Source organism: Dendropsophus ebraccatus, chromosome 8 (genome assembly GCF_027789765.1).
Source record: "Dendropsophus ebraccatus isolate aDenEbr1 chromosome 8, aDenEbr1.pat, whole genome shotgun sequence".
NCBI lineage: Eukaryota > Metazoa > Chordata > Amphibia > Anura > Hylidae > Dendropsophus > Dendropsophus ebraccatus.
Window position 1 is genome coordinate 74,296,155 of NC_091461.1, and position 144,179 is coordinate 74,440,333.

Sequence of the window (144,179 nt, forward strand, 5' to 3'; positions counted from 1 at the left end):
ACACAGGTATACTTACCTGCCCACACTCTACGGTGTCCTCCTGCCTCTTCCCAACTCACCAGAGCCACCACTGAAGCTTCTACACCTGTTTTTAAAGTAACAGGTGGATCAGCCAATCACTGATCAAGACGGGACAGCTCTGCGGACAGTGATTGGCTGAACAGCCTGTCATTTCAGAGAAAGGTGTAGAAGCTTCAGCGGCGGCTCCTTTCAGCTAGAAAGAGGTAGAAGGTCACTGTAGCATGTGGGTAGGTAAGAATATATATTTAATATATAATTTCATCGGCCGATGATTTTATAACATGCTGAAAGACATTAAACAGCTGATGATCGGCTCCTCGGCTGATAGTTGCCTTATATATTATTTTTGACACCCTATTTTCATCCTCTATTTTCATCCTCTGGTTTTTTGTTTCTCTTTAGTTCTACTCTCCAAACATGAACATTTGAGAATGTGTACATTAGGTTACTTTCTCTGACCTAGAGATGAATGTCACAGGTGGTAAAGTCACAAGCCTTTGCGGTCACTGCACCAATAGCTGCAGGTATACTGAGGATAGATACGTTCCTCTTCTCTGACGCGCTTGCATTAGGTAACCCAAACACATTTTAAAAGGCATTACCATTAGGGATGGTCCAAACCTGCCGAGGTTCGGGTTCGTACGAACCCGGACCCTCGGCAATGATTCCCGCTGTCTTAAACCTCCGTGGAGAGGGTGGATAAAGCGGGAGGACCGCCTGGAAAACTGGGATACAGCCTATGGCTGTGGCTGTATCCCGGTTTTCCAGGCGGTCCTCCCGCTGTAGCTACCCTCTCCACGGAGGTATAAGACCAGGGCCGGACTGGGACTTAAAATCAGCCCTGGCAATCAGACCCCAGCAGCCCACATACCATATCATGGATATCCGTGTAAAATACGTGCTGTAGCAAATTCTGCTTCATTTAGCCATGTCCCCCACTACTCCCTTAAACATGTGAACCCCACCACCAGCACCTAAAATTAATGCTATAACATAATCTGCTGTGGATTTGATGTGGCATATTTATGCATTTATTTTAACTGATTAAATCAGAAGCATCAAAACCGCAATGGATTAGGTATGAACGTTCCCTTAAAGGGAACCTGTGAGGTCTATACCAGGTACACAGCTGTAGATCCCAGCGTACAGGTCAGGGACCGGACCTTTAGTCCATTGAAAACTATTATAATCATTCTTTTAATTACCAGCTGAAGTGTCAGAGAGGCGGAGCAGAGTCACAGCAGCACCCGCTGCCCCCGCCCCTTCCTGCTCTGACTGATGGACGTATAGGTTAGTGCTGCTGCTGCAGTTGCCGTTGTGAAACTTTAGTCGGTAATGAAAAGGACAATTATAAAAGTTTACACTGGACTAAAGGTCCTGTCACTATTGTCTGCTGAGATCTACAGCCCTAGACCAGGTATGGACCTCACAGATTCCCTTTAAAGGAGAAAAACATAGCCACTTTCTTCCAGAAACAGTGCCACACTCTTCTTCAGTTTGTGTGAGGTATTGCAGCTCAATTCCATTGAAGTGAATGGAGTGAAGTTGTAATACCTTTACATAACCTGAAGACAGGCATGGTGCTGTTTTTGGACAAAAGTTACTATATTTTTTAAATCCCTTTTATCCTGACTATGTCTGCACTCCATATAATGGCGGTATAAGCAGTAAGGTTTTAATTATTAAAATGTGTCTGCTGGTTGTGATCTCATGTGTAATCAAAGCTTAAAAATAAGCTGCTAGATAGATATTTCCTACTGGATATCTATCTTCTATCTATCTATTTATCTCCTGTCTGTCTATCTATCTATCTCTCTATCTATTTATCTCCTATCTATCTATCTATCTAGAATTTTCTGTGCATGATAATACTGTCATAGTTAATAACACCAGTAAGCAAATATTATCCCCATACTGTACACATTACTGCCATACTGTTACTAAGCAAACCCAGCAATATTGCCAATACTACCAGTATATAAGTAACAAATAATATCACCACACCATGAGCACGGCCATTGTCACCACATAATGACTAATACCCCTACACTGTGACTGAATACAATCCCCTATATACAACACTAATATTACCAATAATACGAGTAATACCATCACACCATGCCCACTACCCTCAGCATACGGTGACTGGATAATACCACTATACCATCACACCATGCCCACTACTCCCACCATACAGTGACTGGATAATACCACTATACCATCACACCATGCCCACTACTCCCACCATACAGTGACTGGATAATACCACTATACCATCACACCATGCCCACTACCCTCAGCATACAGTGGCTGGATAATACCACTATACTGGCACCAAATAACAGCCACTATATAAAGACCAATATTCACCCAGAACAGTGACCATAGAACACAGGTGTCACACTCGTCCCTCCAGCTGTTACAGAACTAGAAATCCCATCATGCCTGGTCAGCTAAAGCATGACAGGAATTGTAGTTTTGTAACACCTGGAGGGCCGGAGTGTGACACCCCTGATACAGAAGTAGATCCCAGCTGTATAATGGTCCTGCAGACCTTAAAAGTGATGATTACAATTACATTCAGTGACTCACAGTAGGCGTCTTCTCTGCATGAAGAGACGTCCACTTTTCCTTTTCTTCTCCATCTATCTCCGGCCATCATGAAGGCTTCTCGGGCCATGACTCCTCTCCACGGGATCTGCCAGACAGACATTTTAGGCTTCTTGCTTCAGCAACATCCTCATCTATACATCCTCAGCTATACATCCCCCCCAAATAGAATAGCCCCCCCCCTCCACTGCACATCCTTCCATATAGAATAGCCCCCCTGCTGTACATCCCCCCATATAGAATAGCCCCTCCTTGCATCCCCCATATAGAATAGCCCCCCGTGCATCCCCCCATATAGAATAGCCCCTCCTTGCATCCCCCATATAGAATAGCCCCCCGTGCATCCCCCCATGTACAATACCCCCCCTGCATCTCCCCTATAGAATACCCCCTCCTTGCATCCCCCCTATAGAATACCCCCTCCTTGCATCCCCCCCTATAGAATACCCCCTCCTTGCATCCCCCCTATAGAATACCCCTCCTTGCATCCCCCCCCTATAGAATACCCCCTCCTTGCATCCCCCCTATAGAATACCCCTCCTTGCATCCCCCCCTATAGAATACCCCCTCCTTGCATCCCCCCTATAGAATACCCCTCCTTGCATCCCCCCTATAGAATATCCCCCCTGCATCCCTCCATATAGAATACCCCCCCTGCATCCCCCATATAGAATACCCCACCTGCATCCCCCATATAGAATACCCCACCTGCATCCCCCCATATAGAATACCCCCTCCTTGCATCCCCCTATAGAATACCCCCTCCTTGCATCCCCCTATAGAATACCCCTCCTTGCATCCCCCTATAGAATACCCCTCCTTGCATCCCCCATATAGAATACCCCCTCCTTGCATCCCCCCATATAGAATACCCCCTCCTCGCATCCCCCCATATAGAATACCCCCCCTGCATCCCACCCATATAGAATACCCCCTTCTCCTTGCATCCCACCCATATAGAATACCCCCTTCTCCTTGCATCCCACCCATATAGAATACCCCCTTCTCCTTGCATCCCACCCATATAGAATACCCCCTTCTCCTTGCATCCCACCCATATAGAATAGAATACCCCCCCCCCCCCCATGGCCACTAGTGAAAGAGGTAAAAAAAAAACACACATTCTCACCTTTCACCTCGCTCCCCAGCAGCTTCTTCTTCTCGGATGTTCGGTCCACAGCTCTTCTCCCCGGTGCAGAGCGGAGGCAGCTCCTCTCCTGTTTCTGCTCCCAGGTCCTCAGCGGTGCGTCAGGGAAGTGACGTCAGCCGCTGGGGACCTGGCAGAGGTGCCTGCAGACGTGCCTGCGCGCGGCACGTCTGCAGCCCCGGGCCGGCCCTGACACCTTCCAGATGCCGGAGGGGGCTGAAGACCAGCCCCCCCGCTCTCCGGCCCAGCCCGCTCCTTACTGGCAGTGCCGGGGGCCAATGGCTCCCTGGCTCTGTCAGTCAGAGCGCAGCCGCTACAAGCTGTGAGCGTTCATCTTGAACGCTCACAGTTAAAGGGCCAGGGCGCCGGCCCTCTGCACAGGCTGAATGAATAGCGCAGCGGCCGGCTGCGCTATTCTTGCAGCCACTGCTGAGGGCCGGTGCACATGGGGGCCAGGAACGGCGGCCCCCGGATTGGTAATACTGGCAGCCCAGCGGGCATTTGCCCGCTTTGCCAGATTACCAATCCGGGCCTGTATAAGACAGCGGGAATCATTGCAGAGAGTCCTGGTTCGTACGAACCCGAACCTCGGCAGGTTCAGACCATCCCTAATTGCCATGGATTTTACATAGTTCTTATTGTTTTCTTTGGGGTTACTATACAGTATATATAAGTACTAGGTTTCCCTTACGTCCCTTAGCAGCCAAACATATGAAAAACTCCCTGCTTTACAAGCTGATAGGACAGGTGAAAATTTTAATAGACGCCTGCACCAAAGTCCTTTTCTGTGTTTTTTTTTTGTGTCTTCTGCTGGGGTTTACATGTGATTACCCACCTGCCATAACCATTATTATTCAATTAATTTTAGCATGTGTTTCCCAATGTACCCTGTTTCTGCCAAAGATATTCAGCTTCAGTGGTTGACAGTAATACTTGCCCTGTAAATACACAAGTTCAGTGCAGTTTGCTATGCAACAGACTCAGACTGGCATACCACTATTTTGTGGTACCACTATTTAAAAAAAATGGATCCTACCTTGGTCTTTCATGGCTCCCCCTGTGATGTCATCTGTTCACCCTGCTTATTGTTCTGCTTGTCACTTCTGACACTAGCTTGTCTCAGTGGTGAAAGCCTGCTCAGCCAGTCACTGGCAAGACACTGGTACAACTAGTGATTGGCTGAGCGGGTTGTCAGTGCTGAGATAAGTCCATCTAGAATATCCCTTTAAAGGGGAACTCCAGATTATTTTATATGACAAGTACCTTAAAAGTTGTAAAGATGCCTCTATATAATGTATTACATATATGTGTGGTTCTGCCACACTGGTAGTTGATTGACATCTCCTGCTCCCACTGTTCTCCTCCCTCAGAAGACAGAGATTACATGCCTCTGTCTCACATTGTGTTTGTTTGCTGAGCACAGGCTGATGATGCAGACAGGGGGCAGGATGTGATGTCACAGGAAGCTTGGCTGGATCTTTTATCCCCTAAGGTGTAATGTCACAGGAGGCTTAGCTGGATCTTTTATCCCCCTGAATGATTCACCATCTCTGACCAGCCCTCTAGCCTACATCCGAGCAGGCAAGGTGTGACAGAAGAAGGTGTTGCAACTTCACTGATGTGCAAAAGTCTGCAATGAAATAGGGCTATGTTCACACATGTTGGAGTTTCATTGCAGTACTGCAGCGTCTTCACAAAACTGATGCAGTAACACAAGTGAATGATGCTAAACGGCACAAAGGATCAGAAGCAACAATGCCAATACCACCTGGACAAAAAATTAGGCATAAGGTTACAGGTAGAGAATACAGTGTGCTGTGTGGTGTTACAGGTAGAGAATACAGTGTGCCGTGTGGTGTTACAGGTAGAGAATACAGTGTGCTGTGTGGTGTTACAGGAAGAGAATACAGCGTGCTTTGTGGTGTTACAGGTAGAGAATACAGGGTGCTGTGTGGTGTTACAGGTAGAGAATACAGCGTGCTGTGTGGTGTTACAGGTAGAGAATACAGTGTGCTGTGTGGTGTTACAGGTAGAGAATACAGTGTGCTGTGTGATGTTACAGGTAGAGAATACAGTGTGCTTTGTGGTGTTACAGGTAGAGAATACAGCGTGCTGTGTGGTGTTACAGGTAGAGAATACAGTGTGCTGTGTGGTGTTACAGGTAGAGAATACAGTGTGCTGTGTGGTGTTACAGGTAGAGAATACAGTGTGCTGTGTGGTGTTACAGGTAGAGAATACAGCGTGCTGTGTGGTGTTACAGGTAGAGAATACAGCGTGCTGTGTGGTGTTACAGGTAGGGAATACAGCATGCTGTATGATGTTACAGGTAGAGAATACAGCGTGCTGTGTGGTGTTACAGGTAGAGAATACAGCGTGCTGTGTGGTGTTACAGGTAGAGAATACAGCGTGCTGTGTGGTGTTACAGGTAGAGAATACAGTGTGCTGTGTGGTGTTACAGGTAGAGAATACAGTGTGCTGTGTGGTGTTACAGGTAGAGAATACAGCGTGCTGTGTGGTGTTACAGGTAGAGAATACAGCGTGCTGTGTGGTGTTACAGGTAGAGAATACAGCGTGCTGTGTGGTGTTACAGGTAGGGAATACAGCGTGCTGTGTGATGTTACAGGTAGAGAATACAGCGTGCTGTGTGGTGTTACAGGTAGAGAATACAGTGCTGTGTGGTGTTACAGGTAGAGAATACAGTGTGCTGTGGGGTGTTACAGGTAGAGAATACAGCATGCTGTGTGGTGCTACAGGTAGAGAATACAGCGTGCTGTGTGGTGTTACAGGAAGAGAATACAGCGCTGTGTGGTGTTACAGGTAGAGAATACAGTGCTGTGTGGTGTTACAGGTAGAGAATACAGTGTGCTGTGGGGTGTTACAGGTAGAGAATACAGCGTGCTTTGTGGTGTTACAGGTAGAGAATACAGCATGCTGTGTGGTGTTACAGGTAGAGAATACAGCGTGCTGTGTGGTGTTACAGGTAGAGAATACAGCGTGCTGTGTGGTGTTACAGGAAGAGAATACAGCGCTGTGTGGTGTTACAGGTAGAGAATACAGTGCTGTATGGTGTTACAGGTAGAGAATACAGTGTGCTGTGTGGTGTTACAGGTAGAGAATACAGCGTGCTTTGTGGTGTTACAGGTAGAGAATACAGTGCTGTGTGGTACAGGTAGAGAATACAGTGTGCTGTGTGGTGTTACAGGTAGATAATACAGCGTGCCGTGTGGTGTTACAGGTAGAGAATACAGTGTGCTGTGCGGTGTTACAGGTAGAGAATACAGCGTGCTGTGTGGGTGTTACAGGTAGAGAATACAGTGTGCTGTGTGGTGTTACAGGTAGAGAATACAGCGTGCTGTGTGGGTGTTACAGGTAGAGAATACAGTGTGCTATGTGGTGTAACAGGTGAAGAATACAGTGTGCTGTGTGGTGTTACAGGTAGAGAATACAGTGTGCTGTGTGGTGTTACAGGTAGAGAATACAGTGTGCTGTGTGGTGTTACAGGTAGAGAATACAGTGCGCTGTGTGGTGTTATGAGTAGCGAATACAGTGTGCTGTGTGGTGTTACAGGTAGAGAATACAGCATGCTGTGTGGTGTTACAGGTAGAGAGTATAGTGTGGTGTGTGGTGTTACAGGTAGAGAATACAGTGTGCTGTGTGGTGTTACAGGTAGAGAATACAGCGTGCTGTGTGGTATTACAGGTATAGAATACAGTGTGCTGTGTGGTGTAACAAGTAGAGAATACAGTGCGCTGTGTGGTGTTACAGGTAGAGAATACAGTGTGCTGTGTGGTGTTACAGGTAGAGAATACAGCGTGCTGTGTGGTGTTACAGGCAGAGAATACAGTGCGCTGTGTGGTGTTACAGGTAGAGAATACAGCGTGCTGTGTGGTATTACAGGTATAGAATACAGTGTGCTGTGTGGTGTTACAGGTAGAGAATACAGTGTGCTGTGTGATGTTACAGGTAGAGAATACAGTGCGCTGTGTGGTGTTACAGGTAGAGAATACAGTGTGCTGTGTGATGTTACAGGTAGAGATTACAGCGTGCTGTGTGGTGTAACAGGTAGAGATTACAGCGTGCTGTGTTCAAAATACCCCAAAGCCCCTCCCTAAATAAAAGTTAAAATTACCCCCCTATCTATTATACAAATAAAACATAAAAATAATTAAATAAATAAACATATTATATACCGTAGTATGTTTAATTGTCCAATCTATTAAAATATAACAATCGTCATCCCAAACGGCGTAAACAAAAATAGGGAAAAAAGCGCCAGGATTACCGATTTTTTGTTGTATTATATACTAAAAAAAAAATAATAAAAAGTGATCAAAACGTCCGATCTACACAAGTGTGGTCCTAATAAAAAGTAGAGATCATGGTGCAAAAAATGACACCCCATACAGCTCCTTAGGTGAAAAACTAAAACAGTTATAGGAGTCACAATAGGACCATTTTATTAATAATTAATTGCAAAAGAAAAAAGGATTTCATTAAAAAAAATAAAACATTTGAGAATCTGTGTAAACCTGCATATGGTTGTGTTCGGAATGACCTATAGAATAATGTTATCATGTCGCTTAAACTGTATAGTGCATTACGTAGACACAGGAACCCCCCAAAAGTTACCATATTGCATTCTTTTTTCCAATTTCACTAATTTATATCTTCATAAATAATATTTAGGGGGATACATCATACATGTTATGGTAGAATGAATGACGCCATTACAAAGTACCACTATTCCTGAAAAAAAAAGCCTTTACATGGCCCTGTAGATAGAAAAATGAAAGTGCTAGAGCTCTTGGAAGGGGAAAAGGAAAAAACGAAAATGCAAAAATGAAAATTAGCGCGGTCCACTGAGTCATTTTGGGCCTGGTCCTCAAAGGGTTAAAGAACTAGACGATCATACTCATCTGATTCTATGTTTTGACTTGCAGATTTTTGCCCTTGTTATATGGAGTGCGGTTGCTCAATTTAAGTTTAAGAACCTAATGACAAGTTGCCGACAGATAGCGTGACTGTTTTTTCTCTATGAGCTGAACTCCATTACCACTCCATTATAGTATTTGTCCCACAAAATTGTCAAAACTTTGATTATATGTGTATAAAATTGCATCCAATAACAATCCAATCTAAGAGGCCTGAATCAAGATTGGTTGAGACACCTTGGCAAATAAATTGTTGGGTTTGCCTTTTTTTGCATCTTTTATTAAATATATTAACAATACATACAAAGTATGGGGAATAAAAGGCATCTTAAAACAAGCAAGAGAAAACATCAGTCAGCATTACAGGAAAAGATATTAGACAGTAGAATTACATTTCTGACACTACCATGATGATAAACAAAAGGGTTGTAAATGGATAACAGAAACAGATGTAGGGACCAGGGGAAATTGGGGAGAGGATATTGCTTCTTAGAACCCTTTCACGCGTCCGTTCATTTTGTCCGCATTTATGGACCTGCACATGTGGAACAAATAAGGACCCATTCTTTTGTATGACCCCATACACACATATGTGGGTGTGTTGCAAAAACACAGGAAAGCCATTATATGGCCCCTGTAGGATCACCATAAAACACCTGCGTAACTGATAAAACAGCTAAAAAGAGTATCACTCCTTGTACCTCTTATCCTGAAACATTATCTGAATACACACATCCACTTTAAGGCCTCATTCACACGTCTGCAAAATAAATAGGACATGTCCTAGTGCAGACACTTTGCAATTGTGGTACAGGTCACTGTCTATAATGTAGTGGTCCATAAATTGCAGATCACTAGGGATCCACAAAGTGCTGTCCGCATTTTGCGGGTTCTTCACTATATGTTTTGACTGTGTAAAAGTAAAGTTGTGAAACATAATACAATATATAAGCTTGGTATCACTGTAATTGCACTAAACCAAACAATAAAGTTAGAATGTAACTTTTTTACTACATGGTTACACCATAAAACAAAAGCAGAAAAGCAGTGGCAGAATTGCTATTTTTTCACCCTGCCCCAAACCAAAAAAATAGTTTTTTAATTAACTAGGCCCAAAAAGGTGCTAGTAAAAACTTTTCCTGCAAATAACAACCCTCAAATGGTAACAAGAAAGGTCAAACTATAAAGTTATGTCTCCCAGAAAGCACAGATTAAAAAGAGATAACACCACCACCATGCTGTGAAGCTGCATCCCCAGAGGTTTAAGTCTTTAATTGTTAAATAATAAATATGGGATCCTTGAAAACGAGCGTCTGGTTTCTTACAAAACATTGAGTGTTTCCAGGATAGCTAGTCACCAGAAACAAACTCAGTGACTCTCATGTAGCTGAGCTAATTATTACTTTGCTTGTTTCTTGGCTAATTGCATTTTGTTCTTAACATACGACATGATTTTTTTTACCTGTGTTTGTTGAATGCTGCCAGTGTGCCACAGGGCATTGTGCTGATACAACCAGATACTGTCAGCTGGTAATATATGATAAAGTATAACTCTGCTCTGTCATTGGCTCAATGAAAAATACCTACATAGATGGTTCCCTTGTTTATTCGTTGTTCCCTTGTGTATCCATACTATAAACTTTTTCAGTGGCCATTGGCATCACAAATGGTTTCCACAACATTAATAGCTTTTATCTGCCTTATTCACGCAACTTAGCCAGTGGTCATAAAACTGAATCTGTATCTGTCAGTAAATATCAGGCTGGATGCCAGGTAGGATAACATAACATACTGCCATATAACTATACAATCAAACACACAGAACTAGTAGTTTTACAAGATCAATATTGTGATACGCTCATCTCTAGTCTTGATCCATCAGGACTTCAATTGTGTCTTTATTGTGTTGTGTTGCATTGAGTTTCCACTAGGGGGCACCATTTCATTGCAGTCGGTGGTGACATTTTCTAGGAGTATAGTGGGTGTTTACAACTTAAAGTGGTTACTAAATAATATATTATGGTTATTGATGAGTGAACTGAATCCAGCGAACCCAGTATTGTTCAAAACTTTAGGGAGAGATTGGTTTGGCACAAATGCAAAAATTGTCCAGTTCGCTTCTGACAAACCTGGTGAAATGGTATAATTATAATTTTATATTTGTTGTATGACAGTAGACGTAGAAGAATCACATGACCTCAGAGTTGCTCAAAATACCTTGGAAGAAGGAGGAAGTGACCTTAGCTTAGTTAATAACTTGCCTCGCAACAATGGCCTGACCGCAGAGATGCCTGTAATGCCTGGCTAGCAACACTATGCTGTGGGCTGTTTCTTACCTTCTCTTTCGTCCTCAGAATAATTCCTCTAGAAACAGCATTCCCCTTCTGCCCCTGCTCTGTATTTGCCATTGCAGCTCTGGTCTAAATGAATAAATTGGGCAGAGTTGCAATACAAACTAAATTGGGGGTCCCATATTCACTCGATGGCATAGAACTCATTTTGCAGGACACATAGTTATTCACTTAGGAGACAAGGGACCCCCCCTACACCCTCCATCCTGTGATTGACGGAAGTAGAGATGAGCGAACCTCGGGCATGCTCGAGTCTATCCGAACTCAAACATTCGGCATAGCGGGGTCTGCTGAAGTTGGATAAAGCTCTTACATTAATACATGGATATGTTTTCCACATAGCCTTAGGGCTTTATCCAAGTTCAGCAGCCCCCGCTATGCCAAATGCTCGGGTTCGGATAGACTCGAGCATGCTCGAGGTTCGCTCATCTCTAGACGGAAGTCCTAACTGCAGCAATTGGCCTAAGTTTCACTTGGAAAGCAAATTTAAGAAACAGTACAACACTGCAGAGAAAAGATTAGATTTAACCTTGGGTTAAACCCTTTTCACTACTTACTGTACACTGGACATTTTTAAATCCTTTAATTATTAAGTAAAGTATTTTGACCAAAGATGTTTGTGCATAATAAATCCGAGCAGAAAATACATTGATACAAACGTTAGCATTAAAAAACTATTAATGTAAACACCTCATATATCAATTAGGTACCAAAATAAGTCTAGTGCATTGGAAAAATAGATATAGGGACCCCATGCATTTGTTACTAATGTTCAGTAGCTAAATACAAAGCATGTACAGTAGTAGCAGTGCTACTCATGATAAGAGTAGACTGGCTTAGTCTGAATTAGTTTAGGGCTCCACCTAGTGTCCTCATTAAGAAATTATCTATTTGAGAGTAATCTATTTGCCATACCAAAAAGGGACACAAAGCTGTAAGGTGGTGGCACAAAGAAATAATGGTTCAAAGGAAATGGTCACTGTATCTTAAGCTATTAAAAAAAATAACATTGGAGTACTGTATGGTAAGAAAGTAAATTGACAGGCTATTCTACAATGACCTGGCAGTTCTGAATTACAATTGCATGGAATTTTAAATTCCTAGCACCTCTACCCTGTTTCCCCAAAAATGAGACCTAGTAAAGTGATAGTAAACTTTTTTATGGAATAGTCTAATAAAGTGATAGTAAATTTTTGACTTTTGACACGTGATCTTTTAGATGTGACTGCAGCATTGCAACAGATGGTTTGAGTGGCATCCAAGGTCCTCCAGGTAAAGGACATGTTACATCATATCACATGGTCAATCAATGGACTGCATCACATGGTCAGTCATCAGACTGTATTACTTAAAGGACAACTCCTTTTTAATATGTTATTACATAAGCAAAGTTGGACAAATTTCTAATGTACACTAATTATGGGAAATGCACATATAGTGCCATTTCCCTCAATTTAGTAGATCAGACAGGCTTCAATTTCTCTAAAAGAAAAAAAGTGACGTCTCGACCCCCTCAATATACCTGAAGGGTCCAGCAGGGGGCGCTGTATTTGTAGAAGTAGAAGTCTATGTAGTAGGTATAAGCAGTTGAATCATCCCCAAATCCCCCTGTCCCCCCTCCCCATGCTGCCCGGTGCCAGTGCATCTCTCTTGAGGGAAATAGCACTATATGTACATTTCCCATAATTAGTGTACATTAGGAATTTGTCTAACTTTGCTTATGTAATAATATATTAAAAAATAGATTTTCGCTGGAGTTCACCTTAACCTCTTGAGGACCAATGCCATATGGGTACGGCATAGAATCCTGTCACTTAAGGACCCATGCCGTACCTGTACGAGAGCCCTTTAAGGGAGCACCGCATGGCGGCGTGCAGCGCTCCAGTGAAGAAGGCTGCTGATTCTTACAGCAGCCATCTTCCTGTGTCACGTAGGGGGCCGTTTCCCTGCCCCCCGTGCCGACGATCGCTGTGATTGGCCGCTGACTTTTCATGGGTCGATCACAGCAATTTGCTTTGTTTCCGGAACCGGACCCCGGCACTGAGCTGTGATTGGTGCTGCCCGAGACAGCACCAACCACAGCTGTGATCGCCCCTGATCGCCCGTGATAGGCTGGTAGCCACCAGCCGGCCAATCAAGGGCGATCTTTACTACTACTCCCATCATCTCCTTCTCTGCTTGCCAAGGATTAACAGCAGAGAAAAAGATGATAGGAATGGTGTGCCCTGTGCCCAGCTCCATCCTGAAGTGTGCCGGGTGCCTCCTCTGCCCACGCTCTCCTCTCTCCTCTTACCCTCTCCTGCAACCCTCTCCCCTCCGTCCTGCCACCTCCCTCTGTCCTGTCACCCTCTCCTCTCTCCTCTTACCCTCTCCCCCTCTGTCCTGCCGCCCCTCTCCTGCCACCCTCTCCCCTCTCCGCTGCCACCCTCTCCTCTTACTCTCTCTCCTCTCCTGCCACCCTCTCCTCTTTCCTTCCACCCTCTTCCCTCCCCTGCCACCCTCTCCTCTTACCCTCTCCTCTTACCCTCTCCCCTCCATCTTGCCACCCCCTCCATCCTGCCACCCTCTTCTCTCTCCTCTTATCCTCTCCTGCCACCCTCTCCCCTCCGTCCTGCCACCCCCCCTCAGTCCTGCCACCCTCTCCTCTCTCCTCTTACCCTTTCCCCTCCGTCCTGCCGTCCCTCTTCTGCCACCCTCTCCCCTCTCCACTGCATCCCTCTCCTCTTACACTCTCTCGTCTCCTGCCACCCTCTCCTCTTTCCTGCCACCCTCTCCCCTCCCCTTCCACCCTCTCCTCTTTCCTCTTACCCTCTCCACTCACCCTCTCCCCTCCGTCCTGCCACCCCCTCTGTCCTGCCACCCTCTCCTCTTACCCTCTCCTGCCACCCTCTCCCCTCCATCCTGCCACCCCCCCTCCGTCCTGCCACCCTCTCCTCTTACCATCTCCCCTCCATCCTGCCATCCCTCTTCTGCCACCCTCTCCCCTCTCCGCTGCCACCCTCTCCTCTTACCCCCTCTCCTCTCCTGCCACCCTTTCCTCTTTCCTGCCACCCTCTCCCTTCCTCTGCCACCCTCTCCTTTCTCCTCTTACCCTCTCCCCTCTCCTCTTACCCTCTCCCCTCCATCCTGCCACCCCCTCCGTCCTGCCACCCTCTCCTCTCTCCTCCTACCCTCTCCTCTTACCCTCTCCTGCCACCCTCTCCCCTCTCCACTGCCACCCTCTCCTCTTACCCTCTCTCCTCTCCTGCCACCCTCTCCCCTCCCCTGCCAACCTCTGTCCTGTCACCCTCTCCTCTTACCCTCTCCCCTCCGTCCTGCCGCCCCTCTCCTGCCACTCTCTCCCCTCCCCTGCCACCCTCTGTCTTGCCCCCCTCTCCTCTTACCCTCTTACCCACCTGGCCAGAAGCATACATCATCTCCTCCTCGCTCCGGTTTGCTTCGGGGGTTCTCAGCAGGACGTCCTGATCAGCCAATCAGTGGCTGTGGCGGGGCAGCACACTGAGCTTGCTGTTTTATGTGTATTGCCTCCTACGTCATGGAGGAGGTTCCATTCTGTCAGCCAACCTAGCGTCATCAAACTAGAAGAAGGTGGATATCTCTATATTACATGTTGATTGGTGGTATAGTTAATAACACAGTCACCCACCTGTGACGTAGTGCTGATGGGTTAGGTCATCCGGATAGCCGTTTACAGCCTGGTGTCCGCCCCTACATGTACGACACAGGCGCGCACACTTAAGTCAAATTCGCCTCTCACTAGGGCTATTGCACTTGCATGCGGACTTAGATATCAACAGCTGTCTGCTCAGTGTGTCTGGCGTCCTTGCCCCATGCTATACAATGTTTTAAAGTAGATTGAAAATAAAGTCTATTGCACGGACTGGTGAGTGACCTTGCATTATTTCTCTTTTATGTTGGATGTTGAACTGCAAACCTGCCTTTCCGCAAGTGAGCACCATCGTGCATAGCATAGTGAAGTGGACTACTCTACCTACCCTGTATGGTATCCGAGCCGCATGATAAGGTTGTAGTGCCAGTGTCTGTAACTCGTAAGAAGGACTTGTACAACTTAGAAGTAAATACTTCTCTTAACATCTCTAGTCACATGCGTTGGTACTTAGGAAGAGACAGATACTTTGTACTTACTACAACTGTGTGGGAACATTAGTCCCTACACAGTGTAACTTAGTTCTTAGACTACTAAGTGAAAATGTTTGGAGCCTCCTACCGGTATATCCTATTTATTTTGAAATTGTATATATATTGTCAATACATGAATTTATATAACCAATATAACTAGATTAAATTCTAATCTATATAGCACAATTACTTATTAACTTAAATTTTGAGGTTCCTGATCATTTCTTGTATTTCTATCATGTAGTCATACAGATCATCATCAACGGTATCTAAGATACCTCAAATCTGGACAGGGATATCCATTTGTAGGTAAGTATCATTCAAAGGCAATACATCATGATTGCATTGTTCATATATCACTTATGGTTGACTGAAAAAATGACAGCACGATCCTAATCATTAGAGATGAGCGAGTAGTGAAATATTTGACTTTCGAGAATTCGAATCGAATAGGCACTGATATTGGACTATTCGAACGAATATTCGATCCCATTATAGTCTACGGGAAAAAAATTCTCGGCACTTGGAAATCCAAATTCGACCACTTGGAGGTCACTAAGTCCCCCATGAAACCTCCCTAACGATGCCAGCACCTCCGGAATGACACTGTGACATCAGGGGGAGCATGCCTGGGTGCACCCAACACCCCAAAAATCGCAGTATAATGCCACTCTCCGCAGTTGCGAAGGAAAAATATCTGTGAACGCTTTGCGAATGTTTACGGCAATGTTCACACATTTCCTTCGCATTTCGTGTGCAGCGTTACATACATGATTCCAATGTGCGTCTAGAGTTTCACGTTATTTGCGCGTATCACGCATTATGCTGTATGACATTAGGCCGCAGCAGAGCAGAGATTAGGCAACTGGCTCTATAGGTATCACGTGCTTTTTACCGGGCAACTGGCACAATAGGTATCACTTGCCTTTTACTGGGCAACTGGCACAATAGGTATCACTTGTCTTTTACTGGGCAACTGGCACAATAGGTATCACTTGCCTTTTACTGGGCAACTGGCGCAATATGTATAACATTTACGTGCCCTTAGTGGGCTAAACCAAGGACACTATAAGTCACTTGCACACACAGGGTACTGGAATGAATGCTGATGCTGATGCTGCAGCTGATGTTGATGCTGTTAATATCATCTATGTCTTAGCACGGAGAAGTGCCCTGGATTCAAAGGTGACCTTTTTCGCTGGATCTTAGCCCTGAAAAGGACTTTTGGGTTCAGTAGTAATCCTGCCTAACCAAAACGCTACTAAAACCTTTCTCTCCCTGCTCGAAGATCTCCCCCTGGCTAGGTTGAAAGCGCATCTGCGGTCGGGAGGCGGAAGTCAATTATTAAATATTCAAGGTCATGTGGTTCAGCCATCCAATGAGGGTAGACGCCGTTTTCGCGCTGCATGCGTACTCCCAGGGTCCCTCACGGCCTCCCTGCATGGTGATTGGATTAAAAAAAGCGCCAAGTGCGATGGGAGGGCTTTCGAATGTTTCTCGTGTATTCGTCACAATACTCGATTGAATTTGAATCTTTCAAATACCGCAATATTCGATCAAATACCATCTCGATCGAATCGTATTCGCTCATCTCTACTAATCACATATTTACTAGTTTATACAAATAATAAATAGAAAAAGCTGACTAGTACTACAGAAATGTCGCAAAGGAGAAGCCCTCATTTAGTCACTTAGGGCTCAATGTAGATAATCGATAGATCCATTTAGCTTCTTCACGCAGAAGCTTTTTGTCTATATCCCCTTTGCGATCTCCCAAACTGATGTGGCAGATGCCCCAGAAGTGTAGGTGTTCCCAGGTGCCTGCGTGTTCGCATCTAATGTGACATGCCACCGAGGTCTCTTAGCCTGTCCGAATGGCACTCAGGTGTTTAGATATCCGCCTTGTGAATTCCTGGGACGTCTTTCCCACATACAGTTTGCCACATTCACATTGTATGCAATATACAATGTTCTTGGTCCTACATGTGATCCTTTGTCTAATCCGGTAAATTTTTCCATCCAGGGGGTTAGTGAATTCTGTAATAGGAGGCAGCAGAGAGCAAAATGTACAATTAAGACACGGTTATTACCCGGCTTGTGTATTAGGCTCCTGTGTTGAAGACTATGCACCAGGAGGTCTTTCAGATTGGGGCCTCTGCGATATGTAATCACTGGGTATGGTCCCACCACTTCCTTAATGTCCAAAGTCAAAAGTCTCCAGTGTCTCCTCAGGATTCGCTTAACCGCTTCACCTTGTACATCATACGTACCGATACATCGTATCTGTATTCTCATAGAGATGCACTGACACTGGATCCGCAGCGGATTTCGCTGCGAATCCACAGTGGGAAATCTGCAGCGGATCCAGTGTGTGTGAAGGAATCCTAAATAAAAAAAACAAAAAATGGCCCACAGGTTGTACTCGGCTGAGGAAGCGTCTCCAATATTGAGACAACCAGTGAGGGAGTAGAGAAAGATCCCTCGTTCCTTCTTCCTTCCTCATCGTCATCATCATTTAGTGATGACAAGCCCCCAAGGCGCCGCCCCAGGACTAGGCCACAGGAAGCCCCACAAGCCCCCTCAAGTTACCCCACCCCGTACGAACCACAGATTCTTGAGTTCGTTGGGGTCACTTGTGGGGGTTTCCAATGTTTTGGCAGCACGGGGTCTCTGCGAGCCCGACATGGCCTTCGTCCTTCATTCTTGCCAAATCCATTTCCCTAATCTAAATTGCGCTCCTTCCCTTTGGAGGCTTTCTGTGCGCCGGCTTTGCACTTTGTGTCCACATGTGGGGTACTCTTGTAATTGGGGGAAATTGCTCTACATTATTAGTGGTTTCTTTTTTCTTTTAACCCCTTGTGAACATGAAAAATTCAAAGTTACACCAACGTTTTAGTGTAAAAAAATTAATTTTTCATTTTCATGGCACACTGTTCCACATTTGTGGCTGTCACCATATGCTTACTATACTTCTTGATACATTCTTTGAGTGGTGTAATTTCCATAATTGGGTCACTTGTGGGGTGTTTCCATTGTTTTGGCAGCACAGGGGCTTTGTAAACCCAACATGGCCTCTGTCCTCCTTTCTGGCCAAATCCAGCTTCTAAAAGCCAAATGGTGCTCCTTCCTTTTTGAGGCATGTTCTGCACCCGCATAATACATTATGTCCCCATGTGGGGTATTTTTGTACTCAGGGGAAATTTCTATACAGGTTTTATGTTTTTTGTTTTTTTTCCTTTTAACCTCTTGTCAACCTGAAAGATTTAAGGCTAGATCAAGTTTTAGTGTAAAAAATTTTTTTTTTCAATTTTACGGCACATTGTGTCTGTCACCAGTGGGGTCCATGTGCTCACTATACCCCTTGTTACATCCCTCGAGGGGTGTAGTTTCCTAAATGGTATTCCTTTAGGGGTGTTTGTTAGGTTTTATCACCCCTGAGCCTCTGCCAACCTGAAGTGGTACTTTGAAAATTGGCCAATTTTAAAGAGACTTCAAAATTCACTAGGCACTCTTTTGTATCTGAGACTTGTGGTTGAGTCAAATAGCGCAATTTGGCCACATGTCGTATATTTCTATAAACTGTACACATGGGGCAATAAAAATTGAGGTGCATTTCTCTGAAAATAGGTTTTCTATTAGGAGAGATATTAGATCACAATATAATTTCTGCAAAGAAAATTGAAATTTTTAATTTTCTCACACACTAAGCTTTTATTTCTGTGACTCACCTAAAGGGTTAAAAACACTTTCTGGAATTGATTTTGCACAGTTTGGGGGTGTAGTTTCTGAAATTGGGTGCTTTGTGGGGCTTCATAAAATACAGTCCCCTCAAATACACTTCAAACGGGAACTGGTCCTTTAAAAAATCAAATTTTAAAATTCTTTTGAAAATTTGGAAAAATGCTGCTAAACTTTGAAGCTTTCTATTGTCTTAAACAATTGAATATCTAATTCATGTGGCATAACCATTTTCCTTACAAGCACAAAATTTTAAAGCTAGAAAAGTGAAATTTTTCACGTCATTTTGGGGTTTTTCATAAAGATAGGCTGTAAGTATATACAGAATTTTACCAGAAATATAAAGTACAATATGTCACGAGAAAACAGTCTCAGAATCAGCCAGATAGGTAAAAGCATCCCGAAGTTATTAATGGATAAAGTGACACAGGTCATATTCCTGAAATTTGGTCCGGTCCTTAAAGAGAACCAATCATCGATGAAAATCAAAATTTTTTTTTCCCTAATTAGATGTATTTACTTATTTTATTAATATTTGTAAATATAATTGATTACTTTTTTGGCTGTGTTTTTAAAATATTTACTTTTTACTTTCCTATCTCGCGCCGGCTCTTTTCAAAAGAGCCGGCGCGAGACAGGAAGCTCCCGTCATGCAAAGCGGCAAGGCCGGGCACCGCCATCTTGATGAAGTCACTTGCGTTCCACCGCTGGAACGCAAAAGACTAAATCAAGATGGCGGCGCCGGCCTTGCTGTAGCGGTCCAGAGGATCAGGTAAAGTATAAGATACAGACTGCAAAGGCAGTCTGTATCTTCATTTTGTCTATTTATTAAGATACAGACTGCCTTTGCAGTCTGTATCTTATACTTTACCTGATCCTCTTGTTCGGTGCAGGAAGGCCGCGCGCCGCCATCTTGAATACGTCACTTGCGTTCCAGCGGTGGAACGCAAGTAGCGTAATCAAGATGGCGGCGCCGGCCTTGCTGTAGCGGACCAGAGGATCAGGTAAAGTATAAGATACAGACTGTAAAGGCAGTCTGTATCTTTCCGAAGTCTATTTATGAAGATACAGACTGCATTTGCAATCTGTATCTTATACTTTACCTGCTCCTTTGTTCCGGTGCATTAATGCCGGCCGCCGCCATCTTGATGACGTCACGTGCGTTCCAGCGGTGCGTTCCAGCGTGACGTCATCAAGATGGCGGCGCCCAGCATTACTGCACAGAGGAAGAGAAATTAGGTAAAGAATAAGATACAGACTGCCTTTGCCCTTCATAGATAGACTTAGGGAGAGAGAATCTTTGATAATAGGGATAGTAAATTTTAGGTGATTGGTTCTCTTTAAGGCCATTTTGGGCTCCGCCCATAGGTTAAATATATTTTGCCAGGCATGGGCATAGTCAAGGGAGATCTGGTGGGGCATGTACCCCAAGGCCAGGTGCTAAGTACCAGGGGAGTGCCACTTTTTTCTATTTGCATTTATTAGACAATGGCATTGACCAGCAATCTGAATCTTTTCAAGGGTTATACGAGCAGGGGGTTCTTGTTGGTATACTGCTAGGGCAAAATAACAAACACGCATATTTACATGACCCACTCACCACACTGCAATCCTCTTCTTGAACGATTCCACTGATGTACTATGCAGACAGGAAATCTCTGCTTAGCATAGATAGCATAGAAAAATTATGTGTGAACATAGCCTAAGGCCACTTTGACAGCATTCAGGTCAGTATTTTGTATTGGTATTTGTAAGCTAAACAATATAAATCCCAGGTGCATTATTTGTAAGCTAAACCTTGGGCATAAATGGACAAAACTATGTAGAATTTTGCACGTCCTCCATATTTTAGACAATCTCCTTTCTTTGGCTTACAAATACTTTTGTAAACATTGGGTTTTCTCAGACAGCAGGGCCTGGGGTGGTTGCAACATCTACAACTCCTGTAGCTGTGCCCCTACTCTCATTTTTATCTATATTTGTGCCTTAAAAAGAAGGAAATACAAAAATATAAATTTGCCAGTGATTTTATTTATGCAGCATAAGCTCTTGGGGTATTTTATGAACAGTTTGCAAAGTACTCATAACTTTTGTGTCCAATCCTGGCCTATGGTTAAACTGTACAATATGTACCTCTTATTGTTTTCTACTGTTCAATATACATGTGGTTATGAGGCTTGAAGGTGTCCATCTACATGATGCAGAAACAATAATGCACCATTTATACGTATGGGATGGATTTTTCTTCAGTTACAGAAATTTCTACACAATCTGCAATAACTGCTGTGATTCTAAACACATAAATGCCCAAACAAATCCAACAGTATCCCACAGTTTCTTCGCTTAATCCACTCCATTAATAGTAACATGGTGAAGTTTGAAAGACTAAGGGTGTGTTTACACAGAGAGATTTATCTGACAGAGTTTTTGAAGCCAAAGCCAGAAATGGATTTCAGAAGAGGAGAAATCTTAGGGGGAGATTTATCAAACTGGTATAAAGTAGAATTGTTTTAGTAGCCCCTAGCAACCAATCAGATTCCACCTTTCATTTTTCAAAGGATCTGTGAGTAATCAAAAGTGGAATCTGATTGGTTGCTAGGGGCAACTGAGCCAGTTTCTCTTTACACCAGTTTGATAAATCTCCCTCTTAATCTTTCCTTTTCCTAACCAGTTCTCTGTTTTTAGTCTATTCCTGACTTTGGCTTCAAAAAACTGTCAGATAAATTTCTCTTTGTAAAGGCACCATATAAGATCCGTGCAATTAGTTCAGCCTATTACCCTGCAGTCAGGTCTGTATTTACTCCTCATGCTGCTCTAGGCACTGAGACTGAATTTGGCCAACTTTCTTTTTTGTGCTTTGTGTTTTCCTCCTCATGTTTAAAAGGCCATTGCTCTTGCCAACGATTGTACTGTGAAAAGACTGACTTAATTTTCCCCTAAAATATGCAGCAAAACCGTAAATAAATTATTTGCCCTGAGAAATTGAAAAAAAATAAAAAAATAAAAATTTTTTTCATTCAGGGGGGCTTTGGGTTTACATCGTTTTCCATATGGTAAAACTGACATGTTTTGCATGTTCCTCAAGTCAGAGGGGGGGATTTACAAAGACATACAAGTACGCCGGTCTTATATTAAGCCCCTTCCCCTTTCCCAGGCTGGATTCACTAAAAGGCGCAAGTGTAGATTTGCTTCATCATTTGCGCCTGTGAGCAGGCGTAAATCATGATAAATGAGGCACGGGAGGTGGTCATGCCTTGTCACCCCCCCCCCCCCCCCCCCCAAGCTCCGCCAGCCTGCCCATCGGATGAGCCGGGCGTACCGGAGGCGTACGCCAGGGGGAAGGGGCGAAGCAGCACCTTCTCCCTGGCGTACGCCTCTGACGTACCTTTGATAAATGTCCCCCATAATGATTACAACGATAGGCAACTTACATAACTTTTATTTTATTTGATGACTTTTAAAGAATTAAAACCTTTTTGAAAAACAAATTTTTCCTAAAATTGCTTTGAGATGTTAGATCTGAAAGTTTTATTTTACCATGTCAATATAGTCACTGCTCCTATTGCGTGATCCTTCTCAAAGACTATCCAGCTTCAAAGCGACTTTCATACCTACCTCTGATAATTAATGGGACTAATGGTGCGTTTACACGAAACGATTATCGTTCGAATTTTCGCGATAATGATTTGATCGATTATTGTCTCGTGTAAACACAGCGAACGATCAAGCGACGAGCGAGAAATCATTCATTGTTCTCAAATTGTCATTGGTCGTTCGCTAAAAAATCGAAGATCGCTTTGTGTAAACAGTCTTTCACCGATTAACCCTATGTGTGAGATAGACTAAAGCGATCTTAAAATGATTGCAATAAAGATTTTTCCCAAAAATATATCATTCCGTCTAAACACTGATCGTTATAAAAAACACATTGTTACTTCGAAATCGTTAATCGTTCGATTGGGCGAATTATTGCTCCGTGTAAATGTAGCATAGGAGTGTCAGATTATTTGGTTGAACTACCCCTGGACTCATTCTCCTTATTCTCAACTTTTGCTGACTGGGACTCATGGGACTATAAATTCATTTACGATTGTAACTATAGTAACTATGAACTATAAGTAAAAGCCCAGTAGAAGCGTGTGACACTCGAAACAGGCCGTCGCCTGTGGAACACCCCTGCTACCATTGTGATGTCCCCCACTGTTGTATGTCGGTGATTTGTTACAAATAAACGACCACATTGCATAAAGACGTTAGTGCCGCAGATTTCATCTACAAATATTGTATAAAGGAAATACTTTTCAATTTTTAAATACTTCTGAATCTTTAAATGCAGATCAGTGACCCTGGAAAGTTTAAAAATATCTTCAGGTACAGGTTAACAAGGTAAATCAAGATCTGGACACACATAAAAAATGTCTAATCTCCCTTCCTTCATTTAACAAATGGTTCTTTCCCAAGGTAGATAAGGAACTGAATAACTGAGTTCTATAAACAAATGATTAACTTGCAATGTTAAGATAAGTCTTCCGGTTACTCCTTGCTGTATAACCATTGAAAAGAAAGAAAAACTTTTCACTACTCAGAATCCTTTGGTTTATGAGTATTATTTTGGTCCATGTTCCTAAAAGAACTTACACTTTCATTTGTGCGTCAGTGTCATAAAGATAGTTAAAGCGAATGTACCATCATGTACATTTGCTTTAAGTATTACCCATGTATAGAAAGGCACCAATGCGGGGAAGCCGGTACCACAGTCCTTTTTTTTTTAAAACCGCAGCCTGATTCCCGTGTACGGCACCATTCTATTCACAATATCGAGCCAGGGATGAAGCAGTGGAGGCCGGCTGGCCTGCCCCCAGTGGGAGGAAACCCCCGCTCCTCTATGAAACAGCGTCATAGAGGTAGGGGGTTTCCTCCCACTGGGGGTGAACCATCCTGCCTGCAGTGCTTCACCCCCGGCCCGGTACCCATAAATAGAACGGCACCTTACATGGGAACCAGGCCACGGTTCAAAAAAAAGACCGTGGCACCGGATTCCCCACGGCAGCATTGATATAGAATTGCAGTTAAAGAGACTGTACTGCAGTTTCCTGCTCTCTGTATAACGGAGTAATCCAGTCCCGTAACGCCTTCATTTTCAAGAACACTTTATTTTGATTCACTCAATTTGCAGTGTGTAATTTCTATACAGTTTTTTGAGCCTTCTAGTTTTGCATGTGGGCTCTGAAGGAAAGGTGTGGCTATAAGGGTCATTCTTGCTTTAGGGTATGCAAATGCATGTGTCTCTATACTAATGTGCTACTAAAACACTTTACAGTCATTCCCTGCATGTAACCTGTCATATTAAAGTGACACTGTCCCCCCCTTTTGTGCATTCTGACATCTCTAGTGTAAAGGGTAAATTTAGCGGTTTTCACACCTTATTTTATATCATACGTCATGTTGCTTGTTCAAGTAAAAAGTGATCTTTTATCAACTGCAGATTATGTTAAGTGGGCGGGGCCTCACGACATTAGCGCCACTTAGCCCCGCCCACAATACCACCGTTAGTTCCCTCTGCTTGCAAAAATCTAAACAGTTTTTTTTAAATGTTACAATGCTAAATGTAACAGTTTGTGTGAAAAAATGAAAATGAAGTATTGGATTACTTGTCATATGAAGTTTTGCACAGTTATTCAGTAAGGGTGCGTTTACACAGAAAGATTTATCTGACAGATTTTGGAAGCCAAAGCCAGGAATGGATTTGAAAAGAGGATAGATCCCAGTCTTTCCTTTATGACCTGATCCCTGTTTATAGTCTGTTCCTGGTTTTGGCTTCAAAGATCTGTCAGATAAAATTGGTCTGTGTAAACGCAGCATTAGTCTGAATGATTGACACCAACCATTAAGAAATGTTGTGTAACAGGATTTCCTTGTCATTTTAATAGGTTATTCTCAGTGTCACTTTACTGTTGTAGTAAATGTCACAAGGAATATTTGCAGCGATCTACTTATGTCAGTGCTTGTTTGCTAATTTAGGGTCTCATGTACAAAGGAACATAAAAGAGTCTGTATCGAGGCGCTGGAGTCCCTTATGTGGTAATACTACAGAATGACAAGGGCTTCCCATGTTGCTGTGTGGAGTTATATGCTGAGGGTTACAAGGAAAGCTTCTATGCTCCCCAACAAGGAATGCTGCTAGGGGAGAATAGCTTCATAACACATCATCATTGGAGCATGCCACAGTTTGCTTTCTGTTGACTCCCTACAAATAATCTGTATAGTTGTCCCTCTAAATACAGTAATATATGAAAGTACAATAGCGAAGTGCAAAAGTCTAATGGTGCCCTTTTTCGGCTTTGTGCAACAGCTATATGTAGCCATATTATATATGAAGTCTGGGGGAGATTCATAGCTTTTAGATCCAATTTTGCATATTTTTTTCAGAAAGATAGATATACAGTGGTGCCTTGGATATAATAATAATGATTTATTATTCTGAATAACATGTAGAACAGATGAAACAAACAATGAGAAACAGCTGAATATGTGATATTATTAGTTACTGTACAGTATGGCAGTAGTGTAAATAGCTGGGTGTGAGTGCAGGAACAGTATAGCAGGAATGGAAAGGATGGGAAACACAAAGGCTGACAGAGACTGCAGGGAGCATGAAGTAGGAAGGAAGTGGATCTGCTATGATTTGGAAGGTGAGGGAGACTTCTTGGGTCAGAGTACAGTGCTGTAGACCCCGCTATACAGACCATGTCCCTTCCCCTCCCACCCAGTACAGGGAGCTCTTAAACCAAAGCAATGCTCTTAAAGAGGATGTACCACCCAGTACATCCTCTTTAACCTGAACCCACGGATCGATCTGCGCCAGCACGGGGAAGCCGGTGCCACGGTCCGTTTTTCGGACAGCCGCCTAGTTCCCATGCACGGTGCCGTTCGATCCAGTGGTACCGGCCGGTGCTGAAGCACTGGAGGTCGGGCGAGCCGCCCCCAGTGGGAGGGAGTTCCCTCCCCTGTATGACGCGGCTCGCTTAGAATGAATGGAGCCGCGTCATACAGGGGAGGGAATTCCCTCCCACTGGGGGCGGCCCGGCCGACCTCCAGTGCCTCAGCACCGGCCAGTACTGCTGGATCGAACGGCGCCGTGCATGGGAACGGGAAAAACGGACCGCGGCACCGGCTCCCCCGTGCCGGCGCCGATAGATCCGTCGGTTCAGGTTGAAGAGGATTTACTGGGTGGTACATCCTCTTTAAACCAACTAGGGGTCCCTTGCGTTTACATGATTGGTAAGGTGCAATAGGAGCATAACTGTTTGTAATATGTACTTTTGTGTAGTTATGGGTGGATTGGACCATGCATATAGGATATCATTAATATGTCACTGACGGCTATTTGATATTTATTGTAATATATGCATTCTCCACTAGGACTAAATTTATGCCCCCTAGTTACTATCCATTATATTCATATGCTCTTTTTTACATGAAAATAGACTGATGTTATACAATTAATACATTAATACCCATCAAGCAAGTTACGTGATCAAGCACTGGAGTGTTGTTTCCTTTAGTTTTTATGTATTTTATATAATTGTTTTTGTTGAATAAAATTTTGATGTTTTTGGCTATGATCTGGGTGTTCTTTGGTATAAAATTTTTAGATAGATCGCCATTAGTTATGCGTTTGGTGGATTAGACAGATTAAATAGGCATAGTCCTAGATAATTGTATTGTTGGTGTTGTCCACCGAAACTGTTGTATATAACTCTTTAAACCAAGGTACAATTTAAAAAAAACTGTGAGCGCTTCTTGCAAAACGCTGTCATGGTGCCTTCACACATGACAGATCCGCACTGGATTTCTCGCTGCAAATTTACAGCGAGATCCACTGTGGATCCCTGCCCTGTAAAGTCTATGGGCAGACATATTCACAGCGGGATAGACCGTCCCTTTAACCCCCGGCCGGCCGAAGCTTATACATTACCTGCTCTGCGATCCGGCTTGCTTTAGGGGTTCCCTGCTGCACGTCCCACTCAGCCAATCAGTGTGCTGCCCCGATGTGGATCCGTCCTGTGTGAAGGCACCCTTAAACAAAGTTACTCTTAAACCAAGGTGCCACTGTATATTTTTTTTTTGAGCAAATTTGTTGAGCAAATTTCCGAGCAGCATCAGATTAGCAGTGGTGGCTGAGGTCTGATGCAGCCCCAGGTGTCCTGGAAAATATGGATACAGCCTATTTACCATGACTATGTTATTTTTGTCACTTTGTCTTCCACATGTATTTTCTTACAAATCTTTTTCAGATGTAACCAATCAGATTAAACTTTTCTTTTCTCACAGACTCTTTGGAAAATGAAAGGTGGATTCTGTATACTAGGTATGTGACCCGGCAAGAGATGCCCCAGCAATGTTATCTGACAAAACAGACAGGAGGGCTCTTTAAGAAGCATTTTCTCTATACTGAGCCCTAAAAATGTTTTGCTAAAAGCTGGAAATAAAAACTACAGATTATGTCACTTTCTGGCAGTTTCCAATTAAGAAATCAATTTCCTGCAAAGAAGCTCATTTTGCATGAGATGTGATGTTGTCTCTAGGATGCTATACTTGGGTTACATGAGGAATGATCCATTTGGGAGTTGTAAATTAGGACATTAGGGAAAATAACTGGGGACCCTGTAATGAGAATCCATCAGAAAAGTAAAATGTGGAGCCAGAGTTGTTTGGCCTGAAGAATAAAATAAAATCCATTTGGTATCAAAAATGTATTGAATGCTCATAAGAATTACCAAATTTTTTGTTTTATATGATGCACTTTTTAGCTAGAAAATATCTGCCTGCATCTTCTAATCCAGAGAGAGGGTGACCCGACACAGTGACATCACCCTGACTCCTTCCCTATTGGGAAATCAGTGCCTGACTGCTGGGTGAACTATCTTCTCCCTCCTCCTGCTGGCACTGATCTGTACTGGACAGGAGAGGAATCTGGAGGTAATGTCACATGATTAGTGACATGCCTGGGAAAAGGGCTCCATAGAGATACAGTACAGTAAGCAAGTATTAGAGTCTGTATTAGATTTCTATCTGTCTGTGTTTCTGTGTGTGTGTGTGTGTGTGTCTGTCACACATCTGTTTATGTATCCTGTTTCCCCAAAAATAAGACATCCCCTGAAAATAAGACCTTTTAGAGGTTTGGCTGAATATAAGGCCTCCCCTGAAAGTAAGACCTAGCAAGTTTTTGTTTAGAAGCATGCCCACCGAACAGAGCAGCTGCATGCAGGACTTGAAGACAGTCACCTGTCACCAACCTCGATTCCCTTCTGCGACCTTTAGTAGTAAAAGTGCAGGCAAGGCAACAATGAGCCCGTCGCCTGCCTCCATCCCTGTTGCTACCTACCACTAGATGTAGTGCTGCACACAGTCTACCGTTATCCTGTCATCTGCCACCATACTGTGCGCCATCCAGTAACGTAATTTGGTGGGGGCAGAGCGGGCGGCCACACCCGGGCACACATAGGCAGGGGGCCCACTGAAGATTTTTCCAGTTAATGTTGTCCGCAAAAGCTATTCTTTTTGCAGAAAGACTTAACAAATGTCTATTGGTTGTAAGTGGCCCTTGGCCAGCAACCAGTGCTCCTGGGGGGCCACATTGCTACCGAATGTTGTGTCTGACCATTTAGCTGTATGCGCTTGTATGCAAGGAGAACATACAGTTGAATGCAGCAGGGTGATTGACAAGGCGAGGAGAGCATTGGATCTCCACCCTGCCAATCACTTTTGTGGCCACAAGAGGCCGTTCCCTCTTAGAGCTGTGAGACATGCTAGATGTCACTCGTGCTCTCACAGAGCAGGGAGAGAGTTGACATCAGAAGACTACAATACAACCGCACAGCAGGTAAGTATGGCTTTTGTTTTCTTCGTTATAGAGGAGGAGACCTATGTGGGTGGGGCTAACTCCTGGGAAGGATGTTATCTATGGGGGTTGGGGTATGGGATGTGCTGGCTAACTGAAAAGGGGATACCTAATTTGGTGGTGGTGGTGTCTAACCACCAGGAGGATTACCAGGGAGATTACTGCTGGGGAAGGGGGTGGCTGCATGGGGAATAAATACCAGGGTGATTACCTACATGAGATACTGCTGGAGGGGATGGTTACATTAAGGATACTACCTTTTTTGGGGGGAGGGGATTGCCTGCAAAGAGAGGTCTAAATACTAAATAAATGCATAAAAGGGGGTGGGGGGGGGGGGGTAAATTCTATATGAGGGCACAGAGGGCCCTAACTACTACTACATGGGAACAGAGGGTAATAATAACTATATTAGGGCACAGAGGGCCTAACTACCATATGGATGCACAGAGAAGCTGAATTTCAATATGAAGGTATAGAGGGGCCTGACTACTATATGGGGGTGCACAGGGAGGGTCTATCTTCTATATGGAGGAACAAGAGGGGATAATCTACTATGTTAGGATATAGTTGGTGGCCTTTTTACTATATGATAGCATAGAGGGACTATATGAGGGCTAAAATTGAGTCTAAATACTACATGGAGGCATTAAATTAATTGCTCTCATATACCCTGTACACCATGATTATCGGGGCTGATTTCTCCTACATTTTAATGTATTGTCATGTATTGTTTCTATGAATTAATAAAGTAATTATTCCATTTAGTTATGTTGCAGTAGTCTGTTTTTTTTTATATAGGATATTTAGTATAGTTGCCTTGAACTGCATGGGACTATTTATTTTATTACCCAGCATTTGTACTATACATTTACCCTATTAGTATTGTGGGTACACCCTTCGGGTGTTGTTAATTTGGTCATTGACCATCAGCTATAGTGCCGTCCTCATGCTGCGCAATAAATATTAGACAGATAGATATGAGATAAGAGATAGAATGGATGGATGGCTAATTAGAAAACAAAAACAGCGCCATAGCTTCCTCTATGTGGTTTGTGGTATTACAACTTGGTTTCATTCTCTTTTAGTGCAACTGAGCTACATTACCACATCCAAGCTTTGGAGGAGAGTGGCGCTGTTTCTGGAAAAAGGCAACTATGTTTAAGCAATGCTGGATAACCCCTTTCATTTTTACATGGTTATATATGTGAAATGTAGAAAGTCTTTTTCACTGTTCTCAGTCCCTGTTCACTATGCATAATGTAGTAGAATATTCCCTTTATTATTTGTAAAGCATTGTCATCTAGGTAACATAATCGGTTGGGGGCCCACTGAGACTCACCCGCCCCCCTAGGCTGAACCTCAAGCTTCACTCCTGGCTCTATCCCTACTGTGATGAGCTCCTCCTGGTGGCCGGAAGCTGCAATACCATTCCTGCTGTACAGGTGGTCCAGGAACTACTGTGGAAGATTGTTACAGTCTCCAGACTGTACAGTATACATTAAATGTTCTTTTCTTTTTTTCCAACTATAAGTGTGAATTTTTCTTCATGGAAGAAGAAGACATCTTCTAAGAATAAGATCTATCGCATCTTTGGGAGCAAAAAAAAATAAGACACTGTCTTGTTTTCTGGAAAACATGGTATGTTATGTAGCAAAGGTGTGTCTGAATATTAGTGTAGTAGTGTGGTGTGTGCTCGACCGGTCACTTGCTAGATGGTAACATGTGACGCCACTTCTCTGGGGGTTGGTCAGAGTATAGCTTAGCCAGATGGTATACTGTTGTGACACTAGTGCCAGTTGGGCACACAGGTATGGAGGGCACACAGGTATGGAGGCACACCTGCTTTTAGTTTAGGGGGGGGGGGGCAGCTATACCCTTTCCCCTGTGGTCGGTGACCTGCCGGGCTGTGAGGGAGTCCCTTAGGTACTTATCATGGTGGTCCGGAGTGGAGTTGTGACCCACCCTGACTATTGGTACCGCCACCCACAAAAGGGGAGATGACCCAAGGATGTAGTGTCTACTGTGCATGTGCTGGGGTAATAACCACTGAGTCCTGTTAGCATAAATAGATCATCTTTACTATAGGAATACTTTGTACAATAGTTGATAGTACACTGTAAACCTGACAAGACAGCAACTGCACTGAGGACCTTTAGAATAGAGGAGCTGTGAGTAGTTGAGAGAAGTTTGTGCTGAGAGTCCAGAACAGTGGAGAGAAGTTTGTACTGCAGTTTCAGAGTAGTAGAGAGAAGGAGGTCATAAGAATTATAACCATGGGTAGAAATGTGCTCTGCCGGACCTTTAGAAGGAGAAGTAGTAGAATACTGTAGACTTGAAAGTAGACGTTTACTTGTGCCCATGTTTCGACCTTCGTAGCTTTACCACCTTTTGCCTATCAATGTCGAGTGACCCTTCCTATAGGGTGACACAAGCCCCAGACCTTGCTACCTGGGTTGAGCAGAGTAGCCAAGGTTCACTGGTGACTCTTGCGCTGCGAGATAGAGTATGTAGGCTTTTAGAAACTTTGCTTTATCCAGATCAGTTCCTATTGTTATCAGGATACTGTCCTGAACCTCTAGACTTCTCAGCGTGGTTTGGAGTTTCCTCTGACTTGTTCTCTCCCTTGAGTAACTTAACACTGCATAGTGTGTGGAAGTGCTGCTTTCAAGAAAAGGGTGTCTAAGTCTCCCATATACATTTGTTTTGCACAGGAACCTGACTAAGACTACTGAGTGTAGCTCTGAAGTGGGGACCTGGCAAAGCCAGGGCCCAGATGGACCACGATAGGGACCAACTTGTCTTGCTTCCTCTCTGTTCAGAAATGTGGCTAAAACTACTCCCTAAAGTGGGTGTATGCTTCCTCTTCCCGTGTAACAACCTCCTACAGGTGATGTAATAACCCCTGTGAGTGGTGGAGAAGAAAAGCATATAAGAAAGGAGCTCAGAGATAGGTAGAAAGAAAGAGAAGGTCCTCAATAGTGTGCAGATTGCAACAAACAATAACCCTTTGGTTACCTGCAGCTGTGCAAGACATAACTACATACAATGGTGACATCTTATGGCAAAACTTAAGTACTGCTTTATCACCACAGTTTTCTTCGAGTACAGACTTTTGCTAAGGGTGTAACCATAAGCAACGCCCGTATATGTTAATATATTACAGCTGTGTTTGATGCAGCAGAGCTGGGTGTGTATAGTACATTCGGTAGAGCTGAGTATCTGTGGGTATAAGATACTGTCATGGAGAGTGTTAAAGTAGACCTGTCATTTCAATTTTCTTTGACCCCTTCACTGGCTTAGCCCACCTGGGAAGTTTGTTAACATTAAATATGTTTTTAGTTGTCTTAAGTAGGGATGCATCTTATACTCATACCCAGGGTGCGTCTGATCAAGTGAAAAAATATGGCATCTGTCAGGAATACAATTATCTTCTTCCTACGTTTAGTGAATTATAACAAAGTACTTATTACAACTATTTTTGTTTTTGGCAAACAGTACAAGTATTATGACATCATGCATGAGTGGGCCATTCTAATGCAATATAACATACATATTAACATCTTATTCCTGTTTCCTGACTTCTCACTCCACTGTACTTCCATGCTCTCCTCATATGTTATACTTTTAGATTCTACCAATATTCTTCACTCAATGTATAGAACTTAACAGGTCTTTCCAGGCAAAATCATCCTCAATATAGACCATAAATCACTGATCAGCAGCATGAATTATCAGCAATCTGCATGGCGGCCATGTCTGATTATTACAGCTCAGCTCCCACTCATAGAAACCCTACTACAATGAAATGGACGGAGTCCGCTGCTTCCATCCTCATTCACCACAGAGATCCAGCAATTGCAGGGAAAACTCACCTAGGTGCCATGGCGGTGTACTGCTACTACTATGTCCCGCATATATATTATATATAGTAATAATCTTTATGCAGAAATTTCATAGAGCGCTACAGCTAGTTATGGTCTCGTATTGGCAATATAAAAAACTTAATAGAAACACTGAATTATTGATGCCTTCCGCACTGTAGATGAAAAAGCTCACTGAGGATGTATCCTTTCTCCAATCCTGCTGTATCTGGGCTGTTGAAGACACTGAGCTCCGGCCGGGTAAGGAGAAGGGATCCCCCCACTAGACCACCACGGATAAGTACCACAGGGCATTTAAATACAGCGGTCATGTCTGACAACTGCATTTAAATGCTCTTATTAGCCAATGAGGCAATTACGCACACCCACATAAAGTAGCCGGGATTGTGGCGGTTCAGAGGGCGGTCGCAGAGCTGCCCCTCCCTGAGCTCCCCTAATGGCTGTATGGGGCCCTGAAATTCCTGATGGCTGCCCTGGATGGATTCATACACAAGTCATTTGAAAGTGCCAGGATTAGTGACTTAAAGAATGCCATGAAACCATTGCCCCAACCATAACAGTAGCACTAGCAGCTTGTGTCTGCAGGATGCAGACTGTTCTACTCGGACATTTCTCACCCGCCAAGCCAATGTCCATTTGTTTGATGAAGCAGAAAACGTGAATCATTGGAATCATTGCCAATCAGCGTATGTTCAATTCAGATACTGCCATGAAAATTAAAGCCTTTTCTGTATATGCAACTTTGCATCAGAGCCGCAGGGACCATGCGTCTGCTTTGTAGCCCCATAAGTAGACATGTCCGATAGCCCCCTGGCTTATTTTGGCAGGGAGCTGCTCCACTGTAGCGTATAAGTCTGCCCTTGTGCACCTTTATAGCAGTTTACCTCTCACATTACTGGCATGTGGTGTTCGGCAGTTTCCACAATGTTTATTCATAACGATGCCATATGTCCCCTCATGATAAACTTTCATCACAGCAGCAGTTCACAAATGTCGTACTTTTATTGAAACCTTTGGCCTGAAAGCCAATAGACACTTATTATAGGAAATGCACATAAAGTGCTTTGTTCCTCTGCACTTACTACTGCATCAAGGCTTCACTTCCTGGATAAAATGGTGATGTCACGACTCGACTCCCAGAGCTGTGCGGCTGTGGTTGCTGGAAAGGATGATGGCAGAGGGATGCTCAGTGTCCCTCAGTGTCCCCCTGCCATCATCCTCTCCAGCAGCAACAGCCCGCACAGCTCTGGGAGTCAGGTCGTGACATCAACATGTTATGCAGGAAGTGAAGCCTTGATGCAGTAGTAAGTGCAGGGAAAAAAAGCACTGTATAAGCATTTCCCATAATAAGTGTATATTGGTAATTTGTAGAACTTTTGGGGGGCAATACAATACTTGAATAAAAATTTTCGCTGGACTTCTCCTTTAAACAGCTTCAGAGGCTTGGTGGCTTCTGCTGATATCAGCAATATTTGGAGGGCTGCTCTGGTGTATCTAGGCTTAGGTCCCAAATTCATACTTTGGACCCCTCAGTTAATGCACGACAACGTACCACGACAGTACTTCAATGAAACCGCAATATGTGAACCTTCCCACTGCTCAGCTATTCTCAAAATCACAGACAGAATTACAAAGAACAGCACGATAGAAGGATGTGAAAGGAGCAGGAAGGCTCAACCAAAAATTCCAGGATGTTTATTTTCAAATACAGATAACATGGAAAAAACAAATATACATGTATTTTAACAAACCGCCGATTTAAACAATAGGCAACTTTGTGATACATTCGTTTTAAAGCGGTACTCCGGCCAAACACTATATTTTACACAGACACCCAGAACCCAAAAGGTTACAATTTTGTAATAGCATTGAACTATATTTTATGTCTTATGTCACTTTTTGTGTCGCAAGGATTTGAGTTCTTGCATAAATGCTTCCCTTACAGCTCTGCTGCTTTCCAGAGCCGCCATTTTGAGCCGTGATGTCAGCTTGTAGTGGGCTTCTCTTCTGCAAGGATGTTCCGCCATCCTCTTCTAAGAAAACGGTTGTGTTCCGTAGAGAAGAGCCATTGGACCCGCCTCTCCGTGACGTCCACACTTAGGTCACATGATTTTCCTAGATGCATGCTCTGTCTAAGCGCATAACACAAAACAGTGCCGCTGGAATGCAGCCAGGCCATGACGCAAGTATTTATACAAGAACTCATACTTCTTTCGCTTACAGCAGCACAAAAAGTAAGATAAAAAGACATATGTAATTCAATGCTTTTGCAAAATTGTATAGGTTTGGGTTCCGGGTGTCTGTGTAAAATATAGTGTTCCGCCAGAGTACCCCTTTAAGAAATCCACTGTTCTTTCCATTAAAATGTTTGCGTCATTTTCTCTCTCATTGACTCATCTAATCTGACAAGAATGACTATAGTACATTAAAATACTAAGTTAATACACAAGAATGGCGCACAATGACTGGTAAAGGAATGAAGCCTTGGCCTGGACACAAGCTTGCATACGTAAAACACCTTTGTGCCAATACGTTATTTTGACAAGATATAAAGAAGTTCAGTCTCCAGCAGCATCCTAGATGAAACTACTACTTGCTTGCCATTGTATTTAAATATATTAAGAATGAATACTATACATCAGTGTTTTATGTGGACAATGATGTATTATGACAATTTATTTTAACATACCATAGGGAGTCTTTCACCATCTTGTCTGTTTGTGTAGCATGGTAATACCCATCAATGTTGAATCATACATTGTACTCACTCCCCAGATGATGACATTAGCATCACAGACATCACAGTCAAGCAGCATATCATAACTCCAATATAACTGCATTCTCTGAACTTGGTTTGGTAGAATAAAGCGGAGCTAAAGCTAGACGAGATAAAAGATTAACCCCTTGGTGTAAGGAACCTAATCTCTTCTTAGTTTTGCTATTGTCTCCATTCAAGCTTCTTCCCATCTCTGTTGCATATCTATGTAGCTTAGTTGATGCACATCAGGTGCTAATGCTCAGGGCATGCCATCTCTTCACCAGCTCTTTGGGTTTATTGAGCATTTCATTCCAGTGTTCCAGCTCTCGCCCTCTAGTGTACATGAATGGTCCAACCACAACACGGCCTAGTAAGTTACTTTCTAAATGTAAAAGAAACAGTGATATTAGCTTATACATACAAACATATAAAAATATAGAAATGTAAAATGTGTATTGCCATCATTACTAGGATATAACACTGCAATGAGTGAGTGTGTGTGTGTGTGTGTGTGTGTGTGTGTGTGTGTGTGTGTGTGTGTGTGTGTGTGTGTGTGGGTCCTGTTAAAATAGCAAAAAAAAAGTGGTCCATTCAGGTTTTCCTGAAAACACTGAAAATATACCACATGGCTTATTTAACATTTATTTAAAGGTATTAATGACTTATTTTTTACTTCCTTACAATCCTTGAAAATGGAGAATGTTAATTGTCAAAAAATTGGGAACTATACTGAAGGTTCTTTAATTACACCAATATCAACCAAGGTCCCTTGTGATAACCCAACCCAGAGAGAGAAATGGGCTACCACCCATGGTCCTTTTCTGTAGAAGGGAACCAGGACCTAAAAGCTTTTTACCTCATTATGTCTACAGTGGCTGTTGTCTCACTAAAGAGGACACTAGGACAGTAAGTACCATATTCAGCTATGTAAGCATACAGCTGTTGGAACTGCGGCTTACACCAAGGACGCATTGTGCCCTCTGCCTCAATGCAGTGCTGGTACAGAGGATAGAGTTGGCACAGCTGCTCTGTATGGCAGATGTCTGCATGGGTGAAAAGTATGGCTATGGTTTTACTTTCCTTATTCTGGCACAATGGGGAAGGTACCTAAGAACATACCTACCTACTGTTGGGGGGGGGGGGGAAGCTACTTATCTAAGACATACCTGCCAACTGGGGAGGTGATGCCTACCTAAGAAATATGCTGGCAGGGGAGGAACTGGCTATCTAAAGGGAAGGCTGTAAATAGGTGAACTACCCAACTACTGTGTGCGACATACATACATACATACATAATGGGAATGAACTGCAGATAACTACTGTGGGGTACATGCCAGCATGATGGGAGGCATTATTGGTCTTGGTATGCTGGATTTGGTCACTAACATGTACGGTGATAATATTTGCTCTTTGTATACTGGTATTCATTAAATGTATGACTATTATTGTGAGGTATACGGTTTTATGAGAGAGATATTACTTTTAGGTTAACCTGTGTCTCAAATACCTATAAGTGCATCATTACATACTACTACTACTACTACTACAACAACAACTACAACAACACCCGATAGTAGTGCAGGCACTGTACAACTGATCGGTGGGGGGGCCCCAAGACCCTGATGACCTAAAAGAGGTTGTCCAGGAAAAAATTATTAAGGCCTGGTTTGCATGTTGCAGCTGCCAGATGTGACAAATGTAGGCATAGTTTGTGCATACGGCCTCATACTTTTAGAAGTAGTATCCTCTGGCCATTGGTCACCACATGTGGGCATGTTTTTGTTCTTCTGTAGTAGTCACAACATGGGCGCACGCCATTCTTCCCTCTAAGTACTCATATAATTACGTTTTTAGAAGGTTAAGTATGAAATCAAGGAACTAAACGAGTTCACCTTCTCAATCAAATTATTTGTATACTTATGAGCAGTCATTTCAGATTTCTTCTCTCTCCCGCTCCCTGAATTGCTCATATGGCAGAGACACCAGATGGCTCTAACTGACATCTAATTGAGTTTTAAAAGTTTGATTCTCCACTTTGCTATATACTTTACATTTCCTAGCATGATAGAAAATTTTATGGGGGCTGTCATTAGAAAAAAGTTGACATGCTATAGAGGCATGTTAAAAGTTTTGACAGGTGGGGGTCTCACTACAGAGTTAGGAGAAGTGTATGGTAGCGCATTTCACTTCCAGCTCAGAACAATCTCCCTACAGGCAGCTCCATTATAAAAAGTTTTGGCAGCAGAGAGACCCCACAGATCAAAACTTTGACATGTTTCTGTGGCATGTCAAAAGTGTTTTTTTTTTTTATTGTTTGTGGCCTTTGTCCCTATATTGACAATAACATATGAATATAAGGCCCTGACAAAAGCTCTTGTAAAGTTTATTTTAATGATGAAGCAAAGTGACAGTGATATGGCCATCATTAGAGCTGTCGCACAACCTTCAAAAGACATCTGGATGGTTAGTCTGGTTTGAAGTTTCCACAGAGTTTAGAAACGGTCTTTGTCTGCTCGTAAACCTATATTGGCCTACACTTTTTGTATTTTTTTTTTTTTTGTTGTTGTTTTTTTAGTGGTACAGAAACATCACTTTTTTCGATGAACTGCAGCTGCCTTTATGTGAATAGGGCTAATGTGCAATACCAGACACAGCCACAAATAGTGCTGCTGTTTTTTGGGGAAAAAAATAAAAATACATCCCAGACCATTGTCTTTGTCTCGAGTTTAACTTTTTTTTTTTTTTTTTTTTAAACACAATTCCAATGTGGCAAGGGCCTGCAGTACGATCTGACAGTAACATGTTTAACAAGTAAGATAAATGATATGGAATAGCTGAAGGTTGGATAAACAGGTGGAGAGGCATTGCCTGCTCTCACGGTTCTGTTTGTTGTATTTTCCATCTATGTTATAGGATATGGAAACATTTAACCCCCATTGGTAAAGAAAAAAAAAAATCATGTTGTGTGCATAAGTTACCTTTATGCCTCTGGCCAGCCTTGTATAGAACCTTTTACTTTAATTTTAGGCTGAAAATATTAAATTGGACTTTCACCCCACATCAAGACTAGAGATGGGCGAAGCATCTGAAACCCAACTTGTATAACACAGTAAGAGTGGAGTGCGAGCACAGATTATGTAAGGCGCACGCTCCATTCACTAATACCGGTAAATTGGTATAACTCAATAGGAGTCTACAGTTCCCAGTGAGTGAATAATATGGACTGTGTCTTCACTGGTCCCAGTGAATTCCTATAGGCTCCCAGTTACTTGGTAATCTGGACATTTGGTTGGCAGCTACAACAAAAAAAAAAATCACACACAATCAGTCCTCCTAGCCTCTCCTCTCGGTCCCTAAATTGCTCTCTAAGGGTGTATGCACACTACGGAATGGCGCCTGAAAACCTGTCGCACATTCCGCAGCTCTCACCCGCTCGTGGACTGTGGTGGGTGCGGATTCTGTCGTCAGTCTAAAGAATGAACAGGTTCATTCTTTGGACGGACAACAGAATCTGCTCATGCATAGAATAGAGTCTATGACACGGGCGGAGATGCATGAGCCCATCACAGTCCACGAGTGGGTGCGAGCTGCAGAATGCGCGACAGGTTTTCCCGTAGAGCGGTGAGAGACTAACTGCCTGCTGCGATTCTGTTCTCTCATCCATACACAGCCGACTGGCCACCTCCATAAACGAACTGCCTTATATAGAGGGGGAAGTGCTGACATTACAGAGGGGCCTGCAGCTGATTGGACTAGCACTAGGGATTATGGTTAATCCCTTTCTCCCACCCAGCTCCAGACAGCATGTGCTGCCCCTATTTTGTTTATTGACTAATTTCCTTAACAAATTGACGGGAATTATCTTTGTAGAAGAAGGCAAATTGACGGCCCAATTGGCAGCAAATTTTTATTGTTTGGATTCTATTCGCTCACCTCTAATCAAGACCATTAAAAAGTGACTTTTTTTTTTTTTTGCCAAGCTGCACCATACAGGCTATCATATGGGTTCTCATTGAAAATATGATGTGGTTCATAAAGGGTTCATCTTGTTTTTCAGGTAAATATGCATCAGCATCCACATAAAATATTTATAGTCTATTTCATAATGAGAAACATTTATTGGCTAAAACACAATACTCCATTATGCTAAAAATGCTATAACATGTTGTTTGGGACAATAAATGTTATTATATAATACCCTTTTCCATTCTCTCCCCTCCTCTGCTGTCTTTCCACAGGAATCTACACTGTTTGCTGCCAGTGGATAAAATCTGGCTTTGTTGTTCGATTAATACACAGGCTGTAATTTCACAGCAAAATCACCATTGGGTAAACTATGTTTTTTCCAAAGACAGATTCTTAAAGCCAAAGCCAGGAATGGATTTAAAAAGGGAAGAAATCTCACTCTTTCCTTTATGAGCTGTTCTCTGTTTATAGTCTGGTCCTGGCTTTAGCTTCAATGATCTGTCTGATACATCTGTGTGTAATAGGGCCTTAAGTGGCAGATTTTTCCAACAGAAATCTATTCTATGCACAAGACCTTACAGTATGGGGCCTATTCAACGGAGCGATAATTGTCCGAATCGGAGCGATAATCGACCGATTCAGCCGATTATCGCTCCGTGGAATAGAGTGACACGATCATCGGCTGATCGTTCATTTAGGTTCAGACCTAAAATCATCGTTCACCACCAGCGCATCGCTACGGTGGAATAGCGGTGCGCGGCGGTGACCAACGATTTCAGCAGCATAATACTTTACCTGTCCGGGCTGCAGGTCCTCTCCTTCTCCCGGGACCCGTGCAGCAGCTTCGGAGCGGGGCTGTCTGAACTGAAAGACCGCTCAGCCAATCACTGGCCGGGACCGCCGCGGCCAGTGATTGGCTGAGCGGTCTGTCAGTTCAGATAGCCCCGCTCCGAAGCTGCTGCGGCGCGGGACTGGGAGAAGGAGAAGACCTGCAGCCCAGAAAGGTAATGTATGAAACAAGGGCTGCAAGGACATCGGTAATGATGTCCCTGCAGCCCTCACTTAACGATCATCGGGGCCGTGAAATAGGCCCAGTAAACGAGCGTGGATCTAGCAGATCGGCGCTCGTTTACATAGTTGATCGGGCCCCCCATCAGCCCGTGGAATAGGACCCTAAATGTTTCAGAGCTTTGTTTTCTAATGACCTGCGTGATTACTTCTGGTGCCGAGTAGCAAACTGCAGATGCCTACTGAATGGCTAATACAGTTATAGCAAAGCAGATGGTTATGCTTTCCTCTACAGTCAAAGCATACCTTTTAGCAGAACACTCTTTTGGCACATGTCTGGCTTAGATGGTTATTCCCATCTGAACCGATATCGTTAAAAGAAAATTATAAGGAACATCAAGTTAAATATTTTTACAAATACATTAATCTAGGAAACTTGCCCTCTCCTCCTGATATGCGGCTCTTTCCCTCCCATTGTTGACAGGTTGTTCTTTAGGTTACCAACCACCACATACAAAACACATTATATATAATATATATATATATATATATATATATACACACACACACACACACCGTATTTTCCGGTGTATAAGGCAACTGGGCGTATAAGACGACCCCTGACTTTTAAGCAGATTGTCAGAGGTTCGCCTTATATGCCGGAAAATGTTAACCCCTGCGGTCAGGCAGGGATTAACTGCAGCTAAATTTGAAAAAAAAAAAAACTTTAACTCACCTAGGGCACTACACTACCTGCGCCGGGAACAGAGATCGCCAAACCTCTCCCAGGCAGCGAGCGTCTCATCAGAGAGGCTCGGAGACGCTTGGCTGCCGGGAGAATGAGAGAGGGCTCTCTAATTCTCCCAAAGCTCTCCCGGCAGCCGAGCATCTCTGAGCCTCTCTGATGAGACCCTCAGCTGCCCGGAAGAGGTTCGGCGATCTTCGTCCCTGGCGCAGGTAGTGTACGTCACATTGCCTGCACCAGGAACGGTACAAAAGGTACATGGAGGCCGGGAACGGGCCTTAGGTGAGTTAATGTTGTTTTTTTTTTTGTAGTGGGCGCCCCATACGGTGGGAATGGGGCCATTTTTGAGCCCTCTTAACGTATAGGGCGACCATACCTGACGTATAAGACGACCCCCGACTTAAACCCCGATTTTTCAGGGTTAAAAAGTCATCTTATACGCCAGATGATACGGTATATTTATATGCAAACTATAGCCATACCACTGCTTTTAGAACAAAGTGGTGATCGGCAACTTAGACAACAAGCAGCAGTCATTAGGAGGAAAGAAAGAGCCATATGAGGAGAAGTCCATTAGGTCCAGAATTTACTTCAAACTCCTCACCCATAAAGCTCTCCACAACTCCCCTCTATACATCTCCTTCCTCATCTCCACCCATCATCCTTCCCGTGCTCTGCATTCTGCTAATGATCTAACCCTAACATCTTCCATAATCAGAACCTCTCATTCCCACCTCCAAGACTTCTCTCGTGCTGCACCAGTTTTCTGGAATGCCCTACCCAAAGACCTCCGACTCATTCCCAGCACTCAGAATCAAGCGTGCCCTGAACACTCATCTCTTCAGACTCGCTTATAATAATCCCTAAACTTGTCCCCCCCTTCTGTTGTCCCCTCACTCTATATTTCTGACGGTTCTATGCACTTTATACGTTTTAATCGCAATCAGACATTGGTGTGTGACTGGGCTTACCCTGTTCTTTCAAACTATGTACAATGGCCGGGCCATGGACAACCAAAGTACTTGTGCCTGGTGTTGACCCCAGTTGTAGTTTGTAAGCTCCAATGAACAGGTCTCATTTATACTTTGTATTTTTAATTATTCTAATTATTTAACTGTGTATTATGTAACCTCTTTACTGTATGTATAAAAAAATGGAGCTGCAGAATCTGTTGGCGCTATACAAATAAATATTATTATTATTGAGGTAAGTTTGCTAAATGAATCAATTTTCAAATGTTTTTAAACTTGACAAACCCTAAACATTGAACTAGGTTAGTGGAGATGGGGATACCCATACAGGGCAGCCTATAGTATCAGACTTATACACTGGGAGAGATTCCCAGAGTCACAGTCTGTGTTATAGTAAGAGATAGCATTTACAGCTTTAGAATTTTTTTGCATACTGTCAGAAACTTACCTGGCCAACTCTTGTGGCGCTCTCTAAAAAGTGACCCCTGGCAGTCATTTGATATTGACCTGGCTTGTCTGGCCCTACTTCAAGTGCATTTAGTCAATGTAGGGGCAGTCGGGGGTTGCGGTTTAGGGCAGATCATCAAAGTTGGTAGGGGCAGTGGCTTGAGGGGAGAGCAGGGCTTCAGTCTACCTAACATGACACATTCCTTGTGCGCTAAATGTCTGCACTGCACAGGGCTTATACTGGTGGTATTAAAGGGGTATTCCCCCCAAAATCTTTGTTGCAGTTAAATAGCCCACCCCTAGCTCAATATATTGCTCAAAGCAGGTAATTACCTGTTTTTAGCCGTTTTCTAGCTATTCCTGCCTATTTACCACCTCAGTATTCACAAAACTCCTTCCTCCTGGCTCCCACCTTTGGAGTCGGGATCACGTATCCTCCTCTCTCTTCAACGGGATGACATGCCCGGTCCCTCGGCTAGCTCTGTGACAGGGAAGCAGCGTGTGTGAAGAGAACAGTGCAGCCGGCTGACCTGTGTGTTATCAGGTCATCACTCAGTGTGTGTGTGTCAGCTGCGGAGTTGAGTTCGGCTGCTTCCCGGGCAGTGTGGTGACCTGTGACCTCTGGCCATGTGCGTCCTTCCTCCTCAGCCTCCCTTTGCAGCGTCCCTGCCTCTGCTGTAAGCTGGATGATTTTTCTCTCTCCTCTGTCTAGCTCTGTATCCTCCCTCCCATCTACCTCTCTCCCTACCTTCAATATATCAATATGTCAAACAGTTTCTGATTTGGACTGATAGCAGCTTGCTGGGACCTGTAGTTCTACAGAAGCTCTGTGACCTGATATATTGTGTAGAACTACAGGTCCCAGTAAGCTGCTATCCATCCACATCACAATATATCAGGTCACAGAACTTCTGTAGAACTTCAGGTCCCAGCAAGCAGCAATCAGCAGGAAGCAATGCATGATGGGAAATGTAGTTTCCTGGCCAGCACCATCTTGCATGTATAGATCTGCTTTTAGAAAAACTTTTTCTCAGAAACGGCAGCAGCTAGAAAGACGGGGGACTTGGTGGAGTAAGACCAGCTAGGTTTGGGAGCATTTCACTTTATCTTTTGGGGGAAATACCCCTTTATAAGTGCAGAATGAATGAGAAAACTTGCATTTTTTGTTTCCTTTAAATTTTTTCAAATTTTGTTATGCTGCAGCTAGAGATGAGCAAACTGCTCATCTAAACAAAGTAAAGCGTTTAATTTGATCAGCACTCCGCTTATCAAGTCGGCTGGCTGTCAGCGCTATTGCACCCCGGGTGCCGAGGAAAAGCTGGATCCAATGCTGGGAAAACAGAGAAGTTTCCCAGGATTGGATTCAGCTTTTCGTGGCATCCTAGGAGGAGTGGCAGGGAGTGGTGCAGCAGTGCCAGCCAGCCGACTTGATAAGCGGAGCGATTCACTTATCTCTAGCTGCAGCCTTCGAAGTAAATTAGAGTCTAAAGGTTCTTCATATGTACCATAGTTTTCAGAATAAGACAACTTGAAGCTTTAATAGACTCCTATGGGAAAATTTATCAAAGCTCTTACCAGAAAACCAGTGGAAAAAAACAAGAAAAGGAATTAAAAGGAACCAAAAAAATTCTCCTCTGTATTTTTTTTTAAACCTATAAAAGTACAATGCAATAATAAATGTATACACAATGGCGTACACTTATTAAGTCCGGCGTTTTCTGCGCCGGACTTAAAATGTCCCCGCAGCTCCGACGGTATGGAGGTTTATGTAGAGGCGGACTGCCTCTACATAAATCCTGTGTGCGCCAGTGCGCGGCAGTAAACCTACACCAGCTGAGAGCTGGAGTAGGTTTCCTGCTTATATTTACAGCAAAAAAAAATGATGAATAAAGCGGAGCTTAAATCCGACCCCCCCCCCCCCCTCCCCTTTGCGAATAAATTTATTCGCATCGGGCCCATTTCTGACAAAAAATACGCCTTTTTGAGTTGATACATCTCCGCCAATATCTCAATAGCATTTGCATTCACAATGTGAGTGTAACATTAAATTACTTACTGTCTCCTTCAATATTCTGCAGGACAGACAGACTAAGACTTGCTGTGTCTAATTCATTTTGTTCCAACTTGAAGCTAAAGGTTTCATTATAGACAGGATTTGGGGTGCCAAGAACAGTAGCGGTCTTCTTACTCTTAATAAATCGGTTGTGATTCATCAGAGACACCTTAACATACGCTGAGCCTAAAATAAAAACACACAAAAGTACTTTTACTGCACTGCAATATTATTGCCATGTTTGATATGTTCAGAATGTTACAGTGCCAGAACCACGCTTATGACAGATATAATACCAGAATTTAAGCTTAGCACACATATACTGTACCAGAGATCAAAGTTATGTTAACCACTGCAGTATAAGTTCCATACCATTTAAACCTACAGCTCCCAATATGATCTAAGCACTGTAAAGGTATGCTGGGAGATGTTACCTTCTACACTGGAACAAAACAATCACTGCAGACAGGGGCGTAGGTAGGATTCAGGGGCGCCTTATGAATCCAGGAAAAAACAGATTGCCCCCCCCCCCCAACATACTCACCTGGCCCTGCTCAATCCATCCCCAACATACTCGCCTGGCCCTGCTCAATCCATCGTCTATCGTGTGTGTGTGTGGGGGGGGGGGGGGGCAGGATCTTTTGGCTGGAAGTGCAGTGCTGCCTCTGGCCACAAGAGAGAATGGCAGGGCAGGGAGCCAAAGGCTTCTTGCTCTGTCAGAGTGCTGCAGTATTTAAAGGGGTTATGCGACATAGAGAGAAGGGAGCTACTGCACATCACACCTATGGCTGATACTAATGCCGATCGGCTAATTTTAGGGGTTATCCACCTAACAGCAAAAAGATAAAAATGCTAGCTGGTTTTACTCACCAAGTTACTCACCAAGTTCCCCTGAGTAATTTTTTTTTAAGTAGACTAAGTAAGTTTTTCAAAAAGCCGATCTACACTCACCGGCCACTTTATTAGGTACACCATGCTAGTAACAAGTTGGACCCCCTTTTGCCTTCAGAACTGCCTCAATTCTTTGTGGCATAGATACAACAAGGTGCTGGAAGCATTCCTCAGAGATTTTGGTCCATATTGACACGATGGCATCACACAGTTGCCGCAGATTTGTCGGCTGCATATCCATGATGCGAATCTCCCGTTCCACCACATCCCAAAGATGCTCTATTGGATTGAGATCTGGTGACTGTGGAGGCCATTTGAGTACAGTGAACTCATTGTCATGTTCTAGAAACCAGTCTGAGATGATTCTAGCTTTACGACATGGCGCATTGTCCTGCTGAAAGTAGCCATCAGATGTTGGGTACATTGTGGTCATAAAGGGATGGACATGGTCAGCAACAATACCCAGGTAGGCTGTGGCATTGCAACGATGCTCAATTGGTACCAAGGGGCCCAAAGAGTGCCAAGAAAATATTCCCCACACCATGACACCACCACCACCAGCCTGAACCGTTGATACAAGGCAGGATGGATCCATGCTTTCATGTTGTTGACGCCAAATTCTGACCCGACCATCCGAATGTCGCAGCAGAAATCGAGACTCATCAGACCAGGCAACGTTTCTCCAATCTTCTACTGTCCAATTTCGATGAGCTTGTGCAAATTGTAGCCTCAGTTTCCTGTTCTTAGCTGAAAGGAGTGGCACCCGGTGTGGTCTTCTGCTGCTGTAGCCCATCTGCCTCAAAGTTGGACGTACTGTGCGTTCAGAGATGCTCTACTGCCTACCTTGGTTGTAACAGTTGGCTATTTGAGTCACTGTTGCCTTTCTATCAGCTCCAACCAGTCTGCCCATTTTCCTCTGACCTCTGGCATCAACAAGGCATTTCCGCCCACAGAACTGCCGCTCACTGGATGATTTTTCTTTTTCGGACCATTCTCTGTAAACCCTAGAGATGGTTGTGCATGAAAATCCCAGTAGATCAGCAGTTTCTGAAATACTCAGACCAGCCCTTCTGGCACCAACAACCATGCCACGTTCAAAGGCACTCAAATCACCTTTCTTCCCCATACTGATGCTCGGTTTGAACTGCAGTAGATTGTCTTGACCATGTCTACATGCCTAAATGCACTGAGTTGCCGCCATGTGATTGGCTGATTAGAAATTAATGGCTGATTAGAAATTAAGTGGTAACGTGCAGTTGGACAGGTGTACCTAATAAAGTGTCCGGTGAGTGTATATCCAAGATAGGAAACTATATTTCCCATCATGCATTTCCCCAATTGGTCAACTTGCGTACTCCCCCCCCCCCCTCCCTTTAGCTTTCTGTCCTGCCCACTGCTGTCATTACTATTGCACAGTAAACACGGGACTGTTTTTTTTCCCCACTGATTTTGCATCACATCACCCCAATAAGTATTCCATACAAGCTGATGATGTAGCAGAGTGAAGGCACGCATGTTCCATAATGGCCACCTGTTTACCGTGGGGGGGTAGTGTAGGTTTAGATCTCTGCTTGCTGACTGTAAATGAAAAGATTGTAGTTACATCCACACTCTAAGAATATCCATAACACTTACAATATATGCATTCACGGAGAGCAAGCAGAGATAGAACTATGCCTTTTCATATTACAGAAACCTAGGCTCAGAGACACAAATCAGTCTATGGAAGCAGCACAGGTGCATGGAGATTAAGAAGATTATGTCCCCTAGGCAGTAGCTTAATTTGGTGGGGGCAGAGGGGGCGGCCACTCCTAGGCCCACTGAAGATTTCGACAGTTAATGCTGTCCGCAAAAGTTATTGCTTTTGCCAAAAGACTTAACAAATGTCTATTGGTTGTAGATGGCCTCTGGCCAGAAACCAGTGCTCCTGGGGGGCCCACACAGCTACCGAATGTTGTGTCTGACCATTTAGCTGTATGCGCTTGTATGCGAGGAGAACATACAGTTGAATGCAGCAGGGTGATTGACAAGGAGAGGAAAGCATTGGCTCCCCACCCTGCCAATAACTGTTGTGGCTACAAGAGGCCGTTCCCTCCCTTAGAGCTGTGGGACATGAGTGATGTCACTCATGCGCTCACAGAGCAGGGAGAGAGTTGACATCAGACGACTACATTACTGCAACCGCACAGCAGGTATGTTTTTTTCCCCCTTAGTTATAGAGGACGAGACCTATGTGGGTGGTGCTAACTCCTGGGAAGGATGTAATTAATGGGAGTGGGTGGGGATAACTCCTGGGAAGGATGTTATCTATGGGGGTGGGTGGGGATAATTCCTGGGAAGGATCTATAGGGGTTGGGGTATGGGGTGTGCTGGCTAACTGAAAAGGTGGTACCTAATCTGGAGGTACAGTCTACTCACAGTGGTGGGGGTGGGGGTGTCTAGCCACCAGGAGGATTACCAGGGAGATTACTGCTGGGGAAGGGGGTGGCTGCATGGGGAATACATACCGGGGGGGATTACCTACATGAGATGGTGCTGGAGGAGATGCCTACATGGAGGATACTACCTTTTTTTGGGAGGGGGGGGGATTGCCTGCACAGAGAGGTCTAAATACTAGTTAGATGCACAGAGGGGAGTCTAACTTCTACATAAGGGGAACAGAGGGCCCTAACTACTACTACATGGAAACAGAGGGAAATAAGGCCTAACTACCATATGGATGCACAGAGAAGCTGAATTTCAATATGAAGGTACAGAGGGGCATGACTACTATATGGAGGTGCACAGGAAGGGTCTATCTTCTATATGGAGGAACAAGGGGGATAATCTACTATGTTAGGGTATAGATGAGAGCACTATATGAGAGCACTGAGGGACCATGCAAACTATATGAGGGCTAAAACTAGGTCTAAAAATACTACATGAAGATGGGAGTAGAAGCCTGGATGGTGGCGCGGCTGTGGATATTGTGTACCTGGAAGTTAAAGTCTATCGGTTTAAAAAGTTTTATGTGTAACTGGATTGAAAACTGGCTTAATAATCCTACCTAGAGAATGGTGGTCAATGACTCCTACTCCGAATGGTCCCCGGTAATAAGTGGTGTACCCCAAGGGTCAGTACTGGGCCCCCTTCTGTTTAACTTGTTTATTAATGATATTGAGAATGGAATTAACAGCAATGTTTCTATCTTTGCAGATGACACCAAGCTTTGTAGTACAGTACAGTCTATGGAGGATGTGCAGATGTTACAGGATGACTTAGACACACTGAGTGTTTGGGCATCCACTTGGCAAATGAGGTTCAATGTGGATAAATGTAAAGTTATGCACCTGGGTACTAATAACCCGCATGCATCATATGTCCTGGGGGGAGTTACTCTGGGAGAGTCACTGATAGAGAAGGATCTGGGTATACTTGTAGATAATAGACTACAGAACAGCACACAATGTCAGTCAGCTGCTTCTAAGGCCAGCAGGATATTGTCATGCATTAAAACAGGCATGGACTCACGGGACAGGGATAGAATATTACCGCTTTATAAAGCTTTGGTGCAGCCTCATCTGGAGTATGCCGTCCAGTTTTGGAACCCGATTCATAAAAAGGATGTTCTAGAGCTGGAGAGGGTACAAAGACGGGCAACTAAACTAATAAGGGGAATAGAGCATCTTAGTTATGAGGAGAGATTAAAAGAATTACATTTGTTTAGTATGGAGGAGAGACATTTAAGGGGAGATATGATTAATTTATTTAAATAGATAAATGGCCCCTACAAGAAATATGGGGAAAAGATGTTCCAGTTATAACCCCCTCAAAGGACAAGAGGGCATTGCCTCCACCTGGAGAAAAAAAAAGGTTCAATCTCCGGAGGCGACAAGCCTTCTTTACCATGAGAACTGTGAATCTGTGGAACAGTCTACCACAGGATCTGGTCACAGCAAAAACAGTAGAGGGCTTCAAAACAGGGCTAGACAAGTTCTTAGACCAAAATAATATAGATGCATATGTATAGAACCTATCACCCCTCCCCCTTCCCTGTATCCATCCCCTCCTTGGTTGAACTTGATGGACATGTGTCTTTATTCAACCGTATTAACTATGTAACTATGAATGTAACTATGGAGTTATAAATTGGCTGCTTCCATATACCCTGTACACCATGATTATCGGGGCTGATTTCTGCTACATTTTTAATGTATTGTTTCTATGAATTAGTAAAGTTATTATTCCATTTAGTTATGTTGCAGTAGTCTGGCTTTTTTGTATATAGGTTTTGTATATAGGTTAGGAACTGCATGGGACTATTTATTGTTATTACGGGTTACTCTACCAGTACTGCGGGAATACCCTACGGGTGTTTCCTATTTGGTCATTGACCATCAGCTATGATGTATTCCTCATGCTGCCCAATAGATATTAGACAGATAGATATGAGATAAGAAATAGAAGAATGGATGGATGGCTAGATATAAACAGCACCATAGCTTCCTCTGTGTTGATTGTGGTATTACAACTTGGTTCCATTCTCTTTCAGTGGAACTGAGCTGCACTACCACATCCAAGCTTTGAAGGAGAGAGTTGCAATGCTGATAACCCCTTTAATTTTTACATGGTTATATAGGTGGGATGTAGAAAGTCTTTTCCACTGTTCTCAGTCTCTGTTCACTATGAATAATGTAGTAGAAAATACCCTTTATTATTCAATTTTCATTGTAATCTACTGAGGTTCCCTATGGGTAACATAATCAGTTGGGGGCCACTGAGATTCACTCGCCCCCCTAGGCTGAACCCCTAGCTACGCCCCTGCCCCTAGGGGTTGGGTTACCAAGTCAATAGAATGCTAACCTGACCCTCAGAGAGGAGATCACATGTCCTGTTGTGGTGAGCCCCTAGATGGTGATAAAATGGTGGGACGGCCGGTCACTTGCTAGATGGAAGTGTGACGCCACTTCTTGTGGTGGATGGCGCAGGTACAGCCGGACCTTAGGGTTTTGTCACGTCAGTGCCAGGTGGGCACACAGGTGTGATGACATGCCTGCTTTTAAGGTATAAGGACGGTTGTACCCTTTTCCCCTGTGGTCGGTGTCCTGTTGGGTTGCTACCGGGTCCCTTGGGATAGTGTAGTCACAGATGGTATAGTCACAGATGGCCAGAGCAGTGTAATGACCCTCCCCGAAAAGTAGAACCCGTCACCCACAAAAAGGGGAAATGTCCCAATGTAACGGTGTATATGCTGTGTAGGTGGTAGTGAATAATCACAGACTTCATGGATAACGTTGACTTAATTTACTATTGGCAATTTACTTGATAAGGTTCCAATAAATACTTGAACATAGAACCACCAGATCTGTAAGATAAGTTCCGAGTAGGATATAGTACAGTTGGTAAAGTTGTACTGAGGTAACGTAATAGGGAGGAGGGTGCCGTGAGAGTCTCAACCCAAGTAGTAGTGTGCTCTGCCGTGATGTTGGGGTATATAGAAGAATACTTATAGAAGAAGAAGAATGAGAAAACCTGTGTCTGTGTATTGACCTTTCTAGAGTCTTCACACCACCTTATGCTCACTAGCGTTGGCTGAACAGTACTAATAGGTAACACAGGCCCCAGACCTTGTTGCCTGGGATGAGCAGAGTGGTGAGGGTTTCCTGGCTGACACTGCGAGATGGAGTTCATAGACTTTTACAGTAACTTTGCTTCACCTGGATCAGTTCCTAGCTCTTTGGCTCTTTAGTGGATACTGTCCTGCACGGTTGTTTCTACGAGTCCACAGCGTGGGTTGAGGTTGTCTGTTGGCTAGTCCTCACCTGAGGGGAGGGGTTTAAAACTGCATCTTGCAGGGTATAGGCACTAGGGGAGAAGTTTGTAAGAGAGCAATGTCCTGCATCCTACCCGCGCGTAATTCACTTCCTATCCAGTGTGTAAGACACGCTGTGGTTGGGTGGAAAGAGTGCAACAGAAGAGCAGAGAGAAGAGGTGATAGAACAGAAGAAAGTAAAAATCCTACTGGTTCACAGATTCTGGTATACACAAACACAATAACCCTTTGAGACTTCAGCTGTGCAGTTTCCACACTTCCAACACATAGTATAGAGACATCTAGTGGTAATCTCTAAATACTACTTTGGTTGCAAGACCATAAAAGTACAGACTTTTGAACAACACCTCTAGTGGGGTGTTGTTCTGAGTGGACTTAGTGGACCGAGAGAAGAGAATTTTAGACAACAGGAGTTTATAAGAATCGGGGGGGAGACAGGGAAAGGGTGCAAGATAGGTTTTACATATCAGACAAAGGGTGGCATTGGGAAGGGAGATTGTTTATAATATTGTTTTTGTTACGCGGATAACCCCTTTAACTGAGTGTTCATCACAAATAGTTAAAAGGCTCAGGGCCTGCCTTTGCAGTGGCATTGTCAGCCATTATGGTAGCTTTGCCACAGTCTGTAGACCACAGTGAATCCAGTAATGATGTGTCACAGTCAAAAGGAAAAACAAACAAGTACATTCAACGAATCATTGATCACATATGACATCTTATTGAAGTAGTTCTTAATGTAGCTACCGGTGTATGTATATATATATATTGTAGACATGTCACTGGAGAAGTGTTCGAGGGGAGGTACATCTCACCCAGGCTCCTGCATATGGTGAGATGGTGAATCCAGGTGAGATCTGTCACTCAGCAGTGTTATGCTGCTGAGTGGTTCTTTCCATTTTCCGGGCCTGGATTTACTGGAATGGTGGGTGGGTAGGTTGGTAGTGGGACCTGCCATTCCCTTCCCCCGATCCAGTTCGGGTGTTGCAGTCAGGTGTGCCCTGTTGAGCCTGCAACAGGGTAAAAGCTCCACAGAGCTGCAGGGGAACTCTCTCAGCCAGGAGTGAACAGCCTGCAGGCTGGGTTTGCTGCGAGCAAAGGATACTGCCGCTGCTGGGGGGCTTATTCATACCCAGCGGCTCTGCTTACCAAAGTGCCAGATAGGTGACCGGTTGTGTTAGTTAGCGCCCAGACGGGCCAGACCTTTTTGTTTTGTTTATTCTGAAAAGCACGGTATTGCTGTATTTCTGTTGTGGACTGTTTATGCTACAAATAAACACCAAAGCTGTTTTTATAAGTCCAAGTTTGCTGCCTGAACTGTGTCCAAACACACCATCCCCTGGGAAGACCCCTACAATTGGTGCTGCGGAGCGGGCAAAACGGTTGCTAGGGGCAACAGTGTGCATCAACTTGGCTACAGCTGCTTATGTCCTGGGTGAAGGCTGCTGCTTCACTCCAAAAACAGACAAGCAACATGGAGGAGATGATGAAGCAGTTAATGCAAGTGAGTTTGCAACAACAACAGGCTCAGGCAGCCGCTAAGCAGGATCAGGCGGCCGCTAACCTTCGCCATGAACAGGCAATGGCTGCACATCAGCAAGCAATGGCTCAACAACAGAAACTTATTGAGCACCTGATAGCAAAGCAAGAGGCGTCTGCAGGTGCTAATCCCCAGCCGGTGGCAGCAGTCGCTCCAGAGACTTTTTCTGTGAGAAGAGCTGTGCAGCGAGCGCTGCAAAAGATGACTGCTGATGACGATATTATGGCCTACTTAACTGTCTTTGAGCGTGTGGCTGAGCGAGAGAAATTACCAGCCACTGAGTGGCCAGAAGTGATTGCGCCCTATTTAACAGGCGAACCTCAAAAGGCCTTCTATGACCTCAGTGAGCAAGAGGTCAAGGACTATGCTCGGCTAAGAGCAGAGATACTCGCCCGACTAGGAGTTACTGCTGCTGTCCGTGCCCGGAGGGTCCGCAACTGGAGCTACAGTCTGGACAAGTCAGCGAGGTCCCAGATGTACGACCTGATCCATTTGGCAAGAAAGTGGTTGGAGCCAGACACTTCTACTCCTGCCCAGATCCTAGAGAGGGTCGTGATGGATCGCTACCTACGAGCACTCCCTGCTAATCTGCAACGCTGGGTGGGACAAGGTGACCCTAGGAGTGCCGACGAACTTGTCAACCTTGTCGAGAGGTTCCAGGCGACCGAGGACTACCTCCGTGATGTTCCTGCAGCACAGTCACCTCCCCGGAGTGCCAGATCTGTGCCATCAGCTGGTAAGAGACTTCCATCTATTGGGGGAGTGTGGAGGGGTGCTGATAGAGGGAAGAGCGCTCAGGCGGTGTCTCAAGGACAAAAGACTGGTGATGGTCCCAGGTGGCTAAGTGGCCCTAAAAAGAACTCCCTGCCAAGGAGACCAGGCCCTATCCAGTGCTGGAGATGCCATGAGACGGGACATATGTCTGCCCATTGCCCACTGAGCCCATGGAGTGTGACGCTAGCCGGCGTCAGTCGCTATTTGCGGAGCCGTCTTTTGTTGCAGTCACTGGACTAGAGACTGAACCGCAAGTCTGCAACATTACGGTCAATGACTTCCCTGTTAAGGCGTTGCTGGACTCGGGAAGCCTTGTCACCTTGGTGCATGCCAGCCTGGTGACTGGGGACTTTGTGCCAAAAAGACATATGAGTGTGGTCTGCATACATGGCGATACAAAGGTTTACCCTATAGTACTGGCTAATGTCGGGACTGAACTAGGCGCTGTACAATATGAAGTGGGTGTGGTTAAAAACCTCATGCATAATGTGATATTGGGGCGTGATTTTCCATTGTTCTGGGCTCTATGGGGAAAACAACAATCCCCTGAAAGGAGTGAGGATACCCCTAAGTCTATTGCATTACCCGCGGTAAATGATAAAAATGTACAGGATGAAAATGATGCTTTTCCTTTGCAGGTCCTGGCTGGTGAGGAAGAGGCTCCTCCCACTGAGCAGAATATTCCAGACTTAGAGGTGTCTAGGGATAATTTTGGTACTGCACAATTACAGGACCCCACTCTAAAAACGCGAGAGAGCAGGTCACTGTTATGAATGGGGTACCTCAGGAACCAGAAGCTGAGAAAAAGTTTCCACATTTTTCTGTGACTAACGATCTCTACTATAGAGTCACTAAAATTAATGATGAGGTTGTGGAACAGCTTCTGGTGCCTAAGTCGTACCGGCGTCAGGTACTCGACATGGCCCATAATCATGTCCTTGGGGGACACTTGGGGACAGATAAAACACAGGAGAGAGTCCTCCAGAGGTTTTATTGGCCTGCGATTTATGCTGACATAAAAAAATACTGTGAGTCGTGTCCCACATGTCAGCTTAGCGCCCCAGTGTCGCATTTCCGCAGTCCTTTGGTCTCGCTCCCCATCATAGAGGTACCTTTTGACCGCATTGCAATGGACTTAGTGGGTCCCATGGTAAAGTCAGCAAGGGGACACCAGTACATTTTGGTGGTCTTAGACTACGCGACCCGCTATCCTGAGGCTGTGCCCCTAAGAAATACTGCATCTAAAACAATTTCCCGTGAGTTGTTTTATATGTTTTCCAGGGTGGGGATCCCCAAAGAAATCTTGACCAACCAAGGTACTCAGTTTATGTCAAAGGTGATGAAGGATCTATGCAAACTGTTTAAAATCTCACACCTACGTACCTCTGTATATCACCCACAGACGGACGGGTTAGTGAAGAGGTTTAATAAAACCCTGAAACATATGTTAAAGAAAGTGGTGGAAAAAGATGGTCGGGATTGGGATCACTTACTACCTTACCTAATGTTTGCTATTAGGGAAGTGCCCCAATCATCCACAGGGTTCTCTCCCTTCGAATTAGTCTATGGTCGTCACCCTAGGGGTTTGTTGGATATTGCAAAAGACACCTGGGAAAGCGAGTCCACCCCATATAAGAGTGTTATAGAGCATGTAGCACAAATGCAGGACCGTATAGCCACTGTAATGCCCCTAGTAAGGGAACACCTCCAGCGGGCGCAAGAGGGCCAAAGTAGAATTTACAATCGTTCTGCGAGAATCAGGACATTCAGCCCAGGTGACCGGGTACTCATTCTTGTTCCCACTGTAGAAAGTAAATTCTTAGCAAAGTGGCAAGGTCCCTATGAAATTGTAGAAAAGATCAGTGAGGTCAACTACAGGGTACACCAACCAGGTAGAAGGAAGCCTTTCCAAGTTTATTACATAAACTTGATCAAACCCTGGAAAGACAGGGAATCCTTGGTGGCGACAAACTCTGTTAATAGTTTGTCCCAACCAATCCCTCCGGTCAAGATTGGTGATATTCTATCAGTGTCACAGAAGCAGGAGACTTAAGAGTTTTTGCAGAAAAATAAATACAAGTTTTCTGACCTTCCAGGGCGTACACATCTCATTCACCATCACATTGAAACTGAGCCTAGAAGCAGAGTAAACCTCAAGCCCTATAGGATACCAGAAGCACGGAGGGAGGCGGTGTCAGCCGAGGTAAAACGTATGCTTGACCTAGGAGTCATTGAGGTGTCCCAAAGCGAGTGGTCCAGCCCGATTGTATTAATCCCAAAGCCCAATGGAACTTGGAGGTTCTGTAATGATTTTAGAAAGTTAAATGAGATCTCCAAGTTCGATGCCTACCCCATGCCCAGGGTAGATGAGTTGATAGAAAGAATGGGTAATGCCAGGTACATAACTACCCTTGATCTCACTAAGGGCTACTGGCAGATCCCACTCACTCCTGAGGCTAGAGAGAAGACTGCATTCTCCACCCCTGATGGGCTCTTCCAATATGTAGTGATGCCATTCGGGTTACATGGAGCCCCTGCCACTTTTCAGAGGTTGATGGACTTGATTCTGCGACCACATCGGGCGTTAACCATCAATGCAGACAAGTGTGCATTAGCCTTAGAGGAGGCCAAATACCTGGGCTACATTATTGGGAGGGGGTTAATCAAACCACAGCTAATTAAAATTGAGGCAATACAGAATTGGCCCAAACCCCTCACAAAGAAACAGGTCAGAGCTTTCCTGGGTATTAGGGGCTATTACCGTAGGTTTGTGCCAAACTTTGCCACAGTTGCAGCCCCGCTAACTGACCTGACAAAGGGTGCGAAGTCCGCAATGGTGACATGGACTCCAGAGGCCGAGAAGGCTTTTCAAAGCCTTAAATCTGCCTTGTGTCAACAACCTGTGCTAGTTACCCCTGACTTTAGGCAAGAATTTCTGGTCCAGACAGATGCCTCTAACACAGGGTTAGGCGCCGTCCTCTCCCAGGTCGTGAATGGCGAGGAGCACCCGGTGATGTACTTAAGCAGGAAGCTATCCCCGGCCGAGAAAAACTACGCCATTGTTGAGCGAGAATGTCTGGCAGTGAAATGGGCCCTAGAGTCCCTGAGGTACTACTTGCTAGGCAGAAAATTCAAGTTAGTGACCGACCATGCCCCCCTAACATGGATGAAGCTTAACAAGGAGAAAAATGCGAGGGTGACTAGATGGTTTCTGTCCCTCCAAAACTTTAATTTCACGGTGGAACACAGGCCAGGAAAGTTACAGGCAAATGCTGACGCCCTATCAAGGGTACACTGTCTGTGGGGACAAAATGCTCAGCCCTCCGGTCTGAAAAAGAGGCGGGGGGATATGTAGACATGTCACTGGAGAAGTGTTCGAGGGGAGGTACATCTCACCCAGGCTACTGCATATGGTGAGATGGTGAATCCAGGTGAGATCTGTCACTCAGCAGTGTTATGCTGCTGAGTTGTTCTTTCCATTTTCCGGGCCTGGATTTACTGGAATGGTGGGTAGGTTGGTAGTGGGACCTGCCATTCCCTTCCCCCCGATCCAGTTCGGGTGTTGCAGGCAGGTGTGCCCTGTTGAGCCTGCAACAGGGTAAAAGCTCCACAGAGCTGCAGGGGAACTCTCTCAGCCAGGAGTGAACAGCCTGCAGGCTGGGTTTGCTGCGAGCAAAGGATACTGCCGCTGCTGGGGGGCTTATTCATACCCAGCGGCTCTGCTTACCAAAGTGCCAGATAGGTGACCGGTTGTGTTAGTTAGCGCCCAGACGGGCCAGACCTTTTTGTTTTGTTTATTCTGAAAAGCACGGTATTGCTATATTTCTGTTGTGGACTGTTTATGCTACAAATAAACACCAAAGCTGTTTTTATAAGTCCAAGTTTGCTGCCTGAACTGTGTCCAAACACACCATCCCCTGGGAAGACCCCTACAAAATATATTTTATATATATATATATATATATATATATATATATATATATAAAATAGCTGTCAAGCTACTCATCGAAGTGCTAAGGTGTTATGAAGGGAGAGGGGTGGGGTGAGATGAAAGGCTGCTGAATGGCTGAGCTGCCTTGAGACGTCATGTCTCGTGCAGCAGCTCAGACCAGGAAGCGGACGGGGGTATGGGGCGCCGCGATCCGGGACCCAGTGCTGGAACCGGGGAGGTAAGTGACCTCCGGCCTCCATAACCACCCCTCCCCTGGCCATATCTGAAAAATACGGCCGGACCGAAGTACTCCTTTAAAGTGTCACTGTCGTTATAACTTTCAAAATGTAAATCAACAGTAGATGTGAAATAAAGCAAGTTTTCAATATACATTCATTTTTTTGTTGTTATCATGCTGTCTCCTGAAGGCAGATTTTCTGACTTGTGCTGGTTGGGAAAAAAAAAAACAGACTGTACAGGCCAGAATTCCTGTGTTTAGAGAGTTACGGCTTAATATGTCCGTCAATCACATGACTGCCTACTCTCTGTGAGCGCTCAGATGGCCTGGGAAACACAGAACTTCCAGTTTTCTGACTGTTTCCTGTTTTTTGAGAAAAACAGTCAGAAAACAGGAATTGCCGTGTTTTCCATGATAACAAAAAAAAATATAATAATGAATGTAAATTGAAAACTTGCTTTATATCACATCTACTGTTGATTTAGATTTTGAAAGTTGGAACGACCGTGACACTAAGTTATATGAAAAGTTTAAACACTTAATATACAGCCCTTCTATACAGTGTTTTCTATAATCATAAAGCCTGTACTACAAGTGAATTGAAAAGGAAGGAAATTCCATTACGGTCATTTCCTTCCTCTGCTGACTGCCATAGTTTTCTTCTTCATTGATAATGAGATCTTGCTAAAACCAGACATCAGAATTAACAGGCAGCAATGAAGCTGAAAGAGGAAGTTATATACACTACATAGAATCATGCATTTTTATTTACAATTGAGCAAAAAAAATGAGCACATATCACATTAACTAGATCTCTTCCTAGATAAAGTTGGAGATTGTTTGCATCGTTAACAATGCAAGTTACAGTACTATGTAATGGACCACAACATATTTAGGCTATGTTCACATGCTGTAAGAGACCGGCTGTTCCGTGACCCGCAAAGATCATCCCAGTAGCAGTACCGGCCGGATTATCTGTCCGGCCACAGCGTTCTAATGCGGGCGCATCAGCGCGTGCCCGCATCGGAACTCTCATAGCACACTATAAAGCAAGCTCACCCGCTCACTTCATTGTGTGAACTGACATGTCAGTTTTTTGCTGTGCCGCATGGGATCCCGGCCGGAGTGTATACGATGTGTAGATAAGGCAGTGTGTAGATAAGGCAGTGTGTTCCAGCGTAAAAAGTACGGCCGTACTTTAACGCTGTGTGAACATAGTGTCAGGACCAGTCACACCAAACACACAGAGACAGTGAGCCCTGAGCTCAGCCCCTCCCACTGTCCCTACCTAATTGCCGCAATCTGCCCTAAAATGGCAGCGGACAACTTGGCCGCGATCCCTGGCCTGGATACGTGAAATAATAGACAAGACAAAACAAACAAACACAATAAGAATGGTCAGCAATCCGGGTCACAACAGTCTGGCAGCAAAAGTACAAAATCGGATCCAAAAGCGTAGTCAGAAAACAGGCAATAAGGTCAGGGGCAGGCGGCAAGCAATGAAGGTCAAAGATACTAAGCAGGAGTCAGGAGAAAACAGAACACACAAGCAGGCAGAGACAAAGTCAATAACCGGCGAGGCACAGGCAGAAACAGAAATCTTATACAGGACACCAGGAGCCATGTCCAGAAAGTGATAGGAGGGACCAGCTGTCAATCACTGAGGCAAAGGCAGGTTAACTGTTACAAGACCAGAAGAAACTTAGCAGAACAGACACGGGTGGGGCAGGGAAAACAATTAGCAGACCAGAAGGAATAAGACACAGTTCAGACAGGGCACAAACAAAGGCAAACAAAACACAGAATAAATGAAAGATTATGGCCAAAATCACAGTCTTGGTCGTACCTTACGCACCGAGGACTGCGCCAAAGTTGCATTCATGACACATAGCCTTAAAGTGAATCTTCATCTGCAATTTACATTCCAAACTGCTAACACTGTTAGATGTCTGTTAGAGCAAAGAGATGCATAGTATCTTTCATATATCAGTCAGCAGTGTCGGACTGGAGTACCTTTGGCCCAGGGCCGGACTGGGACTGAAAATCAGCCCTGGCACTCACACCCCTCCAGCCCACATACCATATCACACTTAGGTCATGTTGTGTTGTATTGCAACTCATTTTTATTGACAGAAATGGTGCCAAGTCTATCTATCTATCTATCTCTCTCCTATCTATCTCCTATCTATCTATCTTCTATCTATCTCTCTCCTATCTATCTCCTATCTATCTATCTATCTATCTATCTATCTATCTCCTATCTCCTATCTATCGAACTATCTATTTATCTCCTATCTATCTATCATCTATCTATCGAACTATCTATCTATCTATCTACTATCTATCTATCTATTATGCAACAACAGGCTACAACAGTGATAATATATATAAGTAGGGTCCTAGGGAAATTGTTAGGATATGTAAAATAATATTACACATTTCCTGTATAATGTTAGCACTGGTAAGACAATTTTCTATGCATGATAATACTGTATATCTCTAAATAGCTATTATAGTTACCAAAAAACACCAGTATACAGGAAGCGAATATCATCATTACTGTTACTGGCCAATCTATTATAAAGAGACTGATACTACCATTATTACAGTATACAAGTAACAGATAATACATCAACTACCATCATCACTACAACATGACTAATACCACTATGCTGTCACTGAATAAATCCACTACGTGAACACAAGTATTACCAATAAAATGAGTATACACAGGACAAATAATACCATGACCACTGCCATCATACAGTGACTGGATAATACTGCTGTACTGTCTATTAATAATATCCCCTTTATACCACCAGTATATAAAATGCAATATTCTACCTCAGCATTGACCAGAGATGAAGTTCAGAGCATTTGGGTTCATGTGAACCTAAACTTACTGTAAGGTCTCTCATCTCTAGCAGTGACCAAATAGAGGTAGAGATGCAGCTATACAAAGGATCTACAGACCTTAAGAGTGTGTTCACACACACAGGATTTGATGCTGCAGATAGCTTTGTTACTCAATGACAGAACCCAGCATCAAATCTGTTGCAGATCCTGTACGTGTGAAGTGATTAAGCATGATTGTGCAGTTACATCCAGTGACTTACAGGAGGCGTCTTCTCTACATGAATCATAAGTGACTTTTTGATAGTCAAAGCTGTCTGTTTTTTTCTTTTCTTTCCATCTGGCTCAGCCCATCATGAAGATTTCTCCAGCCATGACTCTTCTCCCCAGAATCTGCGAGACAAACACTTTAGGCTCCACGCTCCAGCACCAACCTAACCTCATACCTCATCATAACCTTATATTCCCCATTGCTTTACACAGTAACAGTGCCCGCTCTGTGCTCCTACATAAGCAGTCAGGCCCAATATGTGCCTCCAAATAGTAGTCAGGCATATAGCCCCCCACACATAATATAGATGCCCTGTGCAGTCCCACATAATATAGGCCCCCCACATAGTATAGCCCTTCCCACTGTGTAGCACCCACATAGTATATCCCCCTTTGTAGCCCCCACATAGTATAGCCACAACATATTATTCCCCCCTTCTTGTATCCCCCAAATAGTATAGGTCTCTGTGTAGCCAGCCCCCACATAGTATAGTCACAACATACAGGGATGTCACTCAGTATATGCACAGTATACAGGGATGTCACTCAGTATATGCACAGTATACAGGGATGTCACTCAGTATATGCACAGTATACAGGGATGTCACTCAGTACATGCACAGTATACAGGGATGTCACTCAGTATATGCACAGTATACAGGGATGTCACTCAGTATATGCACAGTATACAGGGATGTCACTATATGCACAGTATACAGGGATGTCACTCAGTATATGCACAGTATACAGGGATGTCACTATATGCACAGTATACAGGGATGTCACTCAGTATGTGCACAGTATACAGGGATGTCACTCAGTATATGCACAGTATACAGGGATGTCACTCACTATATGCACAGTATACAGGGATGTCACTCACTATATGCACAGTATACAGGGATGTCACTCAGTATATGCACAGTATACAGGGATGTCACTATATGCACAGTATACAGGGATGTCACTCAGTATGTGCACAGTATACAGGGATGTCACTTAGTATATGCACAGTATACAGGGATGTCACTCAGTACATGCACAGTATACAGGGATGTCACTATATGCACAGTATACAGGGATGTCACTACATGCACAGTATACAGGGATGTCACTATATGCACAGTATACAGGGATGTCACTATATGCACAGTATACAGGGATGTCACTCAGTATATGCACAGTATACAGGGATGTCACTCAGTATATGCACAGTATACAGGGATGTCACTCAGTATATGCACAGTATACAGGGATGTCACTCAGTATATGCACAGTATACAGGGATGTCACTCAGTATATGCACAGTATACAGGGATGTCACTCAGTATATGCACAGTATACAGGGATGTCACTCAGTATGTGCACAGTATACAGGGATGTCACTCAGTATGTGCACAGTATACAGGGATGTCACTCACTATATGCACAGTATACAGGGATGTCACTCAGTATGTGCACAGTATACAGGGATGTCACTCAGTATGTGCACAGTATACAGGGATGTCACTCACTATATACACAGTATACAGGGATGTCACTCACTATATGCACAGTATACAGGGATGTCACTCACTATATGCACAGTATACAGGGATGTCACTCACTATATGCACAGTATACAGGGATGTCACTCACTATATGCACAGTATACAGGGATGTCACTCACTATATACACAGTATACAGGGATGTCACTCACTATATACACAGTATACAGGGATGTCACTCAGTATATGCACAGTATACAGGGATGTCACTCAGTATATGCACAGTATACAGGGATGTCACTATATGCACAGTATACAGGGATGTCACTACATGCACAGTATACAGGGATGTCACTATATGCACAGTATACAGGGATGTCACTCAGTATATGCACAGTATACAGGGATGTCACTCACTATATACACAGTATACAGGGATGGCACTCACTATATGCACAGTATACAGGGATGTCACTCACTATATGCACAGTATACAGGGATGTCACTCACTATATGCACAGTATACAGGGATGTCACTCACTATATGCACAGTATACAGGGATGTCACTCACTATATGCACAGTATACAGGGATGTCACTCACTATATGCACAGTACACAGGATGTTACTCACTATATACACAGTATACAGGGATGTCACTCACTATATGCACAGTATACGGGGATGTCACTCACTGTGTAGCCAGCCCCCACATATTATCCCCCCCCCCCCCCCGTGTAGCCCCCCCCACATAGTATAGGTCCCTGTGCAGCCAGCCCCCACATAGAATAATCTCAACATATTATCCCCCCCCTGAAGCCCCCCACACAGTAAAAGCATCCCTCTGTAGCCCCCCACATGGCATTTTCCCCCTGTACAGCCCCCACATAGTATAGTATAGAGGGGTCTATAACTCCATGTTATAGGCCCCAAGTAAAGCTCCCACTGTGTAGGAGCATTCATGTAAAAAACAAAAAAACAAAAGTATACTCACCTCTGGTGGATCCAGCAGGTCCTCTCTGTTCCTCTCTGGTCTGGTTCTGTTAGCTGCTTACATATTCTGTTACCAGCAGCCCGATGCAGCCCGGCCCCTGAAGGCTCACAGCTCCAGCCCCGCGGCGCCTGCATCTCTCTCCTCTCCTGCTCGGGCGGGCAGCAACTGATGACGTCACACGTCTGCCGACGAGCAGGAGGGGAGAGAGATGCAGGCGCCGCGGGGCTGGAGCTGTGAGCCTCCGGGGCCGGGCTGCATCGGGCTGCTGGTAACAGAATATGTAAGCAGCTAACAGCAGAGGACGGCAGCAAATGCAGGGCGGCCACACAAAGTTCTTACGGCCGCGGCGGGCGGGGGGCGTGAGCGCGTGGTGGCTCGTGGCTTACTTAGCAGGGGGGCTGGTCGGCGGCCCTCCGACTGATAATCTGAGCAGCCCAGCGGGCATTTGCCCGGCCTGCCAGATTATCAGTCCGGGCCTGCTTGGGCCCACCAGGGGAAATCATTCTTGGGGCCCACCCTTCTGCCACTATACTTATTTATGGTCACAATAATAAGGGTACATTAACACGGTGTGATTTGGGGCAGTGTAGGGCTGCAAACGATTGCTAATCAGCAGGGCAGGAATATATAGAGATGTGCGGCCAACAGCAATGATTATTACAGACGCACAAAAGATCAAATCATCCGACTATCGGGCATTTGCGTGTCAGCTGATCTCTGGCACTTTTACATGGGGCTTCCTAGGAGCGTTTGTTACCCATAATTGGCCGGTGTAATTGGGCTATAAGACTATTTCCTTTGTATGATAACGCTGTATACTTAGATACAAAAATCACACAGCTACCAATGACACCAGTATATAAAGAGCAAATATCCCCACACATATTACCGCCATACTATTACTGACCAGATCCTGTATACCAAGACTGATATTACCAATAATACCATTATATAGGAGGGAAATATTATCACCATACATATTACTGCCATACTGTTACTGACCAAATCCTGTATACCAATATTACCAATAATACCAGTATACAAGGGGGAAATATTACCGCCACACCACAACCAATACCATCACTATATTGTTACTGGCCAAATCCAGTATAATAAGACCAATAAAACAGTACCGGATTACAAGCAACAAATACCACCACATACTGACTAACACCACCACTGCTACTGACTAACACCACCACATTACTGACTAACACCACCACATTACTGACTAACACCACCACATTACTGACTAACACCACTGCTGCTACTGAATAATCCACTGTACACAGATCACCATCACCTCATACAGTCATATAGAGGTGGATGCAGCTCCACACAGGTTGTATACACCATATACATTACAGTGCAAATATATCAGGTGACTCACAGGGGACGTCTTCTCTGATCAGAGTTCTTCCATTTTCATCTTCTTCTCCATCTGCCCTGGGTCATTATGAGAACTTCTATGAGCCACGAATCCACAGAATCTGCCAGAGAAATATATTAGGCTCCTCACTCTGTCACCATCCTCATCTCTATACTAACTGCACATCTGTATTGGCCCCTTTACACCCTAATTTAGTAGGCAGCCCTGACACTATGTATGTATTAGAGATGAGCGAACCAGGTTCAAGTTCCAGTTCATCCGAACCCAAAATCTCGGCATTTGATTAGCTGGGGCTGCTGAACTTGGATAAAGCTCTAAGGTTGTCTGGAAAACATGGATACAGCCAATGACTATATCCATGTTTTCCACATAGCCTTAGGGCTTTATCCAACTTCAGCAGCCACCGCTAATCAAATGCCGAAAGTTCGGGTTCGGATGGGCTCAAGCATGCTCCAGGTTCCCTCATCTCTAGTATATATGTGTATATATATATGTGTATATTATATATATATATATATATATATATATATATATATATATCCCTTACAGTATATGGTCCCCTCTGTGTTGTCCCCATTATAGAAGGCCTCCCCTGTGTTGTCCCCCTTATAAATGGCACCCCATATTGTCCATCCCCCATATAGGTACCCCCCCCCCTATGTTGTCCATCCCCATATATATAGCCCCCTCATGTTGTCCATTCCCCCATATAGCCCCCTCATGTTGTCCATTCCCCCATATAGCCCCCTCATGTTGTCCATCCCCTATAGCCCCCTAATGTTGTCCATTCCCCCCATATAGCTCCCCTCATGTTGTCCATCTCCCCCCCCATAGCCAGCCCCCCCATGTTGTCCATCTCCCCCCCATAGCCAGCCCCCCCATGTTGTCCATCTCCCCCCCATAGCCAGCCCCCCCATGTTGTCCATCTCCCCCATAGCCAGCCCCCGGCCCATGCTGTCCATCTCCCCCCTATGATAAAAAACAAAAAACAAAACCCAACTCACCTGTCACCACGCTCCCCCGCCGGTCGCGCGTCTCTTCTCCTCTCTTCCCAGACAGATGAGCAGCTCCTGGTCCCGGGCAGCACCATCAACACTGAGCTCGCGCGCGCCGCAGTGGCTGGGACTTCCGGTATGCGCTACGTGAACCGGAAGTCCTAGCTGCCGGACCGCGCACAGAGCTCAGTGGTGATGACGCTGCCGGGACCAGCAGCTGCTCATCTGTCCGGGCGGCAGCGTCACCGGCACGCTTGTGATCGCAAGCAAGACGCTGCTTGCAGTCACAAACGTGATTGGCAGGGCGGGAAGCCTATGGCTTCTCGCCCTGTCATTGGAAACACTGCTTGATTTAACTGGAAGTGATCGTTGCGATCGCTTGCAGTTAAAAGGGAAGGTGCGGGCCGGCAATCGGAGGCTGAGTGGGCCCCCCAGGAGCACGGGGGGGCCCCGGGGCCCGCGCTGCGTGTTCCCTGACTGGGGGGCAGGGCCTACTCCTGCTCGGGGCCCACCGGGGGTTTCCCCGGTCCCCCGATGGGCCAAGCCGACCCTGTCAGTCAGTGCTTCTATAATGTAGAAAAATGCTTTTATTCTCCTGGGCAGTGTTAAAGAGGATTTCCCGAGCTCTTGAAAAGCAGCAAAGTGGAATGACTCCTAACTACTTCTCCCATACCCAACTGTGTTTTGGACTCTGCTTTCAGCTGACTGTAAAGCAGGGATGGGAGGGGGAGCAAGGAGTCATTCCAGCTTGCTTGTGTCCCCTTGACCTAACAGCAGTTCGGAACCTGAATTAAAGCTGACAAAAACGCATTACAGTGTCACTGTTGTTACAACTTTCAAAAAGTAGATGTTCTATAAACCATATCTGCTATTTATTTTTTGTAGTTATGCTGTAAAACAAAAGCTGAACTTAACAAAAATCCAGGTCCAGTTTCCTGAAGGCAGATTTTTAGTCTTGGTGCTGGGTGAAGAAAAAAAAAAAAAAGACTAAACACATGGGGGGGGAGGGACTTTACAAGGAACGGCGTATAAATACACTGGTCTTATATAGGCCTCCCGGCAGGATACACTTAGCGGCACACGCCTCTTAGTGAATCTGGCCGGCCGGGCGTCCAAATCTGCACCCGGCGTACAAAATCTACACTTAATTCGAGCAGGTGTAGATTTTGATCATGATTTATGCCCGAGAGCAGGCGTTAATCATGATAAATGATTACAAACCTGGTTTGTAAACACAGGTATAAAAACCCTCATAAAGATTTACTTTTGAGTTTGCAGTACGTCTTGCAGTATGGAAAACTGTCCATACAACATACAACTGGTAATCCAAAAAAAAAAAAAAAATGTAAATATGAATCTGTAGATGAAAATTAAAAGTTACAGCTGCTAGAATGCAAGCAGGGAAAAGTGAAAAATGCAAAAACAAAAATTGGATGCAGTTAAGTGCTTAAATTAATCCCTTAACGACATCGGGCGTAAATTTACGCCCCCGCGCCCTGGTACTTAGCGCAAATGGACGTAAATTTACGCCCGATGTTTTCCCAATCGCTGTGTGTTCACACACAGCGATCGGGGAAAATGGTCTGCTATAACGTATAGCAGGCCATCTCTGCTCATCGGCACGGGGGGGTGATTAACCCCTCCCGTGCCGACGATCACTGCTATAGGCTGATCAATACAGATCAGCCGATAGCAGCTGAAAACAGCTTTCCGGGTGATCGGTGACCCGGTAAGCACTGGCGATTGGTGCTGTCCGAGACAGCACCCATCACCATTAGTGTCCGGGGGAAAAGATGGCGCCGATGCCACCCCTGCGATCGCCGTGATAGGCCGGCCAGTACCGGCCGGCCCATCACGGCGATCAAAGCGTTAAAAAACAATGTCCCCGGATTCTGCACCCCTCAGCTATCTGGGCGTCCGGAGCGGCGATCGGATCCCGCGCGTCCTCGTCTCTTCACTTCTGGGTTCGGTCGGGTCGCGTCGGTAATTTCCGGCTCTTCGGTTTTTCCGTGGCCCCTATCTTCAGCAGTCTTAGTCAGCTTCTCTGTACTGCCCCCTAGCGGCTGATCAGTGAATATCATTCACTGATCAGTTGCTTTAGGTTTAAAAAAAAAAAAAAAGGGGGTGTTTTTTTTTTTTTTTTTTTTTTACTTTTCATACGCCCTAACTCCGCTGAGTGCTGATCAGCATCGCACATAAGTGCGCCGCTGATCAGCAACTCCTCCTTTTTGGCGTAGGGGCGTTTTTCCCCCCCATATATCCTACCGCCACTGTCTGCTGATGAGTGCCGCACATAAGTGCGGAATTTATCAGCAGCTCCTATCTTGGCCTAGGGATATTTTTTTCTTACTGTCAAAAAAAACCTAAAAAAACACTACTCTACATGAAATAAAGTTTTACACTACACCACTACACATTTTCATACCCCATATACTAGTCCCGGTATAAAGATGGCCCCCAGGGTGTTTTCGGTGTCGGACGCATACGCTATTATTGCCTCCGACACTGAAACAGCCAGTGAGGATGAATGGGGGATCCTTCTTTCCTCCATTCATCCTCATCATCCAGTGACGTGTCGTAGTGTAGTGTACGCTGCCCCCAGACACGTCTTTTCCGCCAGTACAGTCCTAATAAGAGATCACGGTATGGCGTGAAATTCTCCAAACTCTGTGAGAGTACCTCAGGGTACACTTACAGATTTAGGGTACGTGCACACTGCGGAATGGCGAAGGATAACCCTTTGTGCATTCCGCAGCTGGCACCCGCCGGTGGACTGATGTGGGCGCGTTAGTCTCCGCACTTGTCATAGACTCCATTCTATGCACGGGCGGATTCCGTTGTCCGTCCAAAGAATGAACACGTTTATTCTTTGGACAGAGGGCGTAATCAGCCAGTGCATAGAATGGAGTGTGACATGAGCGGAGACGCGCGCCTGCATCAGTCCGCCGGCGGGTGCCAGCTGCGGAATGCACAAAGGGTTATCCTTCGCCATTCCACAGTGTGCACATACCCTTACAGTGTATGAAGGAAGGGACACCCGAATCCAGCCCCCAGATGCCCGCCCCCCGCCATTCCTCGGAGTTAGTGGGAAGATCGTTCGGGAACTGATCTTCCCACTGCTGGATAAAGCTTACCACCACCTGTACGGGGATAACTTTTATACCAGCACCCCCCCTCTTCCGATCCCTCGCTGCCCGAGCTACTGTAGCTTGCGGCACGATCCGAAAATATCAGAAGCAGTAATAAAGCCCTAATATTTAGCAGCCATGGAGCGGACCCAGCGCTTCTGGATATGAAGGACACCGTATCGCACCAGAGCAACATTTTCCAGGTGACGTCCCACATACAGGAGAACGGGAGACCCCAGAAGAAGTGCAGAGTGTGGCGTAACAGGGGGATCAGGAAGGACACCATTTTCCAGAGTGACACCTGTCCTGATCACTCCGGCCTCTGCATACTGGATCGCTTCAAGGCACACCACACGTTATTGGAGTTCTACATTTTCTAAATTCTGTCCCTTATTCCTATTTCAGGGGTCACGTTGATCCAGGGATTATTCTGATTCTGCCAATATGGAGCTACTGTCGTCTGCCTCACAAGGGTTTTTTGCCTTCCTTTGGATCAACACAGGTTGAATTTGATGGACACCTGACATTTTCAACCTTATAAACTAATAATTGGCCTAATATCCCCAAATAAATTAGAATTGTCCCTTTTCCCCAGCTAAATAGGTATGTCCGCCATTCCCATTAGAGGATGCCATGATGCAATTACAAGGCCTCTGTGCGGCCAGGACAGTAGAAACCCCCCACAAGTGACACCATTCTGGAAACTACACCCCATAAGGAATCTAACGAGGGGGGCAGCGGGGATATGGCCCCCTGGTGACGGGCACACTTGTGCCGTGAAATTGAAAAAAATGTATTTTTTTATTTTCACGGCACATGTTCTACACATGTGCCCATCACCAGTGGGGTCCATATGCTCACTGTACCCCTTGTTAGATTCCTTATGGGGTGTGGTTTCCAGAATGGGGTCACTTGTGGGGGGTTTCTACTGTCCCGGCAGCACAGGAGCTTTGTAACTGCGACATGGCCTCCATCCTCCATTCCAGCCTCTAAATGGCACTCTGTCCCTTTGGTGGCTTGCCCTGTGCCCATATGGCACATTATGCCCACATGTGGGGTATTTTCGTACTCAGGGGAAATTATCATACACGTTTTGCGTTCATTTTCTTTTTTAACCCCTTGTGGAAATGGAAAAAATCAAGGCTAGACCAACATTTAGTGTAAAAAATGTTTAATTTTTACACTAAATCATTGATCTTGTCCTGATTTTTTCATTTTCACAAGGGGTTAAAAGATTTAAAAAAAAAAAAAAAAACACAAAATGTGTAGAGCGATTTCCCCTGAGTACGAAAATACCCTACATGTGGACATAAAGCGCCATGCGGGTGCAGGGTAAGCCTCCAAAGGGAAGGAGAGCCATTTGGCTTTTGGAGGCTGGATTTGGCTGGAATGAATTTCGAGGGGCCATGTTGCATTTAAAAGGCCCCTGTGTTGCCAAGACAGTTGAACCCCCCCACAAGTGACCCCATTATGGAAACTACACCCCTCAGGGAATGTAACAAGGGATGTAGTGAGCATATGGACTCAACTGGTGACAGGTACAAATGTGGAACAATGTGGCGTGAAAATGAAATATTACATTTTTTACACTATAATGTTGGTCTAGCCTTGAATTTTTCATTTTCACAAGGGGTTAAAAGAGAAAAAAAAGCCACAAAATGTGTAGAGCAATTTCCCCCAAGTTCGTAAATACCCCACATGTGGACATAAACTGCAATGTGGGTGCAGGGCAAGCCTCCGAAGGGAAGGAGCGCCATTTGGATTTTGGAGGTTGGATTTGGACAGAATGGATGATGAACGCCATGTCGCATTTACAGAGCCCTTGTGCTGCCAAAACACTGGAAACCCCCCACAAGTGACCCCATTCTGAAAACTACACCCCTCAAGGAATCTAAAAAGGGGTGCAGTGAGGATATGTACCCCTGGATGACGGGCACATACGTGCCGTGAAAGTGAAAAAACTTTCACTTTCACGTCATATTTTTCTACATTTGTGCCCATCACCAGTGGGGTCCATATCCTCAATGCACCCCTTATTAGATTCCTTGGGGGGTGTAGTTTCCAGAATGGGGTCACTTGTGGGGGGTTTCCAGTGTCTTGGCAGCACGAGGGCTCTGTAAATGCGACATGGCCCTTGAAATCCATTCCAGTGAAATCCAGCTTCCAAAAGCCAATTGGCGCTCTTTCCCTTTGGAGGCTCGCCCTGCACCCAAATTGCACTTTATGTCCACATGTGGGGTATTTCCGTACTCGGGAGAAACTGCGCTACCCATTTTGTGTGTTTTTTTTCCTTTCATCCCTTTGTGAAGATGAAAAATTGAAGGCTAGAACAACGTTTTAGTGTAAAAAATACATTTTTCTTTTTTCACACCATATTGTTAGGAAAATCTGACAAGCACCTGTGGGGTCCAGATCCTCACCGCACCCCTTGTTATATTCCTTGAGGGGTCTATTTTTCTAAATGGTGTCCCTTTAGGGGTGTTTTTTAGGTTTTGGCACCCCAGAGCCTCTGCCAACCTGAAGTGGTACAGTCAGAAATGACCAAATATAACGGAGCCATTGAAATTCACTAGGCGCTCCTTTATATCTGAGGCTTGTGGTTGTGTCAAATAGCGCAATAGGGCCACATATGGGGTATTTCTATAAACTGCAGAAACGGGGCAATAAATATTGGGGTGCATTTCTCCGGTAATTAGTTTATAAATATTAAAAATATTGGATTACAATAAAATCTCTGCACAAAAAATTAAAATTTTCAAATTTCTTACACACTTAGCTTTTATTTCTGTGACTCTCCTAAAGGGTTAAAAAACTTTCTGGATGCACTTTTGCAGAGTTTGGGGGGTGCAGTTTCTGAAATGGGGTGCTTTGTATGGCGAACATACAGGCCCCTCAAATACACTTTAAACCTGAACAGGTCCCTAAAAATATCTGATTTTGAAATTTTACTGAAAATTTGGAAATTTGCTGCTTATGTTTTACGCTTTCTATTGTCTAAAAAAAATGAAAGATCGTTTAATAAATGCCACCAATATAAAGTAGACCTGTTGCTAATGCTATTTAATATATAATTTATGTGGTATAACCACTTTCTGTATAAGCAAAAAAGTTTCAAAGTTGGAAAAATGCATTTTTTCACAATTTTTCACGTAATTTGGTTTTTTTTCAGAAAGATTCGTTATAAGTATCGACTCCAATTTACCAGAAATGTAAAGTACAATATGTCACGAGAAAATCTCAGAATCAGCTGGATAGGTAAAAGCATCCCGAAGTTATTAATGAATAAAGTGACACTGGTCATATTTATAAAATTTGTCTCTGTCATTAAGGCCATTTCAGGCTTTGTCTTTAAGGGGTTAATGGAATTCAGCATCAACAGAAGGAAAACACCAAATTCATCATGAGTTTTATGTCACTGGACACACATGTTAGCTGCAAAAGATGTATTACTGTAATTGCTCTTTGTGACCTTCACAGGCAACCTACAGGCAAAGAGATCTGATGACATTTTAAAAAAGTCCGTCATGCAGATCCCACAATAATGACTCAATACTGCTCTCTAATTTCCATTAGTTATATGTATACTAATAACCTTGACAGGATAGCAGTCTAAATCTTACTGATGTACTATCTGTACTCTTTATGATGGATCTGTAATCAGATCTCCATCTGTTACACTCAATTTCAGGTGGGTTTCTAGGTAATTTAAAAAAAAATAAAATGCTGCCCCACCATTAAAATAATAGAGACATTAGTACATATTTAAATCAATGTAGATCAATTTTTCTACTTTAATTATTAAGTCTTATTAAAGTTTTTACACTTATAAGCTCTTACTTCTAGAGCCCCCTTATAAAATACACTATGGGGGAGATTTATCAAAGGGTGTAAAATTTAGACTGGTGCAAACTACCCACTGCAACCAGTCACCGCTCAGCTTTAGGCAGTGCTGAAAAAAAGCTGAGCTGTGATTGGTTGCTGTGGGCAGTTTGCACCAGTCTAAATTTTACACCCTTTAATAAATCTCCCCCTAAGTCTCCTAAATTCAATATAATTCACACTGTAGCTCCCAAAAATCATGTATAATATACACTATACTGCTACTTAAGCAAAATGCCATATGACCAGTTAGCTATTACTAATGAGGACTACATAATGTCCACTTTAAACCAAATAAAAAGATTACAGTGCAGTCACATCCAGTGACTCACAGGTGACATCTCTGATCAGTCCTTCACTTCCCTTTTCCATCTGGCCCAAATTTTTCTTCCAGCCACAACTCTCTCCTTAACCTACCAAACATCTTAGGCTCCACATTCTACTAGCTCCCATATAGTTCCCTAAATGGTTATAATGACTCCATTATTTGTGTTTATAAAATTTATCAATTTTGTTGTGTATATACTGGTATTATTTGTAATATTTGTATTCCGTAACAGTATAGTTATCTAATTATTGACAGAGTCCTTCACCAGATGCATTTCCATAAGGCACAGGATACCAGATTGTCAGTCCTACATAGCCGTAAATACGGCAAATCTCTTGTTCGCATCTCCCATGCCCAAAAATACCACCCACCACATATAACTTATAAGCCATAGATAATTGTAAGTCAGCACTAAAAGCATTATTAGAGTATTAACCCTTAAAGAGAATTAAGCGTTGGGGTACTTTACATCGGTAAGGTTAGATAGCATGGGCCCACTTACTTGGCTTGACAAACAGAATATGAGATTCAACTTTCACAAAGAACCGGAAAAAAAAAAAAAAATGAAAAGCCAAGGGGCACCTTGTTTGAGGGAAACCCAAAGGGGTCCAATACTAATCAGTAGTTGAAGCAGATATGCGAGTAGAACATATGTCCAGAGCTTGTAACCCGCTGACCATGGGCAAAATTAGAATGTGGATAACTCTCCTGTGGTGAGTTGCACAAGGCCAAGTATAACCCCTAAAGCAATGAAAAGCCCCATAATGCATTACATCATGAAATTGCAGCTTTCATTTAGGACTTTAAGCCATAAAAGTAGGCAGTAACAGAAGAATAACCTAAGCCTTGTAACAGTCCCATTACTAGAAATATGAAACAGATGCAAACCCTGTATACTCATCCATCCTGGATCTCTCGGTGTAGTTGGCGTTCACTGGCATCCAACCACTTTAGGGCCGCATGAGGGCTTTAACGCTCAATTTAGCTGGGTAAAGCATTGAGTAAGCCACATTAAGAGAGCAAAGTTTTTTTTTGATGACCAGAAAATTAGAATCCTCTCTTGGTAGAAAGATCTTTATAATTACGGGCAGCACAAAGAATCAAGTCTCTATCCCTGAAATTCAGGATTTTTAAAAAGATAGGTCTTGGTGGCACCCCTGGTTGAGGTGCTCTGAACGGCACCCTGTGCGCCCTTTTTATGTCATTGCCAAACATATTTGTTAGTCAGGTTTCAAAGACTTCTACTGCATCACAGCCCTCAGCCCTTTCAGGAACTCCAATTATACTCAGATTATTTCTCCAGAGACGGTTCTCTAAGTCGTACATTTTTGAGATAAGTAAAAGAGACATTATGAACTACTTTCTTCATATCACAGGTGGCTGGAAATTGTTCCCCCAATTTACTAACTCTGTTTTTCATGGTATGCATTTAATAAATGACACCTCCGGTTTAATAGATTGCACATTGGTGCTCAGTGACAACACTGCAGCATATGCAAACCTATTATTCGGCTATTCACCTTGCCAAACAAGCCTATTTCACCTCCCTCATCTCTTCACTGTCTAACAATCCAAAACGCCTCTTTGATACCTTTAACTCTCTTCTGAAGCCCAATGTTCAGACACCCATCACTGACCTCTGTGCTGAAGACCTGGCTTTCTACTTCAAATCTAAAATTGACACCATCTGCTCACACATCACCTCCCAGTCCCAAAAGATTCTATTTCCTCTTCCACTTCCTCGTCAATCTCAGCTTTTGCTCCAGTGGCCAGAGGAAGAGATCTCCGGGTTCCTCTCGTCCTACTACCTGCCCTAATGACCATATTTCCACACATCTCCTTCAGTCACACTCTCCTGTCACTACTCAGCTCACTAAAATATTCAACTTCTTCCTCTCCACTAGTATCTTCCCCTCCTCAAAACATTCTGTAAAACCCCACGACTGAAAAAAAAAACCCCTCTCTAAATCTCCCTTTTATCTCAACTCCTGGAACGTTGGGTCTTTTCTCGCCCAACCTGCTGTCTCTGAGAACTCTCTAATTGCCTTCCTACTGTCTGGTTTCTGGTCCTTTCATTCCACCGAAACCTCTCTCACCAAGGTAAAGCCAAGTCACAAGGAAACTACTCCTTGCCAATTCTCCTGGATCTCTCAACAGTGTTTGACACCATAGACCACCAGCTCCTCCTCTCCATGCTCCACTCTTTTGGCCTCAAGGACTGTTTTCTCCTGGTTTTCGTCCTACCTCTCTAACCGCTCCTTCAGTGTATTCTTCTCTGGCTCAATTTCTTGTCCTTTAACTTTTACTGTTGGGGTTGCCCAGGGATTAGTCCTGGGTACCCTCCTCTTCTCCTTCTACACAGCTCCCATCAGACAGACCATCAGCAAGTTTGGCCTTAACTACCATCTCTACGATGATGACACCCAGCTATACACTTCTTCCCTTGACATCACCCCTGCATTCCTACAAAATAATAATGACTGTCTATCCGTTCTCTCCAACATTATGACCTCTCTATTTCTCAAACTTAATCTTCCTAAAACCAGAACTTCTTGTATTCCCGCCCTCTAACCAACCTCAACCTGACATCTCACTATCAGTCTGTGGTACTAGCATAACTTGTGTGCATTAAGCTCAATGTCTGGGGTTTATGCTGGACTCAGATTTATCTTTTATTCCCTATATTCAAACTCTTACACACTCCTGTCACCTATTTCTCAAAAACATCTCCAGAATCCGCCAATTTCTTATCAGAGATACAGCTCAGACTCTTACTGTTGCCCTGATCCATTCTGGTCTTGACTACTGCAACTTCCTACTAAATGGTCTTCCTTTCTCTAAGGTCACCCCTCTCCAAGTGTATCCTAAACGCAGTAGCCAGACTTGTCTTCCTCTCCAGCCATTACACTGATGTCTCCCCCCCCCCCTGTGCCGGTCACTGCACTGGTTACCCTTTAAGTCCAGAATTCATTTCAAACTCCTCCCCTTTACCCCTAAATCTCTCCCAAATTCTGCCCCCCCCCCCCATACATCTCCTCCTCACCTCCACCTACCATCCTACCTGTGCTCCAGTTCTGCTAATGATCTTACACTAACATCTTCCATAATCAGAACCTCACACTTCCACCTCCAAGACTTCTCTCATGCTGCACCAGTTCTCTGGAATGTGTTAACCAAGGACCTCAGACTCTTACCCAAAACTTTCAGTTTCAAGCATGCTCTAAAGACTTATCTCTTCAGGCACACTTATAATATTCCCTAAACTTGTCTCCCCTTCTGCTGTCTGCTCACCTTCTACTGTATATCTCAGGTGGTTCCATGCACTTATTACTTTTACCTGTACTCAGACATTGGCATGTGACTGGCTCCCCCCACACTTATAGGCACTTTCTGATTCTATGTACAATGGCTGGACAATCAGCAGATAAAACACATTACCTCTTGTGTCACCCCCACTCATCCTAGTCTGTAAGTTCATACAAGCAGGTCTCTCAATGATTGGCATCTTTATTTTAATTTTTTAATTCTGTAATGTGCAAATGTAAAAGTCGTATTGTGTGTACAAAAAAATAAAAACAAAAAGGCACTGCAGAATCTTTTGGCACTATACAATTATTATTTACATCCTTCAGTGTGGGCTCTGCAATTTGCTCTGCTTTACTGGGTGCATTCAGGCTTACTTCAGGAGCAGCCTGCTCTGATTTATATGGGCCTGTTGGACCTTGGGAGTTCCGGGGGTCAGATGGGTCGAAGGCCGCATTCCAGTCTTCCAACTTCTCTGTGGGACTGCGCAATGGCGCCATGCTGTCTTGACAAGGTAGTGTGCCAGCCTTCTTCCCCGCCCCGAGTTGTTTTGACACCTGTCATAACATTGGAGGACCCGACAGATGCTGGAGCAGGATCGGGGGGAGTCCGGGGGAAATTACTTTGTTTCACTGCAGGCAGGCTGATTTTCAGGATGGCTGAGCTAGGGCTCCAGAATGTGTGACCCCTCATATCACTAGCAGGCCACACACCCCGGTTTTGGTATATTTTGTTTGGTCAGAAATAGGTGGTTAATATTTTCTTCTTGTATGCTGGTGTTATTTGGTGGCTATGATGCCTATTTAGAGATATCCAGTATTATCATGCATGCCTTCACTACCGTTCAAAAGTTTGGGGTCACATTGAAATGTCCTTATTTTTGTACTGTACTTTTCAATGAAGATAACTTTAAACTAGTCCGAACTTTAAACAAATACACTCTATACATTGCTAATGTGGTAAATGACTATTCTAACTGCAAAGGTCTGGTTTTTGGTGCAATATCTACATAGGTGTATAGAGGCCCATTTCCAGCAACTATCACTCCAGTGTTCTAATGGTACAATGTGTTTGCTCATTGGCTCAGAAGGCTAATTGATGATTAGAAAACCCTTGTGCAATCATGTTCACACATCTGAAAACAGTCTAGTTCGTTACAGAAGCTACAAAACTGACCTTCCTTTGAGCAGATTGTGTTTCTGGAGCATCACATTTGTGGGGTCAATTAAACGCTCAAAATGGCCAGAACAAGAGAACTTTCATCTGAAACTCGACAGTCTATTCTTGTTCTTAGAAATAAAAGGGTATTCCATGTGAGAAATTGCTAAGAAATTGAAGAAGATTTCCTACAACGGTGTGTACTACTCCCTTCAGAGGACAGCACAAACAGGCTCTAACCAGAGTACAAAAAGAAGTGGGAGGCCGCGTTGCACAACTATGCAAGAAGATAAGCACATAAGAGTCTCTAGTTTGAGAAACAGACACCTCACAGGTCCCCAACTGGCATCTTCATTAAATAGTGACACCAGTGTCAACATCTACAGTGAAGAGGCGGCTTTGGGATTTTGGGCTTCAGGGCAGAGTGCCAAAGAAAAAGCCATATCTGAGTCTGGCCAATTAAAGAAAAAGATTATGATGGGCAAAAGAACACAGACATTGGACAGAGGAAGACTGGAAAAAAGTGTTGTGGAGGGAAAAATCCAAGTTTGAGGTGTTTGGATCACAAAGAAGAACGTTTGTGAGACGCAGAACAAATGAAAAGATGCTGGAAGAATGCCTGACGCCATCTGTTAAGCATGATGGAGGTAATGTGATGGTCTGGGGTTGCTTTGGTGCTGGTAAGGTGGGAGATTTGTACAGGGTAAAGGGATTCTGAATAAGGATTCTCAATTTTCCAACGCCATGCCATACCCAGTGGACAGCGCTTGATTGGAGCCAATTTCATCCTCCAACAGGACAACGACCCTAAACACACCTCCAAATTGTGCAAGAACTATTTACAGCAGAAGCAGGCAGTTGGTATTCTATCGGTAATGGAGTGGCCAGCACAGTCACCAGATCTGAACCCCATTGAGCTGTTGTGGGGGCAGCTTGACCGTATGGTACACCAGAAGTGCCCATCCAACCAATCCAACTTGTGGGAGCTGCTTTTAGAAGCGTGGGGTGCAATTTCTCCATCTTACCTCAACAGATTAATAGCTAGAATGCCAAAGGTGTGCAATGCTGTAATTGCTGCAAAAGGTGGATTCTTTGACGAAAGCAAAGTTTGATGTAAAAACAATGTTGTTATTTCAAATACAAATCATTATTTCTAACCTTGTAAATGTCTTGACTTTATTTTCTATTCATTTCACAACGTAAGGTGGTGAATAAGTGTGACTTTTCATGAAAAACACAAAATTGTTTGGGTGACCCTAAACTTTTTAACAGTAGTGTATATTATTAAATATACAGTATATCTTATTATAAAATTAGTCCTGGGACCCTACTTAAGCATCTGAACACCCATGTAGCTATGTAGCAATGATTCCTACTCCCTACGAATGGTCCCCCGGTAATAAGTGGTATACCCCAAGGGTCAGTAAGTCAGTAACGGCCCCCCTTCTGTTTAACTTGTTTATTAATGATACTGAAGATGGAATTAACTTCATTGTTTCTATCTTTGTAGATGACATCAAGCTTTGTAGTACATTACAGTCTATGGAAGATGTACAGATGTTACAGGCCGGCTTAGACACATTGGGGGGGGGGGATTTATGAAAACCGGCGTACAAGTACACCAGTCTTGTATTAGGCCCTGCCCTCTTTCCCCCGGCAGGATTCACTAAGAGGCGGCGGCCGGGCGCCCAAACCTGCACCCAGCGTGCTGAATTTACACCTGTGTCAGGCAGGTGTAAATGTGGTCCATGATTTACGCCTCCTCCACACCTTGTCATACCCGCCAAAGTACCCCCATTGGGTGAGCAGGTCGTATGGGAGGCGTAAGCCAGGGAGAAGGGGCCAATCTGCAACTTCGTAAATGTCCCCCCTTAAGTTTTTGGGCGTCCACTTGGCAAATGAGGTTCAATGTGGATAAATGTAAAGTTAGTAATAACCCACACGCATCATATGTCCTAGGGGGAGTTACACTGGGAGAGTCACTGGTAGAGAAGGATCTAGGTATACTTTTAGATATTAGACTAGCATCTTAGTTATAAGGATAGATTAAAAGAATTAAATTTGTTCATTGAGAGGGAAAAATATGATAAAATTTATTTATATAAATGATCCCTACAAGAAATATGGGGAAAAGATGTTCCAGGTAAAACCCCCTCAAAAGGACAAGGGGGCACTGCCTCCGCCTGGAGAAAATAAGGTTCAATCTCCGGAGGGGACAAGCCTTCTTTACCTTGAGAACAGTGATAACCCACACGCATCATATGTCCTATGGGGAGTTACACTGGGAGAGTCACTGGTAGAGAAGGATCTGGGTGTACTTGTAGGTAGAGAAGGATCTAGGTATTCTTGTAGATATTAGACTAGCATCTTAGTTATGAGGATAGATTAAAAGAATTAAATTTGTTCGCTGAGAGGGAAAAATATGATTAATTTATTTATATAAATGATCCCTACAAGAAATATGGGGAAAAGATGTTCCAGGTAAAACCCCCTCAAAGGACAAGGGGGCATTGCCTCCGCCTGGAGAAAAGAGAAAAAAAGTTTAATCTCCGGAGGCGACAAGTCTTCTTTACCTTGAGAACAGTGAATCTGTGGAACAGTCTACACCAGGATCTGGTCACAGCCAAAACAGTGGAGGCCTTCACTACAGGCTTAGGCAAGCTCTTAGAATAAAACAACATGTATAGATACTACCCATCATCCCTCCCACTTTCCTCCATCCCCTCCTTGGTTGAACTTTATGCCCATGTGCCTTTATTCAACCGCACTAACTATGTAACGGTTAACATTGATCAATGCTATGCTATGGCATATCAATGATCACTGTATGTAATCTAATGATAGCATGTAAAAGACCGCCAAGAGTACTTAAAAAGTGTAAAAAAATAAAAAGTAAAAATGTTTTTAAAAATACCTCAAAGAGGGGCTTTGAGGTATTTTTAAAAACTTTTTCTTTTTATTGTTTACACTTTTACACTTTACCTTCTTTAAAAATTTACCTCATCTTCATCCCATTCTATAAATAAAACATATAAAAATAAACATATTATATACCGTAGCGTGCGTTATTGTCAGATCTATAAATATATAACAATAGTGATCCTGTACGTTGAACAGCTTAAATGAAAAAGGGGCGAAAAGCGCCAGGATAGATTTTTTTTTGTTACATTATATATTAAAAAGAATAATAAAAAGTGATCAAAACATCCACTCTACACAAATAAACTAGAGATCATGGCACAAAAAATTATGCCCTATACAGCCCCCTAGGTGAAAAAATAAAACAGTTGTAAGAGTCACATTAGGGCCCTTTCACTAATAATTATTTGCAATATATATTTCATCAAAAAGATCTGTGTAAACTTGCATATTGTTGTGTTTGGACTGACCTATAGAATAATGGTATCATGTCACTTTTTACTGTAAAGTGCATTATATAGACGCAGGAACCCCCCAAAAGTTACAATATTGCATTAAGGGGCCATTATGTCCCCATCTCAATTTACTTGGGATAAATATGAAGTGTAATGAATAGTTGGTAAAACTGCCAATAATTCAAACTTTTGTCCATATGTATGTTCATCTTTTATGTCCTTATACAAATGACAGTAATTTAATGAAAAGTAGAGCTGGCTGCATGCTTTATTATATAAGGGGTGGGGGCTTGTCTGTTCTGTCTTTGCATGTGGTCCTTCCATCTGCAAACCATTTAATTGGCAATTATTTAGGCACCTTGCTGTTAGTGGCTCATAGCAAAGTAAACCAGTCTATGGTGCAGTGTAGATAGGAAAATCCAAGCTTTATTTAAACTGACTGCATGACCTGCACTCTATAGAAGAGCCATACCAATGTAGTTTAATGAATGGAGCAGCGTATGAGGGAGATTATCCAAACAGTAAGAGGAACATAAAGATTCAAAAACAGAAAGCATTTACAAGAACATAAATTATGTTTACAGACCCTGTACTTTAATACACAGACCGACCAGTTTTGCACAATAGGGCCCCGAGCAGCAAGGAAATGACAGCAGAACTCTTCAGCCGCACCCTTCTTTTTAAAAAATATTTATCATTTTTGAAGATCTACATCATGCACAATACAAATCCATATGCAGTTTTACCCAGAGGTTTATACCGGATTACTGGGCTATTACTAATTCCATACAATGCAAGTATTCCATGTTGCACAATGCTATACAGTATACAAATATCATATTGTTGCCCACATATTTGTTGTTGGACAAAAGCACTCTACAGTTCTACAAAGCGTTCTGTCAAATTACTGGATCATCAAGTGGTACTGTAGCCCAAGTATACAGTATGGACTGATTGACCACCATCTATGCAGTTTGTTTTCATAGGAAGGGTTACAAACAGGTTAGGTTTTACTCATATAGTTATAAGTTATCAAGGTAAGTTTTTACTCACTGACACCACGTTCCTCTTGGAACTGAATCCCCTTTGCTCTGAGCACCACCACTGTCAACCGTCCAAGGTAATCATTGTAGCTAAGGGAAAACTGTATGTCTCCATATTCTGATGGTGGCTGCAAAAGGAGAACACACAGTCTTAAAGATACAAACAGATTTCTGGTTCATAATTCAGATTAAACAAATGCATAGTATAAAAAGACCAATGAGAGGTACATTGCCCCCTCTCTTTCCATATAAGAAAATGTCCTTATATTCTGTGTCACTTACCTAAAGACACTCAGAGAGGTGTTGAGAACACACATACATTTACTCAGAATTTTGCTATGCCTATTCAGTCACTGCAAGCTTCTAAATAGTTTTTATCTTGAGCTAGTTTTATTTAGCTCACAACAGAAGGTTGCGTGTTTTACCTCCTGAGCTATGATACCACAAAGTATCAATTGTATTTCCATACAACTGAAATTATTTCTGTGTGCTCAAGGGTGCATGATGGCTTTTCAGTGCAGATCTTTTATAAGTATTCCCACATTTAGGGTCCATTCAAACGTACAGGATCTGCTGCAGATACTATTGTAGCTAAATGACAACGCTGACACTGTTAGATAGCTGTTAGGTCAAGGAGACACATGGTACCTTTCATATATCCAGTTCCTCTTCCAGAACGTAAAAAAAATGCTTTTATTGTCCAGCTGGACAAGTGTCAGAAAGGCTTTCCCAACCTCCTGAAATGCAAATTGGACCCTGTTATCCACAGAATAGGTCATCAGTCACTGATAGGTGGGTGGGCCAACACCCAGAAGCCCCAATGATCAGCTGTTTGGGGCCCGAGTTAAACTGCAATTACAGGTCACCACCGCTACATGGTATACGGAGAGATACTGCTTATGGTTCCATTCATTGTGTAGTGCAGGCACAAGTGACCAATGAGCTTTCCTGTGGCTAACTCATCAGTATATTTTGCTCAGAAACCCCCTTTAAGTGCACAGTATATCATTTTTTAGTTTAGCACATGGGAAATCCTCTATTTGGATATTAGAGTGTTAATGCACCAAGCTGACAAGTTACTGTAGACATTTCTTAATACAGCATTCTGATTTGGGCTTTGGTGAGTACATAGGACATCCCAGGGGATTGTAGGTTTACAGTTTCTTTTTCTATATACCCATTTTACAGAACTGTGGGATAAAATGGCTCCATTTTGGGGATTGCAGGGGTCCCAGAGGTCAGCTCCCTGTGATCTGACACCACCTATCCTGTAGAATTGGGAGATATGTTTTAGGGTCTTCAATATCATCAAAAAGTGACAGATTATGTGTATGGCAATTCTCTTACCTAGGAAAAGAGGATTTCAAAAAATTGAGCAGATTGAATTTTTCCAAGCTGAACGACATACATAGACCCCTATTAGTGTCATGAATGTCACCAATGTCATGAATCTATTCACCATAAACTCTTAATGCTTTTTCACAATAGGTTACCTCTAAATTCTCTTGTTCCAAGTCTCGCCAAATAACAAGTTTCCCATCATCGGTCAAATTCTCATTTTTCAATGGAAAGAGAACTTGTCCCAGTAGATGGTGCTTCTTTATCTTATCCACGTGGTAGACAGAAAACCTTAAAGTTCTTTGATGTAGTGTTTTTCCAGAAACCTGCGGTGTATCACAGAAAAACCTTACTCCACTTTAAAAAAAAAAAAAAGGCAATGCAGAATTCAAACACCTGTTAGTTTAACACAGTTCTTAAATAACAGACCTCTGTCCTTTTGGGTTTTTAGACACTACTTCATTTTGATGAATGAGGAGGCAAACACCATTAACTACTCCTCAAAGCAGATTGCCTAGCTATGGTTCATGCCACATTCCCATAGGGGATATAAAAGATCATTGTACTTTAGTTCTCAAAATCAGCTACTTGTAACCACAGACCAATAACAGAACAAGAAAGATCCTTAGCTAATTGCCTAAATCGAGAAAAAAATTAAATCTGGCAAGATAGAGAATTATTTTGTCAAACCTGCTAAAACAAAACGCTCCTCAAATGTAGTCAAATACTGTAGCCATAAATGTTGCAGGTTGGGTGTTAGGGGCCCTTAAACAAGATGATCATCGACCAAATGAGTGTTCCTAGGAATGTTCTTTGCCAAAACTCTGTAAGGCTATGTTCACACATAGCATTTATTCAGTGCTGTTTTGCCAGAAATTTGCAATTGTGTGATAAGATAGATATTTTTGTTTTGATTTTGACAGAATTGTGGCAAAAATATTGATATTTTATTGCGAATTGCGCAGTTTGCAGCAGGATAGCAATAATTAAATGTGAATTAAAGCTACTCTGTATCCACCATCTGACCCCCCAAAACCGCTTGTACCTTCGGATTGCTGCTTTTAATCCAAGATCTGTCCTGCGGTCTGTTCGGCAGGGCATGCAGTCATTGTCCTAAAAAACAACTTTTAAACTGGCAGCCCCATGCCCATCGGACGTGGCCTAGATTGTGTATGCATTTGGCTGGAGCAACCTCTCTGTCCCTTCTCCCCACCCTCCTTATCATTAGGAATGCTCCAGACAGATTGTCTCCTATTCCCAACCTGTGTCAGCCCGGCTGGATGGTAAAGGCACCTGTGCAATGTTCAGACAGGAGAAAATGTTCCAGTGGCATTCCTAATGATGAAGAGGGTGGGGAGGAGGGATGGAGGTGTGGTGCAAAGTTAGGGTACAGATACTCCCATTTGGCACGGGCTGCCAGCTTAAAAGTTGTTTTTTTTAGGACAATAACTGCATCACCTGTCGAACGCACCCAGGACAGATCTTGGATTAAAAGCAGCTATCTGAAGGTACAAGTGGTTTTGGGGGGTTAGATTGTGGGTACAGAGTCGCTTTAAGCCTAAAATCAGAGGCAAAGCCAGATTGTACAATTTTTGCATCAAAATAGCATGTCAGCAATAAGCCAATGACTGAGCCAGCTGGATCTTCTTTGCCACCCATTCAATGCATTGTTGATGGTCGAATATCACCATGGGTAAATAGGGCACAATGCTGCACAATTTATCATGCTTTGCGAAGGCACAGCTTTTCATTTTCCCATAGCCGACAATATAAAGTGTGGCCGGAGCCGCACTTTACCTTGTCTGCTCTTTCAGTCTTGTGGGGCCTCTATTCCATGAATATCATCTGCAAAAAAACTGACATGTTATTCATGACTGAATAAAAATTCCGTTGCAGGTAAGGGACCCCATAGAACTTTACTATACCCGGATCCACGGCGGATTTCGATGCAAATCACACCACAAAATCCGCTGCGGATCCGGTACGTGTGAAGCTACCCTTAAATTGTTCCCTCAAAGGTTTGGCTTTCATTCCCGAAGAGAAGAATGATAATCAATAGTTATATACAACCACCAAGTACCTGAAACACAAAGTTCTCATCAAACTGTGGGTTCAAGGTTTTTCGTTTTGTCTTTGACTGTAGATAACGTCTCTCATCGGGCAGGAGATGCATTTTCACATAAGGGTTGCAGGCGTCCGAGCTGAACTGGAGGTTCCTCACTTTGATAAGGGACACTACAAGCCTCTCTGTCTCATATTCATATTCCACTGCGAACCAGATGCGGCCAATATTTCCCTCTGGAAAATCTGTTTCTTCACTGTCGTCTGGATATTTATACAGGGCTGGGTTGATGGAACCCAGAACATATGCTCCACCTAATTAAAAGGCTACAGTCATTATTTCTTTGAAGAGCTACAATGTAAAGTAAACAGCCAAAACAATAGGACTAACCACAAGCATAACATGAGGAATATTCTTATAATTCAGAGTACTCCAGTGAAAAAAAAGACATGTTTTTAAATAAACTGGTGTCAGAACATTATACCGATTGGCAAATTCTTGTAGTTCTTATTAGCTGCTGTATGTCCTGCAGGAAGTGGTGTATTCTCTTCAGTCTGACACAATGCTCTCTGCTGCCATCTTTGTCCATGTCAGGCACTATCCAGAGGAGTAGAGGTTTTCTATGCAGATTTGCTGTTTCACTGGTAGTTCCTGACATTGACAGAGATGGCACATGAGCATAGTGTCAGTTGATGCAACAATCTTTTTCCTCCAGAGTACCCCTTTAAACTAATAGTAAAATATATTAATAATAACATTCACATAATTTTACCCATAGAACAGAATGATGATCGTGGATTGAAATCGGGGGCAATGTAGGGCTCACTGTCCTCCTGAATCCGTTCTCCATTCTGCAAACCTACCCAGTCTCGTCCATGAAATTTTGGGGGTACAACGAAGGGCACACTTCTATTTCTTAAAACAGCAGAAAAGTAATAATTAGGAAGAATGCTTATTTGACACTTTTTCCTGTTAAAAGGCCAGTGGCCAGTAACCTGTGGCCAGCTAAAAAATCACTCCCCCCTTCACAAGATATAAGGATTAACCATTTAGCTGCAATCCTGCACATTGTCCCCAATAAACAACGGGTGGTAACTTTCTTTCACAAAGGGTTTGAAATGTACATCCATTGGACCTCAGATTAATGCCATCCTAAGCTTAAAGGGGTTATTCCAAGATAAAAAAAAAAGCACAGCTACTTTCTCACAAAAAATAGCACCATACCTGCCCCGAGGTTGTGACATTACAATGCAGCTCTATTTATTGCAACGGAACCAAACTGTAAAACCACACCCAACCCAAGGCCAAGAATGGTGCTGTTTCTTCAAGAAAGCAGCCATGTTTTTCTAGTCCCTTTCTAACCCTTTTAAAACTCCTGCTTCTGAATAGGAAAAAAAAATGATTAAGATGGACATCCAGATAGTAAAATGTCTATATCTCATGAAGGGAGGTAGAAACTAAATTTCAATATTATTAAAATTACAAATAGATATAAAAAAAAATTGCCACAGATCCTGCAAATTCTTCCACACCACCATCTTCGGGGTTATAATATATTCCCCATGTCAAATACACAAAAAAGTCACTGCATTGAAATGTAAATTTATTAAATGTCTCCTAAATTTTCAACTACCAATATCTAAATTAAAGGGAGCTCAACTTTGAAATGAATGAGGCTGTGGGGCTATATGCAATATCAATAACAATGTGTTAATAGAGCGAAGGGTGACAGGCTAAATACATGTTCTGCAATGACAGACAAAAATATGCACCTTGGTATATAGTTTTTAATTAAAAGTATTGTATGAGAGCAATAAAAATGCTTCTAATAAGCACAGTCTTATTAACCTTTTTGGTAACTGTGTACAATACATAGAAAAGCTTAAAAATAGCTTTAAATTGCCTCCCTAAATATTAAATGAATACGTAATTACAAGTTTAACTATTCTGGAAACAAAAACTAATCTAATAAAGATCTAATCACCATAATAATAATGTCAATATAATGACAGCCTTAGTATAAATATTTATATGGGAATTTAAACAACTATATTATATCACATGCGTATTACCATCTGGAACATTTATAACATATCCACCTCTAGGACCCGCACTAATCTCTAGATCAAAGGCCCTCAGCCCTGCACCTGATGCAGATAGGAATCCCCCTTTAATGAAATATAAAAACACCTCATCAATATGACAAACCTTAGTAGGATCACAGAGAAGTGTCTCACCCAGTGTCACGATTTAATGAAGGCGAAACACTACGGTTAACTCCATTGCTTTCTGTATGTGTTGGTGTGCTCACATTCATCAGTTCTTCATAGGATGGTCCAATGCACCTTTTCTTCCAAAAGATATAGATACCAATGCCAATCAGGAGCAACAAAAGTAAAGCTCCTACCACACCTCCAGCCACAGCTGCCACCTGTTCTAATAACCAATAAGCAGAGCATTAAACATGTATGTCGTACTTAATTATTAGATACATAACTGAAAATGATCAATTATGCATACTTAGCCATGGATATTTTTTAAAAATATAAATACATACGCCCAGGCTACCTTAATAAGGTAAAACCGTGTATTCACCTTCCTCACACTCCTACAGCTTCTGTCATGATGGTGCTGTGCTTCAATTCCTCATTCAGGAATCAGCAAGACACAATCAGCCAATTACTGGTTGAGACAGGACACCACTGCGGCCAGTGTTTGATTGATCGGCACACTGTTCAACCAACCCCAGTACCAGAAAGTGAAGCACAGTGGAGAGCAGGGAACCTTGATAATGGAGACTGTAGGGAAGCGAGGAAGGAGAGTATAGGTTTTTCTCAGAAGTTAACAACAGTGAAGCTCATGGGCAATGCCAGTTGCTTAACTAACATAAATCAATGGGAATTATTCAAATTTCTTGCCTCCTTTGCTTAAGCAGTTTTCAGCTTCTTAACCACTTCCATTGGCCCCAAATAGACCAGTGGGGGCCAGGAAGCCTAAAAAAAGGAGATGGGAACTTCTGCCTGAATTACACCTTTAAAGCTACTCTGTACCCACAATGTGACACCACCCCCGTGCCCTTTGGCAGTGGCTTACATTGTGTATGCATTAGGCTGGCATAACCTCTCTGTGCCCCCTCCCCGCCCTCATCATCATTAGGAATGCTCCAGGCAGGTGTCCTTCCTCAGCTGCTGATTAGTTCAGTAGACACTGCAGTAGCAAAGCACACATCAAGTTCAGTGTACTGGGTCTGGTGAAGAAAGAAGACGTAGGATGGAGAGTATGTGGGTGCCACAGCAAGTAAGAGGTCACTCTGTGTCAAGTGCAGTGTGCCTACCCCAGCAAGGAAGGGGGTTAAGTGACTTAACCCCTTTCTTGCTGGGATGGGTGCAGTGAGCTTAGCACAGCATATTGGGCACAGTCTGGCCCCATGGGGTTAAGTGGGGATGATCTCTCTGGCTGCACACTCCTGAAATCACTGATTGCGCATCCCAAATGAGGGCATTGGCTTTAGTCCCTCAGTGTGTATGCGCCACTCCTACGGCCCATGCATGGTCAATGAGGTCAGGAGTGCATAGCAAATCATGTGACGAACGCATAAAGCAGGAGGTGCACTGTGAGGATGACAGCATGGAGAAGGCTGGCCAGCAGTAAATATGCAGCAAAAAAAAGGAGGAGGAAGTAGTGCTGAAGTGTGGCACAATCGCCAAGCCACTGCTCCACTTTGACTCTTGATTACAGTGAGAGACCAAAGACTGTATAAAATCTACTGCACGGATACTACTACTGATACGATGCTCACACCTACACTACACTGTCAGCACCTCGGGTCTGGCCCAGGTGCTGACAGACTCCCTTTAAAGTGACTGTACCACCAGGCCCAGGCTGAAGCACTGGAGGCGGGCCGACCAACCCACAGTGGGAGGAAACCCTAGCCCCTCTATAATTGGGTTCCATTGATTCTAATGGAGTCACGTCATGGAGGGGCTGAGGTTTCTTCCCACTGGGGGTGGGTCGGCCCGCCTCCAGTGCTTCAGCCTGGGCCTGGTGGTACAGTCACTTTAAGCTATCTTTGTCAGTTTTAGTCCAAGAATAAAATCAGCAGCACTTGCCAATCATGTGAACAATGCTTTATTTCAGGTCAGGTACAGGTATAAAAATGCTATTCCATAGATTGGAGCTTCGAATATGCCCCCCCAAGTGCATCCACAGCCTGTAGTGGTAATAAATACGGACACAGACTGCATAGGGCCCCTGTGCAAAAAATTTGCCTGTGCCCCCCCCCCCCATATAGTTATAATGCTCCTGCTGTATACAGCTCCCCACACACAGTAATAATTCCTTCTGCTGTGCCCCCAAAGTAATAATGCACCTTGCTGTGTACATTACAGCCCCTTAGTAATAATGTCCCATGCTGTGACCACCCCCCATAGTAATAATGCTCCCTACTGGGTACAGACCCCCAATAGTAACTAATGCCCCCTGCTGTGACCCCCCCCCCCTAGTAATATTAACCCCTGCTGTATAAGCCCGCCCCCCCCCCCCCCCCCCCCCCTTGTGCTCCAACACAACAAAAAAACACAGACTATTCCAACAGCCATGGGACTGATACTCCAGCAGGTGCAATAACGTCATAGCATTGCACTTGCTGGAGAGATCACTGCTCATAGGCTGTGGCCATGAAGTGTCTTCAGCCTATGACAATGAATAGAGCAGCGGAACAGGTCCTGCTACTCAATTCTGTTACTGATGTTCAGCCTGCTCACACTGCAGGGAGCGTGCTGAAAATTACAGCAGTGGTTCATTCGGTGCAGACCCAGCTTCTAGGGATGCTGAAAGGGGGACATATTGGCTTCTAGCATATTGGTGTTATTTGGTAACTATGACCCCTATACAGAGACATACAGTATTATCATGCACAGAACACAGTCTTACTTGTGCTTACATTATACAGAATATGTGTAATATTTTTTACAAATGCTAAAATTTTCCTTAGGGACCTGCTCTGATCACTCCTGTAGCCTCTAACTGGAGATAGATAAATCATTACATATATTGCACATACATGTACAATCCCAACATGAAAACGTAACCAGCTGACCAGCCTTGTAATGACTAAAAGCTTATTACCTACAGTATACCGCCATAATATGTAGGCAGAATGTCTGGGTAAAGGGGTTCTCCAGGAATTAAAAAAAAATAATAATAAAATTAGTTGCTTTCTTCTAGAAACAGCCCCATACTTGCCTGTAGGCTGTCTATGGTATTACAACTCTGCTCCATTCACACCAATGGAACTGATCTGCAATATCTCATAACACAACCTAAGGACACAGCGTGCATTGTACATGGCTACCCATGATATGTGGTGATAATATGGTATGTGGGCTGAAGGGGTGTGAGTCCCAGGGCCGGACTGGGACTGCTCAGGCTAAGGGGTCATTCACACACACTCCTCGATTCAAAGACCCTACGTAGCGTGAAGCTGCACAGTGAAATACCAGACCTCCCAGCATCATGTATTAATATGATGCTGAGTGCCAAAAGTGTTTAAATCATCATAGGACAGTACTGATACAGCTACCAAGCTTATGCAGCTGCAGGTTCGGATTACGTTGCCAAATATTGACAGGTTTGCTAAAGACTACCAGTTACCTTTAAGGGAGTCATAAGTAGTGTGGCCAAATAAAGAAAAATTTTCTGCTCCCTCCAATTTCAATCCTGAACCCACTACTGAACCAATGCAAAGTGGATTGTTGATAGCCCTATAGTACCCAGCACTTAAAGGGGTTGTCCAGTGAAAATATTTTTTTCTTAAAAAAGCAACGTGTTTCAGATTTGTAGTTTGCGTCTATTTAAAAATCTCAAGTCTTCCCATACTTATGAGCTGCTGTATGTCCTGCAGGAACTAGTGTTTTCCTTGCAGTCTGACATCTCTGCCCGAGACAAGAACTGTCCAGAGCAGTAGCAAATCCCGATAGAAAACCTCTCCTGCTCTGCACAGTTCCTGTCTCAAACAAAGGTGGCAGCAGAGAGCACTGTGTCAGAATGGAAAACATTTTTCTGCAGGGCATACAGCAGCTGATAAGTACTGGAATATTTTCAAACAGAAGTAAGTTACTAATCTATAAAACTATCTGAAACAAGTTGATGTAAGAAAAAAAAACATTCCCCTTTAGCCTAGCAATTCTCAAAGTTATATTTTTTATATTCATATAGCAACATCTAAACCCATTAAAGGGGTATTCCAGGGAGCAGAAAATTTTGTTCAGGCTCAAAAAAAAAAAAAAAAAAAGTATACCCACCCTCCCTGCTCCCCCACTGCCACTGTTCTCAGTGAGCCTGACCCTGCTGTGCAGCACTTTCTGGTGACTGTCAGGTGGGACAGCAGCAGCCTGAACAAAGCATCAAATCTGCTGCATATATGGTGTGTGTGTTTGTACCCTAAGGCTGGGTTCACACTACGTATATTTCAGTCAGTATTGTGGTCCTCATATTGCAACCAAAACCAGGAGTGGATTAAAAACACAGAAAGTATCTGTTTACACAATGTTGAAATTGAGTGGATGGCCGCCATTTAATGGCAAATATTTGCTGTTATTTTAAAACAACGGCTGTTATATTGAAATAATGGCCGTTATTTACTGTTATATGGCGGCCATCCACTCAATTTCAACATTGTGTGAACAGAGCCTTTCTGTGTTTTTAATCCACTCCTGGTTTTGGTTGCAATATGAGGACCACAATATTGCCATTATTTCAATATAACAGCCGTTGTTCTAAAATAACAGCACATATTTGCCATTAACCCCTTAGTGACCGCCGATACGGCTTTCTACGGCGGTCACTAATGGGCCTTATTCTGCTGCCATCAGCTTTTTACGGCGATGGCAGAGAATAAGGCTGCGGGGCCGGGACGGCTCCCACCCCATCCCCCCGGCTACCGGAGGTAGCTGAGGGGTTGGGGCAGTGTGTGAGGTCCGTCCCGGCCCCCCCCCTTACCGACGATCGCCGCTATTAACGTTATAGCGGCGACCGTCGGTAAAGAGGATTACCGGTGCCGCCGCCACCTTTCATCTCCCCCCGCCGTGAATCTACGGCGGGGGGAGATGAAATAAGTGTATATCAGACCCCAGATCAGACCCCCCTAGTGCCCCGATAACTAACCCCCCTCCCCCGGCGGCCATCATTTCCAAGATGGCCGCCGCAATCGCTGTGAACCGACTAACGTCGGTTCACAGCGATTAAAAAGTTAAAATGAATGAAAGCCCCATGCTCTCCGCCACCGGAGGTAGCGGAGAGCATGGGGCAGTCATCGGGGACCCCCCTGTGGGGTCCCGGTACAAGCGATCAGCGGTATATACTATATACCGCTGATCGCTTGTACCATGTGCTCCTGGCACTTTTTATCCCCTGTCACCATAAATGATTGGTGACAGGGGATAAAAAGTGATGTCCCCCCACCCCCCAAGTCGCCCCCCACCCCCCCTGTCACCCCCGTCCCCGAGTCACCCTCCCTTCCCCATATACTCACCGGATCCACGGAGCTCCTTCCTCCTCGACGTCCTGGCTGGTTATGAAGTGCGCATGCGCTTCACAACCAGCCAAGCTCTGAAAATTTAAAGTGACAGAGACCAATTTGGTCTCTGTCACTGAACTATGATTACTGTAATAGAAAATATCACAGTAATCATAGTAATACAGTGAAAATGAATGTATAAAGTACAAAAAGTGACAAACATACAAAAAAATAAAACACACACTTTTTATTATAGTAATAATTGCAGTTTACTCCCAAATTACCCCTAACCCCTCCCCAGATTACCCGTAACCACCGCACGTTACCCGTAACCACCGCACGTTGCCCGTAACCACCGCACGTTGCCCATAACCACCGCACGTTGCCCGTAACCACCGCACGTTGCCCGTAACCACCGCACGTTGCCCGTAACCACCGCACGTTGCCCGTAACCACCGCAAATTGCCAGTGACCCCCTCCAGATTGCCCGTAACCACCCCAAATTACATGTACCCACCCCAGATTACCTATAAGCACTTCAGTTTATCAGTAACAATCCCAGATTGTCTGTAACCCTTCCAGGTTGCACATAACCCCCCCAGGTTCCCCGTAATCATGCCAGATTACATGTAACCCCCCCCAGATTGCACGTAACCACCGCGCGTTGCCTCTGACCACGCCACAATGCCTCTGACCACGCCACAATGCCTCTGACCACGCCACAATGCCTCTGACCACGCCACAATGCCTCTGACCACGCCACGATGCCTCTGACCACGCCACGATGCCTCTGACCACGCCACGTCGCCTCTGACCACCGCACGTCGCCTCTGACCACCGCACGTCGCCTCTGACCACCACACGTCGCCTCTGACCACCCCAAATTGCCAATGACCCCCTCCAGATTGCGGTGCCCATGTCAGATTACAGGTACCCACCCCAGATTGCCTATAAGAACTTCAGTTTATCCATAACCACCCCACATTGCCCGTAACCACCCCACGTTGCCCGTAACCACCCCAGATTGTCTGTAAGCACTGCAGGTTGCCCGTAACCACCCCACGTTGCCCGTATCCACCCCAGATTGTCTGTAAGCACAGCAGGTTGCCCGTAACCACCCCACGTTGCCCGTATCCACCCCAGATTGTCTGTAAGCACTGCAGGTTGCCCGTAACCACCCCACGTTTCCCGTAACCATCCCAGATTGTCTGTAAGCACAGCAGGTTGCCCGTAACCAGCCCACGTTGCCCGTTACCAGCCCACGTTGCCTGTAACCAGCCCACGTTGCCTGTAACCAGCCCACGTTGTCTGTAACCAGCCCACGTTGCCTGTAACCACCCCACGTTGCCGTAACCACAGCAGGTTGCCCGTGACCACCACACGTTGCCCGTGACCACCACACGTTGCCCATAACCACCACACGTTGCCCGTAACCACCCCGCGTTGCCTGTAACCACCCCACGTTGCCTGTAACCACAGCAGGTTGCCCGTGACCACCCCATGTTGTCCGTAACCACCCCAGATTACCTGTAACCACCCCTGGTTGCCCATAACCACCCCACATTACCTGTAATTTCATTTTTTTTATTTTATTTTAGTAACTGCGCTATTCTAATAACCATTAATAGCTGCGGTTTTGCTCCTGTAAATTGGCGCTCCTTCCCTTCTGAGCCCTGCTGTGTGCCCATACAGTGGTTTATGCCCACATATGAGGTACCGTTTTACTCAGGAGAACCTGCGTTACAGATTTTGGGGTGAATTTTCTCTCCTGTTCCTCGTCAAATTGAGAAATTTCAAACTAAACCAACATATTATTGGAAAAATTCGAGTTTTTCATTTTTACTGGCCAATTTTGAATACTTTCCTCTAATACCTGTGGGGTAAAAATGGTCACCACACACCAAGATGAATTCTTTGAGGGGTGCTCTTTCCAAAATGTGGTGACTTTTGGGGGGAATCTATTCTGCTGACACTACAGGGGCTCAGCAAACGCACCTGGCGCTCAGAAACATCTTCAGAAAAATCTGCACTGAAAATGCTAATTGGCGCTCCTTCCCTTCTGAGCCCGGCTGTGTGCCCATGCAGTGGTTTATGCCCACATATGGGGTACTGTTCTACTCAGGAGAACCTGCTTTACATATATTGGGGTGACATTTCTCTCCTGTTCCTCGTGAAATTGAGAAATTTCAAACTAAAGGAACATATTATTGGAAAAATTCGAGTTTTTCATTTTTACTGTCTACTTTTGAATATTTTCCTCAAACACCTGTGGGGTCAAAATGCTCACCACACCCCAAAATAAATTCTTTGAGGGGTGCACTTTCCAAAATGGAGTGACTTATTGGGAGATTTTACTCTGTGGACACTACAGGGGCTCTGCAAACGCACCTGGCACTCGGAAACTTCTTCAGCAAAATCTGCATTGAAAAAGCTAATTGGCGCTCCTTCCCTTTTGAGCCCTCCTGTGTGCCCATACAGTGGTTTACGCCCACATATGGGGTACCATTGTACTCAGGAGAACCTGCGTTACAAATTTTGTGGTACTTTTTTCCTCTTGTTCCTCGTGAAATTGAGAAATTTCAAACTAAAAGAACATAATATTGGAAAAATTTGAGTTTTTCATTTTTACTGTCTACTTTTGAATACTTTCCTCTAATACCTGTGGGGTCAAAATGGTCACCACACACCAAGATGAATACTTTGAGGGGTGCACTTTCCAAAATGGAGTGACTTATGGCGAGATTTTACTCCGCTGGCACTACAGGGGCACTGCAAACGCACCTGGCGCTCGAAAACTTCTGCAGCAAAATCTGCATTGAAAAAGCTAATTGGCGCTCCTTCCCTTCTGAGCCCTCCTGTGTGCCCATGCAGTGGTTTATGCCCACATATGGGGTACCATTGTACTCAGGAGAACCTGCGTTACAAATTTTGGGGTACTTTTTTCCTCTTGTTCCTCGTCAAATTGAGAAATTTCAAACTAAACGAACATATTATTGGAAGAATTCGAGTTTTTCATTTTTACTGTCTTCTTTTGAATACTTTCCTGTAATACCTGTGGGGTCAAAATGGTCACCACACACCAAGATGAATTCTTTGAGGGGTGTACTTTCCAAAATGGGGTGACTTATGGGGGGTTTTCTCTCTGCTGACACTACAGGGGCTCTGCAAACGCACCTGGCGCTCAGAAACTTCTTCAGCAAAATCTGCATTGGAAAAGCTAATTGGCGCTCCCTTCCTTCTGAGCCCTGCTGTGTGCCCATACAGTGGTTTACGCCCACATATGGGGTACCGTTGTACTCAAGAGAACCTGCATTACAAATTTTGGGGTGCTTTTTGTCTCATATTCCTTTTGAAAATGAGAAACTTTAATCTAAACGTATATATTATTGGAAAATTAAAATTTTCAATTTTTTTCCTGCCTAATTGTGAATACTTTCCTCCAGCCCCTGTAGGGTTAAAATGCTCATTATACCCCTAGATTAATTCTTTAAGGTGTGTAGTTTCCAAAATGGGGTCACTTATGGGGGTTTTCAGGATACCAGACTTCTAAATCCATTTAAAAAAAGAACTGGTCCCTAAAAAAATCAGTTTCACGAAAATGTGATAATTTGCTGATAAATTTCTAAGCCCCATAACACCCTAAAAAAGTAAAATATGTTTACCAAATTATGCCAGAATAAAGAAGACATATTGGTAATGTGACTTAGTAACTAATTTATGTGCTACGACTTTCTTTTTTTAGAAGCAGAGAATTTCAAAGTTCATAAAATGCAAATTTTTTTAATTTTTCATGATATTTTGATGTTTTTCACAAAAAACACACAAAGTAGTGACCAAATTTTGCCACTAACATAAAGTGCCATATGTCACGAAAAAACAATCTCAGAATCGCTAGCATACGTTAAAGCATCACTGAGCTATAAGAGCATAAAGTGAGACAGGTCAGATTTTGAAAAATTAGCCTGGTCATTAAGGCCCAAACTAGCTGCAGCACAAAGGGGTTAAATGACGGCCATCCACTCAATTTCAACATTGTGTGAACAGATCCTTTCTGTGTTTTCAATCCAGTCCTGGTTTTGGTTGCAATACTGACTGAAATATACGTAGTGTGAACGCAGCCAAAGGCTATGTTCACACTATGTATATTTCAGGCAGTATTTGGTCCTCAAGTCAGATCCTCATAGCAACCAAAACCAGGAGTGGATTAAAAACACAGAAAGGCTCTGTTCACACAATGTTGAAATTGAGTGGATGGCTGCCATTTAATGGCAAATATTTGCTGTTATTTTAAAAAAAACGGCTGTTATATTGAAATAATGGCAGTTATTTACTGTTATATGGCGGCCATCCACTCAATTTCAACATTGTGTGAACAGATCCTTTCTGTGTTTTCAATCCACTCCTGGTTTTGGTTGCTATGAGGCCTGAAATATACAGCCTCAAATATACGTAGTGTGAACATAGCCTAAGGGTACAAACACACACACCGTATACGCAGCAGATCTGCAGCAGATTTGATGGTGCAGATTTGATGCTGTGTTCAGCTATTTAGATCTAATCTGCTGCGTATTTGTTGCGTATTTGCTGCGTATCGCAGCAGTAAATACGCTGCGTGTGTTATACGCTTAGGCTGGGTTCACACACAGTATATTTCAGGCAGTATTTGGTCCTCATAGCAACCAAAATCAGGAGTGGATTGAAAACACAGAAATGCTATGTCCACATAATGTTGTAATTAAGTGGATGGCCGTCATTTAATGGCAAATATTTGCTGGTATTTTAAAACAACGGCCGTTGTATTGAAATAATGGCAGTTATTTACCGTTATATGGCGGCCATCCACTCAATTTCAACATTGTGTGAACAGAGAGACCTGACATGAGGACCAAATACTGCCTGAAATATACTGTGTGTGAACCCAGCCTTATGGTGCGTTCACACCTACAGGATCTGCAGCTGATTTTCTGCAGCAGATTTCATTTAAATAACTGAACACAGCATCAAATCTGCTGCAGATGTGAACACACCCTTACAAAGTAAATTGTTTCCAAAACCCAAAAACACATCCACAAAGCATAAGAAATCCTAAGGCAGTTTCCTTGTACCTAGATAATGTAAACGCAACTTTAAAGCTTTTGATGCTACATAAAGAAATTGACTTGTGTAATATGAATAATCTACCTTTGTAGATGGGATTGGAGACTTTTTCCGAGACACCCCTGTCCACATGGTTCACTTAAAGGTGACATGCATTCTGGAAATCTTACACATTTCATGTGTTATATATCTCTTATATTGTTATATCTCTTATATTGTTAGAAGTAATACTGCTGAATTACAGATCACGTCCGCTCATAGGGGGTGTCTGAGGCACCCCGACTCCATTCACCTCCTAGATGATACTAAGGGAACACAGATTTCTGTATTCCCTTCTAGCAAATTACATATATGACAATGGCAGCCTTGAATTAGCTGACTCCAGCTGTCTACTGAAAGAGTATTCACCATAACCCATCTGAATAATTATTTCATATGGGAAACTGAAGCTAGATTATTGCTTACATAGCCATAAACCTCTATCATAAGATTAAACATGTTACTAAAAAATGGATTTGCTATGGTTTTATGTTGTGGTTAACCCCATATTGTGCCTATTCTTTTCCATTGTGTATGTACACACATGCATCCTGTCTAGAACTTCCAGCCAAGAAATTGTACTGTAACCTCTCAGGGACAGGTGTATAGACACAACAGGTAACTCACCAGACATTGCTGCCTGTCCTCAGGTGCAGGGGGAAGCAGCTGCTGGAAGGTATTTGTGGGATTTATGCAGGAAGTCTTCCTTTTTCTCCTCATGTGTTACTTCAGTCATAGTCAGCAGTTGTCCAGGCACACTTCTATCATGATCACCTCCTCAATGAGCTGTGCTGGGAATAGTCTCCTGAGCCCTCCCCTCCTGCTGTACACACTCACTGATCTATGTCTTGTGTGGATAGGAGAGGTGACTTGCAGGGGCGGGGAGTATGCTGATAATAATGAGACATTTAGTCATTTTTCTTTTACAGCTGCGTCTCCTGGATTATATATATATATATATATATATATATATATATATATATATATGTATATACCATATGTACTATAAGACTGGGCTCATAGGATTTTAACCATTTTTATCCAAATGAGGAGTGCATCAAAAAAGCAATAGGTGCATCTTTCTATGGCTATGTTCACACATATGACAGCCACCTCAAAATGACGGCCATTCAACATTATGGACAAAAGTATGAAATTAACTGTATAATAGTTTTTCAGTCAATTCCACTCCTAGTTTTGGCTAAATATATTGGCCAGAATTTGATATGAGGTATTATTCACTTTAGACTATGGTCACACACAGTAAAATAAATACGGCCATAATTATCAGTGAAGAATACGACTGTATATGCAATGTGTGGCTATGTTCACGTATTTTGGTCTGTATGTTTTTTTAACCAAAACCAGGGGTGGGTTGAAAACACAGAAACTGTGCAAATCTTTCCATTAGGCTGGCTTCATACCGTCTTAATATCCTTATTTTATTTATTTTTATTTTTTTTGCAAAAACACTAGCAGCCAGATGTTAGGTGGAAGTCAATAGACGTTTTTGATATGCCTTACACGCAGCATTTTTGTTTGGGGGGGGGTGCATTTTTCCCTCCTTTCTGTCGTTTTAAGACTCTGTGGCAGTTTTTCCAAAACAAAGCACGCTCAGGGTGTGACTTTTTTTCTGCAAACTATGGTGCTTTTCTCCCATAGATTTCAATGGAAGTCTTCTGCTCCAATAGCTTATATGTATGGCGTTTTTAGTGGAGCTTTTGTAGGCAGAAAAAAAAACACAGTATGATCCCCAGGGGTTAACTTGACCCCCTGTGGGCAAGACTGTGGTTCGTAGGGGGGTGGGACGGGGTCAAGAGGGTGACAGTTCGGACCCCAGGAGGTTAAATCAACCACATGTGAGCCAGACTGTTCTCCATTGGGGGGGCGGGGCACTGACAGGGAATAGTTAACTTACACTCTGGTCTTCTCTGCTTCAGCCAATCAGAAGCTAAGATGGGACCCTGCTGCAGCTGCTGATTGGCTGAGCACAGACTTGTGAAGTGTCAGCCCAGCCAATCAGTGGCTGCATCGATGTCACGCCTCAGCCACTGATTGGCTGATCACAGATTTGAAGATCCAAAGCCTGGTACACTTTAAGCTCAGCCTAGTAGTACCAGGATGGGGAGGGCCATTTCTAATAACACCATCTTCCCAGATGCTGCTTACAGTTCGGCACTTTCACACTTAACCCCCTGGGGCCAGACTGATCTCACACTGTATCCATAACAGCAAGGAAGAGGGTTAAGTGGCGCCCTTCCTTGCTGGGATAGGTGCAGGGGGGAGCATCAACACTCACCTCAGATGTCTTCTCTCTTCATCAGAACCCAGCATACTGAGTTTGAAGTGTGCCAGTCTTTTGCTCCTTAAATCTGCGATCAGCCAATCAGAGGCTGAGGCGTGATATTGTTGCAGCCGCTGATTGGCTGGGCTGACACTGCACAAGTCTGTGCTCAGCCAATCAACGCCTGCAGCAGGGTCCCGTCTGAGCCAAAGCTGAGAAGACCGGAGAGTAAATTAACTAACAAGTTAGTAGTAAGTAAATGTAACAAGTGATCGGGACCCCTGTAGCCATGCTGTGGGGGTCCTGATCAGTCAGTGACAGGTCCTTGTCCTGTCAATATGAAGTAGGAGAAAGGATCCGCACCTCAGCCCAGTCCGGTGCACATAGATATGAAGTCTATGAAATGCAGGATAACTCGGCACTCGGAAGCTGCTTCACACACAGGTTTATTCAGCGTACTTAATTACAGCTGTAATTAAGTACACTAAATAAACCTGTGTGTGAAGCAGCTTCCGAGTGCCGAGTTTTCCTGCATTTCTTGTCCTGTTAATGACTACCCTAAACGCTGTGATCGCTATGCATCATGGCCTTTAAAGGGGTTAATGACAGGCAGCTGCTGGACCGCGGCTGCCTGTCATTAGCTCCGGTAACGGCACACTGATGTGTGCGGGACTGCCCACATTGGAGCGGTCCTGCACATGTTTAAAGCCCCTTCAGTCTAGGAATGTATATATACGTTCCTACTGCACGGGGCATGTGCAGTAGGAAAAGATATATACACGTATTATGGACGTGAAGGGATTAAGGACCGAAACAATTTAAATTTTCAGCTTTCATTTTGTCCTCCTTTTGTTTATAAAGCCATAGCGCTTCAATTTTTTTTTACCTACAGACCCACATGAGCCCTTACTTTTTGCGACACCAATTATACTTTGCAATAAAAGACTTAATTTTTTCCATAAAATATGCTGCATAACCGGAAAAATAATTTGTGCAGTGAAATTGAAAAAAAAGTTCAATTCTTTTTATTTTGAGGGATTTCGCGTTTACGCCGTTCGCCTTATGGTAAAACTGACATGTTCATTTGTTCCTCAAGTCGGTACAATTACAATGATATGTAACGTGTAGAGATGAGCAAACCGGGTTCGGGTTTGAGTTGATCCGAACCAGAACATTCGGTATTTGATTAGCGGGGGCTGCTGAACTTGGATAAAACTCTAAGGTTGTCTGGAAAACATGGATACAGCCAATGACTATATCCATGATTTCCACATAGCCTTAGGGCTTTATCCAAGTTCAGCAGCCACCACTAATCAAATGCCGAAAGTTCAGGTTCGGATCGACTCTAGCATGCTCGAGGTTCGCTCACCTCTAGTAACGTGTATAACCTTTATTTTATTTGATGTCTTTTAAAAAATTTTAACTTTTAAAAAAAACTAAAAGTTCTTAAAATTACTCTATTGCAATCCATATAACGCTTCTATTTTTTGGTCTATGGGGCTGAGGGAGATGTCATTTTTTCCACCCAGATCTATTCTTTCTATCAGTACCTTGCTTGCATATATGCTACATTTTTTTTTGCTACATCACTTTTTATTACAATTTATCTGGATTTGATGTGACCAAAAATCAGCAATTTTGCACTTTGGTGGGTTTAGCACTTACACCTTTTACTATGCAAGATCAGAAATGTGATTTAATAGTGCAGGTCATTACACACTTGGCAATACCAAATATGTTTCTTTTCTCTAGAGATCAGTGCAGTATACTTAATACAGCTCTGATCCATTAGATCAGTACTGTATTACTTTGGACTGCTAGATTGCCAAACTGAGATCAGCGTCAGTCCGACGCTGAGGCATGGCCCAGTAAGAGGATGGGAACCCCCCTCCGCGATCGGAGGAAAGAGGAGACAAGAGGCACGAACACTTAGCCACAACTCTTCTTTGGCTCTTCTTTACAGCAAGAAAATACAGATTTGTGCAGAATCCAATTTAATGGATGCATTACCTAGAGATAACATGCTTTCTGGGGGAATCCCATCTACAGTAAACTGTAAGCACCTCGGGTCAGGCCCAAGTGCTTACAGATTTCTTTTAAGTCAACTATTAGTTCACTGAACAAAGTCTTCCGATGCACCAGCTTTATCAATATGCCTTACACAGTGATAAATCTGGCTTTTTTGAAGCCCTAAGAATAAGGGTCCTATTACGGGGGCCAATGGGGGCCAGATGAATACTGTAAACGAGCGCCGATCTGTTAGATCAGTGCTCGTTTATTGGGCCTATTACATGGCTCGATAATCATTTAGCAAGGGCTGTATGGACATCGTTACCGATGTCCTTGCAGCCCTTTCCCAAACAGTGTACATTACCCATCCGCGCTCCAAGGCTCCTCCTGCAGTTTGATACCTTCCTGGTGCCACGCGCTGCTGCTTTAGAGCAGCCCATCCCTGGCCGACCGTGGCGGAGGAGCCCTGGAACGTGGATGGGTAATGTGTACTGTTTGTAGAATCACCAGCCCCTGGCCACACATCGCTATTACACATAGCGATGAACAGTCTTTAGGTTTGGGCCTAAAGAAATTATGAGCCAATGATCGTTTCGACGGCTGATTATTGTTTCTATTACACTAAGCAAGAATTATCGATTATCCCTCCTTGTAATAAGGCCTTAAGGCCGTTTCAGTATCTGATGAGCCTTATGAATTACTTCTCAATTACTTCTCAAGGGGAAATGTCAGGGTTGCCCACAGAAACCAATCCCTATTTTTATTTTAGGACTTGAGTCCCTGAAACACATATGAAGTGATTAGCTGATGGATTTAATTGGAAACAAAGCCATAAAATGTAAACTTTCCATATGTTAAGCTGGATTTATTACAAGAAGTACTAACGGCCCGCCATGCATTTCTGTGCACACTTCAAGCTAAAGATAGGTAAGCTAGATTTTGTCTTTAAATGTATGTGGGCCGATATAGTTTACTAAATTATGTGCACAATAATATCATTACAGGATTTGAGCTCTCGTATTTCGGATACAGATCTACAGTTTACTCCATTCTCCCGTCAAACAGCTATAGTACTACTTAAAGGGGTACTCCGGCCCGGCCGTATTTTTCAGATATGGCCGGGGAGGGGGTGGTTATGGATGCCGGAGGTCACTTACCTCCCCAGTTCCAGTGCCGGGTCCCAGATCATGGGGCCCTGTACCCCTGTCCCGCGGCCGCTTGCTGGTCTGAGCTGCCGCACAAGACATGACATCTCCAGGCAGCTCAGCCATTCGGTGGCTGTAGTGGAGTTCGAAGCATCTACTACTCTTTCAGTAAAGTAATATTTTGTCACCTTCTAGCATGAGCTCATGGTAAACAGCAACGTCTAGTAGCATACGCTTTGCTGATCCTACAGTTCCAATTAGCTATAATATTTGGGCTACAAACTCTATTTTTTATTTTAAAAAAAACACACATTTTTGGAGACCATATGTGAAACGATTTTGGAATGAAAGAATGGCTTAAAAATGCAGTGTGAAAGTTTTTATTAGTGCAAACTCAGATTAAAACAAACACTTGGCTGTGGTTCTCCTGTTTAGCGTATCTCCTTGGTAAACGGAAGAAGTTGGAACTGAAACATACAGACACCGTTCCTTGGCAGCACATTAAAAAATGAAGATCTCAAACTGGTTAAACAGTATCCTGTATACTGAGATTTGTCACTTGCTAATTATTCGTCTTCCTTTTGGATTGTTTCCAGATTTCATAACCATGCATACAATATACATCACATATCTGTAGTAGTGTTAATATGACTAGATAAAGATAAAGAGGTCGGTGTCTAAAATGACAAGTCCCAAGTGACAATGTAGTATGAGGCTGGCTTTACTACAATCTCTGACATAGGGCCCTATTACACGGGACGATTATTGTGTGAAAAATCGTCATATCGTTTAAATTTAAACGATAATCGTTTTGTGTAATTGCAGGCAACGATCAAAAAATCGTTCGTATGTCATTGATCGTTGATTTACATCTGAACCTAAAATTATCGTTAATCCTTCGCTAATTGTTCGCTGTAATTCCACGTTCGTTCGCTCAAGTTCCGCATTTTTTCACTAATCGTTCGGTGTAATAGCACATTGCCCATTGTTTTCCTGAGATCAGAAGGAATAAACGATCGCAATAACGATCGCAATAATGACGATCGTAATAACAATCGTATCTAACGATTATCGTTCTGTGTAATATAGTGAACGATTTCAGGTTAACGATAAACAATTTTGTTTGCGATTGTTTATCGTTAGTCGTTAATCGTTAAAAATCGCTCTGTGTAATAGGACCCATAGAATGCTGTATGTTTAAATTTGTTTGGCACCGATTTAAGGCCCACATTCTTAGTATTCGTGAGGATTTGCAATATCAAGAAAAACCTAAAAATTTTAGTTTTTATAAAAGTAAGCATCCTACTTGTATGTAATGGCTGCAAAGCAGTTGGCACCACCACTTTTACCATTAAAGGGGTTGTCCGAGATAAGCATATAATCAGGGATGCTGCCGGGGCTACAAGGAACATAACAGTGATTTATACTGATGTACACCTCCCCCTGGAAATAGCCGCTCAGCACAAATTCTATACTGTCTATGCTGAGTGGCCATTTCCTGTGTGGGAGCAGCTTGTCAGCAGATTTTGTAAAAACACTGACAACAGTGGAGAGCAGTTAGCACAGGAACTGGCAGCTGTGTCAGAGGAGTGGGACAGGTAAGTAAGTATACATCACTGTCTTTTCCCCTAGCAGCATCCCCAATCATGTGTTGATCCTGGACAACCCCTTTAAACAAATGTATAAAGATGGTAAGTTGGAAAACCTAATTTTCCTTGTTGCATAGTACCACATTTTCTGAGGAAGCCACCGCCATGGCTGTCACAGGTACTTTTTTATATTTTATTTTATTTTAATGTTTTTTGAGACTAGGGCTGCACTAAAACCTTTCTTAGTAATACTTTTTTTCCCCCAGAGTGACCTGAACATTTACTTACAAGTATTCTATGGAAAAAAAGCATCAAAGGACGAGGGCTAGTGCGGCACTGGTATTTAACTGTCAGGATGTCATGGCCACTATTGATCATCACATTTAGGGGGTTAAATATGTCGCATGAGATATCTCAGTGCAGTTTTTGTGCAGTTTTTTGACCCACACCCAAAAGTGGATTCAGCAGGAAAAAAACATATACCTCTTTCTTTTCTATTTCCATTCCTTTTGCAGTGTTTCCCCCCCCCCCCCCCAAAAAAAAGGTCATACTACGTATGACTGCTGTCTAACTGTAGCGATTTTAAGGCACTGTGTATGCTATAAAATGTCTAATTTTATTTTTTGAAGGTATATTTTTTCTGAATCTTTCCATTATTACCAAATTGAATTTCATGTTTTGTTTTTTTATTTTTGCTTAATCCAAAGTGCTTTTTCAAATAAAGTTTATTATATTTTCTAACATTCGTTAATAGAGCTTCAACAGACGTTGTTTTTTAAGCTTTTACTATTAATGACTTCCACATAAATAATTTATGAAATATTTATTGCTAATTATTCCAAAGGAAATGCCACCATCAATTAGAAGTAGCTTCAGATCCCGTGATCATGCACAGTCTGAGCACTCGAATAAAGGCAGAGATGTGTATGTGGAGAGTAGCATGTATCTGCCTTCACAATGATTGGTTAATGCTTTAACGCCTACCCTACCAGTGACAATATAAACAACATTTTTGAAGCTTGAATAAGCATTAAGACATCTAGACTTCACTTATTGTCAGCTAATAGTTTACTTTTGACAGGTCTTAACAGTGGATTATAGTGTAGTCTAAAATGCATTGTAACAGAATCTCTCAACCAGCACTTGCCATCACAATATGGCTTTCCTCTAAGGACAAAATCAGGAGTGGAATGTACAGATACAAATACTGATGGAATATAGTAAATCAAATACTGTCATGTAAAAATCAGCATACCAGCTTGTGTACATGGAATGGAAAATGGAGTCGTACTGAAACTTCCATAAAGGTGCACAGAGCTTTGCCTCTAACACCACATGCCTATGATTTCATCTTTATGCATAGCCTGGCAAATTCCATAAATATTTAACAGGAAAACATTCTAACGGGCTCGGTATCCCAGTAATACTACACTATATATATTTTTCATGTGGTTAACAAAAACATTTTTCTATAGCGTGAGCACTGTAAGCCTACTAACTAAACTGTTGAGTATATTGCATCGCATACAGTGCATACACTGAAGTAAGATAGCTGTGTAGGGTTTTGTCTTTGCATAGTCTATACTGAATGAATGATGTCTTGATCAAGGCCCCCCCCCCCCCCCCAGAAGGGATTAACCAAACCAGTCTGAGTCTAGCGGACAAGAGTCCGTGGAGTCTCGGTTGCGAGTCTCAAAACACGGGATAGCCAGATATCTCTAGCCTGTTGCCACGTGGTGCCTCCATGATGGGGAGAGCACCACACCACCCTGATAGGTAACCCCTAAAGTCCCACTTGGTTGCGAGTATTGGAACATAAATAGGGAAACAACAGGGTGGCCCCTTTTTGTAAATGTCTAACTCAAGGTGCGAGTATTGCAATCATGACAAGGGCTTGCCAAGACAGGCATCGATCCACTGACAGCCGTTTCAGGGTATTTGCCCCTCGTCAGTGTGGAGCAGGATTCTGGCTAGTTGGGGCAATGAAAAAAATCACATGTGTGCCAAAGTCACATGTCTGCCAGCTAGTCTTCAGTTAGATAAACCAGTTAGTCAGTTATCCAGTTAGCTACTAAGCTTATTCCTAGTCTGTGGGAGAGGGTCACATCACAAAGAGGGAAGCGTTTACCTCTGCTAAGCCTCTGAACCCAAATCACTCCTGCTGAAGCCTGTAAGGAGGTCAAGCAAATCCAAGAGAAGTTTCTGCCTCTTCAGTGCTAGTGATCCTGATCAAGTTCCAATAATGCTGCTACAGGCAAGTCATTGCATTGTTACTAGTTTACACTTTGAGGCTAAAAATCTAGTCTTGCTCAAAGCAGTTTTGCCTAGGCAAGGGTTGAATACACTACAAAACAAAACCTTTTGCATTAAACTATTTTCTGAGACCTAAAGTCTGAAATAGTGCTGGTGATCTGTCATGTTGTTAAAGTGTAAGCATTACACCATAGCAACTCCTATCTGTGAAGATCCTCATAATCAGAGGACTGAGTGTAATTTACATCCTGTCAATAACCTGTAGCAACCCCTTACATATATTCAAAGTCTTAGTGACTTTCTCCAGTTAAATCTGCTATATCAGCAACATTTAAAGGGGCAGTGACAAAATATTCATTTATGCACACTACAAGTGTAAGTCACTTGTGCTACAAGACACTGTACATTATCCGAATTTTGTACAAGGAGTTCTGTAAAGGGGATAAAGTTGTTTCACAGACTCCTAGTCTCCTTCCTGCACTTTGTATCACTGAAACAGCTATCTTGACAAATATTGTTGGTTACAGAAGGAACATGGGCTTGCTAATACCACCTTGCCATGTGACATCATAGAAGAACTACAACACCCAGCTAGCACGCAACATAACACAACATAATCAGTTGCCCCCTTGGGTATTGCATTTGTTCCATTAGACTTTTGGGTATAGAGGTATACCATATACCGTAGAAGCATTGTTGCTGGGGATAATATCTCTGCATTTCTGTTACTCAAGTTTCAGATTATAATAGTATTATTTTTTTTATGCTTCATTGTAATAATTGGAATGGGAACAATGCAATACCAAAGCACAAGATTGTTCTGGTATAGTTTGATTGCCTGTAATTTAATTAGGATATGTTCTGTTTATTCTCTATAGAACACAAATCTTGTTTCCGCATATGTAAATCAAGACATTAATTTTAGTTTGAATCATTTTCATATTTCACAGAACTGTTAGTCTAACAGGAAGCAATAACCCACTGCCAGATCCAATTATAAACTTCATAGGGTTGCTTGCAGCAGCTCATTGTGAACACTATCCCGACCCTTTCAATTACCAAAAGTTATGACACAGATGTGACTAAGAAGCCTGAAATAGCATCGATGACTTTAAATAATAGCTTACATCAGCAACACCCACCCACTTATCAGCCTGATTCCTTTTAGGTTGGGGTCACACATAGTACTTCTGTCAGTATTTGGAGCTTATTTGGTCAGTATTTTTACTAAAACCAGGAGTGGAACTGACACAAGGAAAACTTTATTCTGTGTTTTGGGTCCACTTTACAAATTGGTATTGATACAAATACTGATCAATTGAGGACCAAAATAAGTTCCAAATACTGTCTTTGAACCTAGCCTTATTCCTCCACAGAAAGCTCTAAGATATCTTTTTTATATCTCTCTTGTAGAGTTTTGTAGAGGTAATGCATGAGCAGGCTAAGCTCATACACAGTAAAATCAAAGTTAAATATGGCCGTAATTAGGGATGGTCCGAAACTGCCAAAGTTCGGGTTAGTATGAACCCGAACGCTCGGCATCAGATTCCCGCTGCCTGCCCGCTCCGTGCAGTGGTTGATACAGTGGGAGGACCGCCTGGAAAACTGGGATACAGCCTATGGCTATGGCTGTATCCCAGTTTTCCAGGCGGTCCTCCCTCTGTATCCACCCTCTTCACGGAGAGGGCAGACAGCGGGAATTATTGCTAAGCGTTCGGGTTCGTACGAACCCGAACCGAACTCGGTTTGGACCATCCCTAGCCGTAATATTAGGTGAACATAAAACAACGGTTAAAAAAAAAAAAACAACTGTGGTATTTTGCAAAAGCAGGTGGTATAAGAATGTTCAATATTTAGTCAATGGTATTCAATTACGTATATTAATCTTTCATCCGAACAGTATGTGCACTGCTGCCAGTTTTCCATTGACTTTAATGGAGCGCATTATTAGGCTGGGTTCACACACAGCATATTTCAGTCAGTATTGTGGTCCTCATATAGCAACCAAAACCAGGAGTGGATTGAAAACACAGAAAGGCTATGTTCACACAATGTTGAAATTGAGTGGATGGCCGCCATTTAATGGCAAATATTTGCTGTTATTTTAAAACAACGGCTGTTATATTGAAATAAAGGCAGTTATTTACTGTTATATGGCGGCCATCCACTCAATTTCAACATTGTGTGAACAGATCCTTTCTGTGTTTTCAATCAACTCCTGGTTGAGGTTGCAATATGAGGACCACAATACTGACTGAAATATACTGTGTGTGAACCCAGCCGTATATTGAAAATATGTGCGTATTTTTACTTTAAAATTATTGTCATATTTTACTTGTATTTTACAGTGTGTGTGTGTGTGTGTGTGTGAACTTGTGCTTGTATGGGCTATGTTCACACAGTAAAATAATACCAAAATATGGCCGTAATTTTGAAGTCAAAATATGTTTCTATGTTAGCTTGCATTTACTTCAATGGATCTGAGCAGCGATACTATACAAGACCTATGGGCAGATGCGTTAGCAGTGACCTCTGTCTATACTGGGAGATATGTTACAACAATTATTTACAATAGTGGTTATCAAACCTCAGTACCCAACTTTCCCCAGCGACTTTTCAGTGTTTATTAAAATATAACTTTTATTAAAGTAAGTTAAAAACATTTTGTTTGTGTGCTTGTGACTTAAAAACAATCACTACCATCCAGGACAATTCATAAATTCAATGGTTGTAGAATGCAGATTAGTGAACTGTGAAATAATTGCTTAAAGGTATATATGTAACTCATATCTTTGTGGTCCTCCTCCTTGCACTTTTAGGCTATGTTCCCACTACGTATGAGACCAGCCGTTCCGTGACCCGGCCGGTCTCTGCCTGGATCATCCTGCCCGGCACTTAAAGGACAACTCCGGCGGGACCCCCCCCCCCAAAAAAAAAAAAACACAAACACACACAGACACCATACTTACCATCCCTCCGGTGACGATCGCCACTCCATTCGCCCGCCGTCCGCCTCACCGTCACCTGCGTCCGCCGTCCAGCGATGTCTCTTGCTTCCGGGTCCATGAGAGAGAAAAGGCTGCCAGTGCGCTTGCGCACCGGCAGCCTTTTTATTGGCTGGAGCGCATCACATGGCTTCCAGCAAGCTCAGCCAATCAGGGCTAAGCAAGCTGAAAGCCATGTGATGCGCTCCATCCAATGAAAAGGCTGCTGGTGCGCATGTGCACCAGCAGCCTTTTCTCTCCCATTCACTCTCAATGAAGACGCCGAAGAGGAAGAAGACCCGGACCGCCCCCCAGCTCTGACGTCACCCGTCACCAGATGCCGCCCGGGAGAAGAGGACCGTGACGACCGTAATAGGTAATGTATACATTCTTTAACTTCCGTGGTGGGGGGTCGGGAGTCGGAAAGTGGGGGAAGGGGGCCAGACCGGGTATTTAACCACATTACAAAGTTATATAACTTTGTAATGTGTGTTAAATAAGCCAACAAAAAAATTTCGCCGGAGTTGTCCTTTAAGTACCGCCCGGATGATTTTCCCGGCCGCAGGGTTCTGATGCGAGCGCATCAGCACGCGCCCGCATCAGAACCTCCCACAGCCAGAGCCACTCGCTTCATTGTGTGAACTGACGGGGTCTCCTACAACCGCAATTCATTGAATTGCAGCCTCAGAAAACTGACATGTCAATTATTTGCGGCCCCGCACAGGATACCGGCTGGAGCATATACGATGTGTATACGCTCCGACAGGGATCCCATAGAAATGTAGGCAATGTTCCACACTGCATAAAGTACGGCCGTTGTTGCCGATTGCAACAACGGTCGTACTTTTACGTAGTGTGAACATAGCCTTAGACAGACCCCAGCATGATAGGGCCAATAGACTAATTGGGCCAACACTGGAAGAGGAATTCCCTTCAGCATTTGGACAAGAAAATGGAGATGAGCAAAGTAGTCCAAAATTTGTTTCACAAGATTTGCGAATTTGCTAAAACAGTGCTAAAAAATTGGAAAATGTCAATCTACCAGTCAGTCTACCATTTTCTCCAAGGACAGCAGTGAACGTTGGTGGATCAGTGGCATAAAATCAATTTTCTCAGAGTACATTGGTGAATGAGCAGCATAAAATTACGCTTTCTCCTAAGATAACAGTGGACGTTGGTGGATCAATGTTGTATACTTACCTTTTCTCCCTGGGCAGCATTTGACATTGGTGGATCAGTGGTATAAAATGATGCAGTAGACATTCTAAACTGGCAGCACCATCAGGGGCAATTTCTTAGACCTAGAAGACCCTAGAACAGACACCTGGAAGTGGCAGCACCAGCAGTGACACTTTCATAGACCAAGAAAGGCCTACAACATAGATGTGGAGGTAGCAGCGGCAGCACTCGGACTCTCTTCAAAACTGAGGAGCCTAGAACAAAGACCTGGAGGTAAAAATGGCAGACTCTCTTCGACCCTGAGGGTCTGAGAACATAGACCTGGAGGTGGCAGTGGCAGCACTTGGACTCTCTTCGACCCTGAGGGGCCTAGAACGGACACCTGGAGGTGGCAGCGGCAGCACTGGGTATCTCATCGACCATGAGGGGCCTAGAACATACATCTGGAGGTGGGAGCGGCAGCACTCGGGCTCACTTCAACCCTGATTGGCCTAGAAGAGACACCTGGAGGTGGAAGCAGCAGCATTAAGACTTTATTTAACCCTGAGGGGCCTAGAAAAGACACCTAGAGGTGGCAGCACCCTGGGAAGGAGTGGAGGAACCTATGCACAATGAGATTCAGTACATCAGCAATGCACAGAACGTGTGCAAGCCCTGCCTGCTGCAGTGCTGACATGATGTTCCTGCCATTGTCTGCAGTGGCCACCTGCAAATACAGAGGGGTCAGCCACTTGGATATGTCTTCCTTCATGGGACAAAGATGTTCTTTCCCAGTGTGGCTGCGTTTTCTCAGGCTGTGAAAGTGAAGGACTGCCTGACAGCACTGGGCAGCATTGGTACCCCACAGGTATAGGGTGTGCAGTGGCGTGATGACCAGATGAGGTGGTGGAGGCAGACCATACGGTCTCAGGATATTGGACATGCTGAAATCTTGGAGAAGATAGTGGTGTGACCTCCTTTGCCTCTTGTTGCAGCTGCAACTTTCCTGGAAAGACATTTATCCAGTGGGCAGTCATGGACATATACTGCCCCTGGCCATAACTCAAACTCCATATGTCCCTCTTAGGTGCACTCAATGAGAGACAGGAAGCCGCAAAGAGCCTCCAACCTTCTTCTGCAGGTATGTGTGCATAGATAGAATAGCCTTGTTGGCAAAGAAATGGCAACTTGGCACTCTCCATCTTGGTTGTAGAAAAGCCATCAGGTCCCTAAATGGCTTTGATCCACTAACTAGAACAGGAGGCAGAGGTACAATTCAGGGACTAACTGCTTTCAGCCGAGAATGCTGAATCCTGGCTGGCAACGATGGGCTGTGCAGTGGTAGCTGCAGTCATTTGTTGTTCCTGGCAAGAATTGGCGTGGGGGTCCTGTTTCTTCAAGGCAGTGGGGTGGTGGCCCTCCATATGCTGACACATAGAAGTGGTGCCTGGGTTTGAACCCAAACCCCGACCCACTTTATCATCTCAAATGCTGCAGATGGCTGCATGGTCTTTGCCGCCACCGACACAGAAGAAATTCCAGACCGCTGATCGCAGTGGGTGGTTCTTCAGAGCAGGTGCACTTCTAGGCTGTTGTAAAGTGCCGCCATTGTCTTAGGGTACCCGTTAAGTGCCTGGGCCTTGCCTATGTCTACTGGATGACACTGTATGCCTACCCCTTCTTCCTGCAGACCCACAAGCTGTAGATGGGAACCTGACACTAGGTGCACGTACCCTTAAGCTGTCATCCTCCATATGTAGGCTGTACGACACTGGACTTTGGCCACAAGCTGCCCCTCCCTGGCTCTCCTGACTTTTTTGTGCCCTCTGAACTCCTTCAGTCTCAATGATGCCTTACAATTCTTGACTGTCAGGAAATTTCTCCAAAGGATCCTCCGAGTAGAGCAGCTGAGACTCTGGGGGGAGTGCTAGGCTTGCCAGGAGCTCTCTTGCTGATGGCCCTGGCAAGCAGAATTTGGTGTGAGACACCACAGGAGACAGGGCAGAAAAAACATTCTGCCTTCACCATGGAATTGTGGTGGCACTACTCCAGGACAACCCTTAGATGACTGTTGTCTTTAGGATTTGTTGCTGCCTGATGTGGAGCTTGAACTTTGAAGGATACAGTCTACAGTCCTAGCCTGATTGGTATTTACCTGTCCACTAGGTGTAACACGGAGCTAAAACCTTCCTCCAATCTGGTTGGGCTCACCACTCCCACGAGCCTGTGTTTTACTAGAACCACCTTGTGTGCCACCTTGGCTGCTGACACTGACACCCTGAAAAGGACAGATTTTTAGCATGCTTGGACAGATTGGTGTTTTTTTTATTTATTTTAGAGGACACATAAGACATTTTTAGTGTGCCACTGCTAGTGCCTCACTAAATGGGACAGGCCACAGATTTAACCTAATGGGGTCACTGGTAATGGAAGGGATTGAATACTTTATTATACAGGGGTTGTAAGGGGATTGATGGGGATTTGAATGAGTTTTATAAGATTTTTGTTGCTTTTCCACAGTACAACAGGAACTCCACTGAGCAGGAACATTGGGTTCACTTCACAAACAACACCCACAGACTAGTTTCAATGGATACTGGCTTTACAGAACCCACAGACTGGTTTGAATGGACACTGTCTTTACAACAAACATAGACTGGTTGAAATGGACACATTATTTACAGCACCCACAGACTGGTTTGAATGGACACTGACTTTACTGTACCCATACACTAGGATACCAATGGGTTAACTTAACCCACAGCACTTACAGACTGGTTTAAATGGACACTGACTTTACAGCACCCACACACTAGGATACTAATGTGTTAACTTCACCCACAGCACTCACAGACTAGTTGAAATGGACACTGGCTTCACAGCACCCACACACAGGTTGAAATAGACTCTGGCTTTACAGTACCCACACACTGGGATACTAATTGGTTAACTTTACCCCCATTACCCACTGAATGGTTGAAATGGACAGTGGCTTTACAGCACTCACAGAATGTTTTAAATCGACAATGGCTTTACAGCACCCACACAGTAGGATACCAATGGGTTAACATCACCCAGAGCATCCACAGACTGGATGAAATAGACCCTGGCTTTACAGCACCCACAGACTCGTTAAAATGGACACTAGCTTTACAGCACCCACACTGATTTTACAGCACCCACAGACTGGTTTCAATGAACACTGGCTTTACAGAACCCCTAGACTAGTTGAAATAGACATTGGCTTTAGAGCGCCCAGAGACTGATTTGAATGGACACTGGCTTTACAGCACCCACAGACTGGGATAACTTCACCTACAGCACCCATGAACACCAACCTACAGTGGACTCTCCTATCCCCGCCTTTCTCTCCCTATCTCTATCTGTTTCTTTCCCTGCCCAGACCTAAATGCCTGCTGCAATCTGACTTTCCTCTACATACACAGCCAACTGCCTGCTTCAAGGAAGTGGAAAACGCTATATACAGAGTAAGGGGGAGATGCTGACATCAGAGTGGGGCTTGCAGGTGATTGGACAGCCATACCTTGCTTCCGCCAAGTGAAAGTAGTCTAACTAATTTGCTTCGTAAAAGCTTTGCTGGATTCACTTCTCTATAAGTAACCATAAGGTACCTTTCGGAAAAAAACAGTACCTTGCAATATCGTACCAGAATACCGAAGATCCAGAAATAGTTTCTGTTTCTTCCCAGAAGGAGGATCAACTCATAGAGGGCAGGTACTTGGGCTGGTAACTAAAGTCCTAATTGTAGCTGCAGACCACTGCATTTAGTTGAGCAACTCATTCTCCATTCCCAGTATCACCACTTAGGATCAGTCACACCACCAGATTGCTCCCTCCCAGAGCCAACCACTGTATCCAGTGCTCCAGACACTCCGAGTAATCCTCACCTCACATACACACAACAGCAACAACCCCAATCACTTCACTGACACATGCATCTCGCTGTGGAATTACCTCCACACAGGTCACAGAGTACACTGAGTAATGTTTCACATTCATCTAAAGGGGACAGAGTCTGCCTGTTGTCATGTCTATGTCCATGAGTCTTGCTGTAAAGCATGTCACTAAATGCTGTTAAACAGCTCAGGTAAGATAGCAACCCCTATAACAATGTACAAAAAATGTAATAAAAAAATTCAGACAGATTGATATGCAGAAAACAATTTTAATATCTGACTAATCAGTAAAAGAAAATGTAAGTGATACATTCCCGTTAATGACAGGTATTTTTCAGGAAAAGCATGCTTACCTCTTTCATCCCCTGGCTTTCATGTATAACATGGATAAATGTAGCATGATCTCTCACGTGCCATCAGTTTTGCAAAGTTTCTTTGAAATATTTACATAAAAAAAGGTGACTATTACATATAATCTGTACTTATCCTAAAGCTGCCTATCAAGTGTCTAAAATACCTGTGACCCACTTTTGTCAACTGAACAGTGTTTTCATAGAATAGTAGCATAAATGATAAATAGTGATGAATGATAAATGAATGACCACACCTCTGTCTTGGCTGCGGGAGTATTGTTATCTCTACCACTCTTACAAGCCTTGCATTTAAAGGAAATGCATCACCTAAATGTTTTACTGTCAGGTTGGGGACAAGAGAATACAAGAGAGGTGAAGCCCTGAGCTGGCACCCACCCCGCTGTCCCTGCCTACTTACAAGGACTGCCCTAAGTGGCAGCGCATAACTGGGCAACAGTCCCTAACCTGCACAGGTGAAAAAATGCAAACTCGGGCAAAACAACAAAACACAAGTAATCGTAGTCAGCAAGCGGGGTCGATATCGGTCCGAAGTCATAATGCCAAATCAGAAGACAAAGGGGAACCAGAATCAATGAACCAGGAAACCAATCAGGATAAACACTAGGTCAAGAAACACTCAGGAACTAAGGTTTTAATGCAGGCAAGGATGAACAGATAGGGGTGGATATTTATGGAGGCTGGAGTTCATCCCTAAACCTCTATGCAAAGCTAATTGGCGGTGCCAGAAACCAAGCAGTTAATAAAAGCAAAATACATCTGGGCCAATCAGCCAGGGGCAGTGAAGCATCAACAAAGACGATGCCACCACGTCCCTAGCAGCTGGCCTGGTTAGTCGCCAGACACGCCAACCGGCCGTACATTCGGCATGGACAATTGCTGGAGACCGGCAGTATGCTGACATTTACTGATTAGAGCCTGATACCTAAACATGTTCTTATGTTTTTATAATCTGTTTATATTTCTCATATGTTTTAGTATAAACACATTTTAGTATAAATTTTAGTACATTATAATGAAGGCAGCCATCTTGTCTAAGGGTAAGGCTGGGTTCACACTAGGTTTTTGCAGTCCGTTATTTTCATCCATTTTTTGTAAAAAAAAAAAAAAAAAAACGGATAGGAAAAACGGATGCATGTGTGTGCATCCGTTTTGGCTTTTATGAAAAAGTTTTCTAAGCATAATCTTTAACCTGGGCAGATGTCCTTATGCTCCTTACGGGAGGTGAAGGATGAGCTCTGGCCTTGCTTGGAGAATGCTTTGGTCCCATCTTACCTTTTACTGAAGACTGCTACAGTACATTCTCTACACACTAGGCAGCCTATTATTTTACAACATAGGTAGTTAGGTAGGAGATTAGAAAGAAACATTAACAAACATTCAAAATAAAATGTTTAACAAAAACTTCAACCAATAGGTTATTTTCTGGTGACATTTTCCCTTAAAATCCCTTAGCTGAGAACAGAGCGACAGCAGCAAGCGAGTGAGAGCTGGGGAGGGTTTCAGGGAGGTGCAAGGGGGCTGCCCGGGTGATCGCTTGATTGTCTGGGCAGCCCATAGCATACAGCAGCTCCTATTCCACAAACCGACGACAGCAGATCGTAGCTGTATGAGTCGTTTGTCTTTCAACAATGTTGAATCGTTCCGTGTAATAGGGTCTTTAAGTATGTTCATGAAATCCTAAGAAAATCCCAAGCTCGTGGACTTTTGGAACAATGGGTTCTGGACAAATGGAGGTTTCCTAATAGACTGAGCCCTTATCTAAGATTCTTATCTAGCATTTATACAAGATCTCTCCAAAATTCTTCACAAAGGAGAGGGACAACATTCCTTCATGTGATGTCAGACACAGGTGGGAGATCAATTTAAGAAACACCTGCTAAAGGTTGTTTCTGTCAAATAGAATAACACCAAGCATTGGAGCAGGTACTTACTTTTTATGTATTTATTTTAATTACATGAGCTTTACCTTTATAAACTGGCTGAAAGAAAGTCAGATATTGATAAGCCACATAAGGCATATGGAGTGCCTTTACTTTTGTAGAATTATCTTTTCACAGTAAGTTGTTATTTTACAGGAAACACCAGTTACAAACAGGTTAGTCACGTTAAAGTGCTTAATACAAAAAGTGGTTCTATAGTTCTAATTCTATGTGTATTCAAAGTATTTTGTGTTTACAATATCTGGTTTCCCTTGATATGCTAAAAACAAAAGCATAAACCAATTGAGAGTAACCAACCCTGTCTTCTGCCAAGATGTATTTGTAAAACCAGGGTCATTAATAGAGATGAGCGAACCTCGAGCATGATCCGAACCTGAACTTTCGGCATTTGATTAGCGGTGGCTGCTGAAGTTGGATAAAGCCCTAAGGCAATGTGGAAAACATGGATATAGTCATTGGCTGTATCCATGTTTTCCAGACAACCTTAGAGCTTTATCCAAGTTCAGCAGCCCTCGCTAATCAAATACCGAACGTTCGGGTTCGGATCAACTCGAACACGAACCTGGTTCGCTCATCTCTAGTCATTAATCATTTGCACAGGAATGTCAAAGAGGGCTGGATAGCTGTTAGAATTTCCACATGGTCCGGGGCAGATTTTATTTCATCAGGACACCTTATTTAATGAGCCACCCACAGACTAAAAAATAAACTTATTTGATATTATACCTCAAGTAAATAGACTATTGTTACTGCATCTTCCCTCAGTGAACCTTGCAGAGCCAGTTTGTTGGGGGTTGGTTAGTTGTGCTTTTTTTATATATGTGATTTTGTACTTTCACGATGCTTTTGTATCTTATTGTACTACTACTATGCTGTTAGCCAATGCACTAGATACATTCCCAAATACTTACAGGGCTGGGCACAGTGGTTAAGCCCAGGAGTAAGGATCTTCAGTAAGTTCATTAGGGCACTTAAGGTATACTGGCTCTGCTAGAATGGCAAGACAGAACATGCTGACCCCTTTAATGCTGTCTGGTCGGGTACTGTGTGTCAGACAGCTGGGGATCTTACAGTATCAGTGGATCCCAGTGGCCTAGCACTTCACCTGACTTCTGTGATTGTGTATGTGGACTAAACAGGTTCTACATTATTAAACCCACAAAATTATTTAAGAAGTGACATACAAAGTAATCATTTCTCTGTTTACAAATAATTTTTATTCAAAAATTCTTCCCAATGACCAGGTACTAGTTTTAAACCTCTCACTTTCTTCTGTTCGTGGAGACAGCATAATTGTATGATGCTGCCACCTGCGGGCCAACTGAATGATAGTGCGTTTAAAAGAGAGGATTATAGTTTTAAAAGATTGTGTAATCAACAAATGAGAGGGCAACCAGAGACTACAAGGCCATTCAGAGCCAAATCAAAAGCAGGTAAAAGTAGTACTTGCCTAGGGCACTATCCAACTTAAAATGTAACCAGGCACAATGTAAGCAATAAAAAAAGAAATGTAAAATATAAAAAATATTTGTTATGACCAAGGGACACCACAGAGTCTGATCCAGGATTGTAGACAAAAAACAATAGTAAATGTAGAAGGTCCACAGCTTCCAAAAAACTTAGATTCTTTATTTCAGCATATAAAAAGTACAAGGAATAAAAATGCAGGCCTAAATGTTCGGGGAGAATACCCCTTGATCACGGCATCAACATACACAGTGGTTTAGTGAGTATATATGCTCATATCTAAACACGTCACTTGGGGAACGCCCCTCAAGAGGGAGGGATTACAAGAGGAGAAACACCTGAAAGTACAAAAAACATAAATATATATATATGGAGCAGTACAGCGAACTGAGTCAGTATAGGTATGTTAGATCAGTTTTAAAATTTAGACCTTTAGGTGTTCTAGTCTCCAGGCGGAGTATCCAGAAAGCCTCACGCTTGCGGAAGAGGTGAACCCAATCTCCCCCCCTCTGTGGTTTGGATACTCTCTCAATGGGGATAACACGTAAGGAGCGACACACCCCCTGGTGGGAGTCAAAAAAGTGTCTAGTTAGACCTGACATAGCTCTGCGGAGGTTAAATCTGGCTGCAGCAGCTGCGTCAGAGATATGCTCCGCAATTCTCTGTTTTAACTTTCTTTTTGTGCTACCAATATACTGTAAATTACATTCGGCGCACCAAGCAAGATATACTACAAACGTAGTGTTGCAATTGATAAAAGATAGTATATTAAACTTTTGGCCTGTGCTTACCGATGTGAATGTGGAGCTCTTTTGGATGTGACCGCATAAACCGCATCTGGGCATCGCACATTTATGGGAGCCTTTAGTAGAAAGCCAGTTTTCTCTCACCGGCATCTGGTTATGGACAGTCGTGGGGGATAAAATATTCCCAAGGGTTTTGGCCCGTCTGGCAACACAGCGTATTCCTGAGGATAAGATAGTGTCGCATTTATTATCCTTGAAAAGAATAGGGATATATTTCCTTATTATATTCTCTATCTCCTTGTATTGTAGGCTGTAGGGAGTAGAGAACGTCAGTGGGACAGAGGATGTAGTAGAAGGGGAAACTTCAGTACGGTTTCTATCCCTAAGATGATAATCCCTATCCCTGCTCTCAGCTATTCTTCTAGCTCTATCAATAGTGTGCCTACGATAACCTCGTGACAGAAGGCGTGTGGTCAGGTTGTCACACGCATCCTCATAGGCAAAATCACTAGAACAAGTCCTGCGGACTCTGATAAACTCACCAATTGGGAGATTACGTGTCACATGGGACGGATGATGGCTATGTGCATGCAGTAGTCCATTTCCAGCAGATGGTTTTCTAAAAAGGCCAGTCTGAATACGGCCCTCCTGAAAACGTAGAGAAATGTCTAGAAAAGAAATTTGTAATGGTTCATACTGGTATGTAAATTTCAAATTTAAATTATTAGAATTAACATACTCCACAAATTTACTTACGAGAGGGGGGCCCCCCGTCCATATCAGGAGGAGATTGTCAATGTACCTCCCGTACCACTGGATGTACTCGTGGAAGGGATTGTGTGGATTGTACATGACGACCTCCTCCCAATATGCCATATATAGACAAAAAACAAGCAGGAATAGACAAAGACACAGATAAAGGCAGGATCGTAGACACTGGCAGGCTAGCAAACATGTACACAGGGTAATGTGTACCAGGTGTAATATCCATAACGTTTTGGAAGAAGAATTTGACTTGACTTGAATTTGACTTGAGGCCACAGAATCAAAACCTGGGACCAGAGCATAGGCATACAAGTGCGCTGGCCTAAGATAAATTGACCCCCCCCCCCCCCAATTCTGGATTTACTTAGCGCAAATAGGGCCTACACTTGAAAATAAGCACAGATGTATGTGAAAAAATCCACGATTATTTTCACCCTAAGCCAGGAGCATCCTTAAAGCAGAAGTTTGGCCAAAAGTATTTTTTGATATGTTATTACTTATGAAAAGTTAGACAAATTCCTAATGTACATTAATTATGGGAAATGCACATATAGGGCTATTTCCCTTAATTTAGTAGATCATGGAGACTTCAAGGACACTTGCTTCTAAAATGGAGGGCACCGAGCAGGGAGGGAGAGAGGTGTCGGTGCATCTAACTACCTCCTCCCTCCCTCCCTGCTTGGTGCAGTGGGACAGATAGACACTACTACTCCTGGACACTCCATTGGAATTACACCTGATTCTTGACGTCACAGTTTTTGAGAGAATTTGAAGTCTCCACGATCTACTAAATTAAGGGAAATAGCCCTATATGTGCATTTCCCATAATTAGTGTACATCAGGAATTTGTCTAACTTTCCATATGTAATTACATATTAAAAAATACTTTTGGTCGGAGTTGTCGTAAAAGAGATGTCAGAAGCAGGGGCATAGCTAGGGGTTCAGCCTGGGGGGGGGGGGGGCGTGTCTGAGTGGGACAGGTATGGTACTGGTCTTGGAAGAAAATAACTATTTATTTTTTTTAATCCTGGAGAACCTGACTATCTCTTCTCTGCCTGCACATTATGGTATTAGCTGGTTGTGTTTCATGTTGGGATGTTACATGTGTGCAATACAAGATACGTCATGAGCTGCTACATATCTATTTCCTACCTCATATCTATATATCATCATATATCTCTCTATCATATATTTACCCAATATCTATCGGGCAGCACAGGGATTGTGACACAGCTGATGGCCTAGCATGGGACACATATACTAGCTACAGGCTACAGCAAATTTTAGTATATATTAAAGATAATAACCTAAGAATGTTCTCATTCCAATTCTCTAAATAGCACCATAGCTACCAAATAACACCAGTATACAAGAAGCAAATATTACCACCATACACATTACCACCATACTGTTCCTGACCAAACCATGTATAAAAAGGCCTATACTACCAATAATACCAGTATACAAATAATAAATAATACCTCAACACCATGACTACTACCATTACCACCATATAATGACTAATACCACTATAACAGGCAGGCCCGGATTGGTAATCTAGTGGACCGGGCAAATGCCCACTGGGCTGCCAAAATTACCAATCATACGAACCAGAACCTCGGCAGGTTCGGACCATCCCTAGTTCTGACCCTTTAAAATCCCCCTTTGTGTAGCCGACGTGCCGCACGAGCAGCCTGTCTGTTACACTTCCGGGATGCGCCGCAGAGGATGCAGGACTGCAGAGCAGAAGACGCCACCCGAAGCAGGAAAAGGAAGGAGACGCTGCTGCGGGGGGATCGATGTGACAGGTGAATATGTTTTCCTTTTTTTTCACATTGGTGCTACACATTGTATATAAGGGTATTACAAGAGGAGTCTTGAATCTTTATGCAGATGTTACAATGGATGGGGGCGCTATTCTATATGGGCATATAACAAAGGGGGGCCATTCTATATGGGCATTTAACAAAGGGGGGCTATTCTATATGGGCATATAACAAAAAAGGGCTATTCTATATAGGAATATAACAAAGGGGGGGAACTATTCTATTTGGGCATATAAGAAAGGGGGAGCTATTCTATTTGGGCATATAAGAAAGGGGGGCTATTCTATATAGGCATATAACAAAGAGGGGGCTATTCTATATAGGCATATAACAAAGGGGGGGAACTATTCTATATGAGCATATAAGAAAGGGGGGGCTATTCTATTTGGGCATATAAGAAAGGGGGGCTATTCTATTTGGGCATATAAGAAAGGGGGGGCTATTCTATATGGGCATATAAGAAAGGGGGGCTATTCTATATGGGCATATAACAAAGGGGGCCATTCTATATGGGCATATAACAAAGGGGGGCTATTCTATATGGGCATATAACAAAGAGGGGGCTATTCTATATATGCATATAACAAAGGGGGGGAACTATTCTATATGAGCATATAAGAAAGGGAAGGCTGTTCTATTTGGGCATATAAGAAAGGGGGGGCTATTCTATATGGGCATATAAGAAAGTGGGGGCAATTCTATATGGGCATATAATAAAGGGGGCAATTCTATATAGGCATATAATAAAGGGGGGGAACTATTCTATATGGGCATATAAGAAAGGGGGGCTATTCTATATGGGCATTTAAGAAAGGGGGCTATTCTATATTGGCATATAAGAAAGGGGTGGCTATTCTATATGGGCATATAACAAAGGGGGGGGGTATTCTATATGGGCATATAACAAAGAGGGGGCTATTCTATATAGGCATATAACAAAGGGGGGGGAACTATTCTATATAGGCATATAAGAAAGGGGGGCTATTCTATATGGGCATATAAGAAAGGGGGATATTCTATATAGGCATATAACAAAGGGGGGAACTTTTCTATATGGGCATATAAGAAAGGGGGGCTATTCTATTTGGGCATATAAGAAAGGGGGGGCTATTCTATTTGGGCATATAAGAAAGGGGGGCAATTCTATATGGGCATATAATAAAGGGGGAGAACTATTCTATATGGGCATATAAGAAAGGGGGCTATTCTATATGGGCATTTAAGAAAGGGGGGCTATTCTATATGGGCAAATAACAAAGGGGTGGCTATTCTATATGGGCAAATAACAAAGGGAGGGCTATTCTATATGGGCATATAACAAAGGGGGGCTATTCTATATGGGCATATAACAAAGGGGGGTATTCTATATGGGCATATAAGAAAGGGGGGCTTTTCTATATGGACATATAAGAAAGGGGGGGCTATTCTATATAGGCATACAACAAAGGGGGCTATTCTATAAAGGCATATAACAAAGAGGGGGACTATTCTATATGGGCATATAACAAAGGGGGGGCTATTCTATACGGGCATATACCAAAGGGGGGCTATTCTATATGGGCATATAACAAAGGGGGAGACTATTCTATATGGGCATATTACAAAGGGTGAGGATTATTCTATATAAGCATACTAGAAAGGGGGGGGATATTATATATGAGGATATTACAAAGAGAAGAACTATTCTATATGGGCATATTGCAAAGTGTTGGGTACTATTCTATATGAGCATATTACAAAGGGGGGGGCTATTCTATGTGGGCATATTACAAAGGGGAGGACTATTCTATATTGGCATATTACAAAGGGGGGGACTATTCTATATGGGCAAATTACAAAGGGGGGGGAGTATTCTATTTTGGGATGGCTATTATATATGGCTATTATATATGAAGATATTACAAAGTGGGTGGGGGACTTTTTTTTATGTAAAGGGATGTTACAAAGAAGGACCCTTTGTACGGGGATGTACAAAGATAAGAGGCCTATACTTTATGATGATGTTACAAAGGGGGGGCTACTACTTGGAGGCACAAACTGGGCCTAACTACATATGTGGGGGCACAGAGGGCGCAAGGTTACTGAGTGAAGCAATACTCTTTGGGAGTTTGCATATAGATGTGGATGATGTTGGAGCAAGGAGCCTAAAATGTTTGTCCGGTAGATCCTGCAGAGAGGAGTCATTGCCGGAGAAATCTTCATGATAGCCGAGCAAGAAAAAGCGACCAACTTCAGAAAAAATGTTAGTTGCAATTCATGCAGAGAAGAAGAGAAGACGCCTCCTGTGAGTATGTGTCTGTAATTGCACCATAATCACTCCATTTACATTCATTCTTTTCATTACCAGCTGAAGTTTCACAGTGATAGTCGCAGCACCGCCATGTATGTCACTCAGTCAAAGCAGAAAGGGGCGGGGCAGGAGGTGACACTTCCGCTGGTAATGAAAAGGAGGATTATAAAAGTTTACACTTGACTAAAGGTCCTGTCACTCACAGATTCCCTTTAAGGGCATGTACATGCCTAATCTATTGTGGATTTGGTGCTGCTGAAATACATAAATATGCAACATCAAATCCACAGCAGATTATGTTGTATCTTTTTTTTTTATGCCATGATGGTGGGCATTCACATATTTAAGTAGTGGTCAATTGAAGAAGAATTCGCTACAAAATGTCTATTACACCGCTATCTATAATGTATTGGGGAGGATATGTTATATGTGGGCTGCTGAGGTTTGAGTGCCAGGGCTGATTTTATGTCCCAGTCCGGCCCTGATAACAGGGTCTGACAACTGTGTTCTATACGTTCAATGAATAATATCGACTGTATCATCACATGTTACTATTAATATCAATATACACAGGACAAATTATACCATCACACCATGACTACTTAGCATACCCTTAGCATACAGTCACTGGATAATACCACTATACTGTCACTGAATAATATTCACTATATAAAGAGAAATATTCTCCCTAAGCAGTGACCATATAGAGGTAGACGGGTTCTGCAGTGCAGACCTCACAAGTGATCATAGTACAGCTACATCCAGTGACTCTCGGGAGGCATCTTCTCTTCATGAACTGCAGGTGATGTTTTTGATATTAAAAGTTGTTCACCTTTCCTTTGTTCTCCCTCTGGCTGCTGCTTTGATAAAGACTACTCTGACCATAACTTGTCTCCACAGGATCTGCTTGAGAAAAATTTTAGGTTACTCGCTCCAGTATAAACCTCATCTCTATACAAACACCCCTGTAATGTAGCCTTCTCTATGCAGCCCCTGTGTAGTATAGGCCCCTCTGTAGTTAACCCCCACTGTGCAGTACAGTCCTCCCTCCTCTCTCCAGTACAGCATCCTCACCCCACCCCGATCATACTGATGCTGGAAAACTGTGTGACCACATCATACTGAATTTAAGGTGCTGGAAAGCTGGGTGACCTACATCATACTGAGTACAAGATGTTGGGAAAGCTGGGTGACCTACATCATACTGAGTACAAGATGTTGGGAAAGCTGAGTGACCTCCATCATACTGAGTACAAGATGCTGGGAAAGCTGGGTAGCCCTTATCATACTGACTACAAGACACTGAGAAAGCTGAATGACCTACTAACTACAAGATACTGGGAAAGCTTGATGACCTACTAACTAAAAGATACTGGGAAAGCTGGGTGACCTACTAACTACAAGATGAAGGAAAAGTTGAGTTACTCATAACTGGCAGTGATAAAGTTGATATCTCCCCTCCCCCTGCATGTGCGGTCGGTGCTGGGGGCGGGACCTGTCGGAACTGTCCCAACAAAACTGACTGTTAGGTAACTATGCATACAAATCCCCAACCCCCCTCCTCCTTGCTGTAGGCCCCCAGTGACCAGTACAGGCCCCCTCCATGCAGTGCAAGATCCCCTATATAGTAGCCCCCATAGTAAAGGTTAAAAAGAAAACACGTACTCACCTTTCACCTGCTCCCGGTAGCTCTTCTTCTAAAGACTGCTAAGCCTGACCTCTCCCAGCTTCCTGTGCAGGCAGACTGACATACAGAGGTTGCCTGCACAGAAAGCGTCCAGGTTTCTGCTGTGGCACGCTGTTCCCTTTAGCTGTGCGTGTGTTTTAAAGGCATACGCATAGCTAAAGGTCACTCTGGCCCGAGCATCTGGAACTTAGAATTCAGATGCCTGGAGCGTTCCCCTTAAGCTGAGGGCTCAGACGCCGCCAAAGGTGGCAGCTGTGACTCTAAACAGCTACTGGGGGACTAAAGGGTAACCCTGACCAGCCGACCCCTGTCAGTGGTCCCTCAGCCTCAGAGTACGGAAGCGGCCACCCCCTCAAGGTTCTAACAGGCCCAAAAACCTAGAATTCTGACACTGGACCTCCATTGGTGTATAAATAAGCCTTTATTTCCAGGCCTGGGAGGAAAATGTATTGGACCTTTAATTAAAGGCCATTACCATATTCAATTTACATGCTTTCCTATGTATTACCTAGTAATAGATAGGCATCTCTAGAGTCCTCTTTTCTGGAACTAATATCTATGCTGGAAGGATTTATTGGGGTCTACTTAAGGGTGTTTCTAGTCTCCAGACTTCCAGAGAAATACAACAACATAATAATCTGCATTAATATCTAGTTTCTTTACCTAATAAATAAAAAGAAAACATTTCCAAATGGAGACCATTCTGTCAGTAATTCCTCTCCTTCACCAGAAGATATGAGTCTACTAAGACCTCAATAATGCATTTGTGTATGTATTGCTTCAATAAGTCAAAAATATCTGAGATTATCTACATTTCTTCAGGATTCCATCAGATATGACCCTGCCATTCACAATCTCCTTTAATCTGTTTTTAGAAAAGTTGCAGCTCTTGTCCAGTTGTCAATGCAGCTCTTGTCCAGTTGTCCATGCAGATCTTCTTCAGTTATCTATGCAGCTCTTGTCCAGTTGCCCATGCAGCTCTTGTACAGTTGTCCATGCAGCTCTTCTTCAGTTATCCATGCAGCTCTTGTACAGTTGTCCATGCAGCTCTTCTTCAGTTATCCATGCAGCTCTTGCCCAGTTGTCCATGCAGCTCTTGCCCAGTTGTCCATGCAGCTCTTGCCCAGTTGTCCATGCAGCTCTTGCCCAGTTCTCCATGCAGCTCTTGTACAGTTGTCCATGCAGCTCTTTTTCAGTTATCCATGCAGCTCTTGTACAGTTGTCCATGCCGCTCTTCTTCAGTTATCCATGCAGCTCTTGCCCAGTTGTCCATGCAGCTCTTGCCCAGTTGTCCATGCAGCTCTTGCCCAGTTCTCCATGCAGCTCTTGTACAGTTGTCCATGCAGCTCTTGTACAGTTGTCCATGCAGCTCTTGTACAGTTGCCCATGCAGCTCTTGCCCAGTTATCCATGCAGCTCTTGCCCAGTTATCCATGCAGCTCTTGCCCAGTTGTCTATACAGCTCTTGCCCAGTTGTCCATGCAGCTCTTGCCCAGTTGTCCATGTAGCTCTTGTCCAGTTGTCCATGCAGCTCTTGTCCAGTTGTCCATGCAGCTCTTGTACAGTTGTCCATGCAGCTCTTGTACAGTTGCCCATGCAGCTCTTTTCCAGTTCTCCATGCAGCTCTTGTACAGTTGTCCATGCAGCTCTTGTACAGTTGCCCATGCAGCTCTTTTTCAGTTCTCCATGCAGCTCTTGCCCAGTTATCCATGCAGCTCTTGCCCAGTTGTCTATACAGCTCTTGCCCAGTTGTCCATGCAGCTCTTGCCCAGTTGTCCATGTAGCTCTTGTCCAGTTGTCCATGCAGCTCTTGTCCAGTTGTCCATGCAGCTCTTGTACAGTTGTCCATGCAGCTCTTGTACAGTTGCCCATGCAGCTCTTTTCCAGTTCTCCATGCAGCTCTTGCCTAGTTGTCCATGCAGCTCTTGCCCAGTTGTCCATGCAGCTCTTGTCCAGTCATCCATGCAGCTCTTGTACAGTTGCCCATGCAGCTCTTTTCCAGTTCTCCATGCAGCTCTTGCCCAGTTGTCCATGTAGCTCTTGTCCAGTTGTCCATGCAGCTCTTGTCCAGTTGTCCATGCAGCTCTTGTACAGTTGTCCATGCAGCTCTTGTACAGTTGCCCATGCAGCTCTTTTCCAGTTCTCCATGCAGCTCTTGCCTAGTTGTCCATGCAGCTCTTGCCCAGTTGTCCATGCAGCTCTTGCCTTTAATAAACTGTTTACATACCTATCCACGCTCCTGATGTTTTTCTCGCCCCCGCTGTCCTCTGTCACTGCTGGAACTTCACAGCCAGTGTCTGAAGTGACAGGCCGCTCAGCCAATCAATGGCCACAGCGCTTTCTCGACTCGGCCGGTGAGTGGCCTGTCACTTCACACTGGCTCTGAAATTCCAGCAGCATCTGTGGACAGCAGGCAGAAAGAAGGAGAACACCGGAAGAGTAAATAGCTATGTATAATGTTTACTATTTTTTATTACACAGTCATCAGGCATCGTCTGTGCATCACTATTAAATTGACTCTGTACCCACAATCTGCCCACCCCAAACCGCTTGTACCTTCTTATAACTGCTTTTAATCCAAGATCTGTCCCGGGGTCCGTTCGGCAGGTGATGCAATTATTGTCCTTAAAAACAACTTTTAAACTTGCAGCCCTGAAAGTGGGGGAAGGGAGCCAGACCGGTTATTTAAACACATTATTATTATTTAAGTTATTTAACTTTGTAATGTGTGTTAGGCCAAAAAATGTGTGTTGTCCTTTAAATGTAGCAGTCGGCAGCCAATAATTTTTTATCAAGTTGAAAGACAAAGATCAGCTGATGCTCGTTTCTTTGGCTGATCGTTGTCTTCATTACACAAAGCTATAATGTGCCTTATCAACCTGAATGGACCGATTATTCCTTTGCGCAATAGGGCATTTAGGCAATGTCAGACACTTACTCTAATGTATGTTTTTACCCTAAAAAGGCATTGTGGGAACATAGCCTTAAGCAATAACATTTTGTATTCTTGCATGTAACGCTATGTGGAACTTACTACTTATGGATTATGCTACATACAGGTGATTTATCCCCTAGAAAGACATGTAGTGTAACTTGGCTATTGCTGCCCTTGGGCAATGCCTAATTGCCTGGCCAGTCCTTATTTGCTAGTGAGTCAAGCAACTTACAAAATAATAAATAATTTCTTCAAAATCAAAACATTCAGAAAACAAAAACATCAAAAAAACAACATAAATATATAAATAAAACTCAATCAATATTAATACAGATGTATCTTCAGCAACATAATCATATCAAGCATAGAAAAACTGTAAAAATTAATAAGGGCACAATCTGGCAAGGAGGAAAGTAGCACAGTCATCAGCCAATTCACTCTGCTGCTTCCTCAGGGTAGACAAGTCACCCCAGGTTTGACTTAAGGAGCAGATGGTGCTGCAGCACAGGGATGACACTCATGTAGCAGATAGATCATGCACACAGCCATTGCATTCACTCATATTTACTGTAACTCTTGATAAGTTATGTTTTAAAAGAAAGTTATAGTAATAGGATAGCCTTGTGTAACTCCATTGTCTCTTTGCCTAGAACCTCTTTCTTTTGTAGCCTTGTTTAGCCTATGCACCTCCCTGTAATCAGCTGAAATTTCAGCTTATCTCCCTCCTCCTCCTGATTCACCATCTTGTCTCCTGACACACAGCAAGAAGTGGGTGGGTAAGAGGAGGGACAGTGGGCACCTGTGGCAGCACTCATCAGCATTGCTTGCTGTCTCTTCTCAAGCAAATCCAAAAAAATAACAAAGGGGAACCTTAGTCTGTCATAGAAAATAATTGTCTGTATCCAGAGGAACTTACACAGAATCTGCTTCTTCTTCATCTGTTTTACAGGTAAGTGAAGCAGAGATTAAATGAAGTAGTGATTGTTGTATATACAGTAGTTTGCCAGAGCTGCACTTCTTATATAGTCAGATACCAGTTTGTTCTGTCTGAGAGAATATATTCTATATATTATGTAGTCCTGACAAAAAGAGGGAGTTACAGCACTAAATGATAGCTGTCCTTACATGACTGACTCTGCTCTGCTTCATCTGTATGCTGTATCCTCCTCCATACAAAAACAATGGAATGTAAATAAATATCCACCCTGAAGTATATATGTCTTCAGTGCATGGTGAGATAGATAGATAGATAGATAGATAGATAGATAGATAGATAGATAGATAGATAAATGATAGATAGGAGATAGATAGATAGATAGATAGATAGATAGATAGATAGATAGATAGATAGATAGATAGATAAATGAACAAAACAGAAATCAGGGATAAACATACATCTATTTCATCAAAAACAATGTAGACTACTAGACTTTTCTCAAATATAGATCTACAAGAAAGGATACAACAGAGCTGAGATTTAGAGAAATAAAATCACTGTATGTATTCATTTCCACATTGCATGGGAAATCTTGTAGGTCTATTGTGTAACTTGTGGAATTGTTACACTGAAGTTGCAGGAAAGAAGTAACAGCACTGAATTTGTAAAGGTTGGAGTAAGCAGTGTAACATATACAGTACGGATAAAACACAGTTGAATCAAGTGACACACTTAGCACTACTGAGCTTTATTACAGTGTGTTAAAGCCCCTCCACAAAAGACTTCTAGGGAACTGTAGAAAAGTTTGTTTTATATTTTTTATTTTTTTATTTTTTTAGTGAGCTTCATACACATCGTACTAGGTAGCTGCCAGATAAGCTGTAGTTTACGTAATAAGTGAATAGTAACTCAACAATAATGATATTTTGGATATTAACAGCTAAGGTCACTGGGTAAAAGATATGCAATTACTGGGATCAATGTCCTGAAAACTTGTGCCCTCTCCATACTGTCAGGAACCACATAGAGGCAAATTATGTGCATCTTAATTTAAACATCTTATATATCTTGCTACCATGTAATTTTTTGTATAATCAGCATAGAAACACAATGCTTGCTGCCTGAGGTTAAGCCCTTTATTCTAATAAGAGATGAGCGAATTTACAGCACAAACGAAGCGAATCGTTTTGTCAGCTTGGCAATCTGCTTATCAGCCGGCTGCCTTTGAAGTCTGCCTGCTCCGCCCGGGTGCCTGGAAAGTTGGATCCAGTCCTGAGAGAAGTTTCCCAGGACTGGATCCAGCTTTTCCAGGTACTCAGGGTGGAGTGCCACGGAGCTGCATGGACTTCAAAAGCAGAAGGCTGATAAGCAGATTGCCGAGCTAACAAAGTGATTTGCTTAGTTTGCACTGTAAATTCGCGCATCTCTAATTCTGAAGGGTTATGGGTGGTATTGCGGCTCAGTTTTGTTGAAGTGAGTTGTAATTCCACACACAACCTGAGGACAGATGTGGTGCCCTTTTTGGAAGAAAGCATCTATGTTTTTCTAATCTTATTTTTAAAAAATACACTTAAGCCCCTTTTCTGAACCAGTAGTCACAGCAGCCTCCCTTCCCTCCACAGTTACAGCAGTTCAAAGTAACATCTTACTTTTATTCCAGTAGTCATAGCAGTGCCAATCTAATCCCAGTGGATTGCTTTTCTTCCAGTAGTTCCTGTTGTGCTTCCCATCCTTAGTGTTTACAGAAGTGCTTTCCCTCCCTTTGCTCCAGTGGCCATTTCATTGCCTTTCAGTGCCCTAGTATTTAGAAATGGCCCCCTTTAATTCAGTACTAACTAACACAATCCAGTCTGGGTACATGGCCCATTGGCTAGCAATATTGCTTGGCAGCACCAGGGTGCAAAGTTTGAATCTGACCAAGGACAACATCTGATGGAGCTGTTATGTTTTATGGGTTCCATCCAACACTTTAACCATATATCGAGAGATTAATTAGCGTCCTATAAAATATGGATTATTTAGTGTTGAGTGGTCCTGTCAAATTGTTCAGGTTCGGCAGTGTCCTCTGAACCCGACCGCTTGGCATATGATTTCCTGTGGCTGCAGTCCTAGGGCTGTCAGGAAAATGTGGATACAGCCTACGACCTCCAACTTCTGAAGCTGTGAGAAACCAATGCCGAACCTTCGGTTTCGGAGAATGTTACCGAACAATCTGCTCAACATTAACCTATGTGCATGTCTGAGAAAATGGTTTGTAAAGCCAGGGCACTTTCAGACTGCCATAAAATGAGTGTTTTTGTGCATATTTTAAAGACACAATGGTCTAAGTTGGGAGGTCCAGGTGTTATGTCAATGTTACACCTGAAAGGGGTGTGATAATTTTATTACTGCCCTGTGACCTAGTTTGATAATATAAAAGCAACAGGTAAAAATAAAATACATAAAAATAATGTAGACTACATAACCTGATATTCTGAGGTTCCTGAGGAGAAAACCCCTGAAGTGTAATATTATTTTAATACAACTGGACAGAACGGCTTCTGTTTCCATGTGCACGAGCAGCTGAGCACATCAGATATCCCTCTGGCTTAAAAAGACTTTCTTCCTCCCCTGAGCTGGAGCTTTCCCTCAGCTGTTTCTGACCTTCTTACAACTGGCTAAGCTGACAATCACCTGATCGCTTTGTACAGAATTCCCTCCCGGCTCAGCCTTCTCTGCCAGTTTATACAGTTCTTCTGGCTCCCTGTAATGACATCTTTTCTCTCCAGAGAATAGTATTGCCTTGTGAAATTAACATCCATGCGGAAATCTCGCTTGTGCATCTAAAATCTGACTAGAGTGTATTTCTATGGACCAGGGCTTTACCACAATTGACTGTACATCCTAGCATAACTGTATACATAAAAGTATACAGTGGGGTATGTATTCTGTAGTGGATGTACTATATAGGTTTACAGCTGTATACTTCTGTTCTCACATTTAGGGTAGCTTCACACGTAGCGTACCGCTGCGTTTTTATCGCTGCGTTTTTGGTGCGCTTATTACATGCGAGTTTTGATTTTCACATGAAAATCATGTGAAAATCAACACTGCGCATGTAAAAAATGCAGCAAAAACGCAACAAAAATGCAGCGATAAAAATGCGATAAGAACGCAGCGTTAAAAACGCAGCGATACGGTACGTGTGAAGGCACCCTTAAAGTGGTTCAGTGAAAAGACCCAGACCCAGATTTATCAAAGTGTGTAAGGCTGGGTTGTAAGGCTACGTTTTTACAATCCATTTTATTATCCGTTTTTGCAAAAAATGGATGAAAAAATGGATACATTTGCGTGCATCCATTTGATTTGTTTTTCCATTGACTTCCATTATAAAAAAAAAAAAAAAAAAAACATCCGTTTTTTTTTTAACTGACACAAAAATGAGGTTGACTACATTTTTGTGTATGTTAAAAAAAAAAGGATCATTTAAGTAATGGAAGTCAATGGAAAAACAGATCAAAACAGATCAAATAAATCAAATTTTATAAACTTTTTTTTTTAATTATATTTTGAATGTCGCTATCCATGTAAAAATACTAAAATATGGCTGCTTTCAAACTTGCCACTAAAGCACACAGTAATCTGACATTTACTCTTTTCTGCAGCTCAGTTGTCCGCTTTGTTATCACTTATGACGAGAGGGGAGAGGGTTTAAGGACATCTCCATTTTACTGCTGAATGCCTGGTAAGGTCCTGTTACTGCTGTACTGATACTGTTGTACTGTACATATTATGGTCTATAGTAGAGATAAGTGACGCATGCGTCGTTCAGCTTTATACAAAGCATCAGCTTTTGAATCCTGCTGTCTATTCGCTCCATGGAAAAATTGGAGACAACCCGAAGACTGCTTGGAAAACATGGACACAGCCCCTAGAAAACACGGCTGTATGCATGTTTTTCAGGCGATCCTCGGGCTGTCCACAACTTCTCCACGAAGCCGTCAGAAAGCGGGATTCAAAAGATGATGCTGATGCTTCCGCTATGCTCATCTTACATACATCGTCCACATACTGTACATCTTCATGCCATTCCCTGGTCTCTACGGGAGAGCTGTACTCCTAGAGATTGTATTAGTTTATTAACAATTTTCACACCAAAAAGGAAGAAGGATGAAGCATAAAGTAACATGATTTGTGGCTGCCACTGGTTTGGCAAACTGAGTTGTGGAGCCTTAGGGATCCCCTAGTTTTCACCCCTGTCTCTGTAAGAAAGGTTGACCTTAGGATCATGATTCAAAGATTGGCTACCAGTTGGCAACTAGACACAGTAGCAGTGGAAGTACTGACACAAGAAAAGGCATTGAGTGAGAAATAGAACACACCAAGAACGGGTTCATTCTTCAGGTGGACGGCAGAATCTGCATGTGCATAGAATGGAATCTATGGCACAAGCGGAGATGTACGTGGCCGCAAGCGAGGGCAAGCTGCGGAATCCATGGCGGGTGATCCGTCCAGGTTCTGTAGTATGCACATACCCTTAGTCAGAAAAAGGCTGCTGACAGGTCTGCTTTAATCGCTAAATACAGAAGAACAGTGTATAGAATAAAAGATATAATAATCCTGCTCATTGTAGACTGGGATCATTCTGATGGTCACTGGGTGCCGAAAGCTGCAATATCTCATGTTATGTGAAATACTGACCTTTTCCTGATTTTTAAAGATTTTACCTATATTAATACAAGATAAATGAAAAAAGTTTCATAAAACTTCTTGGCAAAAAACAATAAAATCTAAATTTTTTTATAATTGTTAAACTGCGTGGTTTAAAAGCCACAATAGTCCAGTTATTAAAGATTGAATAGCCAAATTAAATTTTAAAAAATAAACAGTAAAAAAAATGTACAGCTTGTAAACTGTGAATGTCAAACTTTTTTTTAGAATGTTTGTAGAATAAGAGTGTAGAGAGTGTAAACTATGTTGATTTATGGGTGCAGCTTATTATTGTTTCATGTTTATTCTTGTTCTCCGAGGTTGGTTTAGTTATGGAAGGTATAGTGCTTCATAATGTAAACTATATATCAGAGGTGTAATGTAAAATTTCTGAAGACCCGGTGCACAATTACAGCTTAGACTCCAGGATGCAGCATAAAACCAGGAAGTTTTTTGTTAATTAGTTTCGGTGTGAATCCACATTACCATGAGAAAATCAAGTAGTTTGAGTGATTTTGAACAAGGCAAGACTAGCCAGGACCAAAATTTTAAAAAACTGACAGGGTTTTCTCTTGTTAGAGGTGGATGTCAAAGTGGTGCACAATTAGGCTACATACCCACAATGTTTTTTATTAGTCGTTTTATGGCTTCCTTTTTAGACAGGCTTAATTTTGATGCCAAAATATGGGCCTGTTATGCAAATCCCGGCCGTCATTTGCATAATATGCCTATAGTTAGGCACCAAAATGATGTCTGTCTAAAAAGGAAGCTGCAAAATGTTATGTTGTAGGAAGATAACCTTAAGCAAACTGCAGTTGAACAAATAATGTGAATGCACAGCGTTCCTAAGCAAAGATCCGCTGCAGTATACTGAAGTGGGTTTCCATTTTATTAGTAAATTTTTATTAATATATATTTGTTTTATTGTGTATTATAGAGGTGAGCTGAGGAATAGACAGATCACCATTTACACATACACACACCACATTCAGGGAGTTGAGGGCAGATTATTGGCCAAAAGTGTTGCCAGAAACGCTCCTTGGGGTCCCACGCAGAAGTGATACCAATCAGCCAAAGACAGGGAAAATGTCCATGCTCTATATTCAGTCTCTACTTCCGCCAGAGTGACTACATGGCGAAGGGGCTCAGCCTCCATGCCTCCTTAGCAGGTGCCAGGACTTCCGAATAATAAGCAGTCTTTTTTAATGAAAGTCTAGGATTACAGAAAAGTTATATGCACAAGATCTGAATGGTGTGTCCTACATCTAAATGATAGTGGGTTTGGGGGGGGGGCTTAAAGCAAGTCTGTATCCCCCTGAGATCCCCCTAAACCACTGGTACTGTTGGAGAGCCACATTAAATCCATGCCCTCTCCAGTATTCCGTTTGATTACTGATGCCTTTGTTTTAGCAAAAAGCATCTTTTATTCCGGCAGTGGGAAGCCTAGAGCATTCAAGCCCTAGGCCTGTATCCCCTTTCTCGTCTTCCTGCCCGATCTCCTTGTCTAAAGCGACGCCCCCTGGACACTATCAGCATCTTAAATTATGACAAAATCCAGAGCATGCGCCATTGCACCTCCATGTGATGCAGGCCCTGGCGTGGCCTGTTCTTCTTGCTATAGAGAAGAAGGGGGGAGGAAGACCCAAGAGGCAGTGCAGGCCTCTGGCACCAAGCTGCTGGAAAAAATTTTTTTTTTACCAAACCAGAGGCATCAGCAGCCAAACAGACCACAGGAGTGGGCTTGTATTGAACGTGGTTATGCAGATGTAGCAACGGTGTGTGTGTGGGGGGGGGGGGGGTAACAGGGGATACAGATTCGCTTAAAGAGATGAAAGAATTCAGTTTCCTTCTTGCTTAAAGTGGGCACTTGTGCCTACATAGGCCTTAATTTGAAATGAGTCTTTTTCCATTGGATGCCGTGACATGTTCCTGCTTCTAGGGGTTAAAATCTGTGTACACACAAGCTGGAATGAAGACTCTAAAGCAAAGCACAGAGTTGTATTTAAGTAGCTGTTTGGGCTCTGAGCATTACCTTATAGGCAGTGTGCATCAGTCCCTAGGCCTTATATACAGATGTGTCATATCAGCAGAATGGTCTCTGCCATAAATATCCACAGCAATTAAAGGGGTTATCCAGGGTTAGAAAAAACATGGCTACTTTCTTGCAAAAACACCACTACACCTGTCCTCAGGTTGTATATGGAATTACAGATCAACTTCATCCACCTCAATGGAACTGAGCTGCAGAACCGCACCCAACCTAAGCCTGGACAATCACTTTAATAGTACAGTTTAAGTGGATAGAGCTTCTAAAATTCTATTCTATTCCTGTGTACCAGAAAAAATCCAGACAGAAATCTCAGCATGCTGTGAATTTTCTAACCTGCAGGTTTGCTCATCATTCTGCAGAAAAGCAGTGGTTAGGGTAAAAGCTGCAGCTCGGTCTGGAATATGCTATCATATGCTGAGAGTAAGTAACCCTTACTTACATTGTTGTGCTGCCAGTTTTGTTAGACTGTGTTCACACAGCTATTTTTTTATTTTTTATATATTCTTTATATCTTGCTCTCAGCTGTACTTAAAACCATAGTTGTCAATGCTTCTTAGTAAAACAAATTCCACAAGGAAATACTAGTAATACACAGCTCTTTTCCATGCGAATAGCATACAGTTTTATACAGCAGGTTTATTTTTAGAGCCATATAGATTATATATATATATATATTATACATTATATATAACAGACAAACATAATTAAAAGGTGAATATGAATAGATCCTTAAATATGAATCCGACACTCTCTTTGTAAAGTTCTTTAGTGTCATCACCCAGTACATTTCTCAGAAATACATTGGTAACATTTAATTATTTTTTTTTTATATCATAGAGGAAATCTGTTTAATCCGGTGTTCAGTATAAGCTTTTTGTTCTGTAATTTTAACTTTGTACAATATAAGTAGATTGAAGATTAAAGAGAATTATTAAATATTGAAATCAGGATTAGTTCATGTTTTTAATATTTGTGCATAAACTTTTATTTTAAGATTTATTTTTCAATACAATAACTCTCCAGCAATAACAACATACTAAATACTTATTACAAGCAGATGGAAAGCCATAATTATGTCAATCATATCTCACTCACATAAGACATAAAACCATCTAGTCAACTAAAATAGTAAAATACCTAGACATACCATAATGTGGCACACCTAATCTTACAGAATATCTTACAAAAGTGACCAATCACTATTATACAGTATAAAAACTCTATTCTCACCATTATTCGTGATAAAGTTTTCAGTATGTGTCTAGAAAATAAAAATTGTATGTCCATATGTATCTGAGTTAGACAATCTTGCTCAGTGGAGACAGACTTTCCATCATGTGCGCAAAACCTTCAGTTGCAGTAACCATCATGATCTTTAAAACAATGCTAAGATGGTATTATTCGTCATCTAGGATACATTTCATATTCCCTAGTTGCTTCGATCTTTGCTGAAGAAATTGTGAGTATGGTAAGTTACTTCTTTACTGCACATATTATGGCAATGTCACAAAAGCCACCCCCTATGGCAAGCTGCTGATGCTCTAAACCAGCCTTAAAGGGGCACCTGTCACAGTGACTACCTTAATCAAATTAATAGGGCTCCCGCACAGAATTTGGCCAATGTGGAATGAATTAAAATGTGATCCTTCAGTGTTGCTATGAATTTGTGCCTATTCATTGTGGCAGCTGTTTTACATAACCTCCTCAAAAGACAAGGGGCACTCCCTTCATCTGGAGTGAAAAAAAGGTTCATAGCCCAGTCGCAACAACCCTTCATTACAATGAGGACTGTAAATCTGTGGAATAGATTGCCTCAAGAGCAGCTTCTTTCAATCTACTATAAAATGTATGATAAAACTCTCCAAAAGATAATTTTTGTGGTTAAATTGGTAAAAAAAATGCAATGTAGCTAATTTTATTGGGGGGGGGGGTATGTAATGTATTTTACAGTAAAACTGACATGTTATCTCTATTCTGTAGGTCAGTCCAGATAGTGATACCCATGTTTTACATACATTTTCTAATACTTTAATTTTTTTTTTTACGTATAATTATGATTGAAATAGCCCTATTGTAATCCATATAACCTTTTATTTTTATTTTTTTACAGGACTGTTCTTGGTACACCAGATGGAAACTTGATGGACCCCTTTGAAGTCAATGGGATCTCTTGGGTGTCCATCTGAATCAGTTAGTGTCCATTATTAAATGGACTGTCTGGCCTCATTCTGTAGTGACAAGATGACTCTCTGGCAAAGGCTCTCAATGTAGCCCCAACAAAAAGGGGAACCTAGCCTAAGGGCCAGTTCACACAAGTGAACATGTTAATTCTTCCGCACGGAGAGAGGAGGCATGCACGCCTCCCATAGATTACTATTATGACACAGAGGCTGGTGGATTCTCTGCCGCAGAATTCCGACAGTTTTACTCTATGAGAACTGGCCCTTAGTTGGGGAAAGATACAAAGCCATGTCAAAAATTATTATTTTACTGAAAAAGTATTAGATGCTTAAAACAAACATCCAATAGATGTGGTTGGTTAATCAACAGTAACTGAATGAAAGCCTTTCTGGGATGAAAACATATATATATGATAGGGAAAACAAAGGGGAAAGTGTCATGAATGTGCCTGTGCCGAACTCCATGCGCCCCTTGGCTGCATGCCTGAGATGGCGCTGATGTTCAGTGTTTTTGTATGTTTGTGCACGTCCTGAACCTTGTCTGAACACTGCTCTATTTCCTTCTGTGTTTGTTCAGCCACACCTGCTTTGCCTGAGATACTCCTGGCCACTCCGGAGTTAACTCTGATGCTGGTTAGCTAGTCTGACAGTCTGTTCTCCCTGCCAGTCAGGTTGCTCTTGCCCCAGGTGTTCTGAGGAGATTAGGGGTCTGGTCCAATCAGCTCCTGCAGTAGACCTCTGGTCTCCTATATAGTGTGTGCCAGCCTGCCTCTCACTGCCGGATATTGAGCTTGTCTCTGCCTTGTTCTGTTTCTCTTGCTCTGTTTATTCTGACTCTTCTACTTTGTATTTCTGACCATCCCTGCTAGCTGCCTGCCCTGACCATACTACCTGTTTATTGACCTTGCTTCTTGGATTGTGATTTTGTACTTTTATGCCCGATTGTTGTGACCCGGACTGTTGACCATTCTTTATTGTGTTTTGTCTGTTTGTCTTGTCTTTGTGTCCCACCAAGCCAGTACAGGGACCGCCGCCAAGTTGCCCGCTGCCATCTTAGGGCAGATTGCGGCAAGCAGGTAGGGACAGTGGGCGGGGTTCAGCGTCAGGGCTCACTGTGTTGTATTGTCCTGCTGTCCGGTTCCTGACAGAAAGCTTATTTGATTGTGCTTTTTTTTTTTCTTAAATTGTATTTTAATTGAAAGATTTTCATGACATAAAAAAAACATCAATATACATGGTGAAGAGTCACAGAGTAAGCCATACCATCATATACAAGTAATATAAAATAAGGTGATATAAAAAAAAAACCAAGCACTATACATGAATTTTGACAATTGATGGCGCTTTTTGATGGGAAAAAAACTGTGCTAATGATAAATTAGTGGAAAGTACATGGATTTCTATATGAAATCCACCATGTATACACCCAAAAATAAGATAGACGCAGAAAGAACCAAGGCTGTGTGTGCTTTCAATTGTCACTTCCATTTTTTGTATTATTAAACTTCTTGGTCTTGATATATTTTAGTTGACGTTTTAATGAATTTGCAGTTATTAAATGCTGACTAACTTAGATGTGCAAGCGGGTTGTAATTCTCCTAAATATTTAGCCCTGCTTAAAGGGGGACTCCAGGCAGAGGTAAAAAAATTGAAACTTCTGCAGAAGCATAAAGCATTACTTACCTATCTATTCCCGTTTTTAAACTACCAAAAATCCATTTGTTTTGGGGGGTTTTGTTCTGTTTTGTGTTTCTGCACCTCCTGGTTGAGCAGTTGTACACAGTACTACAGGTTCCAGAATGCAATGCTTTCCCTAGGCTGTTCATCAAAGTCCCCCACCCTGCCCATTCCCTGCCCCAAATCTGTTGCAGAACATCTAGGCTGTGTTCACACATTGCAGTCTCATTGTGTTACTGAATTACTTGCAGTACTTAATCATTTCATTGTTGTCCCACCCACACAGCACGCTGTACTCTCTACCTGTAACACCACACAGCACTGTATTCTATACCTGTAACACCACACAGCACACTGTATTCTCTACCTGTAACACCACACAGCACACTGTATTCTCTACCTGTAACACCACACAGCACCCTGTATTCTCTACCTGTAACACCACACAGCACTGTATTCTATACCTGTAACACCACACAGCACACTGTATTTTCTACCTGTAACACCACACAGCACGCTGTATTCTCTACCTGTAACACCACACAGCACGCTGTATTCTCTACCTGTAACACCACACAGCACACTGTATTCTCTACCTGTAACACCACACAACACGCTGTATTCTCTACCTGTAACACCACACAGCACGCTGTATTCTCTAGCTGTAACATCACACAGCACACTGTATTCTCTACCTGTAACACCACACAGCACGCTGTATTCTCTACCTGTAACACCACACAGCACGCTGTATTCTCTACCTGTAACGCCACACAGCACACTGTATTCTCTACCTGTAACACCACACAGCATGCTGTATTCTCTGCCTGTAACACCACACAGCACACTGTATTCTCTAGCTGTAACACCACACAGCACACTGTATTCTCTACCTGTAACACCACACAGTACGCTGTATTCTCTACCTGTAACACCACACAGTACGCTGTATTCTCTACCTGTTACACCACACAGCACGCTGTATTCTCTACCTGTAATACCACACAGCACGCTGTATTCTCTACCTGTAACACCACACAGCACTGTATTCTCTAACTGTAACACCACACAGCACGCTGTATTCTCTACCTGTAACACCACACAGCACACTGTATTCTCTACCTGTAACACCACACAGCACGCTGTATTCTCTACCTGTAACACCACACAGCACGCTGTATTCTCTACCTGTAACGCTGATATTGAAATAAAGAACTTTTAGATTTTTTTTCTTTTAATTTCCACACAGATATTATGATCAACTAGGACGGTGGCTCCTAGTTGGGGCTTCATGGCAGTCGGTATCATCTCTCCAGTACAGGCCGGACTAGAGGCGCAGCTTAGGGGAGGCCTGCATGACTGGACTTTGGGGGGACAGGGAGAAGGAGGGAGAGTTTCAGTAAAGGAGGGAGGGGGGTTGATTAACATTAGAAGGGGAGGGGGAGAAGATAGTGGGGGCGGAGAAGGGTGGGGGCTAGAGAGGGTATAAGGGTAGGGGATTGGGGGGCTAGGGGGTATGGCAGGTAGGGGATTGGGTGCTAGGTAGGTTGCTAGGGGCGGGGGGAGCTAGTATTTAAGGAAAAAGGGGTTAGGGGAGGGCAGAGCCAGTTTGACTGCCGAAGTGAAAGGAGCTGACAATCTTGACAATCTGTATTACTGGCTTACCGTCATGGAGTCTGTGGAGGCTATGTTGGAGGAGTTGAGAAGGGCGGCTGATGTGCGGGGGCCGCAGTGGCTGCGCGATCACTTTCGGGACGCGCTGCAGGGGTCTGAGGAGGTCACCGCAGGGCCTTCCTCACAGTTACGCCGGCCGCGGAGGTCTCGGCCTCCGGCGCGCCTTAGCCCCGATGAGACCCCTCGGGCCAGACGCCGGATAGGGAGCCCCTCTAGGGCCCCTCCGGTCCGGACCACGGGGAATTCAGCCGGCAGCCGTAGGTCCCGGACCGGGAGGAATCCCGCTGGTAGGCGTGGCCTGCAACGGGGGGAGGAGTCCCCTCCCCTTCCTACAGTAGAGACGGCGTTGGAGGCGGGACCAGGAGCGGCTGACTCGCCGAGGAGGCGTGCCGGTGAGTCGGCCCGGCGTCTTGGCAGGCGTTCCCCCAGGGCAGAAGTGCGGAGACCCGGGACCGGGTCGTCTTTCCAGCGTCTGAGCGGGCAGCCGGGGGCTGGCCCCGCACTCGTTTCCACGGTAGAGTCACGTGACAGCGGACGTGGGCCGGCAGAGGGTGACGTCCGGCGCCGCGGTGACGTCAGTTCCGGTGCTAACCCGGAAGTAGAAGCCCACCGAGAGCTGCGTGATCCGCTGGCGGCACCGGGTCCTGGAAGCAGCGCAGACGGAGCTCATCTGGATGCGGGACCTTCGGCTGCTGGGTTCACAGCACCCAGGCAGCCAGGTGAGTCACCCTCTTTATGTACTGTGGGGGGCATGTCCGGGGGGAGTGTGCCTGTGAGTGCAGGGGGAGCAGGAGGGAGCTTTGGGGACCTGGTTCAGGGGTTGCGGCGATTAATAGAGGGGCTGGAGAATCGGGTGCCCGCAGAGGGCAGTGGGGGGACCAGTGCGGTGGGGTCGTCACCAGTATCGGCTTGGGTAGGTGCAGAAAAAACTGTGGAGGGCCCGGTTGGGGGTGCTGCAGGGTCAGAGGCGGCTGGGGTGTCCGGGTCAGGGGTGTCCGTGTCAGTGCAAACCCAGGGGCCTTCCGCGGGGGGTGATGGGGAGGTGGTGCGGCTTGATGACGCTGCACGGGCAGAAGTATATGTATGCTATGAGGGCCCCTTGGGTGCCCACTTGAAGCCAGAGGTGAAGGAGCAGATTTGGAAGGGCGAGTATGTGGAAATATTCTCGCTCCTTCCACTTGAGAAGTTTAATCTGGACAGGTCAAAAAAGATAGATGAAAAAACTGAGAAGGAGGAGAAGAGGAGGTACAAGCTGATTCCGCGAACTTTTGCCAATTGGTTGCAGGCGTTCGCGATTTTGGCAGGGGTGATTGGGGAGCGGGCGCCGGATAACTGCTCGGCGCTGTTTTGCTATATGGATGCAATCGGGGAGGCGTACCGCGTGTATGGGGGACAGGCCTGGCTGCGGTACGACGAGCAGTTCAGGCAGAGGAAGGCGGTGCGGCCCAGTATCCGATGGGACCATAAGGATATTGGGCTGTGGCTGCGGGTCAC

The 144,179-nt window shown here is 43.5% G+C and overlaps 1 protein-coding gene across 7 annotated transcripts; it reads right to left on the reverse strand.

Annotated features, from left to right (window-relative positions):
* Positions 1-34,415: 34,415 nt before the first annotated feature.
* Positions 34,416-98,929, reverse strand: LOC138798673 (synaptotagmin-15-like). Of its 7 annotated transcripts, none has more exons than XM_069979205.1 (8): positions 98,737-98,929; positions 87,695-87,888; positions 86,230-86,366; positions 85,476-85,771; positions 83,551-83,721; positions 82,068-82,185; positions 44,675-44,857; positions 34,416-35,863 (listed from the first exon to the last, which is right to left on the reverse strand). In XM_069979205.1, the coding sequence occupies exons 1-8, from the start codon at positions 98,827-98,829 to the stop codon at positions 35,727-35,729; spliced, it is 1,329 nt and encodes a 442-aa protein (XP_069835306.1). In that variant the 5' UTR covers positions 98,830-98,929; the 3' UTR covers positions 34,416-35,726. The 7 variants fall into 7 exon arrangements, with proteins under 7 accessions (XP_069835306.1, XP_069835305.1, XP_069835307.1 ...); XM_069979204.1 differs by having other exon boundaries at positions 86,230-86,372; XM_069979206.1 differs by having other exon boundaries at positions 86,230-86,372; positions 87,695-87,893; positions 98,737-98,826.
* Positions 98,930-144,179: the final 45,250 nt, after the last annotated feature.

Coding starts and splice junctions, on each gene's coding strand:
- LOC138798673 (XM_069979204.1), bottom strand. CDS start 98,829: ATGAGGAGAAAAAGGAAGACTTCCTGCATAAATCCCACAAATACCTTC. Junction 87,889..98,736: donor AGGACAGGCAGCAATGTCTG/GTGAGTTACCTG, acceptor TTATTAGAACAG/GTGGCAGCTGTGGCTGGAGG. Junction 85,772..86,229: donor ATCATCATTCTGTTCTATGG/GTAAAATTATGT, acceptor CCTTTTAATTAG/GTGGAGCATATGTTCTGGGT.